General features: G+C 52.6%; 1 protein-coding gene across 1 annotated transcript; it reads left to right on the forward strand.

Moving 5' to 3' along the window:
- Positions 1-60,324: 60,324 nt before the first annotated feature.
- Positions 60,325-114,268, forward strand: TMEM132E (transmembrane protein 132E). Its single transcript, XM_019732627.3, has 9 exons — positions 60,325-61,965; positions 101,361-102,291; positions 103,761-103,907; positions 104,158-104,350; positions 105,209-105,352; positions 107,822-108,027; positions 109,834-110,122; positions 111,014-111,205; positions 112,137-114,268. Exons 1-9 carry the CDS (start codon positions 61,899-61,901, stop codon positions 113,184-113,186), a joined length of 3,219 nt encoding a protein of 1,072 aa, XP_019588186.3. The 5' UTR covers positions 60,325-61,898; the 3' UTR covers positions 113,187-114,268.
- Positions 114,269-121,896: the final 7,628 nt, after the last annotated feature.

Consider the following 121,896-nt stretch of genomic DNA (forward strand, 5'->3'; position numbering starts at 1 on the left):
AAAGCACTTTGAAAACTATTCTGCACTGCACACACGAAAGGCATTATTCATTTACTTATCCATTTATTTATTAATCTTACACATGACCCTGTGCTGAGAATTCCACAAAGGGAGAGAAATAAGCAGAGCGCATGACTGCCCAGAGCTTAAATCCTGGAATGTCAGAGTCAGAGGGGCCTTAGGGAGCAGAGAATACACAGCCCCTTTATTGTACAGATGGGAAAACTGAGGCCTAGAGAATAGTAATAGCTGATGTTTGTTAAGCAGTCTCTAAGCACTTTAGGGTATTAACTTATCTCATTCTCCCAAATCCTATGAAGCAGGTACTATTGTTACCCCTAATTTAAAAGATGAGGAAACTGAGGCACAGAGAGGTGGAGTATCTTGTCCCAGGTCATTCAGCTAATGGGAGCAAAATCAGAATTCCAGTTGGACAGGCTTATTCCAGAGCACAGACCCATCACCACTGTACAAAGTCAGCCAGAGGGATCAGGGGGAAGAGTGTTGGGAACAGAGGTAGCAGGCTAGGGCTGTCCCCATTCCAGGCTGTCCCCGCATAGAAAGACGAACTGGTGCTGAACATGGGTGGGGCCCGGGGAGCAGCTCAGAGTGGCCCATCCTATGAAATTGCCATCACTTTTGTTCCCAGTGATTTAAGAGGTATGGCTCTGGACCAGAAAGAGGCAGCTTGGGAGAAAGGGTGGCCTTGAAGAAAGTGTATAAGGCACAGGAAGAGGATAAGGGGCTTCTAGAAACAGGGAGAAGCCAGAGAATAGAAAATAGGCTCACCAGAAGATGGGGGCAGAGGAGGTGACACATGAGAGGATGGTGGCAAGTGAGTGACAAGGACAGATGTGGAGCAGCTCTGTGTCGGTACTCGTTTAATATGCTCTCATCATGCCTCCCCTCTCAGGCACTGTGCTAGGCACAGTGGAGGGGTGAAGGGTGGGGTGAAAAGTCATCCTTTCCCTTCAGGGAACTCCTCATCTGGTGCTGGTGAGACACAATAAACCACTCCTGGTGACAGCCCCAGGGCTCAGGGCCAGACACATATCCTGAGCCCAGCATCTCTAGTTATGGAAAGGGCCCCGAGGCAAACTAGGAAAAGTGCTCAGAGTTTTAAAGTGGAAGGAGCTGTGGACCCAAAGCCAGGAGCCTTGGGTTCTGGCCTAGCTCGCTCTGACCTTGGGCCAGTCAGTTGACCTTTATTGGCCACCATCTTCCCATCTGTGAAATGGGGATGATAAATCCTACCTATCTCACCGGTGTCCTAAGGAGAACATGAGCTCTAGCTGTGAAAGAATTGGTGATTTAGGAGGTGCCAGCAGCTGTGAGGATGCTGACTAGTGTAGCGAGCGGAGTAGGGATGAGGTGACTAGGAGAGGGTGGGGGAGGGCGAATGTGGTCCTATGTCTGAGCTGCCCCTTGGAACTAGCACCCCCGTCTCCTGCTTTGGAGCCCACTGCTCCTTCCACCGTACTTGATGCCAATGCCCCCAACCACGAGCTCACTGCTGAAAATGTTGTCCCTGGTTTGCATTACTGGAGGGAGAGTGTCCAGATCCCTTGTCATGGTCCATTTTGAGCTCCTTGCCGGGGCAGAACAGTGACATGTGGGAGCACAGAGGTGGCTCAGGCTGGCACAGGAACAGAAGCCCTCAAGGCCCAGACAAAGAAAGTGCAAGTATTTCTGCTGGAGAAGAGATGACTCAGGGTACACAAATCCATCACCCCGTTTAGGGCTCCCCCCACTTTCCCCCAACTCTGCACAGTCCCAGGCCTCAGAGACCTGCCAGTCTGTCCCTGGGCTCCACACTGGACTGCATAATCCAAACCAGCAACCAGGTCTAAGACCAGAAGAGGAGCTGTAGCCAGAGCCCTCAAGGAAAGGTCTTTTACGCGTAGCCTGCTCTAGGGTTTCTCCTGCAAGGCAGGGCCTGTTGGGGTGATGAACCTCCATAGATAGACTTGGTAACCGCTCTCTGCTCACAGATCTTTATTAGTTCTCCATTGCCTATCAAGAGAATCAAAGCCTCTTTCCAAGTAACTCTGAGCTTCTTCCGAAGCTCACCCTCGCTGGTTATATCCCCACATTCCAGCCATCTCTTCTCAAAGTCCCCTTCTCCCCCATTTTGTCTTGTTGAAACCCTACCCATCTTCCCCATCCTTTGGCATTAAAAAGATCCGAGTCTGAATCCCAGCGCTGCGACTTAATAACAGCACCACCTGGGCCAGCCATGTACCCTCCTGTTCTTCCGCGTCTTCCTTTGTGAAATGGGAATGGGTGAAGATTAAACATGTGGTTTAAAATCGCCTTTCTCAGACTGGGACGTGTGTAGTCACCTGGGGATCTTGTTACCAGCAGACTGAGTCAGCAGGTCTGAGTGGGGCCCAAGTGTCTGCATTTCCAACAAGCTCCCCGGCGCCACTGGTGCCGCTGGCACACTTGGAGCGACATGGGTTTAAAACACCTCACCTAATGCCTAGCAAATAGCGTGAGTTCCCTGGTGATGGTGAGGAAAGGGGTGCAGCTAGAGGGACATGGGACCCAGGAAACCACTGGCGACTCTGAGGTTCCAGGGAAATCAGCCTGCTCCAGCCTTCTCCTCCCTTCCACCCACTCTAGCAGTGTTTTAAATGTTAGTGCTTTATTAGGGGGTGCAATCCCACTATCCCAGCCTTTTTATACAATTCGAATTACCAAAACCTCAAAGATGGCCTCAAAAGGATCTCCTTCCTAATAAATGTTGGCTTGGGAAGAAAAGAGATAAGACAGTGGATCCCAGAAGGACAGCCTGAGGGCCAGGGTGGAGGGCAGGCACCCACACGTTGTTTTGGCATCAGGCAATTAGGACTCGGGGGCAGCTCTGGTGGCTCACCCTCGGGCCTCTGCTTGCTCTGAGAATGGTGCCCCCATTGGGCTGAGTCTGCTGCCCATCTGCATACCCTTCAAGGTCCATGGAAGAGGGACCCTGGAATCTAGTCCTACCTCCAAGTGCCAGCCACCAAGCCCTGGCGTGACCTGGGCCTCGGCACCTCCCCTCTAGGGATCCCGTTTCCTCTCAGTAACACTGGAGGGGGATTCAATGGTTTCTACCTCCTTCTCTGAGGCTATAACCAAGTCGTGAGGGTGGAGGCAGGAAAGGAGGAGGGCATGAAGGGAGAACGCGAGAGCATGGGGAGATGAGAACTAAAACACCCAAGGAGAAAATTGTCACTTGTGAACTAAATAGTTACTTTATCAGGAAACAGGGCACACGGCACCATAAATATTAAAGTAATTTACTATGAAACGCCATCCTGTTTTATTTTGTGTTATTCCTCAGTCAAAACCACGGCACTAATGTAAGTCAAGAACATCAACAATGCAGACAGGAGCAGGGGGGAAAAGACAGTGTGTCCTCCTTTCACAGCAACTTGTCTCCATGGAAACAAAGCAGGACCAGGTGGGCCACTCTGAGGCCAGAGAACCAGGGCACTGGCTCCCTCTGTTGGGTAAAGCTGGATGCAGCTTGACCCAAGAAAGGTCCCCAGATTTGGGGCACCCAGCCAGACCAGGGTGAGGTGAGGTTCAGCCTCTTAGAAGGTTCTAAACTGAGTCATCTGCCCATCCCGTGCCCTGCAAGACAGCTGCCCTTAGAAGGTGAGACTGATCGCAGGTGCCGCTGGCAAAATGGAAAGAACCAGAGACCAGGGTTCAAATCCTGCCCTACCTCTCACTGACTGGGTAATGGAGGCAAGTTGCTTAAACTTTCTGAACCATAGTTTTCTCATTTCACCTGCAAAATGGGGATAATGTCCCCCAGCTCATAGGGTTGTTGGGAGGCTTAAATAAAATGACCTGTGTCGAGTATCTGATCCTCCTAGGAGCTCAGTGCCACTTTGGAGGAGGAAGCTGCCTGCCTTTTTCACACTCTGCCTCTACATCCCACCCTCCACCCATTCTGTCATGCAGGGTGTCACGTGGGGTCTCAGCTCCCGGTCCCCGCACAAGAATGCAGCACATGGTGAGGCCAAAAAGGAACCCCAGTGGAGCCCTAGATAAGGGAGTCATACCACTATATTCTCGCTGGGCTGGGTTGGAGACACAGGAAGCGGGAGCCACGTGGTCTGCAGCCCGCCGTTCACTTCTCTGCCAACCAACCAACCCCTTGCTAACTGCAGTCCGCGCTTGCTAGCTCAGCCACAGCAGTTCTATTAGTGGCCAGTGGCTAACTGGTTACAGCTGACAGCCATCTACTACCCAAGCCAGCACCTTCCCACGTGAGGCCGAGAGCCTGGACACGGCTCTCTGGGACTCTGTCTCCACATACTCTGTACCTCCCACCCTGCCTGCTCTGCTTGTGTGTGAGTCCCCACAACAGTACTAACGGTTAGCATTGTTGAGCAATTCGTAGGTGCCTGTGTCAGTTAGTCCTCACGGCAGTTCTCATTCGCAGGCATCCTATGAGGAAGCACATGTTGAGACCTAAGCCCAAGGTCACACAGCAGCCAGCCTGGGGTGGGGCCGGCATGTGAACCGAGGCCTGCCTGGCTCCAAAGCTGAGCTCTTAACTACTTTCCCACTGCGTCTGCTACCATGGAAAGAGCACGGCCCAGAGCTCCCCATCCCAACCTCAGCTCTGCCACTGGTCCACCGTGTGACTTGGGCAAGTTACTCTCCTCCCAAGCCTCAGTTTCCCCATCATAACAAGAGGGGTGGAGATCCTTCAGGGCCCTCTGGCTCTGAGGTTCTCTGCTTCTAGGCAGGAGTACCAGGGAGGTTTGGTTCTCCACCCAAAAGGTGATGATTGTGTCCGAGGGCTGACAGCGGGTCATGGGACACCTGCCTAATTACCTCTCCTGTCTTTACCTGCTTGGTCACTGCAGCCTGACAGAGACAAGTCCCACATAAACACAGCGGACAAGAATCTCTGATCTGGCTCCGGATGTAAATCTCTCACACACATGCTCTCTCTCTCTTTCCCATTCGCTCTGGCTCCCTGGGGCTTCTGTGATCAAAGTGCCTTTACTGTAAGTCTCCCAGGGCCGGCAGCCGGGAGGAGGGAGGAGACAGCCGGACAGGCTCCAGCTGGGGAGAGAGACATGCCAGGGAGGCCTCCGAGAAGCTGCCTGCCCGCTCAGGCCCTGGCTGGGGCAGGCTGGGGGGCAGGGTCTCAGCAAAGAGGTGCCAGCAGGAGGTAACAACGACACAGGGTACAAGGATGCTAGGTCCCTGATCTTTAAAATGAAAACCATCAGGCCCGCCCGCACTGGCTGATCTCTGCCATTGAACCCGAACATGAGTCCAGTGTGGTCCCCAAGAAGCTTCTCAGACTGGCTGCAGGATGCAGAAAGAGGAGGGACTTCAGCCCCACCCCGCCCCAGCTGTCCCCAAACCTCCACGAGCTCAGGTTTTCATTAATCCGGTCAGAATAGTAGAACCTACCTGCCCCCTGACTTGCTGTGATGGTGGCCAGCACATGCAAAGAACTTAACTGAGCGTCTGTACACAGGAGGGCACGGCCGAGAGCCGTCCCGTCCTTTCTTCCCCTCACTTGTGCCTCATCTAAAACGTGGAAACGATGTCCACCTCTTAGGGCGGATATAAAAATTAAATAGCGAGTATAATGTACACGGCAGTTATAGTGGAGTTCCTCTCTTCCTTCCCAAGTCTCAGTGTCTGCATCTGTGAAAGAGCTAACAGTGCTCACGCCTCCAGGCTGTCAAGGGTATTAAGGAGATGGGCATGTGGCTTAGCTGGCACATGGCATATGCCAGGCACTTAGAAGAGGCCTCAATACACTTAAGTCCCTCGTCTCATCCCCGGGCCTGGAGTTCAGTGTTTGGTCCATTGCAAGATTTGCTGTTCGGAGCACGCAGCACCTCACGTGCAGCTGGTAACGTCCAGCCACTCAGGACCACCACCGAGGGCAGCCAGCTGTCCTCCCAGCTCAGGGACAGACAACTGGGTAGCACTGTCCTTCTTAGCCATCAAGCATTATTATTGCACAGGGACCAAGTGGGTCGAGGCCTTCCTCTCCCGGCTAAGTGGTTGTCAGCCATTTGGGCAGGAGAGGGACTTGGGCCCAGCAAGAGGGCCATAGATCTCCTGCCACCACCTCCCACGGGGTGGCTGCGACAGTAGCTGCTCAGATTCATCGGGAGGGCCCACTCCTGGCAGATAAGGAAGCTGATATATCTCCGTCAGAGACTCCTACTCAAGGGCAGTACCATCAATCCCGAGGTGGGAGTGCGTGAGCCAGCCAGTCAGTCAACCCCTCCTCAGTGGGCATCTTTCTTCTCGGGGCCTAGCCACCCTGCACCTGGTGGCTCCAGAGGCTGCCTGGAGCATCATCAGTGGTTCTGCATCTGATCCATCAATTCCCTCCTGCTCCACACTGGCTGAGACAACTGCCTGTTCTCACGTCCCCTTGAAGCTGGAGCTTAATTCTCCCCCTGGACCAGAATCTCTCTTGCGTCTTTGAGCGGCTGTGTGGCTGCATGTCTGCATACTCCAGCTCATCAACCCTTCCCAGCCTGGGCTGCTGAGGACAGGAACGAGTGCTCCCTACATGGCACAGGGGAGGAGGAGGAAAGGAAATAGTGGAGCTCCAGCAGGGAGAGGCGAGCAGGGCTGGAGGCCCCGAGCCACGGAGTCCACAGCCAGCAGGCTGCTTGTGCCTGGATTTTTCCATCTGTACAATGGATCTCCATTTATTCATTCATTCCACAAATGTTTATGTGTCAGGCCTTGTTCTGAATGCTCTATCCTAGCCAGGACCAAGAAAATCTCCTCCTCGAGCAAGCTTGCATTCTGGTGCAGGAGACCAGCAAGGTGAACACATCGAGAAACTAGATTATTTCAGATAATAATGGCTATGAGGAAAATTGAAAGGGTGCTGGGGAGAGAGTGGGGTGAGGATACCACTTAGGCTAAGGGTTCAGCGAAGTCTGAGGAAGTAGGAGTTGAGCCAAGCTCTCAGATAAGGAGGAGCAGCCAAGTAAAGACATGAAGGAAAAGCATTCCAGGCAGAGGGAACAGCAGGTGCAAAGTCCTGAGAAAGGATGGAGCATTTCATGTTCAGGCAGAAAGGGAGCCATTGTCACTGGAATATGGAAGAGGGGTGGCAGGAAATGAGCTCAGCAAAGGAAGGAAGGACAGCTCTCACAGTGGGCCTCGTAGAATGTAGACTGTGGTAGAGAATCTGGATTTTACTTGTAATGGGAGCCACTGGAAGGTTCTGAGCAGGGGAGGCCCATGACTGGATCTCCTTACACCTGATACAGACCCCTCTGGCTGCTTTGCAGAGAATAAGTTGAAGGGGACAGGAGTGCAAGCACTTGGTAAGGAAGGAGACCCCATTACAGGTAGGAATATTTGATCCAAATGAGGTTAGAAAGGAGGCAGGAAGAATGAAGGTTTGAAAGGGCAGATTCAGCCAAGATAAGCCAAAGAGCAAAAGCCACTCCAACCCTGCCAGGAAGTGGCCAGGCTACCTTCTCATGTTTCATTTACAATTCAACAAACATTTATCAAGCACCTCCTCTATACCAGGCACTGAGGAATCAGACATGAGGAAGGTGTTTTCCCTGCCCATGAGGTGGTCTGAGGCTAGTAGGGGAGACAGCAAGGAGACGAATGACTCCAGGCCCAGACAGCCAGTGGTCAGTCCTACCTAGAGAGATCAAGGAGGGCTTCCCAGGGGAGGCGACTATCCGCCAGCATTTACCAGAAGAGGGGGTTAGGACAGACAACAGCACACGGCAGGGGAACCCCAGACACCATTTGACCCAAGGTCATGCAGAAGGACCAAGGTCTGGACTCAAGCCCACCTTGTGCACGTGGAAAGGTCCATGTAGACAGGTATTGAGGCCCCTGGGTGACCTCCAGCCTCCCCGCCAGACAGATCCCAGCCCCTCATGGTCTTGGAGTTTCCCCCCTGAGGCCCCAATGTCACGGAGCAGAGAAGTCATCCCCGACCCAACTCCTGATCCACGGACTCTATAACATTATAAATGATTGTCGTATACGCCTACACGTTGGTGTAACTTGTTACACAGGCAGAGTAACTAGAACAGCTCCCCCTCGTCTACCCTTGTTATGAAGTTCAAGTTCTTTAAAATGACTTGCCAGGCCCTCTTGACCTGCCCTGCCTGTTATCCGGGCTCATGTATTCCCTCTTCTCCTCTCACAGGCTTTGCTTCTGCCAGGTTGAAATACCTGAGTTCTGGAACATGGCATGGTCCCACTTGTTACAGGTGCTCTCCCTTTTGTCCAGTGCACTCATTCCTCCTCCACACCCCCTGCTAATTCCATCTCTAAGTCGCACCTAGACCCCACCTCCTTCAGGCAGTCCTCCTTGATGCCCACGATATGCTCTCAGATACCCGCTACCCCCAACAGGGCAGGTATCACTTACTCCGTGGTCAGTGTGTCCTCATGTCTGTTCCCTTTCCTGGATCGGGAACTCTATATGGACAATAACTCCGTTCCTTTCACTGTTTTGTTCCCAGCACAATGCCTCCTACATACTTGTTGAAATGCACCTTTAAGTGTAAGAGTGAGTCCTTCCTTACTGGGATTGACCAAGCACCCGCCAAGCCTTGCTGGGTTAATACACAGTCAGTCTGGTGAGTGCAGTCAACAAGGGAGGAAGCCAGTACTCGTGCAGTCAGAGGGACAGCTTCCTTCCAGGGAGACTTCCTGGAGGAAGCGGCATTGGAGCACCCTGAAGGACAGAGAGAATTCCTCCAACAGGTGGACTCGGAGGGGAAAGGAGCAGCGGGGGAAACAGAAGGAACTGTCTAGATTAAGTCTAAGGTAATGTGGCTCAATGTGCTGGTCCGGGGACCACATTTTGAGTAGCACTGGTTTCAGAAGAGAGACCAGGACCCAGAAATAACTCAACGCCTGGGCATCTAGACAGAGGAAAAACTGACTTCACAAGAGAGAAGCCAAGCTGTGTGCCAGCATCTAGTCAGACAGAATACAACCGGCAGCTGTGTGGAGCAGGGGGTGAGGAGCAGCTCTGGGGCTGGACCTTGAGTCTAAGAGACAGAACAGCCAGAGAGCTTTCCCCAGAGGCCACAGGGCCCCCAGACAAGACAAAGCTTCCCTGTCTGCACTGGCAGTAACTAGTTCTTTAGTGGCCCCAGGAGACCTGCATCTCTCCCAGGCTTCTAACCGTTTTGCAGTAACAGACACCTTTGAGCTTCTGTTAGAGCTATAGACCATCCTTTGAAACACTCCCATGGTACATCCACTGACGACTGACCAAAGATTTCAGAAGAGTTCAGAATCACACCCTCAGTGCTTTGGACAATGTAGGCGATCCCCCAATTCCAGGGTCACTAGAATTAGGTGGGCAGACAGCAAGGCACCAAAAAAAGTTCTGCAGGTCTGTGAGGGCTGGGCATCAGAGAAATGGGAACTTTTGCAAAGTTTGCCTGAAGACAGGGTGAAAGCTGGGAGAAGCAGCCAGAAGCCCGATGGGAGGAGTTAAACTGTGAGGCGGGGAAGAGGCCAGGAAGGCTGAGGCAGGCCCAGGGGAGGGCAGGGGGCTGGTGGGCGCCTGGCAAAAGAGCAAAGCCCAGGTGGCTCTTGCCTCAGTTCTCTCTTCTGTGAAATGGGAAGATGCTCCTTCCACCCCAGCTTCCTCCCCTGTGGATCCCAGGCAGGAGGCTGAGATAAAGCCCCCCACGTGCCCTGCGCCCCTTGGAGAGGAGCACTGGATTAACACGAGGATTACGCTCATAAAAGGAGTCATCTGTACTGCACAGGAAGCAGGAAGCGGAGAAGCCTCCAGCCTTCCAGTGATAGAGATAACAGGCGAGAGTGATAATGCCAGGGGAGGAGGATAGACAGCAACCAGAGGGTTTGTAGGGAGACAGGAGAGGAGGGAGCAGCTGCTAATATAGAGGGTGAGAGAAGCAGAGCGCTCCTGATGCTGCAATAAGGCCTTTGAGCCTGAAATCAGCCCCTCCCGGGGCCAGGCCTCTGGGGCTCCTGAAAGCAGAGGGAAAGGCGGAGACAAGGAGCTGATTGGCAGATTGGGGCTGCTGACGGGGTTTCTGACTCCTGAGGACCTGGGAGCAGGGTTAGGGGGAGACAAGAGTCCCCACTCAGGCATCAGGCATACCCAGGCCCACCCCCTCTTGCTGAGCCCATGGCTGCCCAGTCCCTGAGCTCCTCTGAGTGTCAGAGAAAGGAGGGTGCTCTGTCACCCACCTACTCCCAGGCCACGTGACTCTCTGACTCCTGCAGCCTGGGAGCACAGGCCTCAGGCAACACTGCCAGTGTATAGGTGAGGAAACTGAGGCACCAGGAAATCAAAGAATCAATCTAACTCCATGTCACGCAGGGTCTCAGCTCCCGCTCCCCGCACAAGAACGCAGGATATGGCAAGGCCACAAAGGAGCCCCAACAGAGCCATGGATAGGGGAGTCATAGCACTATAGTCTCGCTGGCGGCTGGGTCGGAGACACAGGAAGCAGGATCCACACAATGTGCAGTCCACCGGCCACTTCTCTGCCAGCCAACCCCATGCTAACTGCAATCCGCGCTTGCTAGCTCAGCCCCCATCTTCTTGCTAGCCCCCATTTGCTGCTAGCGTAGCCACAGCAGTTATATTAGTGGCCAATGGCTCACTGGTTACAGCTGATGGCTGACTAGCCACAGCTGATGGCCATACGATCACAGTTGATGGCCATTTACTACCCAAGTGAGCACCTTTCCACATGAGGGCGAGAGCCTGGAAACTGCACTCCTGGCTGTGTCCCCACACTCCATCCTTCCAGGGTCTCGCCTCACAATCTACGCGATAAGCATCTTCCGCTAGGGGCCCTGTGCGAGGACCCTGGAGGTGAATGCAATATACTGGGCACAGCCAGGATTGCTCAGGGCACCACCAGTCCTTCTGGGCACAGCCAGACTTCCTGAGCTTCTTAGGGTACCACCTGTCTCCCCGGGCACAGCCAGGGCCTCTCATGGCACTGCCACTCTCTCTGGGCACAGCCAGACTTCCTGGACACAGCCAGGGCTCTCAGGGCACCACCAGTCTTTCTGGGCACAACCAGTCTTCCTAGGCACAGCCAGGGTTTCTCAGGGTACCGCCAGTCTTTTTGGGCACAGCCAGACTTCCTGGACACAGCCAGGGCTCTCAGGGCACCACCAGTCTTTCTGGGCACAACCAGTCTTCCTAGGCACAGCCAGGGTTTCTCAGGGTACCGCCAGTCTTTTTGGGCACAGCCAGACTTCCTGGACACAGCCAGGGTTCTCAGGGTACCGCCAGACTTCCTGGGCACAGCCATGGTTCTCAGGGTACCGTGCTGGACCAATAATGGCTCACAGTCAAGGTGCTTACATATTCTCAATGGTGGCCAGTCGAGACACAGGAAGCAAACATCGGCCAGTTCCACTGCATGGTGGTACGTTCCCAAGCAAACAGTCAAGCGGCCCATCAAATCAGGGATGGAAGGCAATTCCCCATAGTCCACAGTCATTCGTCAGGGCTGTGCACCGGCCCCACAACGTGTGCCCTCTTCTCAGGGCGAGGGCTCCAAGTCCTTCCCAAACTGGGGGTGAGGGACGACCTTGACCTCACCTGCATCCTCCACCAAGGACTCAGCAAGCGTTTCCTTCTGGGACTACAAGTCCTGCATCCGGGCTGGCTCAGCAAGCACTTCCCAGACCACACGGCCACAACCACAATGACCTTCGCTCTCTCCGGCCTGTGCTGGTTGGGGAACCGTCCACGTCTTTCCACCCCTCCACAGGGTCCAGCTCTCCAGCAGCTGCTCCTCCTGGTCTTCCTGAGACTGAGTGTTCATATGTATAAACCGCTCCATTACCTTTCGGTGAGTTTCGGCCAATACCATACCCTGCTCGCTGCTCCATGTGTCACGCAGGGTCTCAGCTCCCGCTCCCCACATAAGAACGCAGGATATGGTGAGGCCAAAAAGGAGCACCCACGGAGCCATAGATAGGGGAGTCATACCACTACATTCTCGCTGGCGGCTGGGTTGGAGACACAGGAAGCAGGCGCCACACGATGCGCAACCTGCCGTCCGCTTCTTTGCCAACCAACCAACCAAACAATCAAACAACCACCCCCTTGCTAACTGCAATCCGCGCTTGCCAGCCACTGTTTGTTGCTTGCATAGCCACGGCAGTTATATTAGTGGCCAATGGCTCACTGGTTACAGCTGATGGCCGAGTAGCAACAGCTGATGGCCATCCGATCACAGTTGATGGCCATTTACTACCTGAGCCAGCACCTTTCCACGTGAGGCCGAGAGCCTGGAAACTGCACTCCTGGCTCTGTCCCCACACTCCAGAACTCATGTTCTCAGCCACAGTTACTCTAGGATCCAGAGTAGATGATTAGGACCAGAAGACAGAAACTGAGTGTTCAGACCGAAGGAGAGAAGGCCAGTCAGGTCTCCTGGAGTAGGCAGCTCTCTGGCTGGGCCCAGAAGGAGGAGGGACCTGGGGTGGGAGCCAGCCAGTGCGGGGAGGAATGTGCAGAGGGTCTTGCAGGCAGCAGACAGTGTGGCTAAGCCAGGCTGAGAGTAGATAAGTGACTATTAACTATTCGTCACAGCTGTAATTTATTAGGAACCTACTATGTGCCAGGCATTTGACTGATGAAAGGTGAATCCACACAACAGCTCTGTGAAAAGGACTCATTATCCCTTTGTGACAGGCACTCGGAAGGCTAAGTGACTTGTGTACAGTTAGGAATTAAAGAGCCCAGATTTGCACAAGGATGTGTCTACTGCCCAGCACCTGCTTTTCCCACTGTCTACACTGCCTCTCCAAGCACCTACCTAAGATCCTGCCCAGATATAGGGTGGTGGCATTTAGATACAGGGCAGGTGGAGACCACAGGAGGAGCCTTGTCCAGAAGGCCTGATTTCCCACAATGGGGGGAGGAGAGCAGGTAACGAGGTCACTGTGGCCTCCGGAAACAAATCCATACTGCACCTGGGAAAGGCCCCTCCGAATGAGCCGGAGAGGGGGAAGGCCCTGCCTTTGGCCCTGGAGGGCTGCCTGCTTTGTCTGCCAGCCAATCATCAAGCCTCACCGGGTCTCTGGCCTCTCTCTGTCCAAGAATGCCTGGCAACATTGGCTTTGCTTCACATATTAATTTTTCAATCTGATAAAAGCCGTCTGTCTCCCAGCCGCCTGCCTCTCTGCCCTGCTAGAGAGAGGCACATCCTGAATACGGACCCTCAGAGGAACAAATGCTGTTAAAGAAAATCATCAACCTTCAAAGGAGGCTTGAGGCACAGGGCAGGAGCTTGTCACCTGGTTCCGAGCCCCAGGCTGTGTGTCAGGTTCATGAGCAGTAAGCCTCGGTCCATCACTCAGTGTCCTCTCCACTCTCCTCACTGCCCGACAGCCGAGCAGTCCCTAAGCTCCGCCCATTCTCACTCTGCACCACTGCCCTTTCTGGGGATGCAGGCATCTTTTAGCTGCAAACTGGCCACTCTGACTCCGTTATCATCCCTACTGCACCAGCTTCATGCATGTATAAATCTGTTATTTGGTTTACTCAATACCTACTCTGTGCCAGGACCTACTATGTGCCAGCACCCATACTAGGCCCTGCATACCAAAGTGGAACATGTAGTTCCTGCCTTCGAGTTGCTCCCAGTGTAGCAGGGGCCCCACGGGAGCCAACAGACGTATGAATGAACCGTTTCAGAAAGGTGTGGTGAACGTTAGGACATATAACACAATGCTCTAGGATAAAGGGGGCATCAGAAGGCATCCCAGTGCAGGGAGGGAGTTACGAGTTCAGTCTTAAAGGATGAATCAGAGTGAGGACAAATCACCTGGACACTCTCCCCTTCCCTAGTTTCCATTTGTTAAAATTCTACTTAACCAACAAGGCCCAGCTTTAAAAATTTCTTTGATTCCCCTTAACCCAAACCAGTCCCACGTGCCGTGTTTTCTCCACTTCGCCACAACACATGATTCTATTCTTATTAGAGCTCAGGAAACAGCACAGAGCACTGCTGGCTCAGGACAGCCATTTCTAGGATGATAGGTGAGAATAGCGCCCTCTAGAGTTCCGCAGTGCACAGCCCGTACAACAGTTCGCCAGACTCCTGGGGCCAGGTGTGATTTCTCAGCCTCAGCCCCACCAGCATTCCCACAGCAGAATACCAGATTAGTTCTCAACTTTTGCCACTCTGCTGCCCACCCTCCACTCTGTTCATTCCACACGACCCAATAGGCCTCTCCACTTCCTTCCTCCCTCTACGACCTTACCTCAGCTTCCAATGGTTTCTGCTGATATGGCCTACCATGTTTAAACTGGTGACCGCAGTAGTTCTGCCCCATCTATGAAGGATTCTCCTTCAAGCATGATTTCAAGAAATATATCGATTCATGAAATCAGGAAGTGCTGGCACGTGTGCGTGGACTGTAAATGGAAACGGGAAGTAACGTCGTTGGTCACCCACTCTGCAGGCCGACCACCGGGCTAGCTGCTTTCCATAACCAGATACAGACTATTTTAAGGGAAAAAGAACATTACTTCTGTTTCAATTTGAGGATTGAATGAAAGGGAGCAAGACTGGATGTATTTATTGAATCCACATGTTGAATACGTACGTGTTTCTACATGGAAATAACATTTCATGCTCTGTCTTTTTCTAGAAAACTCCCTCTTTAAGGACAGTGTCCTGTGGTCTCTGATGATGGATACAAGTGTGGACTGAACAAGACTTGTGGGTTGGAGCCTGTCTTCCTAACAGTGGAACTTGAGCCAATCATTTAACCTCTGTAGTGTCCTCATCCACACTATAAGGGTCACACTAGAAGCTCCTTGGAAGCTTGCAAGGCTTTACTGGCCTGGCTGATGTCACATGTCTCACACGGTGCTTGTCGCACAGGAAGTGATACCCATCACCTACCCATCTTATTACCATCATTATTTAGACACCAGCTGCTCTCCTTGTGGGAGTTTCCATGTCAGCTCGCTGTGCACTTGAGTGGTGAGCATGCGTGATGGCAGGAGCTGCGGCAGCTCCTTTCCCACACCCACTCTCTTGGTTCCCAGCAACCTGGCCAGCGGAAGTCAGGGCGGCCCTCTGCCAGCTAACCTGGGAAGTACTCTCTGGGACACTTGTTCTGCCAAAACCACTTGTCGTGGAGCCACTGTCACAGCACCGAGGGAGTAGAAAGAAGCCAGGGGTGTTGATACAGCTGCTACAAGGGTTCCATCAGGCTGAACAGACTGATGTTTTCCAAGCTGTTTGAGGCGATCAGGTGAAATTCCCTATATAAATATGATTCCCTAATGAATTCAAGGAGCAAAGGAGATGCCATTCAACTGACTATTTAACAAAGCTCTTTAAAGAGGGAGATAGTAGAGATCATGTTTTATGCATTAGCTGTGAAAAATTCTCTTTAAAATTTGTCTCAGTCATCTGAACGCTGGAGTTCCGATAGAGTACCAAGTTTTGTGATGTATGTTTTACAAGCATAGAAACACACTCACACATACTCACAGGCGTCCCTGGCTTTACCCACCCCCATCCCCTTCCCTGGTCAAAGCCTCAAGAGATGCATTTAATCCTCCCCCTTCCCCAAAATGTTCTAAGGCAAATATGCAACGTCATTTTTCATGTGTGCATTAATAATTCAAGCTTCACACCCACTTTTCAGACTGGATTGACTTCCTCGGCTGATGTGGAAATGTCTGGGTCAAATATACTTTAAAGAAAAATTCCTTTAATTAGTTTCTTTTGAACACGACACAAAAACCTAACTTGATAGCAAAGCAATTTATTGCCATCTTGACAGCGCTTCCGTGTTTATCAGTGAAATGATTCTATTGCATTGGAAATAGGACATCTCCGCTCTGAAGGACCTTGCAAGCTTGTGTATTTGCGACTTCTCTCTTTGGCCTGCTTCTTAGGAGGCTCTCGGCATTGTTCTCTCTGGTTTGAAGCAGGGAGCAGCCTGGCCTGGAGATCAAAGTCGTTTGGCCAAGGTCACAGAACAAAGGAAAAGCAGAGTTCGTTTCAGAACTCAAATCTTCCTGTGTGATTTTGGCAAGTTGCTTCATCACTCCATCACTGCCCAGCCTGAGTTTTCTCATCTCTGAAATGGGAATAATGATGATAGCTCCTTGGTGGTGTTGTGTGAGGATAAAATGAGATCACGAATGTTAAGTGTCCGGCATGGTAAAGGCTCGAAAAACTTGAGCGATGCTAATGATGTAATCACCATCAGTTTCCTCCCAAGATGTTTTCTCCCTCCACGCGTGGAATTCTTGCATTAAGACCCTCTCCAATGCCTTTCCTATGATGTGGAAGAAACCTGACTGTCCTCTTAAAAGAACAATATTCTGACAACCTTGTCATCTAGCCCCGTGCTGCTCACCATTCCATGTGCACACAAATCTCCTGAAGATCTTCCTAAGTGCAAATTCTGAATTTCAGTAGGTGTGGGGTGGGGCCTGAGATTTTGCCCGTCTATTAGGCTCCCAGGTGGTGCTGATGCTACTGGTCCACGGACCACACTTTGAGCAGCAAAGAGTAGCCCACAGAGTAACCAGTTATTTCTAGAAAATGTACGTGGTGGAGAGGAGGATGGAGGAAAGAAGAGGTGCTGGTCTTTTTTCTCTCCTTCTTTCCTCCCTTTCCCTCTCCCTCTCTCCGTCCCTTCTTTCCTTCCTTGCTTGCCTTTAGGGTTGCTTTGAGATCAGGCCTTCACAGGCTGGGCCTACATTGTCCAAACAACAGAGAGTCGAGAACCAGTCTAAGCCAGGACCATTCAGTCAGCCCATCCAAGCCTCTTTCCTTCCTCTTTCAACAAACAGGAATTGAAGACACACTACATGCCAGATGCTGCACACAGAGAGAAGGCCAAAGAAACCAAATCCCCTCCTGTAATTCAAAGTATTTTTCCAGTGAAGGAGGTCTTGATGTCTGAAAGGCTCTGGGTCAGATATTTAAATTATCATCTTTCAGAAACTTGGGACCAGTAAGGAGATAAAGCCACCACATAGGTCATAGCAGCTGTTGTTTCCATAGCCACTGTTTTCACCCGATCAGGTGGTCAGGGGTTTGCAGCCTGTTTCCAGGGACTGTGAGGGGCCAAGAGAGGAGAGGAGTCGTAGTCACATTGACCCAGAGAGTGCTGTCTTGTAGGAAAAGCACTCACTGGGGACAGACAGGCCACGGACCCCATCCCAGCTCTCCGCTTTCTCACTGGTGGGCCTGGTTCTTCCTGAGCCTGCTTCCTCCTCTGTAACAAGACAGTAAGAGCACTTCCCTCACAAAAATACAGGGAGGGTGAGGCAGATCCTGTGTGCCCAGTGCAGTGTCTGGCACGTCCTTCTCTCTTCATGTCTGTGCATTCCCTTCCCCATCCATTGAGGGAGCTGGGGATTTAGTCGGCCAGTGACAGGTTGAACAGCTTTGAATCATAGGGGGTTGGTTCTTTTGTTTATTTCTCATCACAAGCCTGTCTGCTCAATAATTCAATTCAACAAGCCCTGGCTAAGCCTAACCTCATTCTAAGGGCTGTACTGCACATTAGAAAGGATAGAAAAATAAAGATAAATAAGACTCCATTCCTGCTCTCAAGGAACTTCCTGTTTTGGCAGAAGGGAGCTAGATACACATACAGACCCTGTTCCCTGGAGGGGGCAACAGTAGCCAGCCAGAAACTCAGAAACAAACGTCACAGTGCATGACATCAGTTGTGGGTATTGTAAACACTAAAACTAATTCTATTTGCTTTAGAAAAGGTTAAAATTTCCCAAATTTGTATTAAGGAAGAACGCAAAAACAGAGATTCTGAGTAGTCTCTGATTAAAAGGCCAAGGCATCCAAGATGTCTAAGCATGCCTCCAGAAATATACTCGCCACATAATAGCTCTGGTGTCGGGTAAATTGAGATCAATGCAATAATTAAGCCCCCCCCCCAAAAGCCCAGATATTTGGTGATCATCACAACTTCAAATACTCCATATTCTGTTGTCTCCTTAGGTACATGAGCTCTTTCCAGCCCAGGTGTCCTGACTTGGGGCTGGAGAAATGTAGTTGCCATAACTATTATGGATAGTCAATACCCCCGGCTGTCTTGGTTTGCAGCAACCTGCACAGCGTAGCATAACCGACTGCTTACCAGTCTCTCCCTGGGTCTAGGCTGGATGCTCCTGGAAGGATGGGCCTGGGTCTTTTAACAGTGGAGGCTCTGTGCCTAGGGACTGGACACAGGCTGCTTTTTAAATCAAGAAACAAGTAAATCACAACTAAATGCAATAGTCGAGGCCCATTGCATTTGGCATTGGTGAGTGACCAAATAAAGGGAGAAAGGTAAGAAGGAAGGCAGGGAAGGATGAAGGGATTGAAGAGAATGGAAGTGGAATAGATCCTTCCACCTGGGAGGAAGTACTTCTTTGAAGAGATGGGAGTTGTGTCCATTTGTGATGATGATAGAGCCGGACTTATTCTGGCAAATTCCCAAGCCTCTGCCTTTCTCCTCCACCCCAGTACCTCCCCCTGTTAATGATGAAAGTGATCAGAGTAACAACGCTGTTCTCTGTGAGTCCTGGACAGCCAGCAACGCTGGAGAGAAAAAGGCATTTAGAGATACCTGCAGCTCGCAAACCACACTCAGAGCCTGGGATGCTGGGAGATTTGTATAGCAAGGGGGGCAGGGGGACGGGCAAGAGCTAAGACCCTGGTTGCAAACCCAGCACCGTGCCCTCCATGACTCTAAGCAAGTCATTACCCACTTCTCCTGTCTGAGCCTTAGTTTTCCCATCTGTAAAATGGGCAGTGGAGATGTGACCAGTGGGTTTCAAACTCTGCTCCCTACAGTTATAAGAGTTCTGCAGAGATGGCTGGAGAGACTCAAGCAGGGAGAGGCCAGGCCCCACCCCACTATAGTCAGAACAGCTCAGCTTTTATCTATCTATAGACTGGAACGCGGTATAAACTTTCCCTTTGAAAAAAGGGTTTTGAGGTTAAAAATAAACTGAGAATTACTGGATTGGATGTCCTCTGAGGTTTCTTTCAGCTTTGACATTCTACTTCCTGTCCTTGAATCTATTTCTTGAGTACCTACTGCAAGGTAGGCACAATGCTGCCCGGTAGGGATGGGCGGGTGAGCAAGCCTGCCCTGCACCTGCGGACCTCAGGGTTGGGATGATGCAGCCATACGCAACCTTAAAGCAGCAGCTGGTAAGTACTTAGAGGCAGGAGACAGCTCCTGAGGGCCATCACTCACCCCAGGCAAGATGGCATCTAAACGGTTTCTGGGAAATGCTACCCAGGAGCTACTCTTCTGAAAGTGATGAGACATGTGGAAAAGACGAGCTTAGGGACCAACATGTGGAAATGCCCTGACTTCCATCTCTTATTCCCTGGCATCCAGCCTTACAGGCATAAGGACATAAGGACATCAGGTGCCCACAACCATACAGACCCTTTATCTGAGCTCTTCACTAAGTCTTCATGATCCTGTAATCTGAGTGATTTATCCCCCTTGCACAGATGAGAAAACTGAGGCTCAGAACAGTGACTTGCTCAAGTTCAAGCAGCTGAGCCTACTGCTGCTTTACCCCTGCTTTCCATCCTCTAGGGTCAATTACTTATTAGCAATTGGACCATGAATAAAGTATCCCTCTCTGAATCTCGGCTTCTTTCTCTGTAAAATAAAAATGATAATATAATACAGGGTTGTTCCTCTTTGTTTTAGCACTAGTGTGTGATTTTTAATTTAACTTTTGTTTTATTCTGGTATACATGCTCACAATTTAAGCATCAAATCATCATACAAGACTTTTATGGAAAAACAGCAGCCCCTGGCCCATTTCTACCTCCCATTTCCTACTTCCCTAAAGAAAACATTTTCAACAGCTTTATTGAGATATACCGTATACCGTACAATTTACCCATTTGAAGTGTATAATCCATTAGCTTTTAGTATATTCACAGAATTGTGCATCCATCACAACCATTAATTTTAGGACATTTTCATTACCTCCCCCTCAAAAAAAAAAAAAATCCTCATCACTTAAGCCACCAACACCGTCTCCTTGTCCCCAGCCCTAGGCGACCACTAATCTACTTTTCTGTCTCTGTAGAGCTGCCTATTCTGGACATTTTATATACTGTAAATGGAATCATACACTATATGGTCTTTTGTGACTGGATTCTTTCACGTAACATAATGTTTTCAAGGTTTGCCGGTGTTGTAACGTGTATCAGTCCTTCATTTCTGTTTCTGCCTAATGATAGTCTACTATATGGACATACTACATTTTATTTATCCTTTCATCAGTTGATGGACATTTGGGTTGTTTCCACTTTGGGGCTATAATGAGTAATGCAGTATGGACGTTTGTATACAAGTCTTTGTGTGGGCCTATGTTTTCATTTTTCTTGGGTCTATACCTAGGAGTGGAATTTCTGGGTCATATGACAGGTAATTCTCTGTTTAACCATTTGAGGAGCTACCAGACTGTTTTTCCACAGTGGACACACTGTTTTTCCAATCCCACCCGCATGTCTGAGGCCCAGCGTTGTTCTTAGAAGGTTGACCAGAGATGATATTTATAAAGTTTTTAGGATGGTATCTGGCAAGTGCAGGAAAAAGAGCAATTCTCCCTTCCCCTTGCCTGAGTAACACACGTAAGTGTCCTGAACACCTACAATTTTTCCGAACTAATGCTTAACCTAAATCCACCCTGCTGATCTTATCCTGAATCCAAGTCAGATTTCCTCTCTCCAGTTTATACCACATTTGTGTAGAGACGGTTTCTCCAACGCAATTCACTCCATGCACCCTGGGGACCTTCTAGGAGCACAGCACCTCAGCACACAGCACCTCACTTGTTCGTCCCCCGAACACGGTTGGGAGGGCCAGTTTTTGGCTTAGCCACACAGCCGTGCGGGGCGGCCTGCGGGGCCTCTGGTCCTGCACCCCACATAAGAACGCAGGATATGGCTAGGTCAAAAAGGAACACCCGCGGAGCCATAGAAAGGGGAGTCACACCACTATATTCTCTCTGGCGGCCGGGGGAGACACACTCAGTAGTAGCCGCACCATCCGCAGTCCACCACTCACTTCTCTGCCTGCCAACCAACCAACTAATCAACGCAGCCACGCAGTTATATCAGTAGCCAATTAGCTAAACGGTGACAGCTGATGGCCAACCAATCACAGTTGATGGTCATTCACTACCCTAGCCAGCACCTCCCCATGTGAGGCCGAGAGCCTGGAAACTGTACTCCTGGCTCTGTCCCCACACACACTTTGTGACTATTGTTGATACTCCTATCATTGTGTGCAGCTGCACTGCCCATGAGCACTTGGAAACCCACGTCCAAATCAAGAATCTGCTGATTTCTTGGCACTGGGGTTACAACTCAGACCACATGTGTCCTGCCTAATATCCAGTATATATAGGTAAGGCCCCTTGAACAAGGCCCTTCCAGATTCCAGCCCTGACTACCTACCAAACCTCCCTTGAACACAATAGGAAGCTGTAAAATGGTCAAAGACAAAAGGCCGAGATGCAAGCAGTCAATGCAAGCAAGAGAACAATGGAATGGGACATTCATTGCAAGACAACCTTTCCTGACTTTGACCCCGTACACCTGTACCTGGGTGCCCAGTACCTGTGCCTACACAACCCACGTCTCTTAGAACACCTCCTGTGTAGTGGGGTTTTTATGGTCGAAAGTTATAAAGACCCAACTCAAGACAGCCGAAGCTAAAAGGGGATATTATTGACTCATTTCGTCGAGGAGTCTGGAGCGGGGAGAGATGCATCTTAAATGAGATCAACACATCAGCATTCTCTCTCTCTCTCATATTAATACGTGTGCCTCTGTCTGCCGCCTTATCCTACTAAGGACAGGCTTCTCCGTGGGGCTGGGTAGGTGGGACAGAGAAGTGAGGATAGGTGCCATCCCTCAGATATTTCTAGGCTTGAATAAATCCTGTTTAGTAATCTCAGAAGACAGGGAAAGGGTCTTCTCCCCTACTGTCTATATATGAAATTCCAGGGGGGAAGTCTGATAGGCCCAGCTTGGCCATATGCCCACCTCTTGCCATTCTCTGGAGATAGGTATATGCCCACCCTGAGGCTCAAATAGGGTCCTAATCCTGGGATTGGCAGCCCCACCAACACTACATGGAGTGGGAGAGGGAAGAGGGAACGCTGTCTCCCCAAGAAGGGGATTTTGAATAGACAAACACAATAGGACTCCTTTACACAGTTTTTCAGCATCCTCAGTAAGCACCAAGGACCTCTCAGTGCCTGGTTTATGTGATGTTTACAGTCTCAGTCTCCTGATAATGAGACTTTGCTCGTATCGGATGCCCAGGACCTATCGAGCACCTCCCATGGGTTTTCTCTCGTCTTCAAAACCATGCTCCAAGATCAGAGTTAGCACCCCCACTTTACAAAGAACCTGAGTCTCAAAGAGGTCAAGTCATTTGCCCAAAGTCACACAGCTAGAAAGCGGCTGAAATGAGATTCAAGCTCTACATCAGAGTTGTATGCTCTTATGCCTTGTGCCTTCTCCTTGGTGGAAACCCCGCAGCCAGCTGGCATCCGTGCTCTATCTGCCTGCACAGGTGTCTTCCGTTTGCTTTCTGACAATGACTGAAAGCTTCTGAAGAAGGCTCCTCTGCCTCTCTCCGTTCCCCATCATCCTCGGGCAGGCTGGTTCCCACCAGAGGAGGCTGGGACATTCATTACAAGTCTAACAAGCTTGTGCATCTGTCACTCAGTCACAGGGCCTGAGAAAGCTCTGAAGACTGGCACAGAGGGGCTGTCTTCCGCCGAGCAGGAGTGGCAGGAGGGGCTCCAACATGCATACGTGGTGTCTGGGTGCAGCAGCAGCTGCTCTCTGGCAGAGGGGTCTCATCCTGGGTGTGTGTGGCAATTGGTAACCATCTCCTCGGACTCCAGGCTGACAAAATGACAATCTGGGAGGCAGGGACTTCAGATTCTATTTCCAAGAATCAAAAGGCTGAGCCAGGCTGCCTGGGTTTGAATCCTAACTCTCCCACGGATGAGCTCTATGACCTTGGGGAAGTTACTTAACTCTCTCTGTGCCTATTTTCTCATCTATAATATTACCATCAAGGTGTGGTCCCAAGGGAATAGTAGAATAATATGGTACTCCATAAATCCCAGCCATTACTATTCCAGTGACCCTGACCGAAGGGACAGGGAGGAAAGAGGAGGGGTGACAACCTCTTATTCTCCAGGGGAGAATGACTCGATCTAGCTCCTCCCAGGGGCAGCTCTGACATCTTAGCTAGCACCCCAGCTCTGGCTCTAAGAAGTCCTGTGACCCTGGACAGTTCACTTCACCCCGAATAACTTCAGTTTTCTTATCTGCAGAGCAAAGGTAATAATAACACCTACCCTTCTATAGCAGAAGCAGTGTCATGTGTACTCTAAAAGATGGTTAGCATTCACAGAGATGCACCGGTAGGAATGCCAGAGAGTAGAGTCAGGATGAGGGTAAGCAGGACCTTTGAGGCCCAGAGGAGTTGCGAAAGCTAAGACCAGGCTCTGGCAGAGGGTCTTTGGGAGCTATCATCATCATCATTCTCGTCACCATCATCACCACCATCACCATCATCACCACCATCACCATCATCACCACCATCATCACCATTATCATCGGAACATTGTGCTAAATGCCTGATGGCAATGGATAGAACTATTCGTGAACCCTGCACTTACCTGTGGATAAATTATTCTCTATACCAATGGTCCTCAGCTGGGGGTAACTCCCCCCCCCAAGGAAAATTTGACAATGTCTAGCGACACTTCTGGTTGTCACAACCTGGAAGATTGTCACAACTAGTGAGTAAAGGCCAGGGATATATTTAACATCCTACAATGAACAGGACAGCCCCAGACCAAAGAGTCATCTGGCTCATAATGTCAGTAGTGCCAAGACTGAGACTCTGCTCAATATCTACCTCCTCGGTATTGAACGTGTGACTAAGAGCCAGCATGACCTGGGAGCTTGTTTTTCAGGCCTACTGACTAAGAATCTATATGTGTTTTAAAATTTAAAAAACATGGCCTTAAAAAATGCATAGAGACTACATAGCCAGCAAACCACAGTACTCACCATATAGGCCTAATGGAGGGCACTTGGGTTGCAGGAAACAGAAGACAGACTAATAATGGGGGATAGCAGAAAGATGGATGGATTAGTGGAATTAAGATTTATTGAACACTTAACTTATGCCAGGTACCGTGCTAGATTCTTTACACAGGTTATCTCATTAATCTCCCAAACAGCCCTAGGTGGTAGGTGACTGCTGCCCACATGGGCGAAGTATGGAGGGACCCAGCCAAACCATGGCCTCCCTATCATATATCTTGAACCTTTCTAGAATCTTTCTACTACTGTCTAAACTGGATTATATAAAGACTGTAGTTTCGTACAGGTGCCGGCATGTAAAACTTTATTTATAGTTGGCATCTGAGGTTAACTTCTTTCTCACTCAAGTAAAGACACATCATGTTTATATGTGCAAAGACATAATTTTCTTCTTTGTTGTCTCTTAAAAGATCAATAAACATCTTGTTTTACCTTCAACAAATGTGTGAATGCTCTGCAATCCGCAATTATTTCTTTTTATTAAGAGGATATATCTAAGGTTAACAATATAATTTAGTAACATTGAGTCTTTATGGTCCAAAAGCTCAATGATAGCATCATGGGGACATAATCACGATAATGTCTCCCATTTATTAAACACCCACTGTTTTAAATGTGCTTTAGATCAGTACCACTAATCTGCCACACCAGCTTATTCCTTCGTCCCATTTTTCAGAAGGAGAAACTCAGACATAGACTTGGCCACACACGAAGTGACGGGCTAGGATTGGACATGAGACCTGCCTGGTTCCAAAGCCCAAGTTCTCTGCCTGTCCCACGCTGCCTCTTAGTCAGAACGGCCCTTGGTTTGCCCTGAAATGCCAGCTGCTTCTAGGGCAGATTCTCCAAGTTCTCGTTTTGCCCAGCTGCCCTCATTCCAAGCCTCAGATCTGTTTTCCCAACACTCTTCCTCTCCTCCATCGGCAGAGCCCACTTTCCCTCCAACCCCACGTTAGCCCTGGGCTCGGAAGATGTGGCATAAGGGCTGCAGTGCTAAAGTTGGATGGTTATTGACCTAGATCAGGGGTCAGGAGACTTCTTCTGTAAAGGATAAGAATAAATATTTGGGGCTCTCCAAGATAGATAGTTTCCATCACATTTACTCGACTCTGCTGTCACAGAACTAGAGCAGTCAGAGACAATACCAAAACAAATGCACAGAACTTTGTTCCAATAAAACTTTATTGAGAATAACAAAGAAGGTAAGCCAGATTTGGTCCCCAGGCTGTTTTTTTGGTTTGTTTTGTTTTTTGGGTTTTTTGTTTGTTTGTTTGTTTGTTTGTCCCAACTAACCTATGTGATTTCTAGGGTTTCTTCACTCTCTAATATTTATTCTGTGGCTTGTGTGTGAGAGAAAATCCCAGACTAGAAATTGAAAAATGGTGGTGTAAGCCACCTCCAGCCCATCTGCAGGCTTTATTCAGCCCAAACTGAGTGTTTGTTTTTTAAAGATATTTTAAACATGCCCAGAAGCAGATACTAGTACAATGGGCCTCCATGAACCCAGCTTTAGCAACTATCGCCGCTTTGCCGATCCCAGGGGGAGCCTCACACGTTTTTTTTCCCTGAACTATTTTAAAGCAAATCCAGACATCACATTATTTCACCTGTACATTCTCCAATACCTCTCTCTAGCAGGTAAGAACTTCTTAAGAACATAACCACGCAACGATTATCACCTTAACAAAATGAAGATTAATTCCTTATTAGCATCTAGTACCTCGTGCGTATTTAAATTTCCCTAATTGTTTCAAAAATGTCTTTTTACAGGTGGTTGGCTTGAACCAGCATTCAAATAAGGTCTATGCATTGTATTCACAGAGATTTTAAATTCTCAATTGGTTGTCAACATGTGAAAGTTTGGATTTCACACAAACATCAGATTCTCAACTTCTCCCGGAAAAAAAGATGGAAAGATTGGCAACTTGGCAGCCTCATCCCCGTGGCAGCAGTAATGCTGAAAAGGAGGTGCCCACTAGGGTAAGGATCTGCATTCCCCCAGAATGTCCCCCCCCCGCCCCCGCACTTCCATGTTGTCACCCTACAGCAAGATCCCTGCAGGCTTTAGTTCGAGATGCCTGCTCTAGAGTTTCTAGTCTGTCTCCCACCTCACACAGGAAGTCACTTGAGCTATTCCCTGGCCCACCTTTGCCTTCACACTTAGCACCCCCACACTGTTCCTTATCATTCTTTTTCCTTCTTCACAGCAAACCTTCAGAGTCTACTCAATTCTAGGAGGAATTATGTAGCCAGGGTGAGACCTAGAGGAGGGGTTTACCCAGACTGATTGCCCAGCCATCTAGCCCCTTGGGTGGCTGCATCTAGGGCGTAGGAAAGCTCCCCTGTTCCCTGAAATATTCCTCCACAGGCTCTGTTTGTGCCTGATACTCAGAGGACACCAAGCTCACTCCCCAGGTAGAGAACAGACCAGCCTTGCATTCACTGTGTGACCTTGAAGAAATCACTCTCCCTTTCTGGACTTCAATTGCCCCTTCTACCCAGTGAGAGGATAGTTGGGTGGGAAGTTGGGTAAGAGAATGGTCAACTTGAATTCCTAGGTGAGACGAGAATAATCTTGAGCCTACAACCTTGTGATCCTGTGATTCTGTTGGTCGTATATATGGCCTCGCCACCCCATCACCTGCATAGCCAATGGGGAGAAGAGGGGAGAGGGGCCACCCAGGGCCTGAGCAGCAGGAGGAAACAGTTTGCACCCCTACTTTCCCTCTCCACTTTCTCAGGTTCTTGATTCTTTTCCCTCTGGGTATTGACCAGCTCTGCTTGGCCATGCCTCAAAGTGGCACATAGAGGATATCCGCGCGGGCATGAGAGATGCTGAGAAATGCTCAGGCTGCCTCTGAGCCTGCGTGCATGTGTAGGGGTGGGGGCAGTCCGTGGAGAGCAGGGACGGGATGGCTCAGAGTCTGAAAAATGGGATTCTGGCAACAGCTCATCCTGGGTACTCAGTCATGCAGAGGAGTCCAGCTACATGGAAACCAGGTGGCAGTCACACATAAACTGCGGTGGGGGCATCAAACACATAAACAAACGATGATAACGGAACGTGATAAATGCTAGAACAGAAACCTGCATCAGGCACCTTGGGAACACAGAGCAAGTAGTCTATTTGTATATATGCCTCCATCTTGTTCCAAAATGATTGGAAGAGGCCAGCAAAGCTCAATATGGAATAATCAAGTGAAATTAAGCAAACGAGGAAAAAAAAAGCATGTAGGAAGAATAAGATGAAAGCAAGGGTAAAGTTAGTACTCAAAATATTTGGCAAGAATTCCACAATCATGCTAGAAATGAGCCACAGCTTTGCTTCTGAGCTTCCTAGCACTCCATGCAAAAGGAGAAACTCTCGAAGATGTACGAGTCAGAGTGTATCTTAACAGAAAGCACAGGAGTAATTCTGGAGGTGCACCGGCCATCCTGATGCTGGCACCTGATAATCTGACGTGAGTTGGGGCATTTTAAGCTATGTCGATCGGTATCAATCATTTGACATTTTTGTCTCTGTTTATTGGTTCCTGTCAATGTCATGTCCCTGGACAGTGACAAAATCAGAAAACAGAATTTAGAGTGGAACTTGCAGAACACGACAAGATTTGGGAGAACCACCATTTTGAGTAAGCACGTGGACTCTCACTGGCTTTTCTTTTTCTTTTTCAAAACTATTAACTGTAAAGTTACACAATAATTATTTTTCAGTAAGAATATTGCTGGCCATGGCAGAACATTTGACGGGACATCTGACCTTAAAGCTACAAGGAAAGTAAGACAATGGGAAGGTAATTATGGAAAGGCTGGGAAACACATTATGCCAAACTCTGAATTGTGTAACATCCTGACTGCCTTATTTCAGTCGCTCAAAGTCGATTATTACATTCAAAATCTCTAGTTAATTTCTAGACCAATTCAACAAACGACAGCCGAAACCTGTCACAATAAATGACAGGATTCTTCATCAGAACATGATTCTTAGGAATGAAAATGTAATCATTTTTTTAACATGCTACAGTGTACTATTTAGCTATATCTTTATAATATGAATAAATCTACCTGAGATTTCCAGCCTCCCACCAAAAAAAAAAAAAATAGTCCCTGGGCAATGGGACGAATGAGCAAAGGTCTCAATCACAACTGGGCACTTGATACAACAATACAACAGCAAGTTTCCCAGGGCGGGAAGAGGCAGGTCTGTCTGCACGTGCCAAGGACGCCTTTCCAAAAGAGGTGGCTTTGGGCTGAGTCCTTAAGGATCGGTAGGCGTGGCCAGGCTGACAAGGGCAAGTGAGCAGAAGGACTTTCAGTCAGATCGAAAGGCAGAAGCCAGGGCACCAGATAACTTCCGTTTGCCCCCACCTTGCTCTGGCTCCTCTAGCTGCACTGAGCTTGGCCAAGGGTATGGTGAGGGCAGGCTGAAGATGCTAGTGCCTTCCTTGTCTCAGCCAGGATTGACTTCCTGCCTGAACTTCACCTGGTATCCTCACACGCCAAGAGAGGTCATCTGTCTCCACATCTCTTCTTTTAAGGGCATTAATTCTATCATACGGGCCCTACCCTCAGGGCCTCATTACCTCTCAAAGGCCCTACCTCTTGTGTGTGTGTGTGTGTGTGTGTACATTTAAAAAAAGTTTTTATTAGTTTCATGTGTACAAAATACTAATAGTTAGACATTTATCATTTATACCCCTCACAAAGTGATAACCTGCCCCCCATCTACTACCCCTCTGATATTGCACACAGCCATTACATTTCCACTGTCTCTATTCCTTATGCTGTACTCCACTTCTTGTGACTATTGACTATATATATATATGTTATAGTTGACATTCACTGTTATTCAGCTTCAGCTTCAGGTGTACAGTGCAGTGGTCAGGCATCTACAGTAGGCCTCACCTCTTAAAACCATCACTGGGGATTAGGTCTTCAACATATGACTTTGGCAGCGGGGAGGGTTACAAACGTTCAGGCATAGCATTGAGTTATAAACAGAGCCCCAGCCAACCTGTTCACCAAAGCTCTTAATTATGCCAACCTCAAGCCAAAAATCCCGTCCTAACCGACTGAGAGGATGGAGGTGAGAGGGACACAGCCGTCTGCCTGAGTTCTAATCACAGGTCCGAATAAGTCATTGCTTGTGCTGAGTAGGTCAGTTCCCCAGAAAGGACTGGAATGCTTGTCCAACCCAGGAAAGTCAGAGTGGGGCCAGTCACCACGCCGGAGCCTGTGGTCTCAGAGAAGCTGCTTAGAAACATCAGTGCTTCTGCTGCTCTGCCGTTACATCCCCCTGACCTTGGTTTTGTGGCATCTCCCCAGATACCGCCAGGGGACGATTCAAAGACCAGGATACTAGTGCTCAGACTTTCCTGCATATCTGAACTCAGGGGGCTTGTGGACAATAGAGACACAGTGGTGGTTAACGGGTGGCTCGGAGGCACACCAGAGTTTGAGTCCCCTGGACTAGAGAAGTCCTGACATGAGCTACAAGAAAGTACTTCTCTATTTGGTGGGTATTTATTATTGTCGTTACTATTATCAAATTGGCCAATGATTGAAGAATCGGATTTTACAGCAAGTGTTTGTAACAGTCAAGTAACTGAGTGATAATAAATACCAACAATGATAATATCGCAGGACTTGTACCTGCCAGGTACCAGGTTCATTACATGCACTAAAACACATCCTCCTATAAACAAAATGTGGTATATACATACAGTGGAATAGTACCCAGCCTTAGTAGTATTCAGCTGACACAGAATGAACCTTGAAGACATTATTCTAAATGAAATAAGCCAGACATGAAAGGACAAATACTGTGGGATTCCACTAATTTGAGGTTCCTAGAGTAGTCAAGTTCATAGAGACAGAAAGTAACATGGTGGTTGCCAGGGGCTGCAGGGAGGGGAGAATGTTAGCGTTTAATGGGTATAAAGTTTCAGTTTGGGAAGATGAAAACGTTCTGGGGATGGATGGTGGGGATGCTTGTACAACAATGTGAATGTACTTAATGTCCTTGAACTGTACGCTTAAAATAGTTAAAATGGTAAGTTTTATGTGATGTATATTTTAGCACAATAAAAAGAAAACACATGCTTAGCAATAAAGCTGGTCTAGGAGAAGAACCATGAACTTCAGAGTCAGGCAGGTCTGCATGTGAATCCCAGCTGTCTGAGTGATGTTTGGCCAATGTGACTTGACCTCTCTGAGCTTTCACTTTTTCTTCTGTGACATATGGGGGGGGGGGGGAGAACAAGAACTAACGTCTTGGGGTGTTTACAATGGCAGTCATTTCACAGACATCGTCTTAAATCACAGTCCCACAGCGTTGTGAGCTGGGTGGGTATTAGTAGCCACATTTTGCTGTAAAAAAAGTTGAGACTCAGAGAGCTTGTGTGATGTGTCCAAAGTCACACAGCTGGGGTAGAAGTGGTGGGGTTTCAAATATAAATAATAAATATAAATAATATAAATATAAATATGAATATAAATGTATAAACCTGGACTCTGTGTTCCATGCACTGTGGTCTTCCAGATTCCCCTGGGAACACCTGCAGAATCTCCCCTTTGGATTTGAAGACTTGGATGGTGCAAACCCAAATCTCGATGTAGGGCTTACTCTTCAGGTTCTGATATAAAATGTATTGTTTGTGAGGCCATTACCCAGCATCTCTCAGTTTATGGGCCTCTTTTATATTTACAAGTCCTATGAACGTGCAATTGAGATAGACCAAAAAATGTGTCTCTAGAATCTTACATGCTTGGAAAATCAAAGCAGGACACAACGGTGAAGGGAGAAGTTGTTCTAAAAGCTGACGTCTAAATTATGGGAATCAAGTTGAAATCTCAGTTCTGGGCGCAAAGTTCAAAACACACAGAGAGCCAGACAAGATAACAGGTATCACTGCTAACAGAAGGGAATGGAATTTCAACAAGAGAAAAACAAACCCCACAGAATTGTCGGTGGGAGAACTAAAGACTTCAGATTGCCAGTACCTGCCTGGCTGCCAAGGACCCCACCACATACAAAGTTTGTGCACAACTCCAGTGGGTGCGGTGGGCATGTTCAGTAATACAAAAGGCGCCCCCTGATGGTGTGCAGTGGGGCAGCCCTCTTTGCGTCCAAGTCAGGAGGCTTTCTAAGGATGTGAAACACAGTGGAGATTCAAGGAGGATGGTGAAGAAAGACCTGGGAAATAGCCTATCAACATGGGCAGAACCCACTGTGTGCCTCCACTTTGCTAGGCTTTCACCCATTTTGTCTCATTTAATCCTTAGCATCTCCCATTTCAATGATAAGGAAAAAGGCTCAGAGAGGTTTGGTAACTTGCCCACGGTCACACAGCTGGTGAGTGGTAGAGACAGAATTAGAACCCAGAACAGCGATGTCAGACCCTCTGTATCCAGCCACGAGCTGAGAAGACTGAGCCAGTCTGAACATGGATTGATCTAGGCAAAACTGGATTGAAACAGCCATTGGGGGGAGATGTGAAGAGGAAATTAAGTCATAGAAAGGCAACCAAAGGGTTTGGGGATAAACAGAGTGGGAGAAGACCCAGTTCCTCGAAGCCTTGCGGATTGGGGGGACTGAAATGCCAAGCTGTGACTATGGCTCAGGAAGCGTGTCTCGAGCACTTGGATCCAGAGGTAGCCTATGAGCTCAGCTCTGTAAGACAGGGCTCCAAGTTCAATCCTGCCTCGGCCACTTTAGGCCTGAATCTTCCCTCTCTGAGACTCAGTTTCCTTACCTCCATACAGCAGGGGAGGTTGACTTAGATAGTATTTCTAAGCTTTTCCATCTCTAATAGCTTTTGCTTCCGGAGTTTGCTTCTGCTTCAATCAGAAAATGTAGCGGGATGCCTCCTCCAGGCGGTGGCCTCTCTTGGTCTTGGTGGCTCAGCTGTGTCCTGTCCTTCTCCCCCAGCCCCACACTCAGGCCTCATTAGCCAACTGACCTGGGGAGAAGGACGGCAGGGGAACAGAGTCGGCTCGCTTTGCTTGGTCCCAACGCCTCCCTACCTTTCTGAATTTTTAAAAATGCCTTCACTCAGAATTCATCAAAGATTCATCAGGCTTGGGACTGGCCCAAGCTTTTGCCTGAGAAGCCAAGTGGAGGTGGAATGAGGGAGGGAGCCAGGAGGCCAGCACGCTGGGCAGGCATGTGAGGATGCAGAGCTGCTCGGGGAGGATGGCAGCCTCTGCCCCACTCATTTGGTGATGAGGAGCCAGACAAAGGGGGCACCCTGCCCGAGGGAGCTCGACCCCAGCTCTGGGAGACCTCCCTTCAGCAATCTGGGCCTCACCTTTCCCAACGTGGAAATGTAGCCTGTCTGTCCTCCCATTTCACAGGATGTGGAGAAGATCCATGAGGCAATGGGCGGGTCCCCACTTTGTATGTTAAGGCATTTGAGGGCTGTTGGGATAGTCCAGTGTTCCAGGTGGGCAGAGGCAGGGGGCAAGGGAGCGGTCGGTGGGCCAGGCTCTCTGCTTCTGGCTTCCAAGCAGCTCCTTCCCTCTTGTATCTGGCTTTTACAGGAAATTCTATTTAGAAAAAAAAAGGGCACCCTTAATTTTTTAAAGTTGGCAAATCATTGACCAATCTACCCCTTCATTTTACAGAAGAGGAAACTAAGGCCCTGACTGACTTCAAGTGACTTGCCCAAGACCATCCAGCCAGTCAATGGCAGAGCTGGGACTAGAGCCCAGGGTCCCGGCTGCCTGGCCAGGGCCTCCCTGTTCTTCACTGGCCCTACCTTGCCAGTACCTTTGTCTGGGTGAGTCCTGGTCTCCCACACCAGAAGTGAACTTGCAGCGAGCAGGCAGCTTGCCAGGCCACAGAGGACATTCCCCAGGTCAGCAGAACTAGGTTGGGTGACTCTTCATCCGATGTTCATGATGGAATGTTCTGGACTCTGTGTGCCTTGTAAGTGCCCCTGTCTTGAGTCTTTCTGTGAAACAAAGTGAAGTCCCTCTAGCCCCAGTGGATACTTGGGTTTCAGTTCTCAGAGCCCTTGGTCATGTGGTCCAACTCTCCAGTTTTCAGAATAGAAAACTGACGCCCAAAGAAGTCCTGGGCCTAGTTGGCACAAGCCTCCCAGGTGCTGGGTTAGTGATGTTTCGGCCACATCAGTGCACCTCCCCAGAGCCTTGGCCTTCCTTCAAAGTGTCCTTCGGTCCCCACTGCCACCTCCTCCCCCAGGAGGTGTGACAAGGCCAGAACAGAGGTTGGACCCTCTGGGGGGTCTTCACCCCTCTGCATCAGAGAGGCTTGGCCAGCTCTCAGCACCAAAACACCCACCAAGTACCTAGTGAGATAATAAACCATGATAATCACGTTTTTAATAATCGCCTGGAGTTTGTTTAACATACAATCATGGCCAGCAATAAATCCAAATTAAAAGCCCAACCAGGAGGCCGGAGTTAAGCTGCCTGGTTGGAAACAAAAGTGCTGAGGGAGAGGAGGGGGAGGAAGAGGGAGGGCGGGGCCGGGGAAGGAGAACATCATCTTCAAGACTTGGGTGTCCTCAGGAGGGCAGAAGTGGCCGCAAAGTCATAGGCAGGCCTGGACCCAGCATCAACCCCAGCCCTAGTGCACGTCCTGCCTTCCTAACTCAAAAGGATTTCTTCAATGGCCCCAGCAGAGAAAATATGTAAGTTACCAAGCCTCAGAGTTGAAAAGAGAGCATATCACCCCCCCTGCCTGCAAACACACAAGCTGTATAAGGCAGGGACTTTGCTTACTCAGTTCTGCTTCCCCAGCCCGGGCACCTAATCAGCAAATACCTGTTGAATAAACAGATGGATGGATGGATGGATGTGAATGAATGCTCCCACCTCTGTGTATTCATTCACTCAGGTTTTTATCCCATTCAAATATCTATTGAGCATCTACAGTGCCGGGGGATACAGAAATGAACAAAATCCCTGCTATGTAGGAGCTCATTGCCAAGGGGAAAGAAAAACAGATGGATGATTCTAGTCTGTGTGATGCCTGCTGAGAGAGTGCCCAGAGTGGGTTAGGCCAGGCCACAGGTGAAGGCAGGATTAACAAAGGCTTCCAGGAAGTTTCTGGAAGCTGAGTCCTGAAGGACAATTAAGTGTTGGGGGGCATGCCATGGGGAGAAGGTCAGGGTTAGGAGGTGCTAACCTGAGAATAGGATTCCAGACCAAAGGAACAGCATGTGCAGGGGCAGGGAAGGAGAGTCTGTGGCCTGTCCGGAGAACTGAGGAAAATACGGTGAGACTGGAGAACAGAATTAGGGCTGAGAGAGGAGGAAGGTGGGGGGTGGGGGGGGTGAAATGAGGGTGGATGTCGGCCAGATCGGCCAGATCGTGAAGTGCCGTGGGAGCATGCTAAAGACTTTGGACTTTATCCTGAGGGCAAAGGGAAGTTATTGAAGGGTTTTAAACCAGGGGATGACACGACCAGAATTACAGTTTGGAAAGAGCGCGTTGGCTGCAGTGTGGAGAATGGATTAGAGGTGAGGGAGCCTGGGGCCAGGCTGAGCGATGAGGAGGCTGCTGCAGTGATCCTGGACGGGAAGAGTGATGGCCCGGACCAAGCAGGGGCAGGGAGGTTGAGGGACGCGGACACATCCCCTGGGAAGGGTCCATCAGGGCGGTCAAAGGGCCATGGCGACTGAATGAGGGAGAGAGGCAGAGAGGTGACCCCCAGGCGTCTTGGGTGGGTGGGCAGATGGCAGTGCCACTGAGAACAGAAGCAGCAGCCGCCTGGAAGAGACACTGGGTCTGCTGCAAAAGCCTCTGGGGAGGAAGTGGCCACTTGCCCCTGTGCCTGCAAGTTCTAAAGGGAAGAAGGCCGGGCACAGCAGAGCCTGCAGCACAAGGCCATGGGCCTGGAGAAGGTTGACACAAGCCTTTGTGACTGAAGTAGAACCTGGAGGGGCCACTTGCCACAGTGCCTGCAACGTCTGAAGGACACACTTCCGCATATTTGCCTTAAGTCCGCCTTCTGCAGTGACTTGCCCAGGGCACCTAGTGTGTTGGTGGCAGGACTGAGAACTGAGCTCAGGTGTCCTGACTCAGAGCAGAGACATTTCAAAGTGATTGTTCCAGGTTCCAGGTTTCCTGGGTCATCTTCACGCCCAGCCACACCCATGAGTACACCTGGGCTTGCAGACCCATGCTCCCCATGGGATCAGAACGCACTGACCCTGCAGCTGCACTAAAGTGCAGGGCCCAAGGGGCTCATTATCCTTTAGATTCTAAAGTCTAGAGTGAACCCTGGAGTAAAAAGGAGCGAGAACGGGACTTTGGGAGATCTGATCTGAGTCCTGGCTCTTCGTCTTGCACGTGCTATGCAACTTTCTGACCTTCTCTGCCTCAGTTTCCTCATCTGTAAAAGTCAAATGGGTTGGAGATAATGGAATAAGAACATGCATGAAAAAGGTCTTTTGAACTGTAAAACACCACAGATAGAATAACAGCTTCGTATTTTCATTGGTATTCCTTAAACAAATATGTGGCCTATGCCTGCTCCATTCCAGATGTACCTCTACACCACGGGGGAGGCAGAGATGACGTGGGAATTGTCCCCCTCTTCATTGGCTCTGGGCTCTAGGCAGAAAGAATGGGGTGCTGGAGGCTGGGGGGTCCTCCCTGCCAGGCCTCCGTTTGCCACACCCTCCGGGACTCTGAGATCTCACCCAGACCTATCTTCCCAGGGAGGGCACTGCTCCCCTGCCACCCAGTACTCATGCAACAAACCTTTCTCATATGCCGGGCACTGTGCCAAGCGCTGGGCTCTCTGCCCTCAGAGAACTTACAATCTGATAGGCCCGAGGTGCACAGGGGCCCCGGCTGCCAACAGATCATGTTTCGTTTTCAGTCAGACTTCGGATAAAAAGCCCAGGTCTTCACTTGTTGTGGGGCCCTGTCAACCCCACTGACCTCGTGTGCCAGCACTGCCCTGCACTTGTGTCACTCCAGCTACATGCACCCCTCCTCTTTTCTTCAAAGATGCCACAAATGACCCCATCTCAAGACCTGGGTACTTGCCATACCCGCTGTCTGGAATGCTCCTCCCCTAATACCCACATAGTTCACTCCCTCCCTTCATTCACGTCTCTGCACAAATGTCCCCTCCTTAGAGAGGGCTTTCCCGACGACCCTAGCTAAAAGCACAATCCCTGGTCACTCTCCATCCTCCCACCCTGCCTTCTTCAGAGCTCTTACCAGGACTTTCCTTCTACGTTATTTAGATTCGATTTTTATTTATTTGTGTACTACTTGTTTCTGCTAATGGAATACAAGCTGCATAAGGTTAGAGACTTGCCTTTGTTCACTGCTCCACTTCAGTGCCTACAACAGAGCTCCATAAATAATGATGGATGGATGGATGACGGATGGAGGGATGAATGAATGAATGAGTGAGTGAATGAATGAAGTCAATCCTTGTCACCCGTGTGCCGTGAGAGAAGCACCAACTGCATTTCCCTGCTTCTAAAAGGTACTTCTCAAAAACATTTGCACATTTCTAAAATGTGGGTATGTACATTTAAAGCAGGGCTTCTTTTCCCCCAGAAGCTATTATTAAATCGATGGCGTATCTCACAATCGATGGCTTCTTAAAATTGAGGAAGTGCACAAGAACCCAGAGAGGCAGAGATTCATCCTCCCCAAGGAGACTTGGTGGAAACTTCCCCAGGCAGAGCATAGTTAGCAGAGCTGTGAGGAATGAGTGAGCATTTTCTGCAATGATATTGCGGAAAGGGCATTCTGGGCAGGAGAAACAGCAAGTGCAAAGGCACGGAGGTCTGGGACCGTGTCTGTCCACTGCAAGAAGAGACCCACAGTCAGGTGTGCCTGGGATGGAAGATATTGGGGTCAGTGACTAAAGATGACACTGGCAGACCATTTAGAAAGGGCCTCAGTTGCTCCCCGAAGGGATACGGACTTGTTCTGGAGGCAGATGACAGCTGTGGAGGAGTTTGTGTCCCTTCCCCTCCTGCCCCACGTTGACTCCACATCAAACCATATTGAAAAGCATTCTTACAAATTGAGCACGACAGGAGGAGTCCTAAATCCCAGTATCAGAACCCAAAATGGATTTTTTTCCTCCTTTCTCTCAATTATCCAGGTTATTTGTAAGTAGGCCCTGCTTCCAATTGCCTTCAAAGGCTGAGGCCACGGGGCATGGCACTCCCTCCCGCATCCCCAAAGAAGCCCGGGCTGTGGCAGAAAAAGCTGGTCCTCTGCCCACCCAGGATGGCCTTCCAGCCTCCCGATTGCTTTCCCTTCTGCTCTGAGAAGAAAAGGCTAGCCTTCCCCAGGTGGGAGAAGGTTTAAGTTCGGGCTCTCTCCTAATAATTCCACGTATCCAGCACTGTACCAAGCATATCACATCCATTATCTTCTCTCCTTGTGATCTGAGTAACATTATTATTCCCATTTCCCAGATGAGGAAACTGAGGCTACCCTTCCAGCACCTGCAAATGCCTGGCCCATCATGGACAATTACTAAGCATTTCATTTTCCCATAAACATTAATTGAGCATGTACTCTGTGCAAGCCTCTCCCCCCCCGCCCGGCCCTATTCCTCAGTAAGCTCTCCACGTGTCATGCTCACGCTCGTCCCTCTGCATAGAGTCCTTCACCACCTAAAAAACTCCACAGATGCTTCAAGGTGCTGCTCAGAGGCCGCTTCTTCTGTGATGTCCCCAAGCAGGACCTGTCACTCCCTTCTGCTTCCCTCCCACTCTGCAGGGCCCTCAGCACAGCAGGAGGGGTTGACCTCTCCGCTGTCCCTTCTTCTAGAGCAGAACTGGGCCTCGCCCACCCTCAGGCACACTGTAGGTCTTCAAACCACATCAGTGGAATGTGTGAATGAATGGTGAACAGCCAAGTGATCACCAAAAAGGGGCTGCCCTGACGGAGTGCAGAATCAAAGGGAGGAAACAGGCAGAACTGGCATGTGAGTCAGGGAATGCCAGCCTCCACCTCCATTCAGCCAGGCACTGGGGTGCTTTGAGCAAGGAGGGAGGCTTTCACTGAGGACATAGAAAACTGTGCTCAGGGCTTTGAAGGGGGGAGGAGGGGAGGGCGTGGAGCACTTTCATAGGAGAAGAAAGGGGGTTGGGGACAGTGGACAGACTGGTCCTGACAGCAGCCACACCTGGGGAAGCAGGGGGCTGAAGCGCTCATTAAACAAATGAAGTTGGCATTTCACAGCCCTTCTCCAGCAGAACAGAAGTAATCTTTGGGTTTGCAGTTAATTTGTTCTTTGAAAGGACTCATCTTGTTATCAGCTATTAAAATGGGCTTTTCCCATTAGCAGCTGGAGTCCAGGGAAGCAGCTGGATTCCCAGCCCCTCTGTCTTAACAAGGAGAGAATGGGCTGGCACATATGTGTTCAGGCATTGAGGGGAGCAGGTGGCGGGGGGTGGGGGTTCTAACTTTCCAACTCACAATAATTCAGGGGCATTTGAACCCTGTGGGCATGCACAGTGAAACCGACACAGGATATTTTGAAAACAGAGTCGAGAATCCCACCAATGTCCACATATGAATGGAAAAGACTCAGGGATTCCTATGTGTATAAAAAAAGCAGAGGTGAAAAGGGCCTTAGAGACCATTAAGCTTAGAGCTCCTCTTTTGATAAGTAAAGGGAAAGCCCAGAGAAGGAAAGCAACTTACCTGAGGCTGCACAGCACCTTAATGCCAGAGTCAGACCTGAAACCCAGGTCTCCCATTACCCAGTTTCAATGATCTCCTAAACTAAGAGCTGCAAAGTCTGGTCCAGGTCCCTCAGAGCTGGGGTTCCCAGCAGTCCCCTAGGGTCCCCTTTCTTATTCATTTTCCACTCCACCAACTTGTCTCCTAAACATAAACCTAATAATGGCATCACAGTTGAGCTCACAATAGTTATAATAGTTACACTCCCTGGCATGTGTGTAGTGCTTTACAATTTGCAAATTACTGTACCTTGTTAACTCTCCATCTCAAAGGTAGGCAGAGCTGGTATTATTTTAATCCCCATTTTCCAGATAAGGAAACCAAGGCTCAGAGATGGTAAGGGAATTGCCCAAGCTCACATTTTGGAAACATAAGGCCAGGATTCAAAGCCAGGCCTCCCAAATCCAAATCCCAGTACCCCTCAGGGCTGCTCTCTGATTATGGGTTTAGAAACCAAGTTTCCTTGTCCCAAAACTGCACGAAGGGACACAACCATGCAAGAACACACACGTGTACCCCTCCCCCCAACACATGTGCCTGAACAAATGAGCAAGGCTGGAATGCATCCACAGACAGCCTCCCTGCTACTCACATATTCCTCCCCCCAGCCAAGGCTGGCCCAAATCTGCCGACACTCCAGGCACTTAATAACCAAAACATCAAGTCACTCAATCAATAAGCTCAGCTGTTGACAACAAGCAAGGGCTGAGTGCTCCTAAGAGCTAATAATGCTTTGAGCTATAAACATGGCCATTAGCCGGGCTCCCGCCCTGCCAGTTGGGCTTTGCTGCTCTGGGCTGGGGCACCCGTGCCTGCAGCCAGAGGCCATGGCATTTCGAGGCTGGCTGAACCCACTTGGCCTGCCCAGGCTGGGCTGCTGCTGCCTCCTCCCTCCCCTGACTTCCCTGGGTATCCCTGCCCAGGACCCAAGAAGGGGCAGCCAGCCTGAGGAAGCCCCAACTGGATCTGCCAGAACATGTGGAAACCCCCAGGGTCACATCCAGGACTCCTAACTTTGAAATGCATGCTATCTCACAACCACACAGTGCTACTTGGAGAGTTGCCAGCAGATGTACCACACCCAACCCTCAAGGAGATGCTATTATTCAAAGAGGCTGCCAGACTCCTGGCTCAGACATTTATTAGCTGCAGGACCGCAGGCAAGTTCCTAAACCTCTCTGTGCCTCAACTGCCTGATCTGTAAAATGGGAATAACCACCACCTCCCAAGGTGATTGTGAGGTTTAAATGGGATCGATGTGTCTAGCAGAGTGCACAGCACATGCCTGAGATGCCTGAGAACTGAGGCAGCAGAAAACTGATCCACATGAACCACCTGTGAGTGTGGGAGAAGCCAGCGCAATGGGTAGCAAGAAGGAACATGAGCCAAGTGACGTATCTTGATGTCAAACATGGTCAGGCAGCCAGCACAGCGTCTGCCTGTTTCCTGCCTTCTTCAGATGATGTCTGACCTTAAAAATCCTGTTCACCCAGGGCAGGTGTGGGAGGTGAGGGATTAGCAGACCTGGATGACATGTGAAGACAGTGACCTGTCAGGATGCCAGCCCTGGATTAAGAAGGGCACTAGGGCCACACACGGATCCTCAATGTGGGCACAAGATTATGCCAGCCTCTCCTTTTAAATGAATATTGGCCCCAGCAAGGAGTTGCAACATCTGAGGGTTACCCTTAATTAGCTGTTGTTCCAAAAGATAGAATCAAGGGGCATGTATTTTTCCAACTTCCCAGAGGAAAATAATATGCCTTCTTATTAAATAGGATTATATGCAAGAGGTGTCAAAACAAAAGCCATTTTTTTCCTCTCTGGAAATCTCTCAGCATTTCTGACTTTCCAGTGGCTTCTCTTTTCCTCTCTCTCTCTCTTCTCTCTCTCTCTCTCTCTCTGTCTCTCTCTCTCTGTCTCTCTCTCTCTGTCTCTCTCCATCCTCCTCCCCTTTTCCGTCTGTCTCTCTGTCCCTCTTTATCTCTTTGTCTCTCGTTTCTCTCTCAGAGATAGTCTGTATGTGTACATGCATGCATATGCAATCTTATTTCTCCTACTACTTACTCTTTCAGTCAGTTCAGAATTCCTGAAAACTTCTGGATAAGAGTTCCCACCTGTGTCCCAAGACGGAGTTGGGAAAGTGCCTTGGAGGTATCATGGTTCAGGACCATGGACAGAGTTTCTTGTTGGCTGTGCTAGAACCTCCTGGCCCTGAAGAAGTAAGAGTGAGCTGCCCACAGTCCTAGAGTAGGGTGAGTGTGGTGGGAGGAGGCTGAGCAGTATGAGAAGCTTCTGGAACTGGAGAGGGTGGAAGAAGAGGAGGCTGGATCGATGGCAATGGTTGGGGGCTGAGAGCAGAGTGAGGATGAAGGGCAGAGGTCAGAAAGGAGGTCGGGGTGCATGGAAAGAGGTAAGGCTATGAGTTCAAGTGTACCTGAGCATAAGAGTCAGGTGAGCACATGTGTGAATGAGTCCGTCTCTTCATTTGAGTGGAGGTGAAGGCAGATAGGAAGGCTGTGCAAATGGGTGCAACCCAGGATTAGAGCTTGGTTGCTTTCATGCTTTCTGTTTCCCTCTTCACTGCCTCTTGGGAGGCAGCAGGGGTGCTGGGCTAAGCCCCAGGGAGGGTCAGAGTGTCAGAAAGCTGAGCCCACACTGGGGCTCTGCTTGCAGAGGGAAGGCAGGGAAGGGAAGCAGGCCATTCCACCAGTCTGGTGGGTAAATATTTAGAGGGTTGTTTCCACGTGTGTAAAAACTCAGCCCGTCTGCTAGGCAGTGTTTGCAGAGGCTGGGAGCAGGGAGCTGGACCTAGGCCAGCCAGGAAGCCTGTTTTAACCGTCTAACTCATAGCTCCCCAACCCCCGCTGCACCGTCCTTCTGGCTGTCAGTGACACACACAGGGCACTCAGCCCACTGGCACATATACGCTCACACATACCAGCACCCTGCATATGGAGACATAATTACATACACACAAACAGCTTACTGGTTCTCACATAGATAGATACACATGTGAGCACACACCCATGGTACCCACCATACACTCACAGCCAGACAAACGCAGAGTACCTTGGATGCCAATTCTCTCTCTCTCTCTCTCTCTCACACACACACACACACACGCGCCACACTATCACATACACAACCAGACCACATAGCTCATGTATCATTACAAATACATCACAGTAACCCAATAGCTCACTCACACACACAGTCAGTTTATAAGGCATCGCACCCACAAATGTACAAATGACTTATACGTAAACACACAGAGACCAATAATCATAGATTAAACAACACATACACAACGCATATACATGACCTGTCACAGGGACCAAGTTATACTCTAGATAGCAAGTCACGTGCCCACTCAAGCACATGTGCATACACCAACATCTAACTGTCATGAACTTACAAAACTTGCACATCAACACAAATACAGTTTCTCAAAGGCCTAGATACACCCCACAGCATCACATCCTACCCTGCACCACCACCTGGGAGGCCTTACAAAGTAAGTATAAAATGTATGGGGCAGTGGTTAAAAGACTCACTCTGGAGCCCAACGCCTTGGTTAGAATCCTGATTCTGCCACTGATCAGCTTATCTTGGGGGGATTAAAAGAGATCATGAAGTTAGCATGGTACCAAGCACATGGTAAACACTCAGTAAACTCTACCTATAATTATCACAAAGTTTACATACACTTACTGTCCCCATTTCATAAGTTAGGAAGTTGAGGCCCAGAGAGTGGAAGTCATAGAATACGATACGATGGTGGTAGTGGGGATGGGGATGGGGATGCTGATGATGAGAATGATGAGGACAGAAGAGCAGGTAACTTCCTTTGCACTTCTGCTAGCCAGGGACTGTTCTAAGTGCTTTCATGATATACTATCTCATTTAATCCTCATCACAACCATGAAAGAGAGGTCCTGTTACTATCTCCACTTTGTGGTTGAGGAAACTGAGGCACACAAATTTCCACCGTAAGGGGGAAGCAGGAGGTGGTTCCCGAGTCGCTGCCGAATTAAGCAAGCCCTGCCTGCCTTCGTGGCCTGCTTCCTCCCCAGCCACCCTCTACATGAACTACAGGACCCTTGAGTGATGTTGGGGTTTCTCCCTGTGACTCTTGCTCTCCCCACCTGCAAGGGCTTTTCTCACTGACTGTCAAGACCTCTTCTCTGGTCTGAATTCTCTCCTAGGAATCTAGGCCTTACTCTGGGTCCAAGGTGTGCAAACGCAAGGGGCCTAGAGCCAAGAACTGGGATCCCACTCCCAGGTTTGTGACTCAAATAACCGATGTCTTGGCCAAGATCCTTCACCCCTCTGGCTCCCATTCTCCCCATCTGTGACGTGGGAATGATTGTGTCTCACTCAGAGACATCAGGCCTCTTCATGAGCATTGTAAACTATGGAACTACCTACAGACAGTGAGGGCAGAGTCACGGAGCTGGGAAGCTCCCAGAAACCTTGTTGGTCAGATTCTGTGCTCAGAGCAGCATTGGGATCTCAATTCAGCATTGGTGGGAATATCCGAATACCCTGGGGTCCTACTGAAGAAGTGCTCAGGGCCAACAAGTCCAGAGCCTTAGAAGCAAACAGACCTTCCTACCTTTTTCCAGCAATGAGAAGCTATGTCTCCATCAGGATCCGCTACAGTATGCTGCAGTAACAAGTAACCCCCAAATCTCAGCCGCTGAAAACCAGTTTCTTTCTCACTCGCACTGATATCCATCATAACAGGCCAGCAGGGGGCTCTGCTCCCAGTCACCACCAGGGCCCAGACCTACGGCTGAGCAGCTGACATCTTTCCCGGCGCCAGTGTCTCTACCCTGCTTGATCGCACTTTGGCGATTAAGTGCTTGGCTTGGATGTGACAGGTGTCAATTCTGCTCACAGGTCAGGAGTCAGAAATAACACAGACTCCTACTTGAGGGGATCGGGCCGTGCAATCCTACCCTCTAGGAGAGGATGGGTGGGCAGCTAGACATGACTGGATAGCAGTACTATTGACAACTAAAAGGAGGGAAGACGCGGCAGCCATGACATGACTAGGGCGCCCTGCGCCCTGCTGCCACAACTCCTGGGTGGATCCAGCCTCTGTGGCAAGCATGCCCAGTCCTGTGCAACATTCCCTCCCAGTGCAGCTTTCCAGAAGGAGATGGACTATGGAGTCCCAGAGGCCTGGATTTGAACACTGGCTCTGCAATTTAATGCTGTGTGACTTTGGGATAGTCATAGCCTCTCTGAGCCTCAGTTTCCTCATTTCTAAACCAGGGGAAGCTCCCTGCCAGAAAAGATACTGGATAACACCTATATCCTGCCTGCCACCACTCCTGGCACAGAGAGGGCACCACATTCATGGTGGATATTTCCAAGAGCTAAAGCACTGAAAAGACCCATCCTCCGCCCTTGCCCCAGCCTCTGAGCCTGGCCTTACCCCCTCCTCATTCTATCCCATCCTGCCTTTCTCCAGTTGTTATCAGGTTTCCACAGTCCCATCATGTCTTGTAGTGAGGCTGACCCAACCCTTGCTGGTGGTGTCTGCCCTGGGGAAGGATAGAGGGGGAGGCCGGCTACCTGGCAGAGGGTGAGCCAAAGAAAATCTCAGTGGCTGGTCTGCATGCTCATTAATGAGGAAAACAGTGATCTACTGAAACCTAGGGCCTGCAGGGATACACAGAGATGTTCTCAGCAACATAGATACCCTCATCCTGAGTAGCTCCCTCCTCCTCAAAATATGGCTGCTTCTGGCCCCGGAAGGACTGGTGGGAAGCACCCAGCTCACGTGGCTGGAGAAGGGGCGAGTCTATCCTCCTCAAGCCCACCCTTGCTAAGTTCCTTATCTTCTCTATTCTTTCTCCCCGAGCACATTCATTACCCCATAGCTCCAGCGATCACCCACAAGTGTGCAGCTCCCAAATCTCTCCCTGGTCCAGACCTGCGCCTGAGCTCCAGGTCCATACGCCCCTTTTGTCCTGGGCACCTCTGTGTCCAAATTCACAGACAGCCCAAATTCTGCCAAACCTCCCTCACCTTCTCTCCCCTGCCCATCCTAACCTGGTCTTCCTGCCACATTCCCGATGTCAATGCAGGAACTTTTGAAGTCATTCACTTGTTCAACACAACTTTAATGCTACCTGCAAGCCAGCCCCTGTGCCAAGATCTGGGGATGCTGAGATGAAAGACAAGGTCTCGGCCCTTGGCAAGTTCTCAGTCTAAAGGGGAAGATAGACAGGAACCAAACACTGTGGGGCAATTGCAGGGGCATATGGGCCAGAGGAACGCGTGATTGACTTTGCAAGTGAGGCAGGCAGTGGTCAGGAAAATTTCCCAGAGGAAGCAACCTGAGGGATGAGTGCCCTGGGAACAGCTGGGAGGGGGCATTCCAGGCAAAGGGCACAGCACATGCAAAGCAGCTAATAACATAATGCATTCAGAGAACACAGGCCTCTGTGGCTAGAGCACAAGGTATAAAACTAGAGGAAAGTAGTGAGTGGGGAAAATGGGTGCAACACGAGCAGGGAACAGGTGTTTCATGTTACTTTGCTGGGTCCCTCCCTCCACCGATGGGAGAAAACATGTGAGACAGGTTGTCTCACCTGGGAGCGAGAGATCTCTGGGGATCTCAGAGCCCAGGCCCGCCAAGCCTCCTACTGTAGCTTCTGCTGCCTCCTAGCTAATGCCTCCTCTCAGCTTGTGTTGGCCATGGCCCCTTAAAACCCTGATTCATTTCCCTGGACTCTTTCATACTCTCTAGTCCCCTGCAGGTTTGGGTTGCCTGCCCTTGAGTTAGGTCCACCCCAGGTCCAGCCAGCTGAAACTTAGGGGCGGGGGGGGGGGTGCGGGAGGAGAGCTGCAGCTGCCCCTTCAAGGGGGGCTTTGCAGAGAGGAGCTTGGTGTGGGTGGGGCTCAGGCGGGTATCAGCGCAGCCAGCAGTTCCAGGGGCCTTGGTGGAAACACCTGGAGTCTATTCTGGGGGCGATGGGCAGCCAGAGAGCGATTCTAAAAGGGGAAGTGAGGGGCGGCCGGTTAGCTTAGTTGGTTAGAACACGGTGCTCTTAACAAAGTTGCTGGTTCGATCTCCACATGGGCCACTGTGAGCTGCACCTTCCACAACTAGATTTAAACAACTATTGACTTGGAGCTGATGGGTCCTGGAAAAACACTTAAATAAATAAAAGTTTAAAATAAATAAATAAAATAAAAAAATAAAAAGTTTAAAATAAATAAATAAATAAAAATAAAAAGGAAAGTGCTAATGCTGGCTTTGTAAATTAAACAGATTATGCAAGAGCTGCCAGATGGCTCAGCTGGTTAGAGCGGGAGCTCTGAGTAACAGGGTTGCCAGTTCAATTCCCACATGGGCCAGTGAGCTGCTCCCTCCACAACTAGATTGAAGGCAACGAGCTGCAGCTGAGCTTCCGTAGAGGCGGCCGGATGGCTCAGTTGGTTAGAGCACAAGCTCTCAACAACAAGGTTGCCGGTTCAATTCCCGCATGGGATGGTGGGCTGCACCCGCTACAACTAAGTTTGAAAACGGCAACTGGACTTGGAGCTAAGCTGCGCCCTCCACAACTAGATTAAAAGACAACAACTTGGAGCTGATGGACCCTGGAGAAACACACTATTCCCCAATTTTCATATATATATATATATATATATATATATATATATATATATATATATATATATATATATATATATATATATATATAATGCAAAGGTGGGAGTGATGGTCCCACTGAGTGCTTGGCTGAATAGGGCTTGCTGGGTCACTCAACAAGGAGGCAGCTGTGGCCCCTCTGCCCCAAAAAGCGGGGGCTTTGGGGCCCGGAGTGCACTAATGGGAGCTAATCACTAAAGAAGTGCAGTTCCCAGACTCGCAGGAAGCAGAGCTCACCCATCCCTTCCTCTTCATGGACACAGGAGCCAGAATCTTGCTCAGAGTCACTTTGTGAGATGGCATCTGAGCTGAGCTTGAGCCCTATCCAGTCCCGTGTTGCAAAGCCTCTGTGGCTGAGAGCTGACCAGGGTGCCTGCAGGAGGAAGAAACCACCCCAAGTCTCTGCCAGGGAGTGGGGAGCCCCCACAGGCTTCACCCCAGCTCCCTTATGAAAGCAGCCTAAACCTATAACCCCACTTCCACCACATCCCATTTTTCTGGGCTTCCCGTGACAAGGCCAGAGGCAGCCAAATCAGCAGCCTCACTGCCACAAGAGCCAGGCTGTAAGGAGGTAGAAGGCCACGAGCGGAGTCCCAACATCCTTCCTGGTGTCCAAGCACAAGCGTTCCGAAGCCTACAACTCCACACACAGAGGCGCACACACATGCACTCAAACACAAACAGCCAGGCCCTCCCGAAGCACCCGGAAGCTGCACGGGCCGCCCCTCCTGTAGGCAGGCCTCCCTCTGGAACTGGGCAGGGGCCCTGTGTAGAGACCACCACAGAGCAGTCGCTGCTTCATGCTGCCTTTCCTCCCAGGCTTTGGCCTCTTAAATCTCCTCTGACGTGCTTGCAGCCCCTCTCCTGCTTTCTGTCCGTCTCTATTTCTCTATCTTCCTGCATCTTAATGAGTCTTTCAGCTAGGTCTTCCTAGGTCTCTCTGGGTCTCTGTCTTCGTCTGCATGTGTCTATATCTTCATCTCACTGTCTTTTTCTAGCTCTTTCTCTGCTTCTATGATTTTTTCTGTGGCACCATCACAGACGAGCAGGGGAGACAGAACCCTTATACTTCATCAGAACCTGAAATGTACTTGTGGAAATGAGGAAATTGGAGCCCAGCAAGGGGAAGGGATGCGCCCTTGGGTATACACCTGGGCTTGTACTACTACGGCTGAAGCTTCTCCAGTTTTATCAAAGCTGGACTCTTCCTCCCGTTCATGCTAATGCCAAGTAGGAGGAGGAGGAGGAGCAGGAGAGAAAGGACAATGGTGATTCCACAGCAGTGAGAGGAAGCAGGCAGAGCTTTGGGTCCATGGACAAGAACTCCAAGTAATAGCTTCACCATGACTATGCTATTTAACCTTGGGCGTGTCACTTACCATCGCTGAGCCTCAGTTTCCTGTGCTGTAAAATGGAAATAATCAGAGCAATCCTGCCTGCTTCACAAGCCTCTAATTTCTTATTTAAGGAAAAAGAATGTGAAAGTATTTTGGAAGAAATCATAAAGCATCAAGCAGGCATGGGGGGCAGAACAAGTATTATGATGGATGAGTGGTGATAATGGTGACCCTGATGATGGAGATGGTGGTGATGATGGTGATAATAATGGTGGTGGTGAGGGTGATACTGTGATAATGATGATGATGGTGGTGGTGATGGTGGTGATTGTGTTCACAGTAAAATAGAACACCCTGCATCCAACCATCCGAGGCTGAGATGTACAACAGTGGGTATGCTTTGGAGACAACAGCCCCCCTCCACCTCACGTCCAGGGCCTTCTCTTTACCCCCTGCCGGCCCAGGCCTCCCATCCCACCTTCCCCTTCAGGTTACTCCACACCAAACCACAGGTCCAGGCTCCAGATCTTCACCATCCCATCTCCTCCTGCCGCGCACCTCCAGATATTCCTTTATCCTGAGCCCTGTGTGTCACCCCTCTCTCTGCAGCATCAGCTCCCCTTCCCCAGCCACCTGCCCAGCTTGTTCTTTCCCTCCACTCACTCCTATGCCCAGGCAAGGAGAGTGAGCACACTCACCATTGCTGTTTACACCCAGGAACACCTCACTTTCCCTGCCCTGGCCTCATTCAGCACCGCCCTGCAGGCAGCTTTCTAAGACAGGAGGCGAGTGGACAGGGCTCTGCTGGCTGCCCACCCCCAGCTCTCCCTCAACTCCTGCAACAGAACCACGGTGGAGGTAAGAGGGTTGCTCGTGGGGTGACCCCATGCCCAGCTTTCTGCCACATGGGAATGACTTGTTAGTCTCTGGGGACAATGAGAAGAGTTCCTGTCCAGCACAGATGAGGGGCAGTGGCCTCCAAACTGTGTTGCCATCCAGCTGGTCCTCAGTAGGCTGGAGCCAGAGAGCTTAGGGGAGGCTGTAGGATGGGCCACGTTCTGTCTGTGTCAGGGGACAACCACGCCCTCTTTCCCAACCCTCCTTTCAGCACAGGGAGGGGTCACACTGGTTAGCGGACTAGAAGGGATTGAGAGCAAAAGGGAAACAGAGCTGTGAGCCAGAATTGAAGGCTGAGGTTTGGAGCTCGGATGTCCCATACCAATAATGCTTCCCATCACATCACCCTCTCTCCTTGTGCCTCAGTTTCTCCTTTGCAGGAGGCATAGCCACTAACACATGCAGAAGCCCTCACTGCAGAATGCACAGGGGCTGGCAGCCTCCCACCACCCCAGCCTCCCCAGGGTCACTCGCAGACTCCCCCCGCGCCTCCTCCCCCTGGCGTGGCTGCGCCTTTGACAAGCACCACGCAGAAATCAATCATCCCAGCAGAGCCAGGCCCCAGCCCCTGACATTCCAATTAAACACTTCACTCTGACCTTGCTTGCATCATCTTGGCTTGGAATAACGTCATCTATCTTCCCCAGATGGTTGGAGCCTACAGGTCAGGCAAGGGGACCAGAAGCCCCCCTCCCCGGAGCCGGCCTCATCCCTACAGGGACACATTTCAATCAAGAGGAACTGCGGCACTCTCAGGAAGAAAAGCCGTCAGACTTCCCAGGGACAAGCATTCATCTCCTCGGGAGGAGAAAAACAGCCTTGGTCCCACCAAGGGGAGCCCCATGTTTATGCCTCTGCCCTTCCCATTAGTCGGGCTGTCGCTGGCCAGCCAGAACTCTGAGATCCCAGGAAAGTGGCAAGCAGGGGGCAAGGGAGACCAAGACAGGGTCTTAATGGGATCTGGTTTGAGGAGGGAGAGGTCCCTGGTAGGGGAGCCCCTTGCCTGATGTGGCAGCTTCAGCTGAGGTAGGGGAGCCCCTTGCCTCCACGAGGCAGCCCTCAGTCAGAGGGGAGAGAGGGCCCCTGACTTGGGGCCTCTTCCAGCCTGAAGGAAGACAGTCTTGTTTGGGGGAAGTCCCAGATGAGCAGGGAGTCTTGCCCTTCGGAATCCCATTTCTGATGGTGGAAAGCCCAGTCTTAGACACATTCCCTGCCTTGGGGATCCCGTAGGTTTAAACGGGAGACACAGCCCTCCCTGGTGGCAGAGACTAAGCACCTGACTCGGGAAACTCCATCTGAAGGACAGACATGGTCTCTGTGACATGTTGAGTGCGCTTTTGCTCCCCCACTGGTGGGGCCTTGGGGAAGGAGAGCCCCTCAATTCAGGGCTTCCTAAAGGAACTTTGGTGATTTGGGGCATCAGGCAGACCTGATCTGAATTCAAACCCCATGCTTCCCTCCCTACGTGTCCTTGGACCAGTGACTCAGCCTCTCAGAGCCGCCTTTCTTTACCTGAAAAATGGGAGCTGCCTTGAGGAGAAGGTGATGAGGTTGTGTAGGTGAAGCTCCTAGCAGAGCGTCCAGCACAGAGACCCGCCGTGGAGGGCAGCGGCCCCGGGTCAGACCAACTCACAGAACAGGGCAAAGGGGCGGCCCAGCCAGCTCAGGGATCCTGGCCCTCAACAGGGGAACGGGAGCCCAGGTCCCACAGGGCAGTAAGCACGCCAGCAGTGGGACCTGGCGTGGGGTCCCAACCTGCCACAGCCCTCCTTGGGCTACCAGAAGATGGCACAAGGCCAGATGCCAGGGTATACACTGATGACCTGGGGTGCCATTCTGGGGGGCCAGGGGGATAGGACAACACCTCCCACAGCAATTCTGAATTTAAAAATTAGAATCTGTTACCCCAGAAGCAACAGAAGAGGTTCCGTAGACGCCCCCATCTTCAAAACACTGCTTTTGAGCTGGTGCTGCTTCCTTTGGGGTTATTTTTAGCTTGTTTTCCCAGCAATGATTCTTTTGGGTGGATTTCAGAGTTGTAACTGTGTGCTCTCTGGGAGACGGGAGCAGTATCCATACAAAAAAGAAGAAGGCTGTTATTCATAGTAATTGGACTGGATTTGTAAAGTTATTATTAAGCATTTGTCACCACAAAAGTCACTTTGATTTGGCTTTCCTTGGAGCTGTTCTCCATGCCCAATATTGCTTCCTTATCTTACACAGGAGGCCTAAGAGTATGGGGGAGGGGACGTCAAGAACACACAGAAAAAATTGGAGACCACTCTTTTCAGAAAGGGAAGGGAGAAAGCAAACCCTTTCGGACTTGTATCTCAGAAGAGGACAATAATAATCTGGATAATAATGAGAGCAAACACACAGAGTATTTACCGTGAGCCAATCACTGCTTCAAAGAGCTTTGTAACCCTTTGAGGTAGGTTCTATTGAGATCCTCATTTTACAGATGAGGACCTGGGCACAGAGAGGTTAAGTAAGTTACCCAAGGTCACACAGTTACTAGGTAGCAGAGCTGGGATTTGAACCCACTAGTCTGGCTCCAGGAATTAGGTTCTGAACCACCGACTAGGTAGCCCCTGGCAACCGCCTATGAGGATCTGAGACAGGTGGTGACGTGGCAACAAAGACGTTTCACTTAGCCTGATGGGGGAGGGGAATACCCATGTGCGGAAAACACTGCAGTCACCCCAGACTCTCTTTGAATGATGGATTTTGAGGTGGGCATGAGAAGTCTGAGGCGATCAGCCTCAGAGGGCATTTATAGTCAGATGTGCTCTGAGCAGGTGAAATGAACACAGACTTTAGGGGCAGACAGACTTGGAATCGAATCACAGCTTAGGAAATTTCTAGCTGTGTAACTTGGAGCAAGTTACTTTGCCTTTGTGAGTCTCAGCTTCCTCATCACTAAATGGAGACACTATTTAAGTACCACTCAGGATTATAGCGAAGATTCAAAGGGTAATGGCTAAGGAGTACCTGAGAATTGCAGGGTGTCGGTATCTAAACCATTGTTACGTGTCCCGTTCCATCATCCCTTCATTTGATGAGTAAACACTGACTGAACACTTAATGCAGGTATGGAACTGTGTTCAATGTGGTGGGAGATTTAAAGATGAATAAGAGATCATCATTGTCCTTAAGGAGTTTATAAGTGAATAGAAGAAGCTAAGAGATCGGGTGAATTCTAACTATGAGGCAGACAGTGATTGATTTCATCTGGAGTGATGACTAAGCCTTCACAGAAAAGGCTCCACTAGGAGATGGGGCAGGAGGAACAAGTTTTCCAAGCAAAGGGAGCAGCAGGCAAAAGGCCACAAGGCAGACAGGGTACAGCTTGTTAGGGGGAGAGTGGAGAAAGGGCAGGGGGAAGGTATGTGTCAAGGGTGAAATGCAAATCTGAGGAATGTGGAATCAATCGCATAGGCAGTGAGGAGCCATTCATGGTTTTATAGCAAGAGTGCGAGGCAAGGAAGCTGGGAATCAGATTTGGGAGGTGGGGTGGAAAACGAAAGCAATGATTTCCATCTTAAGGGAGCAGGAAAGACCTGGGTTTTAACCCCAACTCTGAGATGTGAGCCCCCTGTGTGGAGTCAGGTAAACTGCCCACCGCTCTGGGTCTCATGTTCCCACTTGAAACACTGGATTTCCCTCAAGGCCTCTGATGGCCATACAAGTCTGTGGTGTAAGGGCTTCCTCCCCAATTTTCAGCAGGCCTGTCTCCCCTCTCATCTTCCCCAGCAGCCCAGCCTGGCATTCTCCACCCAAAGCAGGAATCTGGGCCCTGTCACCCCTAGGAACCCGGCAGAGCTGGCTCAATAATTCTTGAGGTTGCAGGCAGCAGTTGGGAGGCTCTAAGAGGAAGTCAGGCCCCTGGCTCTTCCTCTTCCTCCTGCACCTGGCAGCCAAGTTGGCTAACGAAAGAAGCTGAGTAAGTTGTAGGAACATGGAGAGTTTACTGCCATTAGCTGCTGGGCTGTAGCAAGGAGAAGGAGCTTGCTCATTTTCTATTTACCTCTCTCTGGCTCTGCCTCTCTATTCTCTGCTGCACGTTTGATCAGGGCTTTGTCCTGGAATTAAGTGAAGCTGAAGAGGGGTGGGGAGGAAAAGACGGGTGAGCCTCATGGCCTGAGTCCAAATCCTCCCTTGGCCAGGTGCCCAGGGGTGGTCCTAGCCTTCTGTCCACGTGTGCCAGAGGGAGGAACGAACGGAAGGGGGACAGGTAGCCTCGGGGTGTGGCAGAGGGTGGGGGTTGGAGGGAGTGTGCTGTCTGATGAGGAGCTAAAAGTGGAATGCTCTAGGGACATGAGAGGAGAGAAAGACTGCACACAGACAGTTCAGGGGTCAGCTCATTTTGCAGGGAGTTGGTGTGTGGGGTGCTGTGCCCACGCACGTGCTGATAAGATGCTTTATAAACGGCTTGGTGTCTTTGACCATGTAAGTGTGAAGTTGTGTGTTACTGAATATAATAACCCTGAGTGCATGCCATACCGGCTGTCAGGTGGGGTCTCAGGTCCCGCTCCCCTCATAAGAACGCAGGACATGGTGAAGACAAAAAGGAACACCCACAGTGCTCGCTTCGGCAGCACATATACTAAAAAGGAACACCCATGGAGCCATAGATAGGGGAGTCATACCACTATAGTCTCGCTGGCGTCTGGGATGGAGACACAGGAAGCAGGAGCCACACGATCCACAATCTACTTCTCTGCCAAACAACCCACCCCACTTGCTAGCTGCAATCCGCGCTTGCTAGCCTAGCCACAGCAGTTATATTAGTGGCCAATGGCTCACTGGTTACAGCTGATGGCCAACTAGCCACAGCTGATGGCCATCCAATCACAGTTGACAGCCATTTACTACCCGAGTGAACACCTTTCCATGTGAGGGCGAGAGCCTGGAAACTGCAATCCTGGCTCTGTCCCCACAAATACCCATGACCTAGATGGAACTAGATGCGCCTCATTGCAGCCCCACGGGCCCTGGGCTTCCTTCTATGGGGCAGCGCTCACAGCTACCCTTTATCCTAATCGTGTGTCTAATCTCGTGTCTGCCCACATACCTCTTCCTCATAATGGTGAGATCCTTGAGGGTCAGTTGGCATAACTCCAGACACATAGTAGGCGATTAATAATTCATTTATTCAATAACCATTAACTGAGCAGCCAACAGATGTCAGGTAAGGGGCATACAGCCAGGACAACACACGGCACCTGCCTTCCTGGGTCTCCCCTCTATAGAAGGAGACAGACAAATCAACGCAATCCTCTGCTTGCTTACATTCTGGAAACAGGGCCTTAGAGGTGCAAAGAGTAGGGATGGGGTGTGGGCAGTGTCCAAGAAGGCTTCCGAGAGGAAGAAATGTCCAAAGTGAGACGGAATGAATGAATGAATGGGTACATAAATGCAATTACTAAAACTGGAGCCCAAGGGCTGAGCTGAACCAGCAGCCACACAGAATCAGGGCTAAACCCCTGAAATAATGACCCGGAGAGCCTCATCCAGGAGTGAAACTTTGGGGATGGGCATACTGTGGGGCAGGGAGGTAGGCCCGTCCTATCACAGGTTATAGTCCTATCTATTGGTACGTGGCTGCGTGACCTTGGGCCAGTCACTCTCTCTGGGCCTTGGGTTTCTTAGCTATAAAATAGGAAGGGGGTGATTCTTATCTACAGTCCTAATTGAGAACATGATCCTATCCCAGGAGGAGGATTTACTGTGTAGTGATGCCTGGGTGCTGAAGATGCAGAGAAACACTGAGCAGAGAGTTACTGAATCAGAACTTAAACCCTGACTGATTCTATAACCTCTGTTCCTTTTTTCCATGAGGCCTTGTAACCATATCACACGAAGTCTGGGAAGACTTCACAGAGAAGCCCCCTGAGCTGCAGTGTTAAGGTGAGCAGGATTTTAATCAGTGGAGGAGAGCACTACTGAAATAGAGGCTACAGCACGAGCAAAGGTGTAGAGACAAGAATGAGCCAGGCATGAAGAGGGATATCCCTGGTGACGCTGGTGGGCAGCCGGGCCTGGCGAGGGCAGGGGATTCACACTGGGGAACAGTAGCAGATGCCGATGGCTCCATCCTGCAGGCTCTCGGGTCTCAGCCCAAGCCCCACCAGTCAGGGTGCGGCTGGCACAGCAGCTGGAAGAACTGGGAATAGGGCACAATTAGAGTTGGGACAGCCTGAGGAGCATCAGAGATGACGGTGACCTGGGCAGTGGCCTCCCAGGCTCTGGAAGTTCAGAAGAGTGAGGTGCCTGGTGCAGCCAGACGGCTCAGTTGGTTAGAGCGCAGCTCTGAGCAACAGGGTTGCCGGTTCAATTCCCACATGAGCCTGTGAACTGCGCCCTCCACAACTAGACTGAAGGACAATGACTTGGAGCTGATGGGCCCTGGAGAAACACACTGTTCCCCAATACTCCCCAATAAAAGTTTTTAAAAAAGAGTGAGGTGAGGTGAGGTGCCAGGCAGCTCCCTCATATGAACTCAGACCCAAGACCTGATCATAAGCACAGGGTAAAATCAACGGCCCAATTACCAAAATAAATGATTATGAAGAAATAATCTCATCCGTCTAGTTTGTGGAGCACACATGCCAGGCACCGTTCTGGGCACTAGGAATACATTGCTGAGCAGGTCCTACAAAAGAATCTTGGCCTTGGGGAGTTTATCTTCTATCAAGGGAGACAAATTCAACAGACAAATTATAAAATGAAATGTCTGTCTAATCATTATGTTGTTCTGTAGGGTAAGAGGACAGAGCAATGGGGCAGAATGATACGTGTGTTATTTAAAATCAGGTGGTCAGCGGAGGTGTCTCACAGGAGCTGGTAGTTGAGTAGTGACCTGAATAAACTAAAGGAGCAGGATGCAAGGTCTAGGGGAAAAGCATTCCAGATGGCGGGAACAGCAAGTACAAAGGCCCTGAGGCAAGAATGTCCTTGACACATTCCTGCAGGGAGGGCTTGTGGCAGCAAGGTAGTAAAATAGAAGCAGAGTGGTGAAAAAAAAAAAAATGAGTTTGGAAAAGCAGCTAGAGGTCAAACCATATAGGACCTAGGAGACTAGAGTGAGCAGTTTGGTTTCAAGACAGGTCACAAGTCGACATTCCAGAGCATTCCATCTGTGCCCAGTACTATTGAGCAATCAGTATACATTAAGTGGGATTTTAAAAGTGACGGGGGTGGGGTGGGGGTTGGTGTGATTATCTACGTTTAACAGATGAAGAAACTGAGGCTTGGAGAGGTGAAGTCCTAAGCACCTGCCCTCAGCTACTGACGTTCTTCTCACTTGAGGTTTGGTATTGGTCCTGGAGTCTGAGCTGGGAGATGAGCCTGCAGGGGGAGGCAGAGTGAGCCAGCTACAGGGCTGTTATTGTAATACCTACATGTACACAGAGCTGTGTGGATTAGACAGGCGGTGTATCTAATGGCACGTAGGTATAAGTTTGGGGGCTGAGGGGGAGGTGAGAGGCTGAGACACTCAGTCTGGCGCTGTGGAGAGAATACTACCCTCTCGTCAGAGGCTCCTGTGCCCCCAGAGCGCCTGTGCTGGCCGCCACAGCACTGCCTTCCCTACAATGAGTGGCCTGTTTATGCCTGGTGCCCCCATGGACTACGAGCTTCTCCAGCCATGGTCATGGTAGCTTTGCCTCTACACAATCCTGGAAACTTAACACTTCATAGTAAAAGTAATTACGTAGGTTACACACCTGACTTATGGCTGCACTACTGTCTGGCTGTGTGACCCTAGGCAAGAAACTTGCCTTCTCTGAACATCAGTTTCTCACCTGGAGAATAGCAATAATAATAGTATCTACTTAACGGGATTGTAGTGAGGACCCAAGTGATACAATACAAAATGCCCAGGACAGAAATGCCCAGGATAGAAAGCACTTCGTTAGCTGCTACTATAACTAGGCGCCCAATATGGGTTTATGGAGCTAAGTTCTTGAACTCCCCCATCTGGGTCTTGTTTTATTCAACCTATGTACAGGTTGAAAGTAGAACATTCCTATGAAACCTTTTGTAAGCGAAATGGCGTGAAGCAATTACCGTAGGACACATCTTGCTAACGGATGCACAAAATAAATCGAGATAAAGCACAGATGCTCACAGACACAGTTCAAAGGTATGTTTGCTTGATGCTGAAATGCTGAGAGTTATTCCCAGGGAAGGAGCTTGGCAGTGCCAATCTTGCTACTCTGGGTACATGCTGCCTCTATAACTGGCTGGCTGCAAAACAAACACTGAATGCTATTATTGTTTTTCCGCCTTTTTTCATAAAAGCAAAAATCCTCTTTGGATATTGTTTAGTACTAACGTAATTCTTTCCTAAAAGCAAAGTGGCATAAAGTGAACTTTTGAAAAGTGGGGGATACCTATGTTCCAGTACCTAGCACAATGTTTCACACATTGAGTTCAATAAAAGAGTCAAAGTATTTAATAAAATGACTGAATTAACAGGCCTCAGTTTTTGCAGCTGTAAAATGAGAGGACTGGCGTAGGAAAGAAATCTCTGAGCCTCTCTCTAGCTGAGCCAGACTAGGCTTCCAGGGCGATCCTAGGCATGCCGCCGCCCCCCCCCCCCCAAATGGTGAGCTCCCTTTAGTGAAGCCCCACATTGACCTGTCCTATCTTCTATTGGCAGAAATCCTGAAAAACAGGGCCATGCTGATAGGGCAGGTGCCACCTGGCCTACCATGGTGGCAGGTTAGGCAGAAGAGGAAATGGGTGTCAGTTTCTGCATGGGTCTTTGGTAGATATCCATGCAGGGCACAGGGGTCTGACACAGAGCCCAAACTTGCTGTTCGGCGGCCTGGCAGGCACCTGGGGCTTTCCAGGCATCTCCCAGGAGCTGGGGATTGAAGCAACCCCCAATCATTACCAGTCCTCTAGCTAGAAAGCCTCTCTTCCCTGAACAAAATGGAAATGGCAGAAAGGAGATGCCACCACCTTACTGAATAAGGTGTTCATTTGAGGCCTAAGCGTACCCACATGCCAAGTCCTCTCTCCAGCCTGGGCTTCCCCCGCGGCTGCTCCTCTGACTTCCTACCCAGGTTCTAGCTGGCATTGTCAGTAGGGATCCATGACTAGGTCTCACAGGTGTGGTCAGGGCAATCTGTGGGTGTGGTAGAAAAGGCCTAGGGGAAGGTATGAGCCCCTTTGCAGGTCAGTGACATGTGAGGGTGGAATAGTTGGGGCAGCTGGCTGTGTCTTCCAACTGCTTTCTCCTTGAGTCCTAGAACTGGCACTGCCAAGACTAACAGGAATGGGGCCCTGGAGTTGGAGTAATTTGGGCATTTGACTTGGAAGAAGGGCATCGTTTCCCTGGGGCAGGGAGACAGGTCTGCCATTTGGAAGATCAGAAGATGAGCAGACATGCTGACCAGGCCCAAGCCTCCGGGTCCATGAAAGGTGAACATAGGAGATACCAGAAGAACCTGGGGGCTGAAATGACCTTCTCTAAAGAGAGCAGGCTGCCCCCACCCCCAAACCTTCCTGACCTTGGGCCTCAATCTCTTCCCTAAGATGAGCAAAAATGCACGATGCCACATAACTTATCACCCCCGTAATCAATTGCAAGCTTAGTGTACCTTCCCCTGTGGAATGTAAGTTCCACGAGGACAGGCTAGGTCCGTCTTGTTCACTGTTGTGAACAGCGCCTATGATGATGGAGATATTTACCATATTGTGAAAGAGAGGGAGAGGGAAGGAAGGGAAGGAGGAAGTGAGGGAGGGAGCGAGGGAGGGAAGGAGGAAAACTGAGTGGGCAAAGGGAGGCTCATTTTCCTATCACCTAAAAGTTGGGAGGTAGAGCTGGGGGGCAGGTAGCGAGAGGAACCAGAACCCTGTGCTCAGCATCCAGAAAGGGCCTCCAGAGTGGGCTGCAGTTGCTGACCCAGGCCAGCTGCCAACATCTGTGGAGAAGGGGAGCTTGGTCCCCCTCACTTGGTGCAGTGGGTCATCAGCTCAGAAAACCAAACTTATCTCTCTTCTGGACTTACACCTGACAGGCCCTGTGCCCCTTCCATTTGGGGTGGGGGAGGGTAGGGATGGGAGACCTCACTGCTTCCTTCCTCCTCTTCCAGGAGACCTCCTGTCTCAGGAGATGGCTTTTCCCACCCACAGAGTCTGACTGCTCCTTGTCTCTCACTAGGATGGTTAATAAGCGCAAGGGTGACATTAATTGCCATCAGGCATTAGGGGCCTGATGAGAATCATTTTCCTTGACGACTCCAGCACCTTCCATCCCCAGGGCCTCCAAGAGCCCGCCATACTCCCCAAGCTGCACCTCTGAGCTCCAGACAGATGTGACATGGGGGAGGGTCAAAAGCTGCTCTCCAGGGGCCCCAGTACGAAGTGGAGACAGCAACAGCCCCAAGCCAGGGAGGAGAAGGTTTCCAGGAACGGCCCAAGCCCATTTTCCAAAAAGAAAATATCACTATCCAAGATGAACAGGAAACTCACAAGGTCAAGAGGTCTAGGAATAGGACCCAGTCAGGCTGATGGGGAACGGAAACAGCACATGCCAGGTGTCCTTGCTCTGGCTTATTTCGCCCCACAGTCTGGTTGAGTGCAGAGGTGTGTGTGTGTGGGGGGGGGAGGTGACCCTCAAGATCCACAGCCTCCCACCCCCTTAAGAGCTACGTCCATAGGATTGAAAGCCCTGTCCCTCCAGAGTAGGGCAGGATTGAGACCCGGCCGCTGGGGATTGGAGCGTGATACCCAACGATGCTATAAAATCATTGCCATTTATCGGATGCCTGCCTGGCTGACGGTTGACAGTTGACTTGTCAGGTCTGATCTGGGGTGCACTCTAGTGGAACGGGCCTGATGGTTGGAAAGAAAGCCACCCCTTTCCCTGGTCAGCAGGTGCCTGGGTGAGTGTGCAAGAGGGACAGTTCCCCACCTCCATCCCATGAGGCTGTAAGGGTTTGCAAAACAACCTGTGGGAAGGCACGTCCCCTCCTCTCCGCCCAGCACCCTCCCCATCAGCAGACGGGTTTTCCCTAGCTGCGCCCCGACCATCCCCAAAAGAAGCCGAACCGGCGAGCTCTGGCGCGGCCCGAGAGAAACTGGGAGCGGCAGCTCCGCTGATATCCACCCAGTGCCCCCCGAAAGCCCAACGCAGACTCTGGGGGTGGGCGTAGGGTATTCCCTACCAGCGCCTCTGGCAGAGAGCTGCTGTAAAACACCTCCGGCTCCCGCCTGGGAGCGTGCATCCTTTAAAAAGGGACATTGGTGGCTGCAGTGGCGTCTACCAGGGGAAATGCAGCCGCCGCAGTCGGCCAGCCCCACTCAGGCCCCGCGCGAACCGGCACTGGGGAGGAAAAATAAAACAAAACAGGGGCGAGGGGAATCGCGATGTCGGCCCTTGCCGGAGTCTCATTAAGGAGTCGCGCGCGCCCCCAGGCTGGGAATGCGGAATGGACACGTGGACAAGGGAGGGGAACTCGGAGGTGGCGGGTCTCCGTGGCGCGCGAGTCGTGGGCCGCGCGCTCCGGGGCCACGTGACCACGGGGAATCTGGGAGGGGGAGCGAGCGCGCCAGGCTCCGTGCCCGCTACTGCCGGGGTGGGCGCTGAATCCCGGACGGGGGAGGAGGGCGGGCGAGCGCGAGTGTGTGTCTCTCTCGTCATTTACGGCGGAGCAGCCGGCGCGAGCGCCGAGGCGGCGGCGAGTGCTTGGTGCAACTGTGGCTCCCCCCACCTCCTCTTCCTTTTGCTCCTCGATTCTTCTTCTCCCCCCACACACGTCCATGGGGAGCCGGCCCCCCTGCCGGCACCTCCTCTCCGCTCGGCCCCGTAGGCACCAGCTGCCGCCTCCCTGGCCGCGGGCTGCGCGGGCGCCGGGTGTCCCGGCCCCTGGCGTGGTGCCCAGGTCTCGCCGCCCGCAGCCCCTGCTGGCGCGGCGCTCCGCTCGCCCCAACTGACTCCGAGACTGAGCGCCGATGCTTGGCTGCACCGAGACAGCGGGCGATCGGGCGTCCCGGGTCAGGGCGGGGGCGGCCGGGAGGAGACGTCGGAGATTCTGAACCCTGGAAAAGTTAAAGGTTTGTGCAGGTCCCCCCGGGGAAGCCGAGGTGCGAGGTGGAGCAGCGTGTCCCTTTGCTGAGACAGCAAGACCTGGGAGGAGAGGGGTGGCGGCCCAGAGCTGCTGTGGGCAGGCTGAGCCCCTCGCCAACCTACTACGTTTACGGCTAAGAGGCTGGAGTCGGTGGCCAGGGCAGGAAGCGCTCGGTCAGGCCACTGGTCGGCTTTCCCGCTCCCTCAGTTCTCCAAGCCCCATCTCCATGGGGCAGCCGGTTCCGGCTGCGCCACCCTTGCCCCAGCCACCGAGCCGATGCCCGGCCAGGCGGCGCTGAGCCGGCCTGTGTGCAGCGGGGACCCTGGTCGAGACTGGAGAGAACGCGCTGGAGTCCAGCCGCGAGCTCTGTGAAGGAACAAGCCGCTGGCCGCCCGCCTCGGGCATTCCTTCCAGGCGTCGCGTAGGGTGGTGGCGATCCGCATCGTCGGTCTCAGCACTGCACGGAAACTTTTCCTTCTCCAGATGGATTAAAGTTGCCTGGATTTTCTCTTTCTTTGTGAAAGAAACCATTCATTTGCACCTAACCTGGGATTTTTATGCTGGAGCTGCTGCAGGGCGCTTGGAGGAAGGAAGCCGCGCTACCCATGTGGGGTTACTACCGAAATCGAAGAAATTGGAGCTTGTGTTGGAAACCTGCACCCTAGAGCGAGTTTGGATTCGAGCTGGGCCGCGGGGTTGGGGGATCCAGCACTTGGCTCTAGGCAGACCCCGAGACGCCGGTGGCCACCTGGGCGCGGGACCGCACGTGCGGCTCCCCCCTCGCTGCACAGATCCTGCAGGGGGCACCAGCCAGGGAGGTGGAGGCTCCACCCGCCGCGAGCTGCACCCCCACCAGCTCCGAGGGTGTAGCCGGCGGCGCCTGGGACGACCCTCCCCTCAAAGTGTCCCCGAATTGCACTCACTGGCCCCTAGAGCCTCAGCAGAGACAGCGGGGCGCCAAGGCCATCCTGAGTTGGATGTGACCAAGCCCAGCCTGGGGCCAAGTCGTCGTGGACTGTTGCCCCCTCGGCCATCAGCCGCTCCCGCCTCGGCCATGGCCCCAGGGATGTCGGGCCGCCGCGGCGCCGCCCTGCTCTGCCTCTCGGCGCTGCTCGCTCACGGTAAGTGTTGCGGCGGGGACTCCGGAGTAAAGATGCGGCGGTCGCCGCTGGAGGGGCACAGACGATACTGGAGAAAGGCGAACCCCCACGCCGGACTCGCAGCCGCCGCTCCTAGCTTGGCTCTCAGGCTGCAGCTCGAGTTACCTCCATCCCCCAAGCCCTTTGGCGGGAGCGGAGGATGCGAGCCCCGCCCTGGGGACCCAGCCCGGCCCAGGAAAAGGGCGGGGGTGGGGGTGGGGAATCACTCCACGTCTCGGGGTTAGAAAGAAGGGTCCAAACCCGAGTGTCCGGGGGCGTGTCTGCCCACAGAAATCTATAGGGATCCGAGGGATCCACTAGATCCTGCCCGGGCCGCCTCTCCTGCCACTCCCTCCCTCGCAGCCAGCTGGGCTGGGGGCTGTTGGGGTCCGCGGGGATCGTGTCTTCCCTCATGCCTGGCGCACAGGCTGGTGCGGGGCCGCGCCGCCCGCTGCTTCGCTTCCTGAGGCAGTCTTAGAGAAGGAAAGTGGACTGACAGGGGCCCTGGAAGCCGCGGCGACTCGCCGGCCAGCCGTCCTGTGAGCTGCATCTAAATGGCCGGCTTAGCGGAGCCCGGAGGGCGGGGGTCCGGGTAGCCAGCGCAGGCTGGGGCGGCGGGCGGCGCGCTGAGCTAGCGGGATCCGCGCTCTCGCGTTCTGCAATCTGTTGCGTCTGCTCCTCAGGCTCGCCCGGGGCTCAGCGGTAAAGGAGGTGGCAGAGGGAGGGGCCGGGTTGATGCGCTTTGGCAGTGGGACAGCAGAGATACAGGTGGGGGACAGAGGGTCTCTGAACGGCCCCCCAGAGTGGGAACTCAGATCCGACGGAAGGAGCCTGCAGTGGGCCTTCCGCAAGCTGGAGGCGCTCCAGGAGGCGACGGGCGAAGACTGAAGGGGGAGGGAGAAGAGTGGAGAAGAGAGAGGGGTCCTCTTTTCCCTCCCAACATGAAACCAACAGGCCTGGGACACATTCCCCTAACCAATGGGGAGTGGGTGGGGGGAGGGAGGCTTCGTTGCCCCACGCTGAGAGGTGAGCCTAGACCGGCTGGAGAGGGGCTTGGATGGCAGGGAGAGTGGGTTCTCCGCCTTGGCGGAGGACCTTCCATGTGTCTTGCTCCGCTGTTGTCCACAACTGTCCAGCCCTGCCCGAGGAGCCTGCCTAAGCTCGCTGTGAGCGCGCCTAAGGGCTCTGAGCAGCGGCCTCTCACCCCGACCAAGGCGCTTTCTCAAGGTTGAAAGCGTAAGGAAAGGAATGGCTCTGGGAATACAGGGTCCTGAGGCGCCGAGGGAGTGGGGGCGGGGCAGGCTGACCTCCCTCTCCGGATGGATTGCTTCTTCCGTGCTGGGAGCGGTTTTGCGGTCAGTTCACCAGCCCCAGCCAACCTCAGTTCATTATCAGAAAAATGGGTAGGGCAGCGTTGGGGGAAGGGCAAGGGGTGTGCAGCTGGGAACCCGAAATCTCAGTTCCATATACAAGACTGAAGGTGGGAAGGGGCTGGGGGGGAGGTGGGCTCTGACAGTCTGCGCCCTGGAGCTGCGCGGGCTGCCTGTGACTGCCCTGGTGAACACGGAGTTTGGGCGCTTGGCAGGAGGAAACCGAGCTCAGGCCTGGGTCTACGCATGGTTCTCCCGCCTCCTGTCTCTTGCTGCGGGAGTTCCCTTCCCAAAGCCAGGCCATGGCCCCACCTCCGGGCAGCTTATTTAGGTTCTCACTGCCCAGGTTCCTGAGCCCTCAGCCTGGTATTGAAGATCCTTTCCCCTCCCTCACCTACCAGAACCCTGCGTGCTTTCTAAGACCCAGCTCCAGGTGCCTTGCTGTCTTGGCTCTGCTTCTCTTGGAGTGGTAGCAATCTGCCTCATTTCCTCCTTAGATGCCTGTGTCTTTGTGCCCCGTTAGTCCTGGAGTGGTGAGGACAGAACCATGGGCTGATTCTTCTCTGTCCCTCCACACAGCCAGTGCCCAGGACACTCAGGGCCCAGGGTTGGCTGTTGATCAGTAAGCAGCTATTTGAGGAGGTGGGGCAGTGGGAGTTCCCCCACTGAGTAGGCATTTCCCCCTCCGAATTACCTATCTGATTCCCTTTCCAAGCTCCTTCCCTGAGTCCCCATCCCATGCCTCTGTCTCCCCTTCCTCAAGGAAGAGTGTCAGCAGATGCTTAAAACTTGGGGACCCTCCTCAGATGGATATGGCCAGAATCAGTAGAGCCCCTTCCCCCAGAAAATTCCATCTGCCCTGGGGCTTCCACTTTCAGGGCTGCCTAACATCCACCCACCCTCCGAAACTGTCCCTCTAGTCAGGGAAAGAGTACATGGATTTACCCTCACATCCAGCTAACTCTTGGTTGGGAGTTCTGGGCTCCTCAGAGATGCTGGGGTGTGGGAGCAGTTGCAGTTTTTTTTGTGTCTGGCAGGCTACTGAGGCTGCAGGGTTCTGACCACAGAGCTAGACTGGGAGCCAAAGAGCCTGGGTTTCTGTCTGACTCCGGCGCCATCAGGCAGGGTGACCTTGGGCTGCCTCCCTCATGTTTCCCATCTTTCAGAAGCAGTGTGGCCTCTGGCCCATCCCTCCCCTGCTCACTCGCTGCCAGCACTGCTGGGCAGTTACAGAGCCCCACTACCTTTCAGGCCCCAGCTCAGCCTGTAGGCTGGTAGCCTGTATGCTGCTCCCAGTCTCAGGGCTTCCACCAGAGAACATCTGAGAAGGCCACTTTCCTGAATCTGGTCTTTGGGGAGGCTTTCTGATCTATTTTCAGTTTGAATAGTTTAGGGAAGCAGGGTGGTGGTTAAATCTGTTGGAGAGCTGATTATGTCAGCCCCCTACTCAGTAATCTTCACTGGCTCCCCACTACCTATAGGATCAAAGATACTCTCCACCCTGCCCCCAGCATCCAAGGTCCTTTATGATCTTGTCTCAAGCCATGTCTTCACTTCTGTAGCACTGCCCTCTCTCCATCATCCATGCATCTTATGAGGGATTGCTTTTCTCACTTTCCTGCCTTTCTGCTTTTGCACCTACCAGCCCCTCCATCTGGCATACCCTGCCTTCAGAAATCCTTACCTAGCCTTCAAAGCCCAACTCAAACACCACCTCCTCCAAGGAGTCTGCCTGGATTACCCCTTAGCTTCTCACCAATAGCCCCGATTCCCCCAACAGAAGTAATTGATCTCTTGCCCGTGTTGCCGTGGCCCATCATGCTGCCTTTGCGGCACTCCTCACAGGCTGCAGTGCATGTGTGTGAAGGGTATATGTGGGCACATTTATATGTGATCCCCACATACTTGCATTTCGGGCAGGAGCCATGTCTTCTTGGTTTTGACCCACTCTCTAGTGTTTGACATATAGTGGGTGCTGAGAAGAAATTAATGGGGTGGGAAGACAACTCTGTATTGGGGGCCCTTCTCAGTGTCAATTGAAAAGGGAGTTCTGGGGTGTGGAACAGAGGAGGGGAGGGGCAGGAGACAGGCAGAGACACCAGGAAGAGAGGAAGGGGATGGGGCAAGGCCATGCCATACCCCACAAGTGGCACATATAGGATACATGTGTCTGGGGTGACATGTCATAGCATAGCTCCATAGGGTATGAACGTAGTGTCCCATGACACTCTGACACATGATCTCAAGTGCATGTGTCCTCACCTTTGTGGTCACCAGCCTGGCACCCTGAATTTCTGCTCCAGGTTATGTTCACGCTTTGTCCATCCCAAGCTCTGGGCTCCTTGGAGATGCAGGAGGGACATAGCAGGAGAACAGGGTGAGTGCCAGGCAGTGGACCGCTCCCTCACTGCTGGAGTGAGGAAGGCTTGCCCCCCTAACCTAACCCCCACACACACCCATCTTCTCCCCGGCCACACAGAGCCCTTTGCCACAACACACCCTTGTAATATTTAAGACCAGTAGGTGGGGATGTGTTATAAACTTGGTGACAGAAAATGAGCTTTCCTGGAATCCATTCTGAGGATAGCTCAGTGCTTGGCTATAGGAGATAAGGCCACTTTGGAATAGGAGGGTGGGACCTCGGCATCTCCTCACTGGGGGCATGTATGAAACTGATGGACCCCAGGCCTGATATTATAGTGAGTGCTCGTGAGGCTGCAGAAATTGAGATCCCGAGAGGCACCAACTCTGACCACCAGAGTCTGTCCACTGAACCAGGGCCAGGAAGTGTGTGTTGGGTGGAGGGTCTTGCTTTGTTGCTTTACTCATAATGTTGTCCATTCACAAGGCTGAAATTGAATGAGATCACGACTATCAGATGCAACCCTTGTGTGGATGAGGAAACGGGCACTCCTAGAGGGAAGAGATTGGCCGAGGTCATCCTGCCAGTTGGTTCTGGAATCAGGACTAGCACCGGACCCCAAAGAGGGTTCCTGGATTGGCAGTCTGCTCCACACCCCTCAACAGAGATTTTACCACCTCTGTCATCCCCTCTCTCTGGGGCTTTGTCCCAATATCTGCTTTAGGCCTCAAGCCTCGGTTCTCGGGCAGGCAAGATCATCTCCAGTAGCTTTAATAAACTTTGCCAAGGAGGGAATGCAGAGGGGTTTGGGACCTGATCTTCCGCTTCCTTTTATGAGCTCGAAGTCCAGTTGAGGAGAAGAGAAAGAGGTCCAGTTCTGAAATTCAAGGCAATTTGAAATCAGAGTCCCCAGGACACAGGAAACGGGTTCAAATCCTAACTTTGTCATCAACTTACTGTGCTTCCACAGGAAAGTGACCTCCCTCTCTGAGCCTTTTCCTCCTCTGCCAAGTGAGAGGCGATGGATGATGCCTGCCAAGCCCCCTTCCAACTCTCTTGTTCCGTGATGGAGAAGCCTCTGGTTATCTCCCTTATGTTTCTCTACCCCAGGCCCATGCCTCCCTCCACTGATGCCCACAGCAGATGCTAACAAGTAGATACGATTCTTCTTTCCCATTCCCTCCCCAGAGTCGCCCTTACTTCTTTTTTGCCAGCGCTCAGTACAGAATTTTAATAAGAGATGAATGAATCAGTTGTGTGTGTTTTTAAAGAAAATAAATTTCTTTTTCTATTTTCCTTCTCCGTGTTTTTAAATGAAAAGTGGGCCTCCTTATCATCAACTCGTCGGGCTGTGCCATATTCCCACAGTCCCCAAGCACGGAGCAGTGTATCAGGGAGCACCAACACTCTGCTAGCGACTGCCCTACTCACTAGAGGACACATACATGGCCAGGGGGAGGGAGGCACTGAGACAGGTGAGGTAACAGAGAGGGGACAAACCCCCCTCTAGACACAGGCTGAGAGTCCAGAAGTCATTATCTCCTTTCCTCTGCTGTTTGCCTCTTTCAGCTCCTCTCCTCCCCCCTGCACCTTCACAACACACACACGCACACACACACGCACACACACCTCCACCCCAGGTCTGCTGGCTGGCAGACAACCCAGCAGGATGAAGTGGAAAATGGAAGCAATTACCTGGATTATTCAATGCTTGTTGCACGAATGAATGAATGCAAGAATGACTAATTCAGTGCAAAAAAGAGTGGAAGATGTAATTGAAGACAATCTATTTTTGCCTAAATTATCTAGATAATCATCTGTCTTTGGAAAGTTCTGCTTTTTATCAAACTTAAATCCTTCCTGCTGCATTCCCACCCACACCTTCTTGGCCTGTGAGGATGGGCAACTGGTCACTGTCTTCTCTTGAATGGGTTCTCCTGTTCAGTTCAAACTGGAGGCCGTGGGCAGGCTGTGTGCTTGCTGGCAGAATTTCTCAGCTTATCTCGTTTTCTGGGCCTGTCTCTCAGGATCCTCAGAGCTGGGAGAGGGACATGCCCAGGGTCACCCGGGTAACTGGGATGACATTCAAAATGGCCCAGGTTCTCTAACATGTCTCCATCCAAGACTTCAGGTCTGCACAGCATCAGAACCCACAGGGCAAGCTGCTGGTGCTGAGAGAGAACAGGTGGACAGGACACCCTTAACCCTAAGCCTGTCCCCAGGGACATGGCCAGCCCCAGAAGTGTCCAACCCTTAAACAAAGTCATCCATAGTCATACTTAGTGACCTCTTCTTTGCTTTTCTGAGGGAGACGAGGGAGGAGGGGAGATGGTTTCTGCGCCTGGGGAGTGCCCAGTGTGATAAGGGATGCAGAGTCTTGTCTTCAGAGAGGCCCCAATCTGACAAAGGAGGCACAGCCCCAACCTTCAGAGGTGGCCTTTGTCCCTTCACATGGTCTGATGGTGAGGGACAAGATGACCACCTTTGTCCAGAGGTTATAGGACACCCCCCCCTTGCATGCCTTCCCCCACTCCCCAGAGCTGTTGGGCTGTGGGCCAGAATGAGTGTATTTTTGGTGGCTTGGTACAAATAATGCTACAGACTTGTCACAGCAGGAGACGGTGTTGGTGGGGGCGAGCCATGCAGGCACGCGCTCACAAGAGCACCCACACATCACAGGCACACACTGATACGCTATGCTTGGCAGTTCTAACGGTTCTTTGGAGTTCAGATCCATGGTCTCATTTGATTCTCACAGCAGCCACTAGGTGAAGGCAGTGATGGGGATCCCCACTTTACAGAGGGCAAAGCTGAGGCTCAGTGAAGTCCTGGACACACCAGCTCTTGAGGTCAGGTTTTCTGACCCTGAACGTGGTGGTCTTCTTGCCATCCTTCTCTGCCTCGCACATGCAGGGAATAAGCACTGATATGGACAGACAGACATAGGGACCCATACCCCTGAGTGAGCCCCTCCCCGTCTGGCCCCAGGGATCTGGCCAGTCTTGCTTGGAGCCCCTCTCCCCTTGCTCCGTAGGCTTCTTCCAGTCGCATGAATGAGTCATGGTCTTTTCCATGTCAGAGCCTCCATATGTGCTGTTTCTTCTGACCAGACCACTCGTCCACTCCTATCTCCTACTCAGCCTTCAGGCCAGAGTGTATCCACACTGCCTCTTGGAAGCTTGCCCCGATTGTCAGATGAACACAGACCCATTACCCCCTGCAACTCACTGCTGATTTTTCCTGTGTGTAACTGCCCTGCCTGGCCTCTCTGCTGGCTGTACGCTGGAGTGGACCTGGACGGTTTGTGACCCTTCCCCTGTGTCTGTACTCCTCGGGGTCTACTGGAATGTCTGGAGTAAAGTAGGCATTTCATGCTTTGTCAGATGAGTCAGTGAATGTGCACGACTTGTACACGTAGACACTTTCCCCGACGCTCCGCGAGGATTCAGTAGTGCTTACCATGGGCCAGGCACTTGTTGCAATCCGCAAATACAGCAAAATCCCTGCACTCGTGAGCCTATGTTCTTGTGGGGGCGGGCAGAAGGCAGACAGTAAATAATGAATATATTAAATAAGCAAAGTACATAATATGTTAGAAGGCAAGAAGTGCTAAGGGAAAGAAGAAAAATAGTAGGGTAGGAGGAATTGGGAATTCCAGTGTGTGTGGGGGGGGGAGGGCTGTGTAGTATTAAAATGAGTGCTCAGTTGATCAAGTGTCATTAAGCCAACTGGAAGGAGGGGAGGGAGCAAACTCAGTGAATATCCGAATATTACAGAGCACCCGGCCCTGGGCCAGGCGTGGGCTTGACCATTCAAGGTGCAGCAAGGAGGTTGGAGCACAGAGCAGATGAGGAAGGCGGGGGAGGAGGCCGGGTAGGGAAGGGAGGCCCTTGTAAGACTGACTTGTGGGCTGAGTGAAATGGGAGCCATAGCAAGGTTTGGAGCAGAAGTGACCTGAGCTCACCTGCAGCTGCAGGCGTGCAGAGCTCCAGGACCTGCGGGGGTGGGGACTGGCAGGGAGGGGCTCCGGTCTGCTCTCTGCAGCCCCTCACCGGCTCACAGTCCTGGCTTTGGCTGCCTTGCCTGCCACTCTATAGCCACCCATCGGGGGCGGGCCCAGGGCGTTCATGGGGCAGACTGCACCCAAGGATTGGCAAGCTGGTTTCCAGACCTGCCAGGCCAAAGGAGCCTTGTGGCCATCCAGGTCTCTTTGGTGGGTGGGGCCCACGGTCTGTAAAATGGGGCTGCAGCACCAGGTGCTTCCACAGCCTCTTCTTGCTCAAACCATCGCCTCTGTGAGGGAGGCCAAATGCCAGTGTCCTCATCTCTGCTGGGGCATTCCGGATGCCGAGCACTCCTCAGTTTCCTTCGAAGATTCTGCCTTTTTAATTAATTATCTACCTTGACAAAAATTCTCTGCAGAGACCAGGCGGGTTTGCATGCCCTTGTTTGGACAGTGGTTTGTGGAGTATGCCCGCCAGGACGTCTGCAGGCTCTCATGCTCAGGGAATGCAAAACCCAATTTCCCTGGATCCCTGGGCGCCTGGTGGCAACTCCGGATTACCTGTTGTTTTGACCTCTCTGCCTGTCCCTGTTTTATGTCTGCAAGTGCTCAGTCGGTGGCTCCTCTTCCTACCACCAGTCCCTGCCACCGTATGACCACTGCAGCCCATGCCTCTTAGCCAAGGAGGTGACATGCCTGAGAGCAACCCATGCTCTCCCCTGCCCTGTGGGGAAAGACAGGCGTATGGGGCCTCTGTCCAATAGGAAGGAAATAGGAAAAAATGCCATTTTCTCAGCTGCCAACACAACAGAGAAATGATCTCAATTTTCTGTGGCTGTTTTCAGCAGGAGAAAAACTGCCATCCACCAGTCCTGTGCATGAGAGGTCTGAAATGCTAGGGAACGGAGGTTGGAGCTGGGGAGGTGGTGGGTAGAGACGCAGAGGGGATTAGCATGGTACAGAGGGCTGGGCTCCCCCCTTGGGCACTGCACCTCTCCTGCCTGGGAAGCCCTCCCCCACCCCAGCTCCCAGCGAAGACACACCTATGTTGGAGCAGCTATTGAACTTCTAGTTATCGTAATAGTCACTTCTATTAACTGAGCATCTAGTATCTGCCACGCTCTGTGCTGGGCACCAGGAATCATTCCCTGGGAGCCAGCCGTAGACGTTTCTGTTTCAGCTTCGTCCTGATGCTCATAGCTCTCCTCACTCTTTCCCGACACCGGGCTCTAAAACCAAACTGCCTGGCTTCATCACTTCATGTGTGATTTGGGGCAAGTTACTTAACCACTCTGTGCCTCAGTTTCCTTATCTGCAAATGACCATAAATGTCCTCAACTTATAGGGTTGTTGGGAGGATTAAATGAGGCATTATTCCATGTCAAATATTTAGAATAGTGCCTGGCCCATAGGAAGCGTCCAAAAATGACAGTTGTCAATATTGTTGGTATTAATATTATAAGTACATGCCAGGGACTGTGTTAAGTATAAAAATGAAGAAAACACGGTGTCTGTCTCATGAGGAACCTCTAAGGTGGTGTCCTGGGGAGATGAGCCATTTCTACACAGATTGTGATAAAATGCAGTCATAGTCATGCTGGAGGCGATCCAGAGTGTTGTGGAGGGAGAAAAATCTCATCATTGTTTGAGGGATCTGGGGAGGCTTTGTGGAGACGTCGAGGTGCCACTTCAGGAGGCCTTAACCAGGTTATAGGATTCTCCCTCTGAAGACTAATAAGTCAGCATCTCCTGTGTGTCTGATCCCCTGGGGAAGACAGAAATGCCAGGCAAAAATGATCAGTGGCCTACCAGCTCTGAGTCCAGCAGGGAGAGAGCGCAGGCTGCCTGTGAAGGAGCCACAGAGGGCCCAATGCAAGGCATGTGGCTGGTAATTCTTTACCTGGATCATCTCTTAAGGCCTCTCAGGACTTTGACCCTTTGTGTCATGGAAGCCCTGGGGAGCTGTTGAGCGGTTATGGAGCGAGGGGTTGACGTGAGCAAAGCAGGGTTCTCAACAACAACTTGGTTGTGGGCAATTTGCTGACTGGAGCAATGTTGAAGGAAGCTGTCGCAGCAGCTGATCTGGGAGTGAGGGCTCTTGAGATGGGAAATGACCACTTTAAGTCATCAGAGTTTCCACCGCATGGAAAGAGCCCACACTTAGAACCAAAGAGACGGGTCTGAGTGCTGGCTCTGCTACTTACCAGAGGCCTGATGTCTCTTTTCTGTTCCTTGGTTTCCACCTCTGGAAGATGGAATGGCGAATGTAAGACGCAGCGCCTGCAGCATAAAGCTCAGTATTTGGAGGGGCCTTTGGCTGCTCGGGCCCAGAGAGTGGAGGGGACTTGTCTATGGCTCACAGCCAGTTCTGACCCCCTTGGGGTACTCTATTGTCCAGTCAGAAGTTCTGGGGAAAATGGCTGGGGGGAGATCTGAGAGAGGTAAGATCGACCTCATTCCTCACCCCCACTGGTGGCCGGAGGCTGAGGGGTCAGATCTGCCCAGGTGTCACCGTCAGCATTTGGGCTCCCGGAGAGCCTCGGAAAAAGCCATCCTGTCAGAGAGTGTGGTGGGGTTTCAAGTCGAACAAAAACGTAGGTTGGAATTCCAGCCCTGTGGCACGGTAGCTGGTAACCCAGGAGCCCTTGCCTGCCTGGCCTGCCTGAGCCTCAGCTTCCCCATCTGCTGAATGGGAGTGCTAGTATCATCTCTGCTTGGCTGGGCTGCTGCAAGGAGGAGATGCCACAGTGCGTGTGGAAGTGCCCAGATTAGAAGCTGTGTCCCTGCTGGAGGGTCTCAGCGCACGCGGTGGGTTTGGTTTGTTTCCTTCCTTTCTGCCCAGCGCTGCTGGGAAGCATGGACAGTGCCAGAGACTTCCCGGAGAGCTTTTTTCTGGCGGTTGGGTTGTTTTGCTTTGTTTAGGGTCTGATTTTTCCTACCCTTAATGCCTCCTAATAACATGTTGCTTGTTTTAAGACCAGCAGTGGCCAGCTGCCGGCTGTTCTCCCTCCCTCTCTTTTTCCCTCCTTCCCTTCCCAGGAAAACAGCCACAGGCATGGCCCCCATTCCCAGTGCCTCTCTAACCCTGGGGTGGAGGAGGCATTCCTGGCTTGGGCAGCTGGCCCCACTGCTATGCCTGGGTCATATTGGCTGGTGAGGCCACCGCTTCCCAATCCATGCATCTCCTCCACGGCAGCCCCCAAGGTGGGAATAAAGGCTTCCTGTACAGCAACAAGGCGGGCCACCCCCTCCTCCCCAGGCAGCCCACGCCATTGCCAGAAACCAGGATTGGGGTTATAGGGAGTTTCTGAAACAGAGCCCAGGCGTCCCTGAAACACTTGCTCTGATCCATCCTACAGCCTGAAAGCACATGGACACCCTGGTCCCAGAGCTGACCCCTCCTCTTCAGTCTCAGCTTCTTCATCTGCACACAATAGAAAGAAAGCCCACCCATCCTGCTAGGGGTGTCAGAGACCAGGTGACAGATTGTGTACCTGCTGGCACCACCAGAGCTAGTGCATGGTCACCGTAACCATTTATTATTCAGTGTGACCTCTTAGGTGAATAAAAGTCATCTCTAATAACTCAATCCACCCAGACGCCCCTCAGCTCCCCGGCCTTCCACCACGTTCTTCCTCTGCCTCGGGTGGGTGTTCTCTGCTCCACTGCCGTTCATTCCTTCTCTCCGCCAGCTGTGTGCCCTTGGACAAATCCTTTCCTCTCACTGGAGTTTACTTTCCTTGTCTTTGAAAGCTGGGTTTACTGAGCTGGATCAGTGCTGTCCAATGGAAATGTGCTATGCGCCACATAGGTAGTTAAAATGTTTCTAGTTATCTCATGAGAAAAAGTAAAAAGAAATAGGTGAAGTGAATTTTAATAATCTATTTTGACCGATATACCTCAAAGATTATTTCGACATGTAATCCGTACAAAAATGATGAAGGAGATGTTTTACAGGATTTTTTTTAAATTTTACATTAAAGTTTCAAAACTTTTTGTGCATTTTTACACTTACATCACAGCACATCACAATTCCAGCTAGCCCCACGTCGGTGGCTCAGTAGCCACACGTGGTGAGCAGCTGCCATTCTGGACAGCGCAGGGCGAGGTGTTTCTGAGGGCATGGAATCAGTTCTCTGGGGATTGGTGAGCTGGGCCTCCGTCCTGTCTGCACACCTTCTTGGAGAGTCCCTGCCCAGCAGCGAGCCTGCTCACCCCCTCCCCAGCCCTGGCTTGATTCATGCTAGCCGTGGTGACTCCCATTCGTGCCACTTTTCTTTCCTGTAAACCACAGGCAGACCAAGCCGCCTTCCTGCTCAGAACACTGCCCCTCACCGAGAGTGCAAGTGGAGTCCTTACAGAAGCTGGCAAGCTGCAAGATCTGTCCCTTTCCCGACAATACCTCTCTGACCCTATTTTCCCTCTCACCCACTCTGCTCCAGCCACACTGTCCTCTGCTGTCCTCACACATGCCAACCCCTGAGCCTCAGAGACTTGGCCCTTGCTACCCCTCAGCCTGGCCTTTTCCCACAAATAAGCATGACTCATCCCCCCACTTCCTTCAGGTCTCCTCTACCCAAATGCATCTTATTAGAGTGGCCCTCCCTGGCCAGCCCCGATCCAAAATAGCCCTGCCCAGCCTCACACTGTCCCCTCACTTGGACCTGTTTTCCTGCGCCTGACATTGTATAATTATGTGTCTGCTTGTTCAGGGACTGACAGCCCCTATCCCACTGTAATGGAAGCCCCTGAGAACAGAGGTCACATCTGTGTCATTCACTGCTCTATTCCCCATACCTGGACCAGAATGAATGAATCAGAAGTTTGCTCCTTCCTCTCCTTTCACCCTTCCACCCAGGGGACCACTGGGAGAGATCTGGGAACTAAATGGGTGAGAGGGACCAGAGGGGAAATATTAATTCATTCATTTATTCATTCATTCACATGCTCGTCTGCCATATCCTAGCTCTGCAGTCTTGGGAAAATTACTTCGCGGCTCTGTGGCTCAGTTTCCACATCTATAAAATGGGTTAGTAAAAGTACCTTCCTCATAGGGTTTGTTGTCATGAATAAACAAATCAATGCACATAACATGCTTACAGCCCTGCCTGGCTTGTAGTAAATCCTTAATAAAAGGTAGCTATAGTTTTCTTCAGCACATGTGTTTGAATGCCTGCCTACTCCACGCCAAGCATGGTGACAAACACTGAGCAGGTAGCAGTGCAATGTAATTGGTGCCAGGGTGGCAGAGGTGCAAGTGACTGGCCTCACCTGGACTTTGGAGAGGGACAGGTGTGGATTTCTGTCATTCTGCAGCATCCACTGCCAACATTTCTGTGAACTGGTGAGTTGAGGTCCAGCAGCCCCATGGGGTGACCACTTGTCCAGACCCTTGCCCATCCAGCTACTGCGGTGTTCTGGAAATAGTACAGCCTCGCAGTTAGGGAACCTCGGCCCTGCCACCAACCTGCAGAGGAGTCACTTCTGTTCCCTGAGCCTCAGCCTCTTCTCTGTAAGGTGGGCTAATAACAAACAGCACCTACATCTTACATCAGAGCAATTCAATGAGCTAATGTATGTAAAAGTCCCCAACACAGCCTGATGTTTAATGGACAGGAGATGCTATTATTACCCTCACCGCTGAGACACTGGCTAAAGGGAAGAGACACAGTGTGAACGTCCTGGCACGGTGCCCTGCGTGCGGCTGGCACTCCATCAGTGCTTGTTGAATGCATTGAAAGCTGGTTTGCACCCTGAAATCCTCTCTGGACTGCAGCACAGAGGGGCTGCTCAGTGAGATGTGATACGTCAAAGAACCTTGGGTTGGGGGAGCCGGATGGGAGCTTCAGGCCCCTCTGATCCTTAAACCATCCCTACTTGAAAGATGGGAAGACTGAGGTCCAGAGAGGAGAAAGTCTTAACCCAGCTCACACAGCAGTCAGGCCGGGCAAAGCAGTTCCCTGGTGCCCAGCCCAATGGGTTTGATACTGTCTTCAGAGATGTTACATGCAGGTGGTGTGGGGAGGGCAGCATGGTCAACAATCCCTGGAGAAAGCTGGTGAGTCACAGATGAGGTGCCCTCCACCTTCTGTTTCCCCAGGGGCCACACCTGGGGCCAGCCTCAGCAGGCATGTTTACACGGAGTACCCAGATTCCATCTCCAGTAATCGCCTCACAAATAGCATGAAATGGACCTGTGGGGAAGGCTTTGCTCAATGTGTGACTGGTTTTATTTCCCCTCAGTTCCTCTCACTAGGACCCCCACTCCTCTCCCTCACACATCCTGCACACGTGCATACGAACACACACGCATGACCTGCATTCCCCAGGCTTCCGGTTCAGGCCTCGGATCCCAGCCAGGGAAGGCCAGTCGGGTCGTCAGCCTTGGAAGAGTGATTTCTCCTGTCGGGGGCTGGGCAGGAGGAGTGCGTATTGGAAGGTCAGGTTCTCATCCCTGAAGTTCCCCACCATTCCCCTTGGTGACCAAGGAGGGTGGGGCCTTTGGCAGTTCAAAAACGGCTACCATGTACCTTCTCACACCATGTCATCATACTCGGAGGTAAGATGTGCCGTTGGTAATCGTGATCCCCATTGTATGGATGAGGAAACTGAGGCTTAGAGAGAGGAAGTGGCTGGCCCAGGTCACAGACAGGAAGAGGCAGGGTGAGACTCTGGCTCCCATGACCGTGTCCTCCACTCCCCCTGGGCCCTCACCTCCTGACTTTGTGTGTCTAGATCCCCAGGCCCATCCTCCAGCCCCCAGTGTCATAAAGGAAGCCTCACACCCATTCGGCTTGTTCCCAGTGCCATCAACTCAGCCATACAGGTGCCCAAATCACAAAAGGAGAAACTGAGGCACAGAATGGCTGCCTCACCCACCGGTGCTGGTTTTCCTCCTGTTTCTCAGCCCTCTGCCTAACATACATCGTCCACTCATCCCCTTTCCTCAGTCCCTGGCTGCTGCCTCCAGGTCTCCCAGCCGGAATGGCCAGGTCAGACCCCTGTCGGCCTTCCTGCCCCGTCCCACATCCCTTAGACTAGGTTCTCCTTCTTTGTATCTCTGCGAAGCTGATCTGCATAAAACCATCCCTAGGCCCAGCCTTTAAAAGTCTTCATCTTTTCTCTTCTCCCTAAATGGCCCCTAAATGATTTCTGTAAATTGCTCTAAGTAGCTCAAAAAAAAAGAAATAATAATAACTCAGTGACTGGCTGCCTGACCAGAATGTCAATGGCTCTCCTGCTGCGTGGCCGCAGTGCCCAGCTCCTTTCCATCGGGCGCTCAGACACATGGCCCAGGTGCTGCAAACCCAGGAAGGGGGAGCGCTGCGTCTGAGGCCCAGCCTGGCCTCCTCCGTCAGGTAGGAGGCTGCCCAAGTCGGGTGCATCCCCCCTCAGACAGGCAGGGAGCTTCTCATGGCAGCAACATCTTCCCTTTCCTTTCTCTTCTCCTCCCCCATCCCGGGGACTCTTCCAAGGAAGAGCTGTGCCTCCCTCTTCAGTCTGGGGCTCCTCCAGAGAAGACAGTGCCTCTCTCATCAGACCAGGGGCTTCCCCAGGAGAGACTGTGCCTGCCCCATCAGATGGGATTCTTTCTGGGCAGGACTGCAGGTGGCACTCAGAAGACCCTCTCATTCTAACTTACCTTGTTCTGCAACCAGTTCCCCTCCAGAGCCTCATTTCCTTCATCCAAGATTAGAAATCTGGGTCCTGATTCTTAGACTGGCCTCTGTTTCTCTGATTCAGTCAAGCATTCATTCATTCATTCATTCATTCATTCATTCATTCATTCATTCTACAAAAGCTTTCTGAATACCTACTGTGTGCCAAACACTGATTGGACATGTGTCCTCTGCAGATGTGGCCTCTCTGAGGTGCTCCTGTGACCAGGACCCCAGACATGGATGTGATTCTCTTTGGGGTACGGCATCCAGCCAAAGGGCCAGCTGGGGCAGCATTCCCCATGGACATGCACCCAGCCTAAGCCCCTGACTACCATCATGACCTCCTAGCCTCTTTTCAATCAGGGCCAGAGAGGAGCCCCCGTGGGGGAGCAGAGGCCAGAGGTGGGAGGGCCCCTATGAGACCCTGGCCAGGCCCACCCTTCCATCCATAATCTGCACCTATAACCCCCTCCTCACTCCCTGCCCATGGAGCTCCATACCCTGGCCACTGGGGGCTGAGCTCAGGGCCAGGAAACCTTGATCCTAGCAACCTAGCCCGTAAAGTGAGCAAGTCCCTTCCCCCTTCTGGGCCTCAGTTTCCCTTTCTGCAATGTGACAGGATTGGACTGAGTCCGTGATTTTCTATGTTGGAGGGAGGCAGGGAAATACTATATATATATATTACATTATGTATAATACAGATTATACGCGTATATCACACAGATCAAAACATAGTTATTGGTCGAATGGAGAAGTAGCTCCCTGAGGTCCCATCTGTCCCACCTTCCCTCGTCACCCCATGACAGCCCTGGAGACACCCCCGTGAGCCCAGCTGGCCCTTGGTCCACTTAATCCATCCTTGAGGACCCTTCTACTCTGGAGGGGGAGGATTAGGTAATACTGCTTGATGGGGGGCCGTCCCTTTACCTCTGCCCCAATTCCCTGGGTCCCCACTCAGTTTCCCAGTGGAGGTGAAGCCCAAGAGAAGAATTGGCTCTTGCCTGGGCACCAAGGACCGTCGAATGAGTCCAGCCCCTGATTAGAAATGCAAGCATGACAGATGCTCAGAAGGCCGCAGGTGGGCCCCCCAGGACAGCCCTCCCTGCCCCTGATGGAGGGCGGGGTCGTTCCAGATGAGCTACAGCCCATTTGTCATCCTCCCTGCGCTCCCTTTGATGTGCAGGAGGAGGAAAGAGGAGAACAAACACAGACACAGCCATCCACTTCCTCTCCAATTTAATTGGAACCCAATTAAGTGAATAATTGTTACAAATGTGAAATCACCTTCCACCTACTTGGAGATGTAAGTCTGTGTGAATCAGCCTGAGTCTGGGGGATCCAGGCTGGGCCTCAGCCCTGGCTGGCCCAGCCGTTTAGGGCTTCCATGGGGTAGGGAAGTGGTGACCTACGGAACAACTGCCCCTCCAGCTGGAAGAGCTGGAGGTGACCCAGTCCAGCCCCTGCTGCCAAAGCACAGCCTCCACCCTCCGACTGTCACACTCAGCCAAACTGTACTAACCCAAGCTGAGGACTTGCCATTCCAGATCCCGCAGACGCTTGCTCTGTCCAAGTCCAGGCAGATAGCAGTGTCCCCGCTGAGGCATGGACATGGGTCCCAAGTAAAAACAGAGAGGGAGTGAGCCAAATGGAACATTGCAAGCCTTAGGCAAAACTTTTAAGGAGTAGCAGAGTGGGGTTTCTGGGGCTGCCTAGAGTGGGTCTCTTTAGAAGAAACAGAGATGAGGGTTTCGCCACAACAAGAGGGTGTGGAGAGAAGCAGAGCAGGAATGATGAATTACTTACCATAGGGAGCATTCTGGAAGCCATTATAAGGAACACTCCACCCCAGGGCACCCACTCATGTCACTCAACCACACACAGTCCAGCGGTCAGTGTTCAGCTGTGCGAGCATTGAGTGTGTCCTGCCCTCACCTTCAGGGTGGGTTTGGCCTCTGCACTGGGGCTTAGGGGTGTCAAAACCTCATTGATGACACCTGCCATGTGAATGCCTGAGGCTGCTGCTTCCACCTGCAGTGCAGCAGGGAGGAGCGGAAGGGGAGACAGCAGGTGTTTCCCAGAGTTTGGGGAATCTGTGCATTCCCTTTGTCGTAAAAGGGAAAACTTTTGTGAGAACTAGAACCACTCAAGCAGTGGTTCTCAATCTCGGCTGCACATTCAGGAGTCTTTTTTAAATGCTGGTGCTTCAGCTCCCAGCCGTAGAAATTCTGAATTCACTATCTGGGGTCTGGTCTAGGTTCCCAGGTGATTCCAAAGGGATCAGACACCACGAGAGCAAGATGGAAGCATGGTGGGAGCAGGGCAAGAATCAACTTCTTGGGAGCAACCCAGACCTTCTGAATTAGGGTGGCTGGGGAAGGACCTGGGAACCTCCATCTTCTAAAGCTTCCTAGAGTTGGGACAGCAGGCCGAGAGGTGATCCCTCATGCTGGGGGCCTGGCGGTGAGGGGAGACGTGGAGGCCCTGGGGGCCAGAGGAAAGGGGCCCTGGGAAGGAGGAAGAGTAGAGACAAGCTGTTGACTAGGACCTGTTCTATTTGATTTGATTTGAAGGGAAACTTTTTTTTCTTTCTTTCTTTTTTTTTTTTTTTTTTCATTTTCTATCTCCTCTTTCTCTCTCTCACTTAGTTCTCAGTTCCAGGACCCAGAACTCAAGGTAACACTCTCGGAACCACTGTTTAGTCTCATACACATACCAGAGCTCCATAAACATTTACTGAATGACTTATAGATAAACTGGTGGGGGCTAGCCTGGGACTGTAACTACTACTGATAATATTGTCTCTATAGAGAAATGTGTTGCCGTGTGTTTCCTAGCTCTAATAGCCAATTTCCAAGGAACTTTTGATAAACATCTCATTTGGAAGTTGGAGTGTGTGTGTGTATGTGTGTGTGAAAGAGAGAGAGAGAGAGAGAGAGAGAGAGAGAGAGAGAGAGAGAGAGAGAGAGCGCGAGAGAATGTTCTGCTCTCAATGAACCCAGCATGGACACCAGCTTCGCAGGTCTTCACTGAGGCGTAACATCGGCATTTGCATTGAACCCAATGGGAGCATTTATGGAGCTAGGAGACAGAAACGTGGTCAGAAGGAGGAGGGCCTGAGTGGTGGCTGAGGGGAGAAGCAGCAGAGAAAGCCTGATGCGTCTAGCGTCTATGACCAGTGAGGCCCTGAGTCCAAAGGGCAGCAGTTGGAGTGTGGCCGGGCATCGTTGGGGACCCCGGCTGGAGCTGTGATACACATGGAGTGTGACAGTACTTTTCACAGGGCCTTGGCCACACATGCCAGGCTGGCTCTGGCAGAGCAAAGATTCTAAGCGGGGAAAACACAGATGCAGCTGGAGACGGGGAGCTGTGAGGGGGGAGGCCATGCGTCACGGGACCGACCACCTGACCCGGAGTTCACCTGCCCAGGCCCAGCTCACAGTGGGTGCCCTATGGGTGTTTGCTGTGGGAAGGGGGAAGGGATGGTCCCCACCAGGGAGCAGGCAGTAACCGTGGGGGATTTGGAGTGGGGAAGAGTCTTTCCTGCTTTCTCACAGTGGGCAGTAGCAGCCAACAGGAATCCTGGGAAGTATCACCGGAGACCAAGGAGGGCTCTGGCTCATACCTTCTAATGGTTTTCGGGAGACCCCAATTTGACCATCACCCCCGCATGGTTAAGGAATGCGGTGGAAAGCTGAAAGAGAAGCAGAAGTGGGCCTGAGGCCCAGGCAGCCCTTTCCCTTCCGTGAGTAAAGTGCAGGAGCCAGGTAGCACCTCCTAGGAAGTTTGACGGACAGCCTGCCAGCCAGGGCGCAAATCAGTCAGCCCCAGTGAATCCCTCCCTGTCCAAGGGGCAGCCATTGAACTCAGAATGAGGGGCTTGGGAGAAACCCACGGCTCCCAGGGCTGCCCGGTTCCAGTCCAGGCTGTCTCTCCCGGAGCCGGGCTCAGCTGTACCGGGAGCTTTCTTTGACCTCTGGCCGGAGGCTGTCTTTGTCCCCAAAGTCCCATCCCTACTTCCTGCTGATGGAGGACTCCAGAGTGGCAGCCATTCACAGGGGAGATGACCCTGATGGCCTTGGGGGAGGGAGACTGCCCCTGACCACACAGGATGACAGTGATTAAATGGACCAGCAGCTGGGCCATGGGGCCCTCCCTGCTGCTAATTTGGGTCAATTAAGCCAATTTGTCTTTGTCGACTTGAAGTCCCTTCTCTGTAATGGTTCTGGCCCCTTTGGGGCCTGGAGGAAGGCAGTTTCCTGGCTCCAGAGCTACCTCTCCCCCAACCCCATTCCATAGCCCCCAGCTCAGGGACATTCTGAGCTTTGCGACCCCTCCCATTGCACGGCCCAGGGCCTCAGCAGCTAACATCCTTGCAGCTATCCTGTAAGGTAGGTCAGTCAGGGTTCCTTCCTGTTCCACAGATGAGCAATTAGGGGTCCTCCAGGACAGAATGGCTCCAAGGTTGTGTGAGTCACGAGCCTGTCTCTACAATAGGCATAGCGAGGCGGGGCCTGGCCTCATCCACAAAAGGGTGGAAGCAGCAGCATTTCAGGTGAACACAGGGTCAGAGGCCAGATCCCCAGACCGACCCTGAGCTGGGTGAGTTTAGACAGGCGCCTTCACTCCTCTGGGCCCGTTTCCCCATCTCGAGCATCGCAAGGCCTACAGAGGAAGTTGGACCAGGACCCTACAGCTCTCCCGTCCCGTCTGATGGATGTCCTGAGGAGGTGGGGGTGGGGGTGGTGGAAGGGGAAGGGGATTGTCTCTTCTACGTCTGGGAAATGGAGTGCCCCCTCTCTGTCTCTATTCTGAGCAGTGAGAGCCGGTGGGACACTTTACCACATTCAGAAACCGTCAGGGACAAGCAAGATCCAAAGCTTCATAGCGTCCCTGCAGGAGGCTGCAGCTCAGATTTCATCCCCATGGAGCCAATCTACAGTCAGAGCAGAGTGAGGGCATGGCCCATGGCCGTGGTTTCTGAGGGGAGGTCGGTGGGAGAGGAGAATCTGGGAGCAGTGCCCTAGCAGAGGCAGCGTCACCATGGAGTGAGTCGAGCTTCTCCTCAAGATCCCACCGAAAGCTTCCTTCATCCATCCTGTAACCAGGGGCTTTCTTTGGTGTAAACTTTGGTGTAACCTTGTTGTAAATCCAAGGGCAGAAGATGGGAAAGCAGGGCCAAGTGGGAGGGAAGTTGTGGCCTATTTGCAGAGAGACGTGAGTCACCTCTCAGGAGATCTTCCTGGAAGGGCTGGTGCAAAACACCAGAGCCAGCTGCACGAGGAGGTCTTCCTGGAGGCTATGTCCCCCTAGTTGAGGCCTGGTTTACAAAGGACCAGGTTGAACCAGACGGCCTGTGCAGGGCCCAGCGGTAGTTTCCCGGTGTTAAGTTCTTGCACTGTCATCTTGGTGGCTGCATCTAGGCTGACAGAAGGTGGGATGGGTGAGGGCTGGGGTTTGGGCCAGTGATGAATGGAGGAGAGTTTTACCTCCCAGTCATCTTCTGAGTCACCCCCTTTGAGGATAAGCTATGTTGCACTGCAGTGTGTACAACTTCAAATTTCCCAGCCTGGGGCTGCCAGGCCCCCCCAGGTCGGGAGGCTGGAGGGTGACAGACAGACCACCAGAGCCCTGGGGCAGAGGCTGTCAGGACTAGAAGGAACTCAGGGACAGGCCGGCTCAGCCACCTGCTATTATTCCTGGTGGGGAGACTGAGGCCCAGAGGGGTCCCACAGAGCCCCAAGTCTCTTCCCTAGACCCCCGCAATGGCATCCTGAGTGCTCTACCTGGCCCCAGGCTCTCCCCTGCAGGCCACCTCCAAGAGAGCTCTTTCCAGAATGAAAAGCTGACCCCCTCACCACCACCCCTCACCTTCAGTGGCTTCCATCTCTCATTCCTGTGTATAGGGTGGAATCCTCCAAGCTCAGCCGAGTGACATCAGGGTCCCATGATCTGGCCTTGCCCCTTCTCCTGTGTCATCATCTGCCTCTCTGCCCTCACCCCACAAAATACACACACACTCAGTGTGCTCCCCCACTCAGATGTCCATCACATCTGAACTCACCACGCCCCCAAAATCCCCAGGTTGTCACACTGACCCCCCAACCCCTTGTTCTTCTTGGCAAGCCACTCACTTTCCCAACTGAGGGGTCTCCATCTCTCCTCAGCATCTTAGTTAGTTGCCGGTGGGTCTGTCCCCCTCAGAGCCCAGCTGTGACCTCTCTGTGCCACACGGGGCACATGGAAAGTCATTGAAGGACTGAATACAGGCATGCATTTTGCGGAAGATGCAGTCCTAAGTAACGAGAATGATGTATTATTAATAGCAGTTGCTAACATTTATTACGGAGCACTTCTTTTGTGCCAAGCACCATGAGTAGCACTTGCATTTTATCCTCACGGCAACCCCATGAAGTGTCTGTCACTGTGGTCCGCGTTGTAAAGGAGAGATGACTGAGGCTCAACAAGATGAGCAGCTTGTTCAAGGTCACACACCTGGAAAGGAGCAGGACTGGGATTCAAAGCCCGGTTTCTCTGAGTCCAGAACCTGAGCAGCAGACCTCTACTGCCTGTAATCCAGCTGCCCACAGCTGCCCGGGATAATGGGTGCACCTACAGGGGCCCGCGGACCTGTAGGCAGCACTGAGAGGGATGTGCCTGCCTTCCTCTGCCTGAAGAGCTACTTGCATTTCCTTATGCAATCGTCCCTGAAGCCCTAAGTGAGCAGACTCAGGGCCCTCATCCCCGACTGTCACACGGGCAATTGGGGCCCTCAGAGCATGAACCAAATGATGAGTGAGACTCAGCCCAGCTCCAGAACCACGTGGCCCTTCAAAGCTGGGCACAGCAAGTGTCTCCTTTTGGAATAAGGGGGCCAGGGGTACTCAGCAGCCTCTTCTCAGTTGGTGGGCTCGGGCAGGAGGAGGGGCAGCCCTTTCTAGGCCAGCTCCTATGGGGGTCCTTCCCTCACTGTCCAGAACAGGCCTCAGTGAGCCAGCCTCCCCCAAATACACCCCTGGCAATGGAATAGCCTTACTGCATCCTGCTGTCCCACTTGGGCCACAGACAGACAGGGGACTGCCCTGAGCCTCCAAGAAGCTGTGGGCTTGTCTACAGGCAGAAGAGAGGCTGAGACAGTCCTTCCAAGCCCCTCAGCAGCACCAGGATTCCATGCATCCAGGAAAGATTTATTAGCCAGCTATTGCCACGGTAATGCCGTATAACAAACCGCTCCCAAAAGTCAGTGATATGAAACAATGTGCATTGCTTTCTTGTGAGCCCATGGGTGTCTGAGGTATGGCTGTTCTAGACTGGGCTTGGCTGGCTGGGCTCCAAGCTGCTGGCTGGGTCTTGGTCTGTCCATAACTCTTGCATCCTCTTTGGACCAGGTGCCACTTGAGGCTTCTCATGGTGAAAAGGCCCAAACATGCAAGCACATTTCAAGCCTCTCTATGTGTCCCAGTCACTAAAATCTCATTAGCTAAAGCAAGTCCCATGGCCAAGCCTCAAATGAGGAGATGGAGAAGTATATCCCACTCGCCCCAAGGCCATGGCAAGGGTGTGGCTGCCTCACAAAGTCTCACAGTTGGAAGGTCATCCAGGCCAACTCTCTGCCTGTTTAGAAGCCTCTGTGCAGCATTCCCAATGGAGGTCATCAATCTCAAGTGGCTGGGATGCTTCCAGGGATGGGGAGCTCACTGTCCCCACGAGGCAGCCCTTCCATTGCTGGGCTGCCCTGACCCCAAGAAATCACCAACTCATTTTTATTTCTAAGTCTGCCTCCCCCAAAATTCCATTCACTGATCTTCAACTAATATTTAAAGACAACTTACTCTATGTCAGCTGGCGACTGGGGACACAGATATGAGAATCACTGTCCACAGGCTCAAGGGGCCGCAGACCACAGGGAGGGACAAGTGCGTGAGGTAACAGATGCCCTGGTAGGAGGACCCGGTAGGGGACCTGGGGAGGACACATAACTCTCCTGGGACAACAGACAGATCTCTTCCCCAGGACGCCTTGCAAACGCTTTGGTGCTAGTCAGATCTGGATTTGAATTCCAGATCTGTCATCTATTAGCTGTGACCTTGGACATGGCTAGGCTGCAGCGTCCTTCTGTATAAGATTGGGATAATGGATATATGCTCTCGTGGGAGAAGGCAAGCGAGAGCACATAAAGCACTTGGCACCTGGAAGAGCTCAAGGGATGGTATTGTCATTATTGTTAACTGTGTGCCCCAAGACGGAATTAGCATTTAGCACATCTGCACTCAGGAAGTTAGAACTTTGACCTTCAGAAACGGACTTTACACTCGCCCCCCCCCCACCCCCCTGTTGGAGTGAGCAAAGAACGGTTGGGAATGGGACTCTGTTATCTGTCTTCTTGTCACTTCCTCTCAGAAAGGAGGACCGGAGGTGCCTGGCAATGAGACCCAGTGGTGGGCGATCAGACCACAGGCGAGTTAGAGCAGATCTCTTGAGCAGAGACGGGGAAGTGGGCCGCCTTAGCGTGGAAGAGGGTATCATCTGCTCTTGTGCAGCCTCTATCAGAATCTGATATCTAGTTGATTACCCCATCTGACACTTGGAGTCAGGAGGGTAAGGATGGCAGGACGTGACATAGAAGCTACCGGTTCCCCGTCCACACTCACAGCAGACATCATTCATCAATCACGGCTCTCTTCTTCCCCGAGTGTGGACTCACTCAGCATCATTCTCATCTCACACTCCTCAGCATGAGAAATAAGAATCTCTTGACCAGCTTTCCTTTATAGCAGCCCAGACAGGCTTCCTGGAGGAGGCAGGATTTCAGGATCTAGTTAAATGGCGGGTGGAGCGCAGTGAGCAGCAGTGGGGAAGGCATGGTCCAGATGTGGAGTGTGGGGTGTCTGGAGAGGCCTCTGCTCAGTTCTGCACAGGGGCTGGAGGAGAAGCAACCCCATCTGCTCTGCTCTCGGCAGCCTCTTAGTAGGTGCCTGGGGAAAGCCAGAAGAAGGAAGGAATGTGAGAAAGAAAATGAGATGGACTGGAGTGGAGCGGAATGGGGATGGGAGGTGAGGAAGAAGGTCACTGTAAGCAGAAGGGTCACCAGGGGAGGTGGACGTTGGGAAGAGGTGCCCCTTCACCTCAGGATGCTGGGTGCTGAGCCTGGTGGCACAGGGAGCCCTTTGCTTCCCAGCTGCGCCAATGACCTGCCAGGTTGTTGAGATAACATCAGCTCAGGCATTAATTATAGCACTTGCTTCTAGTGCCACATATCAGCCACTCAGAATGGCAGCTTCATCCATCTCCCCTGCTCTTGCCCTCCTGTCTGAGAGAGTGTGTGTGTGTGTGTGTGTGTGTGTGTGTGTGTGTGTGTGTGTGATGGAGACCGGGAGACAGGCCAGGCAGCACCTAATGGTGTTACTCCCCTGCTCCAGGACCCTAGTGGCTCCCCTTGCCTGTGGCACCATGGATAAACTTTTATAGGCATAGGAGCTATTATTCATATAGAAGCCTATGTGAAAATCTATGACTACGAAAGCTGCTCAGGATCCCGTGGAGGGCCTGGGACAGCTCCACAGAACCCCAGGGCTCTAAGGAATACAGTTTGGAAACCCCTGTGACAAAATCCACACACTCCTTCACCTGGCACCCAAAGCCCTTTGCCCCCTGGTGCCACCCTCCCCACCCCATCAGTCCAACGCTTCCTTTAATCCCTGGCCCATTTGCCACACTGTTCTCTCCACCTGAAACGTCCCTGACCCCAGCCTAAGTCTCATCACACCTAGTCAGTTGTTGAATTTCCACCCACTTTTCAAGACCTGACTCTAATCACTCTTCCTCCTTCAAGCATTTCTTGGGTTCGCATCTGGCTCTTCTTAGAACATCCCGGAGTTCTGTACTTCTCCAAAGCCTTGCAGCACATCCTACCTTTTAGTGTGGTTATTTGTGTACTCATCTGGTCTCCCGGTTAGCTGGCAAATTCCTTAAGGGCAGAAACTATCTTCTTTATCTCTGTCTCCCTGGCAGTTCCCAGCAGGTTCTTGAGCAGAAAAGGGGCTGAATAAATATTTATTTGTTGAATATCTTTATTGAGTGTTGGTTACAAGCCCTAGGCTGTCAGGCTGCCTGGTGAAAGGCACGGTCCCTGCCCTCAGCAAGGCTCCACCCAAGAGAAAGCAAACCTGCAAACCCACAACTGTTGTAGAGAGAAAAGTGTAGAATGATGGAAGTGGGCAGCTCAGAAATCAGCCTAACCCAGCCAAGCAGTGGTCAAGGAAGGTTTCATAGAGGAGGCGACACCTGGGAGAAGTCAAAGGATGAGCATGTGGGGAACAGCATAGCAGGCAGAGGGAACAGCATGTGCAAAGGCACAGAAAGCAGAGAGAGCATGGCTGGAGCTGCCCAGACCCAGGCCTGTTGGTTAGAGAATAGAAGATGACTCGGAAGCAGGTAGGGGCAGATAATGCAGAGCATTGTGGGAAGAAGGATACACTCATGGGAATATTGGACTGGGGAGCAGGAAGAGAAGCGTCCCACAGCCCTTCCGAACTGCAATGAGGCGGAGTAGTGCCTGGGGCAGGAGGCAGCTGTGAGACCTTGGGCAGGGTTTTTCTCGCTGAACTTCAATCTTCTCATCTGTAAAGTGAGTGGTTTGAACCAGAGGGTGTTGAAGACCCCTGTCCAGCACTGAGTTAGAAATGCCAAAGGATCATCAGCTAGATGACTGCCAATCCATCAATATGATGCCAAGTAAAACCAGATACAATGGGGCTAGGGTTTGAGTGGCAGCGAAGGTAGGGCAGAGCTAATCAGGGAGGGGCCCCCTGGGGGAGATGCAGGGAGAGGGGGAGAAACCTGTGAGCCAGGCTCTGTGAGTGCTCTGAACGGAGTCCCGCACTTTCTCTTCATAACACCTGTGTGCAGGTAGGTAGGTTTTGTTAGCCCTATTTTGTAGATGAGGAATTTGAGGCTTGAAGATTAAGTGACGATCCAAGGCTGTGGTTTTGATCCTCTGAGTCTATCCCCAGCTGGCAGGCAGATCTCATCTCCCAGGCTCTCATCCCCCACCCCCCTACATGGGAAACTGGCCCAGGCCTCATGGTCACCCCTGCACACCTTGCAGCTCTCTCTTTTAGGCCCTGTGCCCACCCTGTGGGGCAGAGAGAGAGGGAGGGTTAGACTCCTTCTTAGGGTGACTAACTGTGCCAGTTTGCCCGGAACTGAGGGACTTTCAGTATTAAATTTGTGACAGTCCCGAGCAAGCCAAGACAAGTTGGTCACCCTCCTCATTCTACAGGTGATGAGCTGAGGCCCAAGTCATTCCTTGCAGGTGGCAGTGCCGTGGTCCCTGAGTTTGCCCCACCCCCAGTGCACACACATTCCAGCCTAGGGTCCAGCTCAGGAAGCGGGCTTCCCTACCCAACCACCTAGTTCTCAAGGCTTCCTTCTACCTGGCCTGAGCTAGGGCCACGGAAGACTCTGGTGAAGATACTAGAGAACTTATAACTGAGGCAGGGAAAGGCACTAAGCCTCAAAGCACAGCAAGAGGCCAGTTGTGGGCCCATCCTCCACAGGTGGATGCCCTGACTTCTTGGAATGTGCCCTGCTCCTTCCTTGTGGGTTGTTTCACTCTCTCCTCCCCAGCCAGAAACTCCCTGAACTGGGCCTTGGCCCCCATGACCCCCAGCCTCACCTCGGGGATTAGGAGTCTGAGTTCTAAACCCTGCTCTGCCACTAAACCTCCAGGACCTCCGACAAATATCTTCCTGTTGACCTCCACGAAAATGGGGATCGAAGAAGGCTCATCTCTCAGTTCTGTCGTCAAAACATCGGCGATGGTTTGCATAAATGCACTGTGGTCCAGCAAGAAGGGCCTATCTTCCTGATCTTGCTCACCTCCAGGGCAGGTCTAGGAAGATAGTTCGGTGGATCGATACACCTGGTCCCCAACTTCCAGGCTCCAGTGCTCCCAGTAAATGAGCCTCGAGCAAGGGAAATCAGGAGGACCGATGGGGATTAACCCCAGCTGTGTGTCCTTGGGCAAGACTCTTAGCCTCTCTGAGCTTTGGTTCCTTCATTGGCAAAAACAGGAATGTTATTTCCTAGGATTATTGTGAGGATGTGTGACACATTTAGCCCAGTGCCAGCACTCCATAAGCAGCCTCTAAATACGAACTGGGTCCCTGTTGGCCTACCCTACACCTGTAGGGCCCTGCTATTTGCTACAAGAGAGACCCTGGATGGGGCAGATTGGGCTGGAGGGGTAATGTGGTTCAGCAGCTCTCCCCAGGCCCGGCCCTCTCAAGGCTCAGCTCCAAACCCACCCCCACCCACCACAGGCACACACTCTAGCATGCACATTTCTCTCTCTCTCTCTTTTTTCGTTGTTTGCAGCTAATTGTTTATTAGGAGATGCAGGCGGCTGCACCAGTGGGAAGGCTCCGCTTGCTCCGCTATAATTAGGATAATGCACATTAGTCATTTAGTGTAACTCTGAGAGCAGCCCCATCCCCCGCCCCCTCCCCCTCGGCTCCTGCTGCCGCTCCCTGGCCTCCCAGACCAGGCTGCACAGGTTTGCACAGGTCCCCAGGGGGCCTGGGCCACCCCTCCGGCCTCCCTCCTACCCTCACCCTCACCCCCTGCCCCTGATCACTTCCTTCTTGTATCCCACTGGCCACCCTACCAGCCTGGGGTTTTTCTACCCCCGCTTCTCACCCTCCACTCGCACCTCCTGTTTTCCTTTTCTTTGTCGTCTTTCTCTACCTCTCCCTTCCCTTCCCCTTTCTTGACTAGCTTTCTCTCTCGCCTTTTCTCAGCACCCCCACCCCCAGCTTCTGCCTCCTTGCCGTATTTCCTCTCCCTCTCCCCCAAGCCCTCCCTGGTAACCTGAACGGGAGGTCTGGTTAGGTAGGTCAACAGAGTAGGTCGAGCTGGGTTTCTAGGCCCCGGGGGTGGGGGCCTCCCCCAGGCCTGCTCCCTTGGAGGGTGACTTCCTGGCTGCTTCCCTCTTCCCTTCCCCAAGGGCCCTAGCGTGTGTTTGCAGAGGACTGGATGGGCAAAGGCGGGCATTTGTCTCCAGTGGCCCTTCTCGTGAGCCCATCCGTGTGGCCTCACTGCCCGATTTGCTCATGGTCTTCCTGAAATCCAAGACACTAGGCCCCACAGGAAGCTAGTGTGCTTTGGGGGTGAAGGTGGGGGCTCCCACAGGGCTAGCTAAGCAGGAAGTCCTGCCTCCCATGGCCTGAGTTGGGCAGGGGGCAGCAGGGCGGAGTAGCATTATCAGTCCACCAGGAACAAGGGGCTACTCCAACAGTATCCTTTTGTCCCCCATCCCATAGCCACTGGCAGACTCCAGACCTGTCGACAAATGAACCTCCTGACCCCTCTTCCTCCATCCCTGAGCCCCCACCCTACCCTTTCCATCACAAAAGCGACCTCACATCAGGCCTCTTACAGATGGGCAGACCGTGGTCTGGGGCCAAAGGGTTGTTGCTGGAGGCAGGGGTGAGGATGGGGCCCTCTTCCGATTTTCAGAAATAAATCAAAGAGCCGTTCCCAGGGGTGAGGGATGCTCGCCTGAAAATACAAGGCCTCTTTGTCTTCATAAGCCTGTTTGAGCCTCCGGTCCCGCTCCTGAGATCACAGATGCAGACAGACCAACAGACAGACACGCTCACAACTCACAAGGGAAAGCTCCCAGAGCAGCCCCAGGAGGGGCCAGGGTCATGTGCACTTGGAGGGGAAGGGGCTTCCTCCTGGACTCCTCCCCAGACAAACCCTGCCTCCGTGCCCCAGGCTCCACCAGCCCAGGGCCACCTCCAGCCCAGGGCCCCCTCCAGCCCAGGGCCGCCTCCAGCCCAGGGCCCCCTCCAGCCCAGGGCCACCATCCTGAGTTTTACATCTTGAGGTCTTTGCCCCCAGGGGGTCTACATCACCCCCTCAGCTTCCCCTTCTCGCCTTCCCCCTCTGCCATGGGCCCCAAGGCTCTGCACCCCAGTGCCCTGTATAGCTTTCTGTATCTCACAAGAGCAGAGACTGGAGGGGAAGGGGTGACCCCTGGCCCAGCCAGTCTCTCAGGACCAGGAAACCTTTCCTCGGTCTTCCCTTGGGATCTCTTCGCTCTGGTGGCAAGGCTACACAGCTGGCAAGAAAGTGTCCCTGGGGGTAGCAGGGAGCCAGGAAACAAGAGGCCTGGTACCCATGGGTCCCCGGTCCACCTTGCTGTGTATCGAGTAGGGTTTCCCTTCCTGAGCCTCAGCTGCAGGACTAGATGGCCAGGTCCAGCTCCCAGGGGCTGTTCTAGCAGCGGCTTCTTAGGGTCCTGTGGTCGTTGGACCTCCTTGGGGCTCTGGGGAAGCCTTCCTAGCCCCAGAGTTAGCTGAGCAGGGTTCCTGCTTTCATTCAGTATTGACTCCTCCCCTCCTGTGTGACTCCTCCGTGTCTCTCTGATTTCCTTCCTTATTCTCAAAGGTGAGAGGTCATAGTTCAGCAGCAGCATCCTTTCTGGTGGAGAGAAGGATTTTAGGCGGAGAGAGCAAAAGGAGTGGCCAAGGTTAGGATAGCTGTCCCAGGATAACAGGGTGTCTGTAGAGGAAGACTGGTACAGATTGCATGGGCGTGTGTGTGCGTGTGCGTGCGTGTGTGTGCGTGTGTGTGTGTGTGTGTGTGTGTGTGCAGGCACAACCTCCCAGGGCCATCCCAATCATCCTTTCATTTGTTTACAGGGCTCTATGCTGGATGCCAGGAAAAAAGAAAGCCACAGGACTCCTGCCCTTAGTGGCAGGCAAATCACCCTCCAGAGAATTAGGGTTGGGGTTCATGCGTAGTGGGGGTGGGAGCCAGTCACTGGGTCTCAGAGCTCTCGGGGCCCCGATGATAATAATAATTTAATTTAATTTATTTAATGATGATGATGGTAGTAACGCCCAAACAGTAGCTCACATTTAAAGAGGGTTAACTGTGTGCCAGGCTAAAAAAGTGGAAGTGGAATGAAAGTGGAATGCTGAACCACTTGCCCAAGATCATACAGCTAATAAATGGCAGAGCCCGTCTGATGGGAGCCTTTTGACCCTCAGTTTCTTCATCTGTAAAATGTGGGGAAGGAACCCTGACATCCCTTCAGCTAAGAGAGAGGGAGTTCCCAGGCAGATGGCAGGAAGTGACCCAGCCAGGCCAATACCGAGTGTTGCTAGGGATAAGCTGGCAGGAAGTTTCCTGGGAGGGGATGTAGGGCAAAGTGGGGGAGGGGTCTCTCCCTCCTACAAGCCCCTCCCCCCAATTTACTTTTCCAACTTGGTGTTCTAGCCAGGGGGGAGGGTGGGGTGGGTGATGGTACTGGAAAGCTGCCTCTCCAGGATTCACAGCCTCTGGGGGCTTCAGCTGCCCCTCTATACCCCACATGCATCCCCCGCAGGCACGGTTACTTATTACATATGCACTGGCTGTAAGTCCTAGCCCTGGAGCTTCTGCTGCCCCCCAGCCCCAGCCCAGCCCAGGCTGCAGGCACAGAGGGGCCCTCCGAGTTGAGGACAGAAAGCCAGAGGAAAGCCGAGCCTCCAGGTGGATGGGGGAGACACAGCCATGCCCCAGGGGAGCTGCTTTGGAAAGGGGTAGCAATATGGAGGAAGGAACTATGGAGGGGCTCTGGTGGGGGTGGGCATCTCTCTCAGGCCCGAGGCCTCAGGGAGGCCCCCATTCCTCTGCTGGGCTCCTGCTCCAAGAGGTGGCTTACCGTAGCTCCAGCCCTGGGTGGGGACATGTCTATATGCACTAATGTATATGGCAAATTTGTCAACTTAGAAAAAGACAGAAGCAGCCCCACGCTAGGCACCAGGTTTGGTGAGCAGAGCTGGGGCTGGATTATGGCCGCCGCTGGCTCCCTGGCCGACCTCCTTGTGCAAGACCCATACTGCTGAGTGGTTCTGTGATGATAATGGCACCTGGGATGTTTGGGAGGCCCTGTCCTGGTGAGTGTGGGGGGCAATGTCCAGGCCCACCACACCCAGCTGTCACCTCCCCTTTATCCAGCTGACCCCGGTGTGGTCCAGAACCCACCAGGACTCTCTGCACACATGTCCCCTTCTCACGTCTAGGTCGCCCATACAGCAGGTAGGGCAAGGACTATCCGCTTCTCTCCCAGATGAGGGAACTAAGGCTCAGAGATGGGAGGAAACTGCCCAAGGTCACACAGCAGGTCAGTGGCAGAGCTTCCTGGGCTAGATTCCAGGGCCCCCAACAACTAGTATTCCTTCCAGCCTCAGTGGCACATTCAAGGTGCTTGGGACACTCTGCTTCGTGTGCCTGTCATCTCTGTATTTGTCCCATTTCACTTAACAGACATGAACAGAGGACCTGCTGTGAGTTAAACAGTGCACCAAATGCCCGAGAAAAACAGGCCAGCACTTCCCTCCTCTCAGGACGAAATACCCAATAAGTGTTGACTGAATCAATGAATGAACACAAGGACTGACTCCGTTTCAGGAACTACACCAAGCAATTTGCTTATTTAGTCATGACAACTCTATGAAATAGGTTCCATTATCCTCATTTGACAGGTGTGGACATCGGGGCTCAGAGAGGTTAAGCAACTTGCCCAAAGTTACACAGCTAGGAAGTGTCAGAGCTGGCATTTGAATGTGAGTTTGTGTGGCTCTCAAACCACACAGGTTCTTCCTTTTTCTTTTCTTTTTTAATATATATATTCTTGTGGGTTTTTTTTAAATTCTTGGAACAGCTTCAAACACTTTCCTTTATTTTTAATGACATTTATTGTTTTCTTTCTAATTTTATAAGCAGTACATGTTCACTGCAGACAACTGGAAAATACATAAAAGCATAAAGTAAAAAATAACAATCACCCATAATCCTCACCCCCCCAGAGGTAACCATCATTAGCATTTTGATTTATTTCCTCCCAGAGTCTACATATTTTTTATATAAAATTGGTAGCAAGCAGTACTGCCAGTTTTTCACCCTGCTTTATTTAGTTCGAACTATTTTGTGAGTATTTGCCATTCCCAGTAAATATTAAAAAAAAAAAAAAAAAACTTGACCTATAATCGCTGCATATATCCATTCTTAGGCTTTTTCTTTTATTTGACCATACCCTGCTTTTGAACACTTAGGTTGTTTTTAATTTTTTACAAACAAACATAACATTGTGGTGAATATCTTTCTACATAAATCTGAGCCGATTTCTGCTTATTAATGATTCCCTGAGGGGGAGTTACTGGGGCACGAAGCAAGAAAATTTTCAAGGCTCTTAAAACATATTTTGAAATTGCATTCTAGAAAGCTTACCCAGTTTGCCCTCTGACAGCGGGGCATGTGAATGCCTCATTTCTTGAAACTGTTACTAACACCAGGTATTGCTAATTAAAAACACAAAAAGAAGAACCTTTCTCAAGCCATGCGTTTTTCCCACTTCAACACCCTACTCTGCAGTAATTAGAATATTGGTTGATAATTTCCCATTTCGCCAGTGGGGAAACAGGGGTCCAGAGTGCAGAAATGACTTGCTTGTCCCAGGTCACATCTAGCCATTAGCCAAGGAAGAGCAGGACTGGAACCCAGGCAGCCCTCCTCTTAGCCAGAGCCTCTGCCACGCACCCTCAGTGGAGAGCTGCCTCCACTGCAGCTCTCCTGGGCTAGCGAGGGTCCCCTCTAAGTCACACTTATCCTATGGGCCTGGAGGTCTGTTGGGAGGGGTCACTGGGCAGAGTCCGTCCCTGGCCTCTTGATCATGGACCTTATGGCCCCTAGAATCCTCACCACCTGCACCAACCATGGTTCTTGCTCCCTCTCGTTCATTCATTCATCCATTCGTCATTGTGGCACCTGTACATGCCAGGCACTGTTCTAGGCTCTGTGCACTAGCTCACTCACTGTTAGCATCCCCGAGTTATGCTGTGCGAGTCACAATCCCTTCAGTATCTCCCAAACCTCCCTGCTTAACCCTGTGTTGTCCAAACTTCTGTGATGACCACAGAAGGGCCTGGGATGCTTGAGGAACATACAGATGGCCAGGTCTGTCCCCTGGTAACTCCGACTGTGTCAGCCTGGGGTGTGGCCCTAGAATCGTTTGTTGCTGTTGTTTTGTTTGCACCAGCGGATTCTTAAGTTCAGGCAAGTTCAGGAGCAAGTGCTGAAGGATCCCCAAGCACTGACATCTGGTGTGGTGCTTACAGACACACACACACACACACACACACACACACACACACACACACACACAGCTCAGCACCCTCAGGCCCGGCTGGCATGGCCTGCTGTGCCCCTCAGTCTCAAATTCACCAAAGCTAATGACAATCGTTTTTTTTCTTATTTGCAAGCGATTAGTTTTAATTTGGGGACAATTAGAAGTAGAAGCAGGAGGCATCTGATCTTGATTAGAAGCAGGGAGATGGCCAGAGGTGCCCCCCACCCCCAGTCTGCCTGGCCCTAGCCTCCACACAGATTAATTTATATATTCAACAGGGGAGGGGGAAATGCTGGCCTTTGTGCCTGGGGAGAAGCTGTGAACCTGGGGGTGACCAGAGGCCCCTGCTGTGCTCCCAGACACCTAGGGCCAGCCTGAGATGAAAAGAGAGAGCGTCTGCCCATCCACTCTCCCCCTTAGGAGAAGAACTGACGTTCGTTAAGCACCTACTGTGTGCCACACCTTGCACTATGCAATGCTGGTCCAGACACAGTGTCTGCCCTAATCCAGTTGGAAAGGCAAAAGTGTATGTGCCGTCTGGAGGTGGATGTGGCTGAAGAGATCTCTGCACAGGCGAAGGCACATGGGCCAGCATCCTACCCCCAGGGAGCATTCAGTGGTTAATGAGACAGTTAGCTCATTGATAATTTGTATCTCACACTCATACCAGAGCCAAGCTCCTGGTCAGTCAGAGCCAGAGCTGGACAGTGCAAAGCAGCAGCAATGCAGTACCCAAGTGATAGCAGTGAGAGGTACCAGAGAAGGCTTCAGGGAGGAGGCAATGCCTGGGCTGGGCATGGAAGGATAAAGGGACCCCCCTACCCCACCCCCTGTGCATGTCTTCTCTTGGGTGCTAGTGAGTCTGATGCCCTTCTGTGAAGCCTCTATTCACACCTTAGTGTCTTTCTAAAATAAGAAGGGAAGGACGAAAGCTATTGCCACTCAACTGAGCATGGCCCTGAAGTGGCCCCGGAGCTGGTGGGAGAGGGGACTTGGGGGGATGGGAGTTCAGGCCTGTTGCATCCACAGACACCCCGTCCTTAGTTCCCAGCTATGAAGAGCTGGATATGCCCTCCCAGGGTTGTGGGAGGAAGGAGCTGGCTCAGCTCAGCTGCGAAGGGTCACATGCCAGGCACAGTCAAGGAAGGGGCCTGGGAATAATGCCTCAGCTGCCATTATTATCCCTGGGTATGAAGCTGTCTTCCTCCCCTGTCCTCTATGGTGTCTTTATATCTTACTGGGGAAACTGAGGCTGTGAGGGCAGCCATAACAAAGTACCAGAAACTGGTTGTCTAAAACAAGAGAAATTTATGTTCTCACAGTTCTGGAGGCTACAAGTCCAAAATCAAGATGTCAGCAGGGCTGATTTCTCCTGAGGCCTCTCCGCTTGGCTTATAGATAGATGGCATGTGTCTGTGCCGTCACGTGATCTTCCGTCTGTGTGTGTCGGTGTCCCAGTCTCCTCTTCTTATAAGGACACCATCAGATTGGATTAGGGCCCACCCCAGTGACCTCGTTTTAACTTCATCACCTCTTTAAAGACCCTATCTCCATACAACAGTCACATTTTGAGATACTGGGGGTTAGGACTTCCACATATGAATGGGGGGGCACAACTCAGTCAGAACATGCATCATGATCCTGAGAAGACATGAGAAGCCCCGTCTACAGGGAGATGACAGCAAGGGAGAGGATCCCAGCGCGAGCTGGACCCAAGTGGTTCCTGAGGCCTCAGGCTGTGTAGACAGAGGGAAATCCAACTGCTGCTCCTGGGAGAGCCGAGGCCGCTGACAGGAAGATAGGGTTAAGTCTGGTCCACAGGGTGAGCTGGGCCAGAGCACGAGGGCAGTTGGTGGGGGAACACAGTGGAGTCTGGGGAGAGGCTGAGGTTTGTTCAGAACCAAGCCCGAGGACCGGCTGTGGGGCCTGAGGGACAGGCACGTGCCAGCCTGTGTGACCATGCGGTGCACCTGCGCTTCCCGGACAGTCTGGATGGTGTGACGCCGCTGTTCTGTGGAGGCAGGCCCAGCCTGTCACGTCCACCCAAGTCACACCCCTGAAGCACCTCTCCCCGACCCCTGGGCCTGGCCTGACCTCAGCTGTGTTGGTCCTCCCCTCCCCCACCTGTGGTCCTTCGGGGAACCTTCTGGCAGCTTTTCCTTCCCAAGCCCATGCCATGCTCCATGATGTCTGGAGGTTCGAGCTGCCTGTGAGAGGTAGGCCGGCGTGCATGTGGGCACACACAAGCGTATGCACACACGTTCACACATAATGTCTCTGAACACGTGACCAAATGATCTGCTGACAACTCCATCAGTCTCACCTTCCTCTTCCCAGCCCTCACCACACCAGAATGCTTCTAGGCCCCCCCCCCATCTCTCTGGGGAAACTGAGTCCCAGAGAGGTCAAACAACTTCCTTTAGGCACCACAGTAAGTGAGGGGGAGAGCGGAGATTAGTGCCAGGGTCTCAGGGACCACCCCCCCACACACACACTCCACCACAGAGGAGGCCTCCAGCCCCAGAGGACAGAATGATTCACGGTGGTGATGGGACGGAGTTCTATGCATCACAATGACATAATTACTGAAATTGTAGGACCCCAATATCATCTGTTTGGCCCCCATTTCTGAAAGCTAGTTGTTTTCTTAATACAAGTTGCTTCCCCTTCCAGAAGGACTTCCCCTTCCGTCTCCTTATCTGCAAGGGGTCAAGAGCCCTGTGCCAAGAACCTGTCCCCTCAGTGGCCATCCCGACTCCTCCTTGGTGCCGCAGTGAGGAGGTGTTTGTCAGTCCACAGCCTCCCCGTCAGGGCTGGGCAGCTCATTCAGAGAATCCCACTTATTCAACCAAAATCTATTGAGGGTGAGGGGTGCATGCAGACACATTTCTCCAACCCCTTCCTCCATGCCCCTCTGAGTCCACGGCCCATCTGGAGGCCCCTGCCCCCACTGTGCCTGCAAGCGATCCAGATGGCCAGCCGCGAGGGTGGGATGGGGAGAGGGTCAAAGACCAAGTGGCACTTCGCAGCCTCTGGGGTCTCCTGGGGATGGTAAATGAGGCAGAACAGTGGTTCTGACTTCTGCGTCCCCACCTTGTCCACCTCAGCCTGGAAAGTGAGCACTTACAGGTCCCTGACCGCAGCTGCCCTTCTCCAGCCCCAGGGGGACAAGCATGGTGGCCCCTCTCCATCTTGGCCCTGGACTTCCCACCATGTCCAGCATTGCCCCCTCTCTGCTTTGGTCTTTTAGCAACTCTAAACATCCCTGTGAGAGGCCTGATGTCACCATCTCAATTTTAGAGGTGGAAACTGAGGCTCAAAATGGAAGCAACTTGCCCAATGAGTGTGGCTGGGAGAAGCCTTGAACTTGACTCCCAAAACCCCTGTTTGCCTGCCTCTTGCTGCTTTCAAAACAGCTCACCTTGTGGCCAGCCTCGCCCCAGGGGTCAGCTGGACCTTCTCAGAGACTCTAGCGGATAACGAGGGGGCAGGGCATCCAAGCACCAGCCAGGAAGCTCTCCTGTCCCTCCAGACAGCTTCCTGTCCTCATCTGGGACTCAGCTGCCCACCTGCATCCCACCATCAGCAGCAGCATACCTTGCTGGACAGCAGAGCATCTAGTGGGGAAGGATGGCCTGGGAATAGAGTTCTCCAGAACGGAGGGAGCAATCTGGTGGTAAAAGCAGGGCTGCCCAGAGGTCCAGGGACCAATGGTTTCCCCAGCTGGTCCCAAAGGCTGCTCAGGAGGAGCCCCAAGGAGGCATGCTGAGAACAGGAGCCACTCTTCTTAGAACAACTGACCCCAGGGCCTTTGCCCTGCCCCAAGCCAATCATCTTATTTTTAAATGAGGAAATTAAACTACAGATTTAAAAAATAGGATGTAGACACCAGAGCCTCAAAGGCAGGGAATTTTTAGCTTGTTGCCTTTATGAGGAATTGGGTGTGAATGTTTGTGCAATTGTCAAGGTTTAGTTGACAGTGGTAAAACGAAAAATGTACAGAAACTGCAAGTACCCACCACAGCACTGATTCAGAGACTCCTGCTTGGAACAGAGATCTCACTCAGTGTAGACCAACCATGACTTGTTGAAGGCTTGTTCCATGCAAGGCCTTGTAGATAACTAACTCTCCCTCAGAAAGGGCAAAGCTCGGAGGAAAGTTCCAAAAGTGAGGTCACATCTTGGAGAATTTCATGGAGGAGGTGACGTTCAAGCTGGATCTTGGAGGAAGATTCAGATGTGGATGTGTGCAGATAGGAAAGGAGAAAATTTGACACAGAAGGCACAGCATGAGCCAAGGAGGGGAGATAAGGTGGCATCAGAGAGCACTAAAGCCAGAAGTTGTCCAGTTATGCTGGCAGTGGGGTCTTGGGAAGAGGATTCCCGGAGAAAAAGGAGCTTGGAGCTCCATTCTAAAGGGCGCTGAACGCCATGCTCGGGCACAAGGTAAGTTTGGTATTATTTTACAAGCAGGAGGGAGAGATTCTTTAACAAGTTACACGCATGTGCATTGTGCTACACCATTTATAGAGAGCTTTCTTATTTGATTCTCAAAAACAAAACAAATGACAACACGACGTCCTGGGAGACATGCATTATTATTATTCTTATTACCCTGATTTCAAAGGCGAGAACCACAACTCAGGAGTCCATAGGAAGACCCAGAACTGGTTCTCAAACCTCCACATCTTGGCGCTTCCTGTTCTGTGACAGAATCCAACAGGTGTTGAGCTGGAAATGAGGGACCAACAAGGCCTGATTTGTGTCTGGGAGAAACAAATCACTCTGGCTGCTGTGTGTGGGAGGGGGATGCCAGAGAGGGGGGTGAGCTGGGGAGAGGGGAGACTCAGGCAGTTACGTTGTCATAGCAACAGGAGTAAGGCCAGAACTGGGGCAGGGGCCTGGGGATGGAGGACAGGAGTCACCCTGGGACATACTCGTGAGTCAAGAGGTGGAATTGCTAGAACGTGGTAGGATCTTCCTGTAAGGATGGGGAAGGGGGCAGAGAGGAGGAAGAAGTCAAACCCAAGGCCCACATTTGGGTTTGGGTAACTGAGGAGCAAATTCCCTGTATATATAGTGTGTGAGGTATATAGAGGTAGTAGGGGGAAGATATGGGGTCCTTGGGGACTCTGCACCATCTGAGGCAGCTGGAACAGTGAAGGGCTTGGGTTTGAGAGTCAGGTGGCCCCAGGTTCGAATCCTGATGGCCCTTTTGCCCGTCACGTGGGTAAGTTACTTAAGCGCCTTTCACCTTTATCTGTAAGATGTAAGAACAGGCTCTCAAAAAAGAGAAGTTATTGATAGAAAACTGGTTGAATCAATGCAGATCCTAATCATATTTGGCTTAAAGGGTTGATCTGAGGATCAAATAAGCTAATGCTTGTCGAGCGGCGAGCGCCGTGATAATGGTAAGACTTCCTCAGCACCACCCCGCTCTCAGCCCTCACGCACAAGACTTCGGTAAGTCCTCACAATGGCACCTTAAGGCAGAAAGAATTTTCATACTCGTTTGACAGAGGAGGATGTGGGGGAGATAAAACATCTCTAAAACTTAGCTTTACCCCTACGTTCCAGACAAAGAAATGAAGCAGTGGTGAGGGAATGAACACATCTGCAAAGGTGGGGCCAGGCTTAGAGCCCAGGCAGCCTGGCCCTGGGCCACCGCAGGACACAGAGCCAGGCTGAGCGCTGCTCCATTTGGAATGCATGGCCCGGTGTGAGGGTGGGAGGCTGGGGCACCCTGGGGTCTGAGTGCAGCCTCTCCTGACCACTCTGGGGTCTTGCTTCTGTCTGTCCTCAGCCTCCAGCCGCTCCCACCTGGCCAGCCCCAGCCCACCAGGGCCCCAGGCCGGCCCAGTGCTGCCGATCAGCTACCACCTGTCACACAAGGGGCTGTCCTTCTTCCTGCGGGAGGCACGGCCCCCACCACCTGCCGCCGCCAACAGCTCCCTGCAGCGCTCCAAGCCTTTCGTGGTGTTCCAGACCAAGGAGTTGCCTGTCCTCAACATCTCCCTGGGGCCCTTCAGCACCAGCCAGGTGGTGGCCCGGGAGCTGCTGCAGCCGTCCAGCACCCTGGACATCCCCGAGCGCCTGACGGTCAACTGGAAGGTGCGGGCCTTCATCGTCCGTGCCCGTGTGCCCGCCTCGCAGCCCGTGGCCCAGGTGCTGTTCTACGTGGCCGGCCGGGACTGGGATGACTTCGGCATCACCGAGCGGCTGCCCTGTGTCCGCCTGCATGCTTTCCGAGACGCCCGGGAGGTCAAGAGCTCCTGCCGCCTCAGCGGGGGCCTGGCCACCTGTCTCGTGCGGGCGGAGCTGCCCCTGGCCTGGTTCGGGCCCCCTGACCCCGCAGCACCGCCCACCGCCGGGCGCAAGTCTCCAGATGGGCTGGAGCCCGAGGCAGCAGGGGAGAGCCAGCAGGCTGAGCTGTACTACACTCTCCATGCCCCAGATGCGTCTGGAGGCTGTGGGGGCACCCGCAGGGGGCCTGGGGTTGGAGTGGGGGCCCGGGCAGAGAGCCCCACCCAGCACCCTCTTCTGCGTATCGGGAGCATCAGCCTGTTCCGCCCGCCCCCCAGGAGGACCCTGCAGGAGCACAGGCTGGACAGCAACCTGATGATACGCCTCCCCGACCGGCCCCTCAAGCCAGGGGAAGTGCTCAGCATCCTGCTCTACCTGGCCCCCAACTCGTCCTCTCCCTCCAGCCCCAGTGTGGAGCATTTCACACTCAGGTAGGGGGTTATGGGTCGGGGTCTGCCTTCCCTCCCAAGGTCAAATGCATATCTGACCCTTGGGAGGGGCTCACCCAGTCTGCCTGTGCAGAATCCTAATCCTAGCTCTTCCATTTATCACTTGACCAATCTCAGGAAGACACCTCACTTATGGAGCCTCAGTGTTCTCATCTGTCTAATGGCAGCAGAAATCTCTGCCTTTGTATCCCACAGAAATGACATCTTGGTAAAGGAGCAATATCAGTTTTCACAAGCATGGATGTCCAGAAGGATAAAATTGGAGCTGGAAGGGCCTTAGACATTAGCTGGTGCAGCCGTCCCATTTTATAGATGAAGAGACTAAGGCCAACGAGGAGGAATGGAGATCAGAGAGCAGCTCCTTCCTGGGAGCCAAAAGATGAACAGGAGTGTGTGCCTGTGTTGGGACGTTTGCCCCATCCTGGAGTTGGGAGGAAAGCTTTCAGGAGTCCCAGCTCTTTCTACACACTGAGAAAGATACAGTTCACAAATTCAGAAATGCCTTAAATTGTATCCCATCCCCATAAAATATAATGATGTCTCACAGTAGGAATCTGTGGTTTGAGCCATGTTGGGTGATTCATAGGAAAGGCCCCACTAAAATGCCCCCTCTGACCCCAAGTACTATGTAAGAGGACCTGAAACATCACCATTAGCCTCCAACTTTTTTAAGGATTGCCTTCTCTCCTGAGTGTACTACCTCAAGTCCTCCTGGAAAGGATCATGCCTGATTCCGTGATTGATACCTGAATGTGAATATGAGTTTAGTCAGTCGTCAGAGCTCTTGGGCTGCATTAATAGGAATAGAGCATGTAGAATTAGGAGGTGATAATCATACTGCTTTAGTCCGTGTTAATTAGAGCACAGATCAAGTGTTGTTGTCTTTAGTATAGGACACTACACTTTATGTGTTCAGAGGGTCCAGAGGAGGGTGACTAGGATATCAGTGACTTGAAACGATGGCAAAAAGCAACAATTGGAGGAACTGGAGATTGTAGGCCTGGAGAAAAGAAGACTCAGAGAAACCTGCTCCCCTTCCCAGCTTTCTGAAGAACTGCTCCAATTAAGATGGAGGAGAGCTGTTCTCTCTTGCCCCAGCAGGACCCACGGCTATTATATTTCAACTCAATCGAGGGAAGAGGTTCTAGTCCTTAGGTGCTTTTGGAAAATGGAATGGGATGTGTGCAGAAGCAGTGAGTCCCTTATCCCTATGGCATGCAAGTCAAGCTTAGAGATATGGTGGAAGTGATTACAGCTTCCACTGAGGGTCAGACGTTGTAACTATGTGACAGCAGACTCCCCAGACTAGTCTCAAGCTTTGAATCTAGTGCCCAGAGTAACTTACTCCCCTGCCCCTCCTATTCCCAGGCCCAGCCTAGGTGGTGGCCAGGTGGACAACCATTGGGCCATAGGCTGACCCTCTCCCTCTTCCTTCTCCTCCTCTGTCCCAGGGTGAAGGCCAAGAAGGGAGTGACTCTTCTAGGCACCAAGTCACGGAGTGGCCAGTGGCACGTGACCTCGGAGCTGCTGACTGGGGCAAAGCACTCAACAGCCACCGTGGATGTGGCCTGGGCCCAGGGCACGCCCCTGCCCCCGTGGTGAGCCAAGGTGGCGCCTCTGCCCACCTTTCCACAGGACAGGCACCTGGTGGGATGGGGGAATTCTCGGTGAATGAGGTCAGGCTGGGGCTTAGTTTACGGGGAGTCTGAGGCCAGGTAACTGGAAAAGGCTCCGCGGACCCCAGCAGTGAGGCTACCGAGGAGGACTCGGGTCTCCACGGGGTTTCAGAATTCTCTGGCTGCTCCCAGCCCTTCCTCCCCAGCTCTGCTTCCTTCCTCCCCCTGGCAGGGAGGGCCAGGGGCCCCTGGAGATCCTGCAGCTGGACTTTGAGATGGAGAACTTCACCAGCCAGTCGGTGAAGCGGAGAATCATGTGGCACATTGACTACCGCGGCCACGGCGCCCTGCCTGAGCTGGAGCGGGCAGTCACCGAGCTGACCGTCATCCAGCGGGATGTGCAAGCCATCCTGCCCCTGGCCATGGTGAGCAGGGCAGGGGACCGGGATGTCATGGGTGCCTGTGTGACAGGAGTGTGCATGGCTCAGTGTGCACATAGATGGCAACATGCGTGTGTGTGAGCCAGTGCCTGAGTGTGTGACTGCCTCCTGTACCCAGGTGTGGCCATGTAAAGGTGAGTGAGTGAGTGAGTGTGTGTGTGCACTCACAGGAGGCAGGCGGGCCTCTGTGCCTGCTGCTGGAGTAAGACAGCAGATGCTGAGGGGGACAGAGGCAGGAGAAGACACCCATGGAGGGGCTACTCATGAGAGGCTTCCTGGAGGAGGTGGCCATGCAGTTAAACCTTGAAGGTCACATGGGCGGAAGGGTTCATACAATCAGAGAAGATGAGGAGGGTGTTCTAGACAGGACATCATGAGGACAGAGGTGTGGCAATGGGAATGTGAGTAGTTTGTTTAAAGGAGCAATGGATTTGGGAAGAGTGCATTGGGGTGGTAAGGCTGGAATAATCGTCTGGGGCCCAGGAGTACCTTGGATAGCCAGGGGGACATGGGGCCAGCCCAGGGACATCTGGAATGGCCAGGCAAATGTGTTGGACTTGACTCTGTGAGTCCTGAGGAGCATGGAAGCTGTTGAGAAAAGATGGGAGGGAACGGGGGAAGGGTTGTTTTCTGGCAGCAGAGCGAGTTACACCGTGAAAGCTGCTGCGGGAGTCCAAGCGAGCAGAACATCTGAGAAGGTGTATGGCTGGGTGGATGCACCTCTGCACTGTGTCCAGGTGGCCCCACGGGAAGGATGCACAGCTGAGGAGCACTGGGGCCTTGCTGGTGGTCCTGGGAGAGCAGCGGTCTGCAAGCAGCCCCGCTTTCCTCTGCTCCCTACAGGACACAGAGATCATCAACACAGCCATCCTGACTGGCCGGACGGTGGCCATCCCTGTCAAGGTCATCGCCATCGAAGTGACTGGCCTCGTCCTAGATGTCTCCGCCCTGGTGGAATGCGAGTCTGATAATGAGGACATCATCAAGGTGAGCTTTCTGGAGGTGGGGCCCCTGGCACGAAGGCCTCAGACCTTTGAGGGGAGCAGAGCCCCAAGCCAGAGAGGAATTCATATCCCAGGCAGGTGCTCTGGGTAGGCAAGGAGACAGGAAAGCGGGGACGGGAGTGGGGATGAGCTGCAGGTATCCGTCTATGCTGTGTAGGATGAGGAAAAGCCCTGGGTACTGCTCCAGCAGTCCTGGAGGGCTGCCTGTAGGAATGGGAAAGAGACCATTTGGTAGGCCGAGAGGAGAAGGCAGCGTTGACACCTTGAACTCAGTCCAATCTGGCATGTCGTTATTGAGTCCTTGCTGTGCAACAGACACTAGGCAGGACAATGGGGGCCAGGGGGTGGACCCCTCAGACACATGCCCTGACCCGAAGTACTGGTTCCCAAGTGGAGGAAATCCAGCACAGGGAGGAAGCTGCCAGAAGCATGTGAATTAGGCCAGGAGTAAAGCTGTATAAGGAAGGACCCACTCTGGGCACACACATCCCACCTCCTCCAACTCCCGAAAGCCCTCCCTGAGCTCTTCGCCAGAGACCCACTCTGGGCCCCGGGTCCTCCACAGCCCAGCAAACAGGGCATTGATCTGACTCAAATGGCCCAGTTTGCCACCTCCCCAGGGGGGCCTCCAGATTTGCCCCTTCCCCTGGCTTTGGACAGTGGTCAGAGGTAGTGGGAGCAAGCAGAAATGCAGGAAGGTGTCCAGGCCTGGTACCTGGGGGTGGGTGGGTTGTTTGCTGTGCCAGCCTCCTGCAGGTGGCAAATCAAATGATTTGACACAGGAGTCTGTTCCCGGTTCCTGTGAATTCTTTGGCTTGAAGGAGAACGGGAGGAGGGGGGTGTGGGTGTCCTCCCCCTCCAGTTCCCTGGGGTGCATGCTCTCTCTCTCTCCATGCTCTGTCCTGGATCTCTCCAGGTCTGGGGAGCCTGAGGCTCACCTCATCCTTTCCCCCGTCTAGGAAGGGCGCCTTCCAAGTGAGCCAGAGCAAATGGCTTGGTCCTACACCCTCATCACCTCCTAGGAGTGGAAACCTTATCCAGGCCCCTGGGGCCCTCCACTGTTGGCAGACTGGCATGGGAAGAAATGGGCCTGCTCCCAAGAACCCCACACCTTCCTGTGCTTTTCATGCTGCCCCCTCCAGCCCTGGCCCCAGAGGGCCCAGAGCAAAGTCGTGATGGCTTCGATACCAAAGGGAATTAGCAAAGATTCTAAATGGAATTTGTTTTTGTTCTCAATGAAATACACTCAGGTTCTTTATGGAGTTTGCCAATATTCTAAATGGAATTTGCCTTCTGATGGAATGCTTTGCCTCCTGACGTGGGAAATGAGCATTTCTGGCAGGGCTGCTGTCCCATTCCACCCACCCCTCTGAGATGCTGAAGAGAGCTAGCAGGAGTTTGGGCCAGTCCAGCGGCTCATCTCCGTAGATGAACCATAGCCCCAGGACCCTCCCCACCCCACCCCCAGAGTCTTCAGGGCATCTGCACCCACACATGAGGACATGCCCCCACGGGCATATACCAGCAAGAGCACCTACATGCATTGCACCCTGTGTTCACTCCAGGCTGTGCCAGGTGTGCGTGTGGGCACAGTTGACATGCACACCCATTTTCATCTGCTCTGAAGTACTGGCAGTGACACTTCTGTGAGTGGGCACAGGTATCCACCCAGATGTGTTTAGTGGGCATATGCTCCGCCCGGAAACCGTTAAGGCGCAAGTTGGTATCCAGGTGGGCATGCATTTGCAAAAGCTGCAGCCGTTGGTGGCAACCATCCACCTGCCTGTGCTTGGGGTTCTCTGGTCCTGATTTTTCCTCTCCCCTTCCCCTCCTTTTACCCCTGGCTAAAGCAGCCCCCTCGCCAGAAATTTACTAGTGCCCATTTTCCTGGGGCCACGGGGCCAGAGGGGCCCCGGGAGGAGCCGTGGACCTGCCACTCACCCCCACACCCATCCACCTGATCTCCTCCCTGCACAGTCGAGCACCAGTGTTCTGCTCAATACAGGCTGCTTTTCTCTACTGTGGAGGATTTTACCCACGAGACACCTGCTCCAGAGCCCAGGCAGTCATGGGGTGGGGGTGGGGGGAGCCAGTCCTGAGGGCCTGCAGCCTGAAGGCTCCTGTAGGTGTGGTCTGCCACATCGGAAGCAGCCCCTTACAAAAACATGTGCATGTTGACTCCTTGCCAGGGAGCAAACACCTCCCACAGTAGCCCCTAAGAGAGGCTCTCTGGAAAAAGAGAATGGAGGCGGGGACACCTAAGCCCACACCTCTCAGAGGAATTAAATTAGATGCCTTCTCCCACCTAGCCCCTCCCCTTCAGCCTCATGTGACTGGCACTTTCTCTCTCCAACAGCCTTCTGGCCCTGCTTGTCAGACTGCAGTCCCCTGCACTGCCCCACAGGAAGACCTGTAGGGCAAGACATGCCAATCAACCTCCCTCCCCCTCCAGGTATCCAGCAGCTGTGACTACGTGTTTGTTAGCGGAAAGGAGTCTCGCGGGTCCATGAACGCCAGGGTCACCTTCCGCTACGACGTCCTCAGTGCCCCCCTGGAAATGACAGTCTGGGTCCCCAAGCTGCCCCTGCACATCGAGCTCTCGGACGCCCGCCTCAGCCAAGTTAAGGGCTGGAGGGTACCTATCCTCCCCGGCCGGAGGTACAGCCCTTCCACACATGGCAGATACTTGAAACACTCGTGGGTGACACAGCCCTAGTACATAGTCTGATCTGCATGTGTATCTAAGGTCCTAGATGTACACAGTCTGCAGGTCAGTTGTGCAATCATCAAACTTTTATTGAGCAACTACTGTATGCCAGGCACTGACAGGTGCTTGAGATGTGGGGTGAGTGTGGCCAGTGCCTGACTCATCCAAGCTCTGGGTCTACCAGGGAAGCCATCATGTATATGCCACAGAGCATGGTGGACACAGGAAGCCCTATGTACAGGGAATTGATTGGCACAAAGGAGAGAACCACCTCTTCCTGCAGGAGAAGTCAAGGCATACTTCCTGGAAGAGGTGACCCTTGAGCTAAGTCTTAGAGGACAAGTGGAAAGGAGTTGGCTGGGGAGCAGGGTGAGACCAGTCAAGCAGCAGACAAAACGGAGCAGACACAGCAACACAGCACACACCTGTATACACATCCCCCAGCCTGCACACACCAGGGGCACATTTGTGAGCTAATCAGCCAGTGGGACCCTCTCGGGTGGGGGAGGGGTCAGCTTCACACACCTGAGTGCCCATCTTTGAGGCCTGTACATGTGAACTCAGTGCACCCCACTCACCCACTCATCACTGCTGGAGAGAAAAGTCAGCAGGGAAGAGTGGGAGGGGTGGGGCTAGGGAGAGAAGCAAGTAGTCAAATGAGAGTTGGGCTTGGTTTAATTCTGCAGAGATTCGGAAAAACAAGGCAGTGTAGACCAGAGCCTTTCAAACTTTAATGGGCACACAATTTACCTGCCTATCCTGTCAAAATACAGGTTCTGTATTTTGGACCAACTCCTGTGTGATGCTGATGCTGCTTTGAGTAATGAGGATGTAGTAAACTCTGAAGCCCTTCAGCCTGGGTTTAAATCCTGATTCTGCTATTTACTAGCTGGGTAACCTTGGGCTACTTACATAACCTCTCTGTGCCCCCCAGTTTCTTCATCTGTAAAATGGGCACAGTAACACTTCCTCACAGGATTGTTATGAGGATTAAATTAGTTCCCACGGGTAAAAGAACCCTCTGTGTGAACGAATATTCTGATGGCTTGATTCTTCTAACCACTAGAAAAGCAGTAGTTATACCCTTTACTCTCTCTCTCCAGAGCACGCTTTCCTGACAGTTAACCTGGTTTTCTCATTTTTGGCAATCTGGATAGGCTGAGAATTCCCCAAATCATCACATCCTGGTTCCCTTTTGCTCACCGGTTCTTCCCTCAATTTATCTCTCTCCTCTTGCATTTTACTATAATGTAAAAAGTAAGAGAAACCCAGGCTGACACTTTGCTTGGAAATCTCAGCTAAATAAATACCCAGGTTGATCACTTACAAGTTCTGCTTGCCACACAGTGTAGGACACAATTCAGCCCAGCTTTCTGGCACTCTGTAACAGGGATCCCCTTTGCTCCAGCTTAGAGCTGAGAAAAGGGCCTCGTGCATGCTTAGCGCTAAAAGCGTGGCAGCACTCCTCAGGATTTGACGCCAGCTTTTTGCAGGCATGGGTGAAGCCAAACAGAGGCAGTGAGGGACCAGGGTGGGGGGGGGGGTTCAAGAAGGCTCTTTCTAGGAGAGAAAAGCCTGGGACTCCTGCCTCTACATTTGTCAGGGACAGAAAGAGTGAGCCAGGGAGAAGGCTTGGCATTTGCACAGCTTGCACCCACAGGAGCTGGGGAGCAGCCAGCAGAGTGAGAGGATGGGAGGGAGGGGCTTGTGCAGGTCATCGCCAAGGTGAGGAGCCCTGACCCCTGCCCCCACCGCAGGTCAGCCCGGGATAGCGAGGACGAGGACGAGGAGGAAGAGGAGCGGCGTCAGAGCGCCAACCGTGGCTGCACCCTGCAGTACCAGCATGCCACTCTGCAGGTCTTCACTCAGTTCCACACGATGTCATCCGAGGGCACCGACCAGGTGGTCACCATGCTGGGCCCGGACTGGCTCGTGGAGGTCACCAAACTGGTCAGCAACTTCATGCGGGTGGGTGACCCCCGAGTGGCACGCATGGTAGACAGCAGCACACTGGCAGGACTGGAGCCAGGCACCACCCCCTTCAAGGTAGGCACAAGGGCAGTGTCAGGAGCCTTGTTTACCTGTGGGCGGAGGACGCAGACATTCCTAGGACAGGATTTCCAGGGCTTCAGCCTCTGGGAGCAACGCCAGCCAGGCTCTTTCCTACCTGCCCCTCTGCCTGAAATTCCACCATCAGAGTTCCAGGCCCTTCAGCTTCACCCTTGGATCTCCCTCTAAGCATTATCAGCGGTATGAACCTTACATTGCTCAGTGTGGTCCCTGAGAGCAGATGTGGATGAGGATGGGAAGCAGGTGAGAGGGCTCCGGCAGCCAAGGGTCCAGGAGACGGAGTTCCGCATCTAGGAACGCAACTCTGACCTTCCTCCTTGACAACTGGGTGCCTGGGTAGAAATCCTTTACCTAATAGAGGGTAAATTGTGACTCCATGGGCTGGAACCTGCCTGCAGACCTATTTGTTTGCAAAACAATTGATCCAAAATTTAAAAGTTGGGAAGTTTTTCATTTTTTAGAAATACAGATTTCTGGTTTTACAAACTATGAATCTGACAACACTGGGCCTGCCTTCCCACCTGGCAAGAAGCTGCTAGAGTCAATACTAGTGTATTTTCACAGTCGCCACCACTCCCTTTTGTCTCGCTGACATTGAGGGTGGAATAGCGATTGCTGTTTATCACTGTACAGGGCTATTGTTTTCCTTAAAACTCTGCCCATCTCTCTCATCCATGCTCCTCTGAGCCCCTGACCCTTGCTTGGCCCCTGGCCCCTGCTTCCCAGTTGCAGACCTAAGGCAGAGCCTCCCAGCCTGCCCCATTCCCTGGGCCTGTCTTCCAGCAGCACTGGGATTCCTCCCTTGTTCGTGATCCGGAGGGTGCTGCTTTCCTGGCCTTTACCCACCCCTGCCCCGCTCTGCCTCAGGTGGTGTCCCCACTGACGGAGTCTGTGCTCGGGGAAACACTGCTGACGGTGACAGAGGAGAAGGTCAGCATCACACAGCTGCAGGCCCAGGTGGTGGCCAGCCTTGCCCTCTCCTTACGGCCCAGCCCAGGGAGCAGCCACACCATCCTCGCCACCACGGCTGCCCAGCAGACCCTCAGCTTCCTCAAGCAGGTAACTGGATGCCCAGTCTGCCAGCCCTGGGACTTGGGGTGTGGAAGGATTATGAGGCTCTGGCCTGCCCTTGTGCCATGAGTCCCCCAAATTAGAGCTTTAGGTAACGGAAGGTCTAGCTACCCCGCATGCCTTGCATACCTGCCCCAGCCCATCCCCCTGCCATCTGCGCAGGGCATCTGGCCAAGGTCTCGCTTCTGCACCTGCCGCCCTGAGACATTCTGACTGAGGGTTCCCCTCCCCGGTTCTCAGAGGGCCCATCACATATGCCTCCACCACCAGGAATTACCCTCACCCATCTCAGCCCCCCACAGACATACCAGGGCACTAGCTATAGGCAATGGTGGAAAGTTGGCAAGTAGGAGCACAGGGAGTGAGAAGGTGGGCGTCGAGCACCAAAGCAGGAGTCAGGAGCCCAAAGTCCTCTGCCCCTAACTTGCGCTGTGACCCAGGCCAACCCCTTGTCTCTGGGCCCTGCTTCCTCACTGCAGGGTGGGCGGTTCTCAGAAGGTACTAACAGACACAGAAGACTAGGGTTAGGCATGTGTTCTCAACTCCAAGTGCCTGATGGGGAGGATACCGAGGTCAGTCATAGAGATGTGGGGTTACACTTGCAGCAAAAGGGACCTGAGTTAGACCCAAGGCAGAACTTACCTTTAGCTCATCCAGGGGAGAAGGGTGAAGTGGGCAAGGAAATTCTTGAAGCAGTAGGAGGCTATTACGTGCCTTGTACCCTCCTCACAATCTCCAGAGGAGGACTCCTGCTCAAACAATTTTTCCTGAGTACCTGTCACCTGCCAGGCACGGCTTCAGCACCGGGAATGCTGTAGGGCACCAGGACGCCTTGTCTCTGCCCTCACAGACCTCACTCTCCAGCAAGGAAGCCAGCCGGGACTAGCTCTCTGACTCCTGTCCCCTTTTCCTCCTCCAGGAAGCTTTCCTGAGCCTCTGGCTGTCCTACAGTGATGGCACCATGGCCCCACTCTCCCTCTACAGCCCCCGGGACTATGGGCTGCTGGTGAGCAGTCTGGACGAGCGGGTGGCTACTGTGACCCAGGATCGGGCCTTCCCGCTGGTGGTGGCAGAAGCGGAGGGCGCAGGGGAACTGCTCCGTGCCGAGCTCACCATCTCAGAGAGTTGCCAGAAAACCAAGCGCAAGAGTGTTCTGGCTACGACTCCCGTGGGCCTGCGCGTGCACTTTGGGCGGGAGGAGGAGGACCCCACGTATGACTACCCAGGCCCTAGCCAGCCGGGGCCGGGTGGGGGCGAGGACGGGGCCCGAGGAGCTGGCCCACCAGGCACGGCGGTGCCCCCACCCAAGGCCCCAGGCACTGCCAGTCCAGCCATGCTGCCCACAGAAGACTTCCTGCCACTGCCCACGGGCTTCCAGCAGATGCCACGGGGGCTGACGGACCTGGAGATCGGCATGTACGCGCTGCTGGGTGTCTTCTGCCTCGCCATCCTCGTCTTCCTCATCAACTGCTTCGTCTTTGTGCTGCGCTACCGGCACAAGCGCATCCCGCCCGAGGGCCAGACCAGCATGGACCACTCTCACCACTGGGTGTTCCTGGGCAATGGGCAGCCTCTGCGGGTGCAGGGGGAGCTGTCGCCGCCCACTGGCAACCCGCTGGAGACCATGCCCGCCTGCTGCCATGGCGACCACCACAGCAGCGGCAGTTCGCAGACCAGTGTCCAGAGCCAGGTGCATGGGCGGGGCGACGGTTCCTCCGGGGGCTCTGCCCGGGACCAGGCGGAGGACCCTGCCAGCTCGCCCACCTCCAAGCGCAAACGGGTCAAGTTTACCACCTTCACCACGCTGCCCACAGAGGAGCTGGCCTATGACTCAGTGCCCGCTGGCGAAGAGGATGAGGAGGACGAAGAGGACCTGGGTTGGGGCTGCCGGGATGTGGCTGGCACCACGCGGCCTGCTGCACCCCCAGATCTGCACAATTACATGCGCAGAATCAAAGAGGTTGCGTAAGGCGTCATCCCCCGACGGGGTAGGCTCTGTGTGGGACACAGCCAGGACTCCGGCTCACACTGACCGAGGGCGGCTGGCTTGGATTTTATATGCCCGGCCCCCTTCAGCTTTGCTCTGTGCGGGTGGCCGCCTCCCTCATCTGGTCTTTCTCACGGCCTCACACTCTTACCCTCTTCTGCCGCAGCAGATCGGGGGCTCCTGCCTCCGGAGCTTGCTAGGAGGAAGCAATTCCAGCCCTGATTCCACCTTTTCCAAAAGTCCCCTCTTAGACAAACGGCCTGCCCCAAGAGTGAGGCACGGAGGCCAAGCTTGGGGCCAGGTGGGCTCACACTGTGCCCCGCCCCTGTCTCCCATGTCCTCTGTGGTCCCACTGTGTGGGGGGGTTCTGGGGGGTCTTGTGTCACTAGCTGCACAAAGACTTTTCTTAAACCACTATTCAGGGATTTCCATCCTGTAGGGTGGGGAGGTGGTGGCTGCCTGCCCTGCCAAGGATCTTGCTGTGGACAAAATATTTGGGATGTGGGGGGACACTTGTAGCATCTTCTGGTTTTTGGGGTCCTCCCCAGTCTCTTCACAGAACCTGGGAGCTGACCCCAGAGGGGTCTGGGGCCAAGCCAGGCACCTTCCTGAGAGTTCAGGACTTCCTCTTCCGCCCTCAAGGACTGTGGGCAGGAACCTAAAGGGGGCGGAGTCCTCCGTACACCCCCAGGCAAGCCACGCCCAGAGCACCATGGTCTGGGTGGGTCCAGGGAGGCCTGTGTGCTTCTCTCCCACCACATAGCAAAGTCAACACTTCGCCTTAGCCGCTCCTGCTCTGCTGACCACTCCTTCCCTCTCTTCAGGGACAGCCACCCATTCCCCCCCGACCCCCCCCAGGAAACGGATCCAATGGGAAGGGGACAGAGGGCACCAGGGAATGCTGTGAAGAACCTTGGGATGGGCAAGGAAGAAGGGAGCGGAGCGTCTCTCTCCCCCATCCCACAGCCACTTTTCTCTCGGGTTTTACCCACCACTGTGTTGGATTTTTCTTAAATAAATGGAGGCGACCAGATTGGAGGTGGGGGCTCCCAGAGAACAGACAACATGGTGGCTAATCTGTCTTCCTTGTGTGCGTGAGCACACACACGTGTACACACATGCACTCTAAATGACATGCGATGGAAACATTACTGAGCCCAGCTGCAGCCCTTCTCTTCCTCCTCCAACATCCAGGTCCCTTAGACCTCTGGTGCTGTGGAGATGCCCACATCACAGCATGAAGGCTTTACTGACCCAGAAATGTGCCCTTACAAAGAGGTGCCTCCTATGGGAGTCTGCCATGATTGGCTCAGGAAGGAGGGGCGAGCCTCAGGGCCTCCAGAGAAATGCCGGGGGTGCTGGGGGGGGGGGGGGTGCGGTGAGAGGGAACAGAAAAACAAGAGAGGTGAGAGAGGGTGCTGCGCACGCCTGAGCTCACTTGTTTCCTTCACTGCCTTCAGCCCTCCTCTCAGAGGAGGTTCCTCTTCATCACCGTCACTTCGTCTCAGGAAGGCCTCCTTTTTCCATGGATTGATGGGGAAAGGCTGGTGGTCTCCATGGCAGGAGCCAGGCTGTAGAAATTGAAGGCTGTGGGGTGTGTCCCTCCCCCCCAGAGGGCCGTGGGCTGGGCCATAGCCCTTCACAGGCACACCTGGCCTGTGCATGTACATGGCCTCTCCTGGCCCTGGGGGACACTCCCGGGTATAGGCAGCCCCTGGTAGCACAGAAGCGCCTGGCCCAAGGGGAAGCCCAGCCAAGGCTGCAAGACCAGCCTCCAGTGCCCTGCACAGGTGGCTACAGCAACCACCCGGGAGAGGGGAGAGGAGAAGGCACAGCAACCAGCATCTGTTGCAGAATGGACCAGGGGCAGCACCAGCTGCACTGGCACCTGGCCCAACATGCTCTTGCCACCACGGAAGGACACCTGCCTTCCATAGTCCTAGCTGCTCACCTCATCGCAGCAGCCCTGGGGTCGTGTAAGGAGTCAATGATATCAGGTGTGTAAAGCTCTCTGCACGGTGCCCAACTGCAGACACAACTCCTAAGACAGACCCTGGCACGTAGCAGTTCTCCACTATGGAGTTTCCCACATTCAGGCTTCATTTTCAGGTAAAGTGTGGGCCTGAAAGGAAGACTAGAGATTGGCCAGCTCTGCCTAAGATGTGTTAGCAGCAACGAGTGGGTGTGGCTCAGCAGCAAGGAGGGAGCTACCGGGAAGCAGGGCCCAGGGCAGAACCAGTGGGGGCTTTGCCTGCCAGCTCTCCAGGACATATATTCAAATAAGCCCTGCCAGTGACCTCCCAGAGGGCGGTCTCCGTTCTTTTTCTTGATGCACGGTGCCTGGAATCCAAGTGCTCAACAAATGTTTGCTGACTAACGTCCAAACAAACTAAAAATGGCTTTCGCATGATTCTACATTTGGGGATTTTCTATTCTCTGCCACTTCACCACTTGATTAGTGTGGAAAATCACAAGTTCCAGACAGATGCAGAGGACATAGGTGTGAGTCAAGGCAGAACGAATATTCCAACTTGGATGTGTGTGTGTGGGAAGGGGTGCATGGGAGGGGGTGTTGAAACATGGATCCATTTGTTTATTCAACACACAAAGCTCCTACTATGTGCTAAGCCCTGACGGGGAGTATGGAGGCAAAACCCTGGGCCTGTCCCCAAGGAGCACCAGTCCCACAGAGAAGATGGACCAGTCAGCTGGCCATGGTCATCTGGGATGATGGATGCTATCCACGATAGTTTTGCCTGTGTTGGTGGGGCACAAAGGAAGCATGGGGACAGTCTCAAACTGAATTTACTGAGGGTGGGGTCAGAGACATTCCAGGGAGGGAGGATGGTGGGTGTGGCGTCCTGGAGGCTGCACGCCTGACATGCCATGCTTCCTCTTCGTGCCCTGTCTCTGCACTTGCTTTCCCCAGGCCTGGAGTAGGAGTCCCTGGTGATAGGGAAACACAGACACATATATGCAAAGATATGGAGGCCAGAGGGAGTGGGGGGAGGGGCTCAGCACACATTTGGGAGTCAGGCTCAGACTTCTCAGAGGTCCAGCTCGCTTCCCTCGCCCTGGGTGAGAGAAAGAAGAATTGGAGGGGCAAGGAGACCCATTCGGAAGAGGCTGCAGAGAAAGGATGAGGGCCAGCACAGTGGGAACAAGCGAGCTGCAGTTTTCAGCCGCAGACTTTGCCAACTGCATTACCCCACATGGCAGGAGGGGGAGGGGACACGAGCTGCTGCTTGACTCCAAGACCTCCTTTCAAACGAACCTCAGAGACCAGGCCGCTCCGGGGGAAACAGTGGATGCTATGCTAATGGTGTGTGTCAGCATCCAGACTTTCACAAACAGGGACATGAGGACCCAGAGAGGGGAGCCATTGGCCCAAAGTCACACAGCCAACTAATGACAGAGCCAGCACCCTGCCTGCCTCCCTGTCCTGTCATTTGTGTCCCTTTCTCTTCATTCCTCACGCCCCTGTCCAAATGTGAGACTTCAGAGGCAATTGCTAGAAATGGCAAGTCCTGACCCCCGTGTAGTTCAAGAGGGAGCAGGCTTGGAGGAATGAGGCGGGACATTAAGTTAACAGCCACTCTGGAATGGCCCTGGCACTGAACTCTTTAAAAATGTGTCTTCAACCCCGAAAAAATGAATCGAGGGACCTTGTAAAGAATAGTTATTGACAGAGAGTTGCTCTGGGAGCACGGGGGAACCAGGCCCATGAATCAGCTTGCAAGCAAAATGAGATTTCTCAGACAGCCAGGGCCAGTGGAGGCCGAGGCCGAGATGTGGAGAAGCCGCCTGGAGCCTGTCCGCACACCGGTGCTCGGTTCCCTGCCCCACGTCCACACTGCCAGCTCCCCTCTCCGCACCAGCCCTGGACACGCCTCCATGCTTATCTTCGACAAATACTGACAGGCACCTCCTATATGACAGTCACTGTGCCCTCCCCCCCTACGAGGAGGCTTTGGGGAGAGGGGGAGACATCTGGGAGCCAAACTGAGAAAAAAAGGGAAAAATACAATAAATGGGCCAGAAACGGAAAACTCGCATTTGAAGGGATGAAACTTCCCAAGACAGGTGAGCAGGGCCTCCTGGGGTCTGACTGTGCGTTTGCTGTGTGACCTTCAGCCAGTGCAGCACGAGCTCTGGACCCTTGCTTCCCCATTTGTACAAACATAGAATTTGTCACTACTAGGCAGTATCCGCTGACCTCCCCGAGGAACTGTTTCAATGCCTGTGTTGCTAACAAACATCTAGAGACAGAGAAATCACCACTCCCGTTTTACAGATAAGACAGGAATACAGAGAGGGCAAATAACTTGCCCACGGTATCCAGCTTTGACGTGACCTGGCGGGCAGCTACAAACCTACTCTCTTTCTGTTACATCCTGAAGCAACAGTGGCAATGGAAGGGGAATGAGGTTGGAGAGATTCGGAGGTGCGAAGGGGATCGGGAGGGGCCTCTAAAGATGAGATGTGCTCAGTGATGGAGGCAAGCTGTGGGGTCCCCATTTAAGGCTTAGATCATAGATAGTGTTTGAGGCAGATGGAACAGGGAGCATTCTAGCCTCCCTGCCATTGTTAGAGGGACCGTACTCCCTCCCCTACCGGGAACTCCATCCCCAGCTGACTGTCACAACAGACCACCATCCGATCCTCTCTTGGTCACCGTTTGAGCAGAGAAACAGCAGGGCCTTTTCCTGAGCAAGGTGCTGAGCTGGTCTTGTAAGGAGAGCTGGCAGCACTAGCAGAGATACCCAGCATAGGGAAGTGGGTGTGCGTCGGCATACCTGCCCTTTCCTTTGAGATACTGGCTGTCCTTTTAGACTCTGGGGCCTAAGGAAGAGAAACTGAGAGGCTAAGGCCATCCCCTCTACCCTCACCCCTGCCATGGTAGCACAGTGAGTGCTGACTAAATCCTTGCCACAGATCTGACAGTGCCAAGCACAGGGGAAGTAAGATAATTAAATCACTAACATTTACCGAGAGCTCACTACATGCTGACCACTTTAGAGCCATCATTTCACTGACTCTTCACAATAACCAAGTAGCGTAGGTGCTATTATACCCATTTTACAGATGACAAAACTGGGCCTCAGAGAAGTTATATGACTTGTCCCATGCCACACAGCAAATACCGTGTTTCCCCAAAAATAAGACCTAACAGGAAAATAAGCTCTAGCATGATTTTTCAGGATGATACCCCCTGAGCATAAGCCCTAATGTGTCTTTTGGAGCAAAAATTAATATAAGACCCGGTCTTATTTTCGGGGAAAGCAGAGCCAGGATTCAAACATTAGGTTCCTACAGCTCTCCTCAGTGGGGCTCTGGAGTTCAGAGAATCATTCTGATGCACTGACAAGAGCACCAGGCTGGGCATCCAGGGGCTTGGTGGGAGTTCTCCCTCGGCTATTGACTGGTCATGTGGCCATGAGCCTGGCACTGCCCATTTCTAGAACAAGCCAGGACTCTCAGCTGGATTCCAGGGGCCAGATAGTCCCTCTAGTGCCTTCAGTCCTGATGGTTCCTGGGTTTTGAGGTGTGAAGGCCTGGGCACGACCCAGCCCTGCCAGTTCACACCCCCTCACTCCCCACCCTCTTACAGAGATGCTGCTGTGGGGTCTGCTGTGGGGTATGAGGCAGGCATAACAGCTTCCGTGGCCCTCAGCTGTCCAAGCTTTGCCATCTCAGCCATCCTTTTTTTATTTTTTATTTTATTTTATTTTATTGGGGGAATATTGGGGAACAGTGTGTTTCTCCAGGGCCCATCAGCTCCAAGTCGTTGTCCTTCAATCTAGCTGTGGAGGGCGCAGCTCAGCTCCAAGTCTAGTCGCCGTTTTCAATCTTTAGTTGCAGGGGGCGCAGCCCACCATCCCATGTGGGAATTGAACCGTCAACCCTGTTGTTGAGAGCTCGTGCTCTAACCAACTGAGCCATCTGGCCACTCCTCTGGAAGCTCAGCAGCAGCTCATTGTCTTCAATCTAGTTGTGGAGGGTGCAGCTCACTGGCCTATGTGGGAATCGAACCAGTAACCCTGCTGTCCAGAGCTCACGCTCTAACCAACTGAGCCATCTGGCCGCCCTACCATCCTTTTCTTGATGCTGCCATTGGCAGCTGCTCCGAGAGGTTCAGGTTCCCCATGTTGTGGGGTGGGGGGCGCTTAGCGAAGGAGCAAAGCAAGGATGGGAATGATGACTACCCTTGTGTGTACCAGAGCAGCAGTGAGTCTCGGGGCTAAGACAGAGCTTGAAAGCCCAAGTTGTCAATCCCCTGCTAACCGGGAGCTCCCAATCTGATGGAGGAGACCCACATTCTGTTCCAGGGGAGCTCCCAGTCTGATGGAAGAGGAACAGACCCTCACTCACAACAGCTCCCAGTCTGAGGGGGAAACAATCTACCTGCCCCTGACAAATACTAGTCTGACGGGGGAGCCTGACCACCCCCTGAAGAAATGACATCATGCATTCAGAGAAACATTCAAACAGGGGCGCATATGTGAACAGTAATCTTTGAATGCACTTAGCTCACAGAGCAGAGGAAATAAGTAAATGTGGAAGCCAGGCAATTGAAAGGCAGCCTGAAGCCGGGTTGTAGGTTGCATTGCAGGGAGGGATTCGGAAGTCTACCAGATGGCTGGGAAGTCAGAAAAAACGACTTAAGGATTAAGAGTTGGGATGGATTTATCCTGGCTGGAGGGATGGAAGCTGCAGAGGCCTAGAGGAGAGGAGTGGGTACAGGGAGGAGGAAGTGACACTCCCTCAGGTGACCCTGGAGAAGCTCCAGACTGCTGGAGAGAGGGCTCTCCTAGAGAAGCCCAGGGGAGAGTCGCAAGCCTTCTCACTTCTTGGGAAGGGACAGGAGTCTGGCACACAGGGAAGACATCCAAATCAGGGCCAAGGGCTTGGCTTCCCGTCCCCTGGGCATCCCCCCCTTGCAGTGTGACCTGGCATGAGCCTCTGGTCCTCCTCTGTGAGACAAGGGATCTGGATGAGATATTACGTGAGGGCCCTCCCCAGGCTGACTCTCTGTCCCAGGCGGGAGCCTAGCCATGCCCCTTCCTCTGGGTGGATCCGAGCATAGGGGTCATGGTTCCTGATAACCCTTCCTGGGTGCTGAGCGGAGCTGGAGCAGAGTAGGTCTCAAGGCCGGGTGGAGCCCCGAGCCCCTGAGCGGGCAGCTGTAGGACCCCTGAGGAGCCAGGCCAGCAGGGTTTGAGCCCCAGTTCTGCCGCTGCCTTCCTCCTTCCTGTGTGAGCTCAGACAGCCCCCCAGCCCTCCTTGGAGATTGTCAGTACCCTTTCCCCCAACCTTCTGTGATTCCAGAATGACTTTCTCCTCCAGTATGAAAGTTCCCGATAGGCCTTCCTGTGATGCAGAGGCAGGAGCCCTGGGGCTGCTCCCTGTAGCTTCTCCCACAAGGAGGGGCCCTGCAGCTAGGAGAGTTGACAGGAAGCAAAGGGAAAGCGAGCAGGGCCCTGGCAGTGGACCTCTGTGCCCCATCTGCAGTGCAGCTCTGCAGCCCAGCCCTGGCCTTGAATGTGGACTCCACTTGCAGACCCCACCTGGACTTGTCAGGGAGGAGGGCAGGTAGAGAGGGTTGTAGATGGTGAGAGGTGGCAAGTGAAGGAACCCTCTTGCCGCTAGTCTGTCTGCCTGTCCTTATTATGTACCCTTTACTTCCATCTGGACACATACACTCCAGCCCTCCAAGAGGCAGAGACAGTGGAGCCCGCCCCTCCCCTGGGGGGAGGCAATTCATCAGTGTTGATGGGAGCTGGGACCCTATGGGGGCCTCCTCCCTCACACACACTGGTCCACAGGGTCCTCCTTCCAAAGTCTGCCCCCAGGCTCTCTTCAGATTCCAGACCCCCGTGGGATGTCTGTCTAACCCTGGTGGAGTGGAGAGAGGGGCAGATTTAGTGCACTGGGCAGGAACCACAGCCCTCAGGGAGGGAAGAGAGGAGGCGGGAGCACAGAACACTACAGCAGCTGCAGCTCCTCCAGGACCTCTCCGGAGATGCCAGAGCCACGGGATAACCTACCCCTCCGCCCCAGCAAACCCTGCTCCAGGGCAGACACAGTAAAGCACCAGATGCATCCAGTGATTAAAGTGCCGCCTTGATCAGATGGTGAGGACCCGGACCGTGGTAGGCGGCCGGGCAAGCAGAGCATGCGTGACACCTTCCTGACACACACAGAGCACACCTCGCAAGTGCACACTCTCTGAGCAGCCCCCCTCCTTCACACTTGCAGGCACACGTCCCTCCTATACACACACACACACATACACACACACACACATGCATGCACACATCATGCACGCACATATACTCTCTGTATATGCACACACACACTCACACACACACATGCACACCCGCGGTTGGAGCCCTACAGCTCCATTACGGCAATAACCAGAAGTAGCTAATGCTTGATCACATTATGGGGCACAGCCCTCATAGCCTGCCCACCCCACCCGGAGGGAAGACGGAGGCTGCGGTGCTGGCGGCCAGGTCCAGAGCTGCCAGTGAAGGATGGATGGGTGGGCCCAACGGAGAGGGGCAGGAGGAGGGCCAGGCGCACTCTGGCTCTGGTGTACTCATAGGTCCCTAAAGAGGGGGCCAGCTGCCCATCTGCACAAATCACCTTCAGGGGTGGGTGACTGGATGGGAGCTTGTTGGAGAGTGAG

The sequence above is a fragment of the Rhinolophus sinicus genome, chromosome 12 (genome assembly GCF_057876585.1).
Source record: "Rhinolophus sinicus isolate RSI-liver-muscle chromosome 12, RSI-T2T, whole genome shotgun sequence".
NCBI classification, from domain to species: Eukaryota; Metazoa; Chordata; class Mammalia; order Chiroptera; family Rhinolophidae; genus Rhinolophus; species Rhinolophus sinicus.

Bases quoted from the DNA above. Each gene is read 5' to 3' on its own strand.
- TMEM132E (XM_019732627.3), top strand. From the start codon at position 61,899: ATGGCCCCAGGGATGTCGGGCCGCCGCGGCGCCGCCCTGCTCTGCCTC. The intron at 61,966-101,360 runs GTAAGTGTTGCG...GTCTGTCCTCAG, and splicing joins CTCGGCGCTGCTCGCTCACG to CCTCCAGCCGCTCCCACCTG. The intron at 103,908-104,157 runs GTGAGCCAAGGT...TCCCCCTGGCAG, and splicing joins GGCACGCCCCTGCCCCCGTG to GGAGGGCCAGGGGCCCCTGG.